This window comes from Aquarana catesbeiana, linkage group LG06, assembly GCF_042186555.1.
Source record: "Aquarana catesbeiana isolate 2022-GZ linkage group LG06, ASM4218655v1, whole genome shotgun sequence".
Classification (NCBI taxonomy): domain Eukaryota; kingdom Metazoa; phylum Chordata; class Amphibia; order Anura; family Ranidae; genus Aquarana; species Aquarana catesbeiana.
In genome coordinates, this window is record NC_133329.1 from 32432948 (window position 1) to 32572927 (window position 139980).

At 44.7% G+C, this 139980-nt stretch overlaps 4 protein-coding genes across 10 annotated transcripts in view; 2 read left to right on the forward strand and 2 right to left on the reverse strand.

Annotated features, from left to right (window-relative positions):
- Positions 1-21853: 21853 nt before the first annotated feature.
- Positions 21854-40290, forward strand: LOC141148272 (microfibril-associated glycoprotein 4-like). Of its 4 annotated transcripts, none has more exons than XM_073635542.1 (7): positions 21856-22124; positions 25539-25852; positions 25932-26038; positions 26417-26571; positions 35371-35467; positions 37284-37478; positions 39953-40290. In XM_073635542.1, exons 3-7 carry the CDS (start codon positions 25939-25941, stop codon positions 40210-40212), a joined length of 807 nt encoding a protein of 268 aa, XP_073491643.1. In that variant the 5' UTR covers positions 21856-22124; positions 25539-25852; positions 25932-25938; the 3' UTR covers positions 40213-40290. The 4 variants fall into 4 exon arrangements, with proteins under 4 accessions (XP_073491645.1, XP_073491643.1, XP_073491642.1 ...); XM_073635541.1 differs by having other exon boundaries at positions 25683-25852; XM_073635543.1 differs by lacking the exon at positions 25539-25852.
- A 19450-nt stretch (positions 40291-59740) lies between these two features.
- On the forward strand, positions 59741-92605 carry LOC141148273 (microfibril-associated glycoprotein 4-like). Of its 4 annotated transcripts, none has more exons than XM_073635545.1 (7): positions 59741-60017; positions 60188-60428; positions 61699-61796; positions 83893-84050; positions 87295-87391; positions 87557-87751; positions 92231-92605. In XM_073635545.1, exons 3-7 carry the CDS (start codon positions 61706-61708, stop codon positions 92491-92493), a joined length of 804 nt encoding a protein of 267 aa, XP_073491646.1. In that variant the 5' UTR covers positions 59741-60017; positions 60188-60428; positions 61699-61705; the 3' UTR covers positions 92494-92605. The 4 variants fall into 4 exon arrangements, with proteins under 4 accessions (XP_073491646.1, XP_073491649.1, XP_073491647.1 ...); XM_073635548.1 differs by having other exon boundaries at positions 60192-60428; XM_073635546.1 differs by having other exon boundaries at positions 60347-60428.
- A 1112-nt stretch (positions 92606-93717) lies between these two features.
- LOC141148274 (microfibril-associated glycoprotein 4-like) lies at positions 93718-119362 on the reverse strand. The gene is made up of 6 exons (XM_073635550.1): positions 118553-119362; positions 109853-109931; positions 105810-105973; positions 101759-101855; positions 98572-98766; positions 93718-95386 (listed from the first exon to the last, which is right to left on the reverse strand). The coding sequence occupies exons 1-6, from the start codon at positions 118556-118558 to the stop codon at positions 95136-95138; spliced, it is 792 nt and encodes a 263-aa protein (XP_073491651.1). The 5' UTR covers positions 118559-119362; the 3' UTR covers positions 93718-95135.
- Positions 119363-133547: 14185 nt separating this feature from the next.
- Positions 133548-139980, reverse strand: part of LOC141147540 (microfibril-associated glycoprotein 4-like) — a 15995-nt gene continuing 9562 nt past the window's right edge. Inside the window, exons 4-6 of the mRNA XM_073634771.1 lie at positions 137108-137204; positions 135271-135450; positions 133548-134403 (exon numbers count right to left, since the gene is read on the reverse strand). Coding sequence (XP_073490872.1) covers positions 134156-134403; positions 135271-135450; positions 137108-137204 — 525 coding nt within the window. The 3' untranslated portion in view covers positions 133548-134155. The remainder of the gene's footprint in view (positions 134404-135270; positions 135451-137107; positions 137205-139980) is intronic.

Sequence of the window (139980 nt, forward strand, 5' to 3'; positions counted from 1 at the left end):
CGGCAGAAACATGTCCCTCTCACTGCCCTTAAACAGAGCCCTGGGTTCACACTTCCGGGACTGTCAATCTCTTGGCCGGGAAAATAAAAATGCCCGCTATATGTTTGGCATGTCACTGGGCATGTGCCACTCCACACTCCAAGATGGTGCTGCTCATGCCCAGATGCCATGCCACCAACGAAAATGGCGCTGCGCATGTGCTACCCATCAGCGCCACTGCCAGCAACAGTGATGGCCTTCAGAGGAACCGATGCAATGGGGGGAGATCATTAATACTGTTGCTCACCCCGGGCATTCCCAATGTGGCAGGACCCAAAAGGTGCCTGGCCCAAGAGCCCCAATACCAGAGGGGAAGATTAAGGACTGGGGAAACACCCCCGTCCACATTCACAAAACATGGAATAAAAGGAACCATAGGCTGACCCCACATACCCCACTACCACCACATGGACAAAATCCTGGGATGGGACGCAGTGCCCCGGGTCCCACCGTGACCCCCAGAACATTGGGGCCAAGCATGCCAGGCAGCCATTCAAATTAACAAAACAGTCAATTCCTCTAGAATCCTCCAATAAATAACAACAAAACAAAGTAAAACCAAAAACCAAAAGTGAAAATACTAAACAACACAAGCCCATAAAAAAGACCAAAAAATGATAAAAATTGTACAAAATGTTTTTTTTTTTTTTTTTTTTTTTTTTTAATATTTAAATATATAACTAAATTATATACCAGAATTAATTAACTAAAAATAGAAATTCCACAGATATCACCATCAAAAGGCCATGCTTCAAGTATACATGCAGACCTCCTACAATCGGAAATGATGAGCCCACATTATCTCAGCAAGTAGTTCATGTAGACATTCAAAGATCCTAATTTACTTGTAGAAAAACTAACAACACTTCTTAGATGCATTCAGAAAATAGCTCTAATACCAAGGGTTCTGGAAGCTAGGTCTACAAAAAAGATTTAAAACGAAGGCCCTCCCGGGACGGTTTGCCAGGCCCCTTACCACTTTTGAAAAAATGTGCGCAGAGACGGGAGCAATATCTCATACCTTATCGGTCAATTATGAACTACTAATTACACTTAGAGGAAGTAATCTTTTAAAGTGTGTCCAGGAATGGGAACAGGAGCTGGGAAAACCTTTTAGCTTAACACAGCTACAACGTATTCTTAAATTTACGCATGAATCATCGATTTGTGCGAAAGTTCAAGAGACTAATTTCAAAATTTTTGCTCGGTGGTACAGAACGCCAGTGAAATTGAAGAGAATCTTCCCTGACTCTTCTGACTTGTGTTGGAGATGTCAGAGAGACAGGGGTACGATGTTACATATTTTCTGGAAGTGTCCTAAACTAGAGAAGTTTTGGACAGAAATTAGACGTATCGTTCAAATGTTTATGGATAGTGAAACACCAGTAGACCCTGCTTTCTTTCTTCTCCATGTGTCTCATATACCAGAGAAGACTTACAAGAAATCGATTATTCGTCATCTTTTAGACGCTGCTAAAGCATGCATACCCCTGACCTGGAAAACATCGGCGCCCCCGACAATAGGAATGTGGTTGCGTAAAGTAAAAGAGATTAACAAACTAGAAGACCTGGTCCTTTCTGCGCGACACCAGCAGGAGCGTTACTTTAAGACTTGGTCACTTTGGAATGTGTTTATGGTTTCAGGGGAGGGAAGCACCCTCCTTGACATTAATCTGGGTAGTTAGAGGGAGCACTCATTTTAAGGTTCTTAACTCAATCCTCCTTTTGATACATGAGCACAATTGAGGTACATTTCCATGGAGGAGCTTGACTTTTCCCCATCCCCTTCCCCCCCTTTTTTTTTTTTGGCCGTTTTGTTGTTTTGGTATAAAATATTTTCTTTTGTATAAAATAGATTAAGAAAAGATCGAGACTACAGGATGGTTGGACAGGGGATTCTTGGTTAAGAATATTTTGCTGATGAGTAGTGTCCGGGTAGCAAATTAATTTACTATATGATTTTAATGTGATAATGGATGTAATATTTGCCTGATCTACTGTATATGTATATGTATTTGAACTTGTCTTATGACGGAATAAATAAAATAATTGAAAAAAAAAAAAAAAAAACGAAGGCCCTCATTTAAGCCAGGTGTGCGCTTAGCTTTCAAAGTTTGCATCCACTGTGTTTCCAGAATCCATACTAAGTAATAAATTATTGATGTCCCATCCTCTGATATTGCCTGGTAGATGTTCAAGTCCATAAAACCGATTAGCCTGTGGATCATATTTATGGTAAAGTTCTACATGGCATCTGATTGGTGAGTCTATCTTTCTATTCATGATCGAATATATATGATAGTATATGCTTTTCCAGAGAGGGCACTCAATATGAGATCAGGGAGAGCAATTTGATCCCTTCAAAAGGATAATCGATCTGCCTGTCCTTTTATATGAGCAATATGGGGAGGTACCACATGAGATTGTTCCCCTAAATGCCAGTAGTCCTTAAGAATTGTCTTGCTCCTGGGAAGTTGCATATGCTCCTGGGAATATGTAAAAATGACTCTAGTGTTGTTTGTTCGAGTCTGTAACTTATTACCATAAATTAGGTACTCCCTTGATTGCCTGCATGCCCAATGGTATGATCTTTTCAAGGACTTTTATTATCATTTCTGTTGCAATAGAGAAGCCTGCAGTCAGGAAAGGGTCCGTCCGCTGGTAAGATCTACCATTTGGCGTGCAGTACTGAGGTCCACCAGCAGGTGTCTCCTGGCAGTTTGGAACTGTCAGGGGAGCCTTTCCCGGCTGGTGTTATGTCATCGTTGGGCCACAGTACTGGCCTCCTCCAGCGGATGGATCCTGGCAGTGTGGAGCAGACAACACTTCCTGCACTCAGGTGTTACGTGAGGACAATTACTGGCAGTCTCATAAATACCCGGCAGATAAGTACTCTCATCGTCTTGGTATCTCTCTCCTTTGCCCCTGACCTTGCTTGCCTGTTACCCGATCCTGAGCCTGTTCCTGTACCCTGAACCTGAACTTGAACCTGTTACCGGTGTACCTGATCCTGTCTCCCTGTCCTGATCCCCATCCATCCTCTCCCTGTCTTGTTTTGTTCCCTGTCCTCATCTACTGATCTCCCTGTGTATGACCTTGGCCTGGCTAACGTTTATGTTTCTGGAACATCCCTTGTCCACCTGCTTATCTGCTGTGTATGACCCTGGTCTGGCTTACGTTTGAGATTCTGGTATTGCCCCTTTGCTTGTATATATTATTTGTTGTTTGTGGGGTTTTGTTTGGTTGGTTGTGCACTGCCTGTATTTACTTATTTATCACCTATCTTAATAAACATCATTATTATTCATCTTACATGCGTTTTGGGTTATCTCTGTGCGGTCCACACAGTCTGGTCTACTAATTCACTGACAGTATACCAAGGCCATCCCTGACCAGACGTGGCACTGAGGAATCATCCTGGTTGCTGGGCTCGCTAAAGATGGATTTTAATGAAATTGTCTATTATTCTCTGCTGCCGGCAGAGGATGGTGAATATTGTCGCCAGAGTTAAAAAAATCGGACCAGTGACCAGCTGCTGGAAACGATCCGATCAGCTCGTTTCCTAGTGGATCAGGGTCATATGTTATTTTAAGATGTTCAGCCTTTGATCCAGTTATGTGCAAAGCCAGCCCTGTCATGCATTCCCGAAGGAAGTGATGACTTCTCTCCTCCCTTCAATGGTGGCCAAGTTGAATCCCTGGTACGGTTGTTAGAGGATGATCCGGCTTTTTTCGATGAACAATATTCTTCTTGTTCCCAGCAGGTGTTATCTGATTGCATTTCTTCAGTACAATCTCTGATTAAACAGGCTGTATGTGAGCCAACTTTTGTTCAACCTGTGCTACAGGCATGGTCAGATCTCCTGTATTTAGCCAAGCCACAACAATCCAGCCCTGCCATTAGTTACCTGCCTTCCCAAGAATCTATCTCCCCGTTGCCCATGGCAACCTCAGCTATAGCCCAGTATATGCAGCTTCCCACCAAGTACTATTACCCAGTCTCTACTCACTGCACCTATCCTGCTTTCAATCCACCTGCCTCTTCTCTTCCACCTGTAACAATCACACCAAACCCTCATCCAGCCACTGTTCCCTGGTCTTCCTTTTGCCCAGTTACATCCTTTTCTTACAGCCCTGCAGTTACCTACAAAGCTGCAGTGGCTAAACCAAAAAAGAAACAAAAGTTCTTTCCTACCCACACAATCCTGCCAGTGACCCAGTCTGCCTCCACACCGACCAACCTGCCCCAGTCTGCCTTTACGCCAGTTGAACCTGATGACCCACCTAATTCTGCCAACCCAGTGCCTGCTACCCAGCCTGACATCCCAGTGCCTGCTACCCAGCATGACATCCCATTGCTTACTACCCAGTCTGACATCCCAGTGCATGCTACCCAGTCTGATGTCCCAGTGCCTGCCTTCCAGTCGGAATGTCTCAGTGCCTGCCTTCCAGTCTGATGTCTCGTGTCTGCCTTCCAGTCTGATGTCTCAGTGCCTGCCTTCCAGTCTGATGTCTCGGTGCCTGCCTTCCAGTCTGATGTCCCGGTGCCTGCCTTCCAGTCTGATGTCTCGTGCCTGCCTTCCAGTCTGATGTCTCGGTGCCTACCTTCCAGTCTGATGTCTTGGTGCCTGCCTTCCAATCTGATGTCTCAGTGCCTGCCTTCCAGTCTGATGTCTCGGTGCCTGCCTTCCAGTCTGAAGTTCCAGTGCCTGCCTTCCAGTCTGAATTTCCGGTGCCTGTGTCCCAGCCTGAAGAGCCAGTGTCTCAGCCTAAAGTTTTGGTGCCGGTGTCTCAGTCTGAAGTTTTGGTGCCCCTGCCTCAGTCTGAAGTTTCGGTGCCCCTGCCTCAGTCTGAAGTTTCGGTGCTGTGTCTCAGTCTGCTAAACCAATCTGCTATAATTTGCTGTTTGTGGGGTTTGTTTGGTTGGTTGTGCACTGTCTGTATTTACTTATTTATCACCTATCTTAATAAACATCATTATTATTCATCTTACATGCATGTTTGGTTCTCTCTGTGCACTCCACACAGTCTGGTCTACTAATTCACTGACACCTACTTCCTAAAATCCTCCTCCTGAGTCCTGAGTACAATTACATTTCAAATGCAGGTACTGCCCTGATGGAATACGCTAAATAAAAGGGACAGGATGTGCATTATTAGCATGTAATATGGTTTTCAATGAGGTGGGTTTCCTAAACAGGTGTGTTGCAAGTGAACCATCCTCCTGGACCATAATGAAGATGTGTTGGGAAAGTCACAGACTGTTTACTGTAATTCCCTGTGAATTTCAGATTGAAATCACTGTTTTGAAGACAGGTCAAAAACAGGTCTAATTCAACTTCTGTGCCTGTCCAAATCAGAAACATGTCGTCAATAAATCTGTGCCATGTGAGAACATGGTGCAGTAAAAAGGGTGGCTCCAAGGTATAGGTTGGCACATGATAGGGCACTTCTATCTCAACAGGTGTATCTCCCAAAACCTATTTCTACTCCATACAGCAGGGCTCTGCCCTTATCTCACCCCCACATTGTGAACTTACCAAATGATGCAGAATCACTTATTTATATTATTCTGTGTCAAGATGGCTGCCCAAATTTCACAGGATTTTGGTGTCCAATAGGATATGCAATCCTCCCCAAGATGGCTGCCTGGAGTCCATAACAGGGGACAATTAGTCCTCCATAGTCTCCTGCCAACCTGATGAAACAACACAGTGCCACCTTTAGGTTGGTTAATATAATGCAGCCCACACATGCCTACAAACTATATAAAAGATGCATTTAATTCAATTCAAGCCTCAGATTATTTTCTTTTTGTTCAGTTCAGCCAGCAATTTTACCCAAAAGTGTCATCAGTGCCAAAAGCCAGCTGAGAGTTGCAATCAGTCTTGCATTGGGAGTGGCTGTAGGGTAGAAAGTTGTCTTAAAGCGGTAGCAAACCGCACCTTTTTAAAAAAAGAAAAGAAAAAAAAATCCTGCAAGACAATGGCATAATGTGCTAGTATGCAAAGCATACTAACACATTATGAAACACTTACCTTAGAACTAAGCCCTTCATCAGCACGCTGTCACCGCTGACAGGGCTTCCATCTTCAATCGGTCTTTCTTCCAGATTCCAGATTCGAGTTCCCTGATTGGCCAAGCCACGAAGACATCACTCCCGCACGCATGGAGCTCTGAAGAGACAGCACGGGTATGCATCGGGGGAAGTTCATTAATACCATTGCTCCCCCCATGCATTCCCAATGTGGCAGGACTCTTATGGTTACAGTAGACATTAAGTCCCTGTATACCAATATCCAAAATAAAGATGCAGTAGAGGCAGTAAAATGGGCTCTGTCAAAAAAATCCAAAATAAAGAAACCTCAGGTAAGGTTCTTGGTGGAAGGTTTAGAGTTGGCTATGGGGAACAATTATTTTTTGGCACAGGATCACTGCTATAACCAAACTGGGGGGCGTAGCCATGGGGGCTCGCTATGCCCCAAGTGTGAACAAATGGGAAAAGGAAACCATTTTTAACAATAGAAATCAATCGCTTTCCTTTTACAAGAGGTATATCGATGATGTTATTTTGTTTTGGGAGGGTTCTCGAAGAAGTTTTGAATTATTTTTGGCACAAATGAACAACAACCAATATGGTCTAAAGTTTGCAGCAGAATTCAGTAATGATACTGTTAACTATTTGGACCTCATACTCACCAAATATCAGAATAGCATTGGCACAAAGACATTTTTTAAAGAAACCGATAGAAATGGTTTTGTGCCAACCCATAGCTGTCATCACCCTCAGTGGATAGGGGCTATCCCCAAGGGACAATACATGAGATTAAGGCGCAATTGCGCCAACACTGAAGACTTTTTCCTCCAAGCAGAAATATCTATCAGTAGGTTCCTTGAAAAAGGCTACCTATTGTAGACATTGCTCAAAGTGTTGGACCAGGTTTCCTCAATAGATAGACAATACCTTTTAGCCACTAAGCCAAAAACTGAATATAAAGGTGAAGTAACGTATATATCAGGATTCCACAGACAATACAAACAAGTTGAATACCCTCAAAGCCCAAATTCATATATAGGAAGGTCCCAGGATTAAGGAATCTAATTTCTTGAAATGTTCCAGACCCCCCAAAAAACCTTCCACGTTCTTGGATGGTTCAGGCTTCCATTATTGTACCAGATGTAAAGCCTGCAGGACAACCAAAAGACCAGGCACAAGTAAAAAAAAAATCCAATTTTCAGTCACTAGTGACCAAAGAAACATTTTGGATCAAACCTCTGATCACGTGCCATTCAGACCATGTCACCTACGTGTTGGAGTGCCCATGTAGAAGTCCTCAGCCTCAGTTGGTAGCAGTGTCCTCAGCCCTCTTCACCCCCTCTTCATAGCAGTGTCCTCACAACCCCCCCCTCCATAGCAGTGTCCTCAGCCCCAATTCAAAGCAATGTCCTCAGCCCCCTTACTCTTCACCTCCGCCCCTCCATGCCAGTGTCCTTAGCCCTAATTCATAGCAGTGTCCTCACCCCCACCCCCCATAGCAGTGTCCTCAGCTTAAGTCCTCACCATCCTATTTGACACAAGACATGTCTGGACATCAATAGCATAGCAGTGTCCTCTGCAGACTCATTACAAAAAAACAAAATTTTTTTACCAGCAAAAAAAATGTGCATATATATATATATATATATATATATATATATATATATATATATATACGCAGTATATTTTTTTTATTTTTTACTTTTTAAATTTTTTTTGCAAAAGTTGTCTTATGCTTCAAAAGCATTGCTCCATACAGCTGTCCCTCCTTCCTCCTTTTCCCATCCCCTGTCCAGGCCTTAAGGGGAAATGTAGAAGTTTCATCACCTTTGTCTTGCTGTCTGTATCCAAATTGAAGAGTCTCCCTCACTTCAGATGGTAATAAAAACCTGAAGCAAACTTGCCAATTCTGTAGAAAAGAGACAAAACATAGACACCAGACAAAACTACGTCCAGTGTACAAACCTGGTAGGCACGAGACATTGACTGAAAATCCGCCAGTAAGATCCAATGAGATAATTAAAGTGGTTGTAAACCCTCTCCTATACTCAGTGAAGTGACTGGCCTCAGGTGATACACAGAGATCAAACAAATCCTTCTACATAAATTGTACCTGATTACCTGTTTATCTGCCCCCCCCCCCGATAGTGTTACTAAACGCAGGACTCTGCAGTCACTATATCTGGTCCCCCACAATACACAGAACATGGAAATGCAATTATTTTTAGTAAATATAAACTGCTAAATACCTTTTCTCATCAGCAGTATATAGCAGTCTTGTGACTTCTATCAGTGTCTAGTTAAAGCGTGTAGGAGGAGTTTTCATTCTCCCCTGATTGTCCTATGAGGCTGCATGACCCCTGACCCTCCATCTGGACAGTGCTGATTGGCCCTGTGCTGATCACATGGACTCTCCCAAGAAAAAAAAAAGGAAAAAAAACTCTCTAGCAATACACACCAAATTGAAAATGTGCAGAGTGCCCCCAAGGCTCTGTTCTATCAGGAGTTGGTTTGGGGACAGTGGAAGAAGGGGAGGATCATAGAAAACAGGATCAAACAGCCCTTTTACACAATGCAGAGGATTAACCCCTTAGGTTCCACAGTGAGTATAACAAGCATGCTTTACTGCATATACAGACTGATATACTGTTGTGGGTTTAGTAACACTTTAAGCTGTTAACACACAAACTAATAATAACACACTTATTTCTCACATCTTTATTTAACACATCCATTAAACATTCAAAGTGATGGAGGAACCCTTGGAGTTAATAGCTGGTCGAATTTCCTTTGGCAGCAATGACTTCAAGCAAGCACTATAGGTAGCTCCGGATCAGACTTGCACAAAGTTCAGGAGGAATTCTTGACCATTCCTCTTCACAAAACTGCTTCAGCTCAAACACATTTGTAGGATGTCTGGTATGAACGGCTCTCTTGAGGTCATTCCACAATATCTCTATGGAGATAAGGTCTGGGCTCTGACTGGGCCACATCAAAAGGTGCATTTTCTTTTTTTTTACGTCAGTTTGGGTTACTTCGAAGCTTAGTGTCATTGTCCTGCTGCATCACCCAACTTCTACTAAGCTTCAGCTGGTGGTCAGCCACCGTGACATTATCCTGTAGGACATTTTGATAAACTTGGGAATTCATTTTCCCCTCGACGATGGCAAGTGGTCCAGGAACTGAGGCAGCAAAGCAAGCCCAAACCACCATACTTCACCTTTGGGATGATGTTGGTAAGATGTGCCCTTTTTTACATTTACATTGTGCTGAGTATTCTTTCCGTCAGATTTTTCGACAGAAAAGGTCCGATGAAGCCCACACACGATCGAATTGTCCGACGGATTAGTTCCGTCGGACCTTTGCTGTCGACAAGTCCGGTCGTGTGTACACGGCATTAGTGTCATTGTCCTGCTGCATCATCCAACTTCTACTAAGCTTCAGCTGGTGGTCAACCACCGTGACATTATCCTGTAGGACATTTTGGTAAACTTGGGAATGCATGTTCCCCTCAACGATGGCAAGTGGTCCAGGCACTGAGGCAGCAAAGCAAGCCCAAACCATCATACTTCACCTTTGGGATGAGGTTTTGATGTTGGTAAGATGTGCCCTTTCCTACATTGTGCTGAGTATTCTTTCTGAACAATTCAACTTTTTTTTTTCATCAGTCCACAAAACATTTCCCAGTAGCATTGCAGTTTGCCAAGGTGCTCTATGCCAAACGTCAGGCGCACAGCAATGTTTGTTTTGGAGAGCAGCCACTTCCTTCATGATGTTCTGCCATTGACACCTGTTTGTTCAAAGATTTACATATGGTAGACGCATTGCAAAGGAAATCTGAGAACTGACCCCTAACATATGGTAGACGCATGAACAGGGATGTTTACCGGTTCCAGTGATGTCTTCAAGTTTTTAACTGTTACTGGTGGGTTCTTCTTTACCTCACTGAGAATTCTGCATTGTCCCTTTGGGAGTCATCTTGGTTTGGTGGCGCAGTACTAAACTGTCTCCATTTATAGTCATTTTGTCTAACTATTGACTGATGGATGCCTAAAAACTTTGAGATTGCTTTGTTTCCCTTTCAACCTTATGTATATGAACCACTCTTGACCATATGTGTTGATAGTAGAGCTCCTTTTTGTGAGGCATGGTTCACGTCATCTGATGCTTCTTATGAACAGCAATCTTAAAATATCAGTGTGTCTTTTACCAATCAAAGTATCTCTAAAACATGCCTCCAAACTCGTTTCATTCCCCGTCTACAGGTGTGCAAACTACTGACACCAATTAACTTTCGTTAGTATTTAGTCTATGGCAGGGATATGCAATTAGCGGACCTCCAGCTGTTGCAGAACTACAAGTCCCATGAGGCTTAGCAAGACTCTGACAGCCACAAGCATGACACCCAGAGGCAGAGGCATGATGGGACTTGTAGTTTTGCAACAGCTGGAGGTCCGCTAATTGCATATCCCTGGTCTATGGGTTCACTTATTTTTTCCTCTAGCACTGTGAATGTTTAATGGGTGTGTTCAATTAGGACACAAGAAATTAGAATTGTTTTTGTGTTATCAGTTTAACCACTTCAGCCCCAGAAGATTTTACCCCCTTCCTGACCAGAGCACTTTTTGCTATTTGGCACTGCGTCGCTTTAACTGACAATTGCGCAGTCGTGTGACGTTGTACCCAAACAAAATGTCCTTTTTTTCCCCCACAAATAAAGTTTTCTTTTGGTGGTATTTTATTATATCTGCGCTTTTTATTTTTTGCGCTATAAACAAAAAAAGAGCGGCAATTTTGAAAAAAACACAATGTTTTGTACTTTTTGCTATAATAAATATCCCCATTTGAAAAAAAAAAAAAAATAATTTTTCCTCAGTTTAGGCCGATACGTATTCTTCTACATATTTTTGGTAAAAAAAATCGCAATAAGAATATATCGATTGGTTTGCGCAAAAGTTATAGCATCTACAAAATGGGGGATAGATTTATATCATTTGTATTATTATTTTTTTTTTACTAGTAATGGCGGTGATCTGCGATTTTTATCATGACTGCGACATTATGACGGACACATCGGACACTTTTGACACATTTTTGGGACCATTGGCATTAATGCAGCGATCAATGCAATAAAAATGCATTGATTACTGTAAAATGTCACTGGCAGGGAAGGGGTTAACACTAGAGGGTGATCAAGGGGTTAATTGTGTTCCCTAATGTGTGTTCTAACTGAAGGTGGGAGGGGACTGACTAGGGGAGATGACAGATCGCTGTTCATACTTTGTATGAACAGACGATCTGTCATTTCTCTCCTCAGAGAACCGGGAGCTCTGTATTTACACACAAAGCTCCCAGTTCTCGTGGTGTTACGAGCGATCGCGGGAGCCCGGCGGTCATCGAGACCACCGGGCACTCGCATCGGCTCCGGGGGCGAGCAGCGTGCACGCGCCCCTAGTGGTCGCCTTTGGAGCCAATGTAACATGACGGCGATATGCCTGCCCGTGCCATTCTTTCCCTCAGTATAACTGCGGCGGCTGGTCGGCAAGCGGTTAAGCACATTGTGTTTGTCTATTGTTGCGACTTAAGGTAAGCCATTGGCTCCTGCTGCTGTCAATCACAGCCAGTGAGGAGGCAGCGGGGGCGGGGACAAGCCCAGTTCTGTTTGTCTTATGGATACACAGAGCAGGGCTTGGGAGCAAGCATGCACAAGTGCCCTCATAGCTTGCTATGGGGGCACCCAGGTAAAGAGGAGGAGCCAGAAGCAAGGGCGGGGGGGACCCGAGAAGAGGAGGATTGGGGCTGCTCTTTGCAAAACCATTACACAGAGCAGGTAAGTATGACATGTTTGTTATTTTAAAAAAAATACAGTGGGGCAAAAAAGTATTTAGTCAGCCACCAATTGTGCAAGTTCTCCCACTTAAAAAGATGAGAGAGGCCTGTAATTGTCATCATAGGTATACCTCAACTATGAGAGACAAAATGTGGAAACAAATCCAGACAATCACATTGTCTGATTTTTGAAAGAATTTATTTGCAAATTATGGTGGAAAAGAAGTATTTGGTCAATATCAAAAGTTCATCTCAATACTTTGTTATATATCCTTTGTTGGCAATGACAGAGATCAAACGTTTTCTGTAAGTCTTCACAAGGTTGTCACACACTGTTGCTGGTATGTTGGCCCATTCCTCCATGCAGATCTCCTCTAGAGCAGTGATGTTTTGGGGCTGTCGATGGGCAACACGGACTTTCAACTCCCTCCAAAGGTTTTCTATGGGGTTGAGATCTGCAGACTGGCTAGGCCACTCGAGGGCCTTGAAATGCTTCTTACCAAGCCACTCCTTCGTTGCCTGGGCAGTGTGTTTGGGATCATTGTCATGCTAAAAGACCCAGCCACGTTTCATCTTCAATGCCCTTGCTGATGGGAGGAGTTTTGCATTCAAAATCTCTCGATGCATGGCCCCATTCATCCTTTCACGGATCAGTCGTCCTGTTCCCTTTGCAGAGAAACAGCCCCAAAGCATGATGTTGCCACCCCCATGCTTCACAGTAGGTACGGTGTTCTTTGGTTGCAACTCAGCATTCTCTCTCCTCCAAACACGACGAGTTGTGTTTCTACCAAACAGTTCTACTTTGGTTTCATCTGACCATATGACATTCTCCCAATCCTCTTCTGGATCATACAAATGCTCTCTAGCAAACCTCAGACGGGTCCGGACATGTACTGGCTTAAGCAGGGGGACATGTCTGTCACTGCAGGATCTGAGTCCCTGGTGGCGTAGTATGTTACTGATGGTAGCCTTTGTTATGTTGGTCCCAGCTCTCTGCAGGTCATTCACTAGGTCCCCCCGTGTGGTTCTGGGATTTTTGCTCACCGTTCTTATGATCATTTTGACCCCACGGGGTGAGATCTTGCGTGGAGCCCCAGATCAAGGGAGATTATCAGTGGTCTTGTATGTCTTCCATTTTCTAATTATTGCTCCCACAGTTGATTTCTTCACACCAAGCTGCTTGCCTATTGAAGATTCAGTCTTCCCAGCCTGGTGCAGGTCTACAATTTTGTTTCTGGTGTCCTTCAACAGCTCTTTGGTCTTCACCATAGTGGAGTTTGGAGTGTGACTGTTTGAGGTTGTGGACAGGTGTCTTTTATACTGATAACAAGTTCAAACAGGTGCCATTAATTCAGGTAATGAGTGGAGGACAGAGGAGCCTCTTAAAGAAGAAGATACAGGTCTGTGAGAGCCAGAAATCTTGCTTGTTTGTAGGTGACCAAATACTTATTTTCCACCATAATTTGCAAATAAATTCTTTCAAAAATCAGACAATGTGATTGTCTGGATTTGTTTCCACATTTTGTCTCTCATAGTTGAGGTAGCAAAAAAGAGAGAGGGGGCTGTGTAATAACACAGGTGGGACTTTAAATGAAATAAACATAAAGTGCGCCTCCATCCCTGATACAAAGTGGTGTGAAAGGAAGGTTGGGACTTTGAATTAGGTTCAAGACATGGTGGAGATACGTATATAAAATCACATGTTTATTGACATGGAGAATGTGTAGGTGTACATGCATGGGTCATGGGATAGCACACAATATACATATACAACATGGACATAGGCAGCACATAATATTATCAACTTGGAAACTCATGACAATATGGCAGTGCATATATATAACATGGTACATCAAGGATGCGGAGTAGTGTAGTAGTGTCTGCATTTTAAAAACAGATAGTATAATTCAGGTTTTATATTAGCTTCCAATAACCAACCACCTCAGGGCCCAGTGTGTAAGAGGGTGGGCCAGGCAGAGTGCTGCCAGCAATTGAAGCTTGCTGATAGGAGGAGAAAGCATGAGTGATGACATCATCATTGCGGTGATGCTCCTTCTTTGGCCAATCACAGGCAGGGTGCAGGTTAGTGACCAAGCTAACTGCTTAAAGTCTAAATCTAGGCTGCACACTCTCCACACTTTTATCATTAAAATTGACTGAGGGACTATGCCACTAAAACGAAAACGTATCTAGAAGTTGGGCTTTAACCTAAGTCCAAAGGCCACTCCTCCAATCTGGCAAAGGAGCCCGGATCACACAAGTGGCTGCACAGAAGCCCCCCCTCCTGAACCATACCAGACTGCATGCCCTCAACATCGGGGGGTGGATGCTTTGGGGGCAGGGGGGCTCTGCGCCCCCCACCCTAAAGCACCTTGCCCTCATACTGATAAGGTCAAAGGCCTCTTTTCCGACAACCCTGGTGGTTGTCGGGGTCTGTGGGCTTATCAGAATCTGAAAGCACCCCTTTAAGAAGGGGGCCCCCAGATCCCGCCCCACCCCATATGTGAATGGGTAGCGGGTACATTGTACCCCTACCCATTCACCTAAACAAGCAGTGAAATGTAAGCCCCCCGATAAGCCTCCCGCCCGCAGACCCCAACAACCACCGGCCAGGGTTGTCGAGAAGAGGCCCTTGTCCTCATCAAGCACTTACCCAGCGGCCTGGTGTGGTTCAGGAGAGAGGGGGGGGCGTTCGCTCGTCCCCTCCCTTTCCTGACCTGCTGGGCGGCATGCTCGGATAAGGGTCTGGTATGGATTTTGGGGGGGACAACACGCCATTGTTTCAAAAAATTTTGGCGGGGGGGTCTCCTTCCGATTCCATACTAGACCCGAAGGGGGGTGCCATGTTTTTTTATCCCAATTTTTTTTGCCGGCAATTTTTTTTCACATTCAGCTTTCAGCAGGGAAGCCCACTGACAGCTGATGACTCATCAGTTGTTAAGGATGTTGTGGCCGGCTTCCTGGCCCCCTCCTTAGCAACCAGCTATGTACAGTGTGTTTACAGTGCATTTAAAGAGAAAAAAACCCCGTAAAACTCAAAATGCATGAAAACTGCATACAAGAACGCATAAAAAAATAAGTCCTCACATTTAAAGAGCACCTGTCATTTCAGATCCATCATGGCTGCACCTGTTAGGGATGAGCCGAACACCCCCCAGTTCGGTTGGCATCCAGAACATGCGAACAGGCAAAAAATTTGTTTGAACACGCGAACACTGTTAAAATCTATGGGACACGAACATGAATAATCAAAAGTGCTCATTTTAAAGGCTTATATGCAAGTTATTGTCATAAAAGGTGTTTGGGGACCCAGGTCCTGCCCCAGGGGACATGTATCAATGCAAAAAAAAGTTTTAAAAACGGCCGTTTTTTCGGGAGCAGTGAATTTAATAATGCTTTAAGTGAAACAATAAAAGTGTAATATTCCTTTAAATTTCGTACCTGGGGGGTGTCTATAGTATGCCTGTAAAGGGGCGCATGTTTCCTGTGTTTAGAACAGTCTGACAGCAAAATGAGAGGGAAAAAAAATCATTTAAAAGTGCTAGAGCTAGTGCCGGCTATAATGAATTGTCGGTCCGGCAATACACATAAAAGTTCATTGTTAAAAACGGCATGGAATTTCCGCACAGGGAAATGCATGGGGGTCACCCTAAATTCTATACCAGGCCCTTCAGGTCTGGTATGGATTTTAAGGGGAACCCCACGCCAAAATTTTTTTAAAAATGACGTGGGGTCCCCTCAAAAATCCATACCAGACCCTTATTCGAGCACGCAACCTGGCAGGCTGCAGGAAAAGAGGGGGGGATGAGAGAGCGCCCCCCCTCCTGAACCGTACCAGGCCACATGCCCTCAACATTGGGAGGGTGCTTTGGGGTAGCCCCCCCAAAGCACCTTGTCCCCATGTTGATGGGGAGAAGGGCCTCATCCCCACAACCCTTGCCCAGTGGTTGTGGGGGTCTGGGGGCGGGGGGCTTATCGGAATCTGAAAGCCCCCTTTAACAAGGAGACCCCCAGATCTCACCCCCCCGTGTGAATTGGTAATGGGGTACAAATGTACCCCTACCATTTCACAAAAAAAGTGTCAAAAAGGTTAAAAAACACAAGAGACGGTTTTTGACAAGTCCTTTATTAATTTCTTCTTCTTTCCACTTCTTCTTCCATCTTCTTTCTTCTCTTCCTTCAGTGTTCTTCTTCTTCCTCCATCTTCTTCTTCTCCATCTTCTTCTTCCTCTGCTCTTCTCGTCTCTCATCTTATTCCGGCTTCTTCTCCGCTCCGTCCACACGATCCGCCTCAGTGGGAGTGTTCCGCTATGTGACGCTTCGGTTCTTCTGACACTTCTTATATAACGGAGGGCAGGGCCACCCGGTGACCCCGTCCTCCTCTGATGCACGGGGACTTCACGGGGATTTCCTGTGGCTTTCACCGTGTTGTCAGAGGGGGCGGGGTCACCCGGTTACATAAACAGTGGGGGCAGGATCTGGGGGTCCCCTTGTTAAAGAGGGCTTCCAGATTCCGATAAGCCCCCTGCCCGCAGACCCCCACAACCATTGGGCAAGAGTTGTGGGCATGAGGCAGGCATACTATAGACAACCCCCAGGTACGAAATTTAAAGGAATATTACACTTTTATTGTTTCACTTTAAGCATTATTAAAATCACTGCTCCCAAAAAAGCGGCCATTTTTAAAACTTTTTTTGCATTGATACATGCCCCTGGGGCAGGACCCAGGTCCCCAAACACTTTTTATGACAATACCATGCATATAAGCCTTTAAAATTAGCACTTTTGATTCCTCCCATAGACTTTCGAATTTGCCGCGAACATCCCAAATTGTTCGCTGTTCGGCGAACAGCCAATGTTCAAGTCAAACTCATGTTCGAGTCGAACTCGTGTTCGACCCGAACATAAAGCCCATCCCTAGCGGGCGTCCACTCACCTGCTGCTGCCACGTCCCTCACCTTGTTGTGTCACTGCCGCGTCACCAGCCGTCCCATTAAAAGGAATGGGACTGTCAATGAGTCAACAGCATGTCAGAGGAGGAGATAACAGTTGCTCTTTAAAAATCAATATTTAAATTGAGTTGATTTAAATCAAATCCACCCTGATCAGACATGAAATATGAACTAAGCATATCCCGCTATAGTGTGTACTTGTCTCAGTCCAGAGCACTAAGTGTAATTTCTGTCTGCTGCCTCCTTCCTCTGCTTTCTGCATGAATCACTCCTGACAAGTTTTCCTGACACCAAGAGAAAAAAGGTGACAGATAGGGGAGGGACCTCCAGATAACTGACTGCCTCAGCTCTATTCCTGTGTGCTGTGTGGAGGAGAGGGGGAGGGTGGTGTCCCTTCCCTAAAATCAGCTCTCAGAGTTTTCCTCACTGAGCTCTGCAGAGTGTAGTCTCAGGTCTCCACCCCCTTTTTTCTGAACTCTCAGACAAGCTTTATAAATTCTGGACTTGAGGTCCTCCCCACATCCATACCAGACCCTTCTCCAACTATGCAGCCTGGAAAGCCAGGAAAAGCCAGAGGATGAGCATATGCCTCCATCCTGAATCATGCCAAACAACATTCCTTCAACATGGAGAAGTACCCTGCCTGAGGTGGGACCCCACTGGCAAAGCACTGTTTCCCCATGTTGATAAGGAGAAGGGCCTCTTCCCCACAACCCTGGCCCTGTGGTTGTAGGGGTCTGGGGGCTTAACAATGAAGGGGTCCTACAGACAATAGTGCCCCCTGAACACAAAAATACAGTAAAGAAATAGACTTACACAATTTTTAACACTTACATTAGTAAAAAATGACCCCCACCCCAAAAAAAGAAAAGATCCATGATGTACATCCATCGTCAATCATGTCATCCAGCTTAAAAGCCATTGAGTGAAAGGAAGCTTTATATATATATATATATATATATATATATATATACATATATACATATACAGTGGGGACGGAAAGTATTCAGACCCCCTTAAATGTTTCACTCTTTGTTATATTGCAGCCATTTGCTAAAATCATTTAAGTTCATTTTTTTCCTCATTAATGTACACACAGCACCCCATATTGACAGAAAAACACAGAATTGTTGACATTTTTGCAGATTTATTAAAAAAGAAAAACTGAAATATCACATGGTCCTAAGTATTCAGACCCTTTTCTCAGTATTTATTAGAAGCCCCTTTTGATCTAATACAGCCATGAGTCTTTTTGGGAAAGATGCAACAAGTTTTTCACACCTGGATTTGGGGATCCTCCGCCATTCCTCCTTGCAGACCCTCTCCAGTTCTGTCAGGTTGGATGGTAAACATTGGTGGACAGCCATTTTTAGGTCTCTCCAGAGATGCTCAATTGGGTTTAAGTCAGGGCTCTGGCTGGGCCATTCAAGAACAGTCACGGAATTGCTGTGAAGCCACTCCTTCGTTATTTTAGCTGTGTGCTTAGGGTCATTGTCTTGTTGGAAGGTAAACCTTCGGTCCAGTCTGAGGTCCTGAGCACTCTGGAGAAGGTTTTCGTCCAGGATATCATTGTACTTGGCCGCATTCATCTTTCCCTTGATTGCAACCAGTGGTCCTGTCCCTGCAGCTGCAAAACACCCCCACAGCATGATGCTGCCACCACCATGCTTCACTGTTGGGAATGTATTGGACAGGTGATGAGCAGTGCCTGGTTTTCTCCACACATACTGCTTAGAATTAAGGCCAAAAAGTTCTATCTTGATCTCATCAGACCAGAGAATCTTATTTCTCACCATCTTGGAGTCCTTCGGGTGTTTTTTTTAGCAAACTCCATGCAGGCTTTCATGTGTCTTGCACTGAGGAGAGGCTTCCGTCGGGCCACTCTGCCATAAAGCCCCAACTGGTGGAGGGCTGCAGTGATGGTTGACTTTCTACAACTTTCTTCCAGCTCCCGACTGCATCTCTGGAGCTCAGCCACAGTGATCTTCGGGTTCTTCTTTACCTCTCTCACCAAGTCTCTTCTCCCCGATAGCTCAGTTTGGCCGGATGGCTAGCTCTAGGAAGGGTTCTGTTCATCCCAAATGTCTTCCATTTAAGGATTATTGAGGCCACTGTGCTCTTAGGAACCTTAAGTCCAGCAGAAATTTTTTTGTAACGTTGGCCAGATCTGTGCCTTGCCACAATTCTGTCTCTGAGCTCTTCAGGCAGTTCCTTTGACCTCATGATTCTCATTTGCTCTGACATGCACTGTGAGCTGTAAGGTCTTGTATAGACAGGTGTGTGGCTTTCCTAATCAAGTCCAATCAGTATAATCAAACACAGCTGGACTCAAATGAAGGTGTAGAACCATCTCAAGGATGATCAGAAGAAATGGACAACACCTGAGTTAAATATATGAGTGTCACAGCAAAGGGTCTGAATACTTAGGACCATGTGATATTTCAGTTTTTCTTTTTTAATAAATCTGCAAAAATGTCAACAATTCTGTGTTTTTCTGTCAATATGGGGTGCTGTGTGTACATTAATGAGGAAAAAAAATGAACTTAAATGATTTTAGCAAATGGCTGCAATATAACAAAGAGTGAAAAATTTAAGGGGGTCTGAATACTTTCCGTCCCCACTGTATATATATATATATATATATATATATATATATATATATATATACATATATACAGTATCTCACAAAAGTTTCATGTGACAAGACAACACTGAAGAAATGACACTTTGCTACAATGTAAAGTAGTGAGTGTACAGCTTGTATATCAGTGTAAATTTGCTGTCCCCTCCAAATAACTCAACACACAGCCATTAATGTCTAAACCGCTGGCAACAAAAGTGAGTACACCCCTAAGTGAAAATGTCCAAATAGGTCCCAATTAGCCATTTTCCCTCCCCGGTGACATGTGACTTGTTAGTGTTACAAGGTCTCAGGTGGGAATGGGGAGCAGATGTGTTAAATTTGGTGTTATCGCTCTCACTTTCTCATACTGGTCACTGGAAGTTCAACATGGCACCTCATGGCAAAGAACTCTGAGGATCTGAAAAAAAGAATGGTTGCTCTACATAAAGATTGCCTAGGCTAGAAGAAGATTGCCAAGACCCTGAAACTGAGCTGCAGCACGGTGGCCAAGACCATACAGCGGTTTAACAGGACAGGTTCCACTCAGAACAGACCTCGCCATGGTCAACCAAAGAAGTTGAGTGCACGTGCTCAGCGTCAATTCCAGAGGTTGTCTTTGGGAAATAGATATATGAGTGCTGTCAGCATTGCTGCAGAGGTTGAAGGGGTGGGGGGTCAGCCTGTCAGTGCTCAGACCATACGCTGCATACTGCATGAAATTGGTCTGCATGGCTGTCATCACAGAAGGAAGCCTCTTCTAAAAATGATGCACAAAAAAACCCGCAAACAGTTTGCTGAAGACAAGCAGACTAAATACATGGTTTACTGGAATCATGTCCTGTGGTCTGATGAGACCAAGATAAACTTATTTGGTTCAGATGGTGTCAAGCGTGTGTGGCGGCAACCAGGTGAGGAGTACAAAGGGAAGTGTGTCTTGTCTACAGTCAAGCATGGTGGTGGGAGTGTCATGGTCTGGGGATGCATGAGTGCTGCCCGCACTGGGGAGCTACAGTTCATTGAGGGAACCGTAAATGCCAACATGTACTGTGACATACTGAAGCAGAACATGATCCCCTCCCTTCACAGACTGGACCGCAGGGTAGTATTCCAACATGATAACGACCCCAAACACACCTCCAAGATGACCACTGCCTTGCTAAAGAAGCTGAGGGTAAAGGTGATGGACTGGCCAAGCATGTCTCCAGACCTAAACCCTATTGATCATCTGTGGGGCATCCTCAAATGGAAGGTGGAGGAGCACAAGGTCTCTAACATCCACCAGCTCCATGATGTCGTCATGGAGGAGCGGAAGAGGACTCCAGTGACAACCTGTGAAGCTCTGGTGAACTCCATGACCAAGAGGGTTAAGGCAGTGCTGGAAAATAATGGTGGCCACACAAAATATTGACACTTTGGGCCCAATTGGGACATTTTCACTTAGGGGTGTACTCACTTTTGTTGCCAGCGGTTTAGACATTAAGGGCTGTTTTGAGTTATTTTGAGGGGACAGCAAATTTACACTGTTATACAAGCTGTACACTCACTACTTTACATTGTAGCAAAGTGTCATTTCTTTAGTGTTGTCACATGAAAAGATAGAAGAAAATATTTACAAAAATGTGAGGGGTGTACTTACTTTTGTGAGATACTGTATGTATATATAGTAGAGGAAATAGAAGTAAATAGAAAATAGTAAATAGAAGCCCGATGTTTGGATGAATGCCAGAAAAAACAAACTTTGGTCCAAACTTGTGTCCATCCCTAATAATGTTGATGAAGAGAGCAGGACATGTTTGAGGTCTAGCCTAGGTTGCCAGCCATGGCCCCCTCCATAGATACAGTAGAGTGAGAGTAGCCACCCAGACAGGAGGAGTATTACTGGCAGGACCACAAGGTGAATATAAGGGGAAAAAAAAATAGAAAAAGAAAACTAATGCAACCACCACATCTAGGAACTGGTAATCTGCAATATATATCACATTTTTGTTTTTAGATTTATTTATCTCATAAAATGAAGACTCTCAACAAATTATTGGGCTATTTTTAGGCTGATTAGGCTAGCATTATAGACAGGGAGAAAAAAGATGAAAATGATCTAATACTACACTCAAATCCGACCTTCGGCCTCCCCTTCAGTCTTGCACAGGTGTACCCGGCTCCTCTCCTGGACTGAAATGGCTTCCTCTGCTGGCCCCTCCCATCTGCCTGCATTACATCATAGAGAAGCACTGAGACCGAAGATTGATGACATCACTGAGTTTTAAATAAGAATGTAATGAAAATGGAAAGCTTTTAATAAAACATTTCATTATCATATTGATGAGGGGGGGGGGACGAACCCGGGAAGGCAATCGATATAAACAGATTAAGCACCAGCTTTAATTACTTTATTTCCCCATAAAATGAAAAGGAAGTTAAACTTGATGACGTGCGGAGATGTCCACACATAACCAGAACATAGAAATGGTGTAAAATGCTGATTCTGCACCAGGATAAAAGATTACATCCGTGACATTATGTTGTGTAAGACATCCTCAGCAAATTGAGCAACACCTTATCTTAGTATATATAGAAGATAAGAATTCCTGAGTGGTCTCATCCCAGGAGATAGCCGATCAAGAAAGTCCTCCGGTACATTGTATTAGGTATGGGAACTTCTATTATTATTAGTATGATTATTTTTTTTTTATGATGAAGAATATTATTTCTATTATTGTTGTTATTACTATTATTGTTAATATTATTATTATTTTTATTATAAAATTTGGTATGTTGTTTTTATCATTATTATTATTTATAATAATAAAAATAACATTATTAATAATAATAATAGTTATTATTATTATTATTATTATTATTATTATTATTATTAATGATAATTATTATTATTATTATTACTATTAATATCATATTATTATTATTAATAATAATAATGATAATTATTATTATCATTATTATTATGATTATGATTATTATTATGATCATTATCACTATTGTTATTGTCATTATAATTATTATTACTCATTTTATTATTATTCTTATCAACATACTCAAATGTAATGTACATCAAGTTATGTATATCTTATATACTATGTTATTGTCATAGAGTAATACTAAAGCTTTGTATAAGAATTCCTGTGTGGTCTCATTCCAGGAGATAACCAGGAGTATTTTAGTATGCTCAGGAGGACCATAACAGTAGGACCCATGCATCCGGGAACAGGAGACAAGTCTCACTTGATCAACTGTGCAAACAAATGTAAAAGAAAAAGAGAGGGGCAAGTGGGACTTTAAACGAAGCATGTCAATTGAAAGTATAATAATAATGAATACATGTGAGTAGGTAAAATGATTGGATTTAATTTATAGTCAAGTCCATGATTTTGATGCATACAGTACCAATAAAGTAGTATAGATACAGACATAGTCGCATGAATTGATAAATAAGCATATTTAGCAGTAACAATCATTGAAGACTCAGTAGTGTAAAACAAATCAATGGACATACATATATGCAATTCATAACAGAAATACATGAATTAAAATCGCCAATCAAAATCACAAAATCGCATGAAATGAGAAAACTCGATAAAAAATTGATAAATGTCAGGGATATGATTTAGGCTTGATAGGGTATCCTTAGTTTGCGAACCCGACGCGTTTCTTGGCTTCTTGCCAGTCATCAGGGGTGGGATGCATAATTTAACTGAGAAAAACAAAGGAATATCATAAATATTGATACATGTGGAACCTCCAGCCAATAGAGAAAATCGTATCAGAAATGTCCATTGTCTACTTTGAATAGTGAAGCTACTTACAAAATAGCCCAAAAGTCAAGGAGAGTCGCCAGCAATGGGATCTGTTAGGGTGTGAGATATAACCGTCTCAACCGAGGTTGAGGCAGGGCACCGACCAACCTCCCAAAATGATTGGAGGGTGGGCCAGGAGAAACCACAGCCAACTGATTCCTGAGCCCTCAATATACTGGTCAATGAGTTGTAAATGGGAAAATCTTCAGAAAATTGAAAAAAATGGAATGTGTCAAAGAAAGTAAATCTAGAGTAGAACGTGTTGGATGAATAGAATGACTAAAAGAAATATGTACTAAGTACATCTGAAAGAGTAAATGTGTGAAAAATGAGATGATAAAGGGGAATAGAAATAAAATAGATGCATAAAAATGCACGTGAAAAGAGATAGAAAAAGAAATCCCTAGGAAATGTGTGAAAATAGAGAGTGTCGTGCGCCAGGTAAATGGGTGAGAGGATGGGAATGTGTGTACTGTAAGCAGAAAAAAAGATATATAAAAAAATAAATAAAAATATATATTAATTACCCATGTGTTGAATAGTGGCTGCTTAACAGAGCGGTCCCTTCCTAGCGAAGCACAGTGAGGGAGTGAACCGTCAGTCAGTCGGTCCCAGCTGATATACTCTGGCCCTGGGCGGGTCCCTGCCAGCGTCATGCATGAGTATATCAGCTGGGACCGACTGACTGACGGTTCACTCCCTCACTGTGCTTCGCTAGGAAGGGACCGCTCTGTTAAGCAGCCACTATTCAACACATGGGTAATTAATATATATTTTTATTTATTTTTTTATATATCTTTTTTTCTGCTTACAGTACACACATTCCCATCCTCTCACCCATTTACCTGGCGCACGACACTCTCTATTTTCACACATTTCCTAGGGATTTCTTTTTCTATCTCTTTTCACGTGCATTTTTATGCATCTATTTTATTTCTATTCCCCTTTATCATCTCATTTTTCACACATTTACTCTTTCAGATGTACTTAGTACATATTTCTTTTAGTCATTCTATTCATCCAACACGTTCTACTCTAGATTTACTTTCTTTGACACATTCCATTTTTTTCAATTTTCTGCAGATTTTCCCATTTACAACTCATTGACCAGTATATTGAGGGCTCAGGAATCAGTTGGCTGTGGTTTCTCCTGGCCCACCCTCCAATCATTTTGGGAGGTTGGTCGGTGCCCTGCCTCAACCTCGGTTGAGACGGTTCTATCTCACACCCTAACAGATCCCATTGCTGGCGACTCTCCTTGACTTTTGGGCTATTTTGTAAGTAGCTTCACTATTCAAAGTAGACAATGGACATTTCTGATACGATTTTCTCTATTGGCTGGAGGTTCCACATGTATCAATATTTATGATATTCCTTTGTTTTTCTCAGTTAAATTATGCATCCCACCCCTGATGACTGGCAAGAAGCCAAGAAACGCGTCGGGTTCGCAAACTAAGGATGCCCTATCAAGTCTAAATCATATCCCTGACATTTATCAATTTTTTATCGAGTTTTCTCATTTCATGCGATTTTGTGATTTTGATTGGCGATTTTAATTCATGTATTTCTGTTATGAATTGCATATATGTATGTCCATTGATTTGTTTTACACTACTGAGTCTTCAATGATTGTTACTGCTAAATATGCTTATTTATCAATTCATGCGACTATGTCTGTATCTATACTACTTTATTGGTACTGTATGCATCAAAATCATGGACTTGACTATAAATTAAATCCAATCATTTTACCTACTCACATGTATTCATTATTATTATACTTTCAATTGACATGCTTCGTTTAAAGTCCCACTTGCCCCTCTCTTTTTCTTTTATATATGAACCCGGGATGGAAGCATGCCATTGATATTTAGTTATGCGACTGGTCACTTTCTTTTGTCTGTGCAAACAAATGGTCAAGCTCAAGATCTCTGTTCAAGAGGTTTTGAGATGGTATATCCATCCTGAGGTCTGTCTTCAGTTCTTGTCCAATTCAGCTATGCCTCCTGCTGGTCCATTGGCTACTTCAGCCTTATCTCCATCCACTATTGAGCCTGCAATACCCTTACTGGATCTATTTCCCATAAGAAATTAGTACAATGTATCCTGCATTTTGGTGCTCATGGAGCATCTGTGGACTAATTGGTACGTTGCATTCCATCACTGATCAGTAGAATGAATTATTACCTTTTTTTAATTAATTGAAAATCAAATTCTCCAATTTTTTATGATCTTGTAAATGCACACCAGAGTAAACAGGACATGGATGTAACAGGGAAGTCATGTACCCAGAGGAAGGATGCGTTTTCGCAAGGTGTGGTGTCGCAACCATTGTCCTATTGTGACTAACAGGCTCACACTGTGAATATAAATATGATGTGTGTTCGCTGCTAGAGTTCAGACCCAGGACACAACCCAACATATCGACTGACCCAGAACTAGGACACAACCCAAGGTACCAACTGACCCCAACCCAGAACCGGGACACGACCCAACATACTGACTTATAGAGTCTCACGCAAGTTGCAGGACGTACATTTTAAGGAAACTACACCTTCTTTTCTGTGAGTATTTACAGCTATTGCTGCTGTTATTGGCTGCCATTATGACAGGCACAGTACTAAACATGTCATTTCTCACCAGGTCAAAAATGGGTCTAAGGGGGTCATTTCTCACCCCCTTTACTGTGCTCCTGGTCATACACATAGCCTACCAGGCTGCTGAAAAGGTGCCAAGGAACCTAGACAACAGTATGTACAATCAGATATTTATGATATGGTCTTTATTACATTTGCCAGCATCTCCTTTAAACATTTTCTTCCTTCGAATAGTAAATAGGTCATCTATAACATGGCTGATGTTCTAAAACTCAACAAACACAATCATTTGTTGTCTATGTGTGTTAAAATTTAAAAACCCAAATATAGCCAAAAGTTTTTAACCAAAGATGAAGCCCCATAGTATCTCAATGGGAATATTATTTAAACTGTACATAAAGCCAACATTTACATGTTTCTCAGGGTACAGCTCACGCACAATAAATGTTTCAAATTTCCCAAATAACTTGGCAAATCTTTACTTTTTGAGTTCAGGTCTACTTTAATGCATTCTGTATCCTCTGTTTTCAGTTAATATTTGTACCGAAAGTTGTTACCCCCATGACTGCTCTGATGTGTGGGCTCAAGGTCTGAAGACAGATGGAGTATATCTCATCTACCCCGGGGGGCTCAAAACCCCAATACCTGTGTACTGTGATATGACCGGAAAAGATGGACCCTGGACGGTGAGTACTCACAAACCCAACTCTGATCCCAATCATTATCATCCTCCTCTCAACTATTTTAAAAAATGTTGGCTTTGCTGAATGTCTGGGAAGGTAGTCACTCCTCCAGGTCACACTATAGGTAGCAGTGGTTATTCACATTCAACTAGACTTTTTCTGTAATGTTGACGACGATTCTGTGCTCATCCAAATGTCTTTCTTGGTGTTAATGACTGTCCAGAACAAACCTCAATATTAAAGCCAACACACTGCCAAACCTCAAATGTTTTATGAGGTCATAGTGCCAAAATTGAGGCAAAACAGTAAAGAAAAACCTAATTATGTTTTTTCCTTACTCTTTTGCCATGATTATTGCAATATGACTGCATTAAACATTTGAGGTTTATTAGTGGTGCAATGGCTATTTCTTAACTGACCTCTTGTAGCGCCATTGTGAAACAGGCAGACACATTTTAAAGGAATAGGACTCTTCAGCTACCCATATACTACATTACAAATGTCTCAGACTCACTTACTTGGTAATAAATGTAACAGGCACATTGCTCTCAGGGTAAAGTTCATGTAGTCAAGCTAGTTAGAATGATGGCACCAGTCACTTTTCTTTAGATTTTGAAAGTTTATTGCACATGTGCATGAAGAAATGGAAAGGAGCTTTCACGGTCCCATTTTTATTGGGCGACGTTGGCTAGACACAGATTCTTTAGGTTGGCTCCTTAACATGTGAAGTTCTAGGGGTATCTCGGAATTGTATTACAAGGTAGGACAGTAATGGAGAGGTTCCTGTGTTACTCTTCTACTCAGAGGTCTCACACCACCTCTATATGGAGGACCTCTCCAGTCTGCTTCCAACAGGCCTCTAGCACACCATAGCAGCACATATCTTCAGTAGGGATGAGCTTCGTGTTCGAGTCGAACCCATGTTCGACTCGAACATCGGCTGTTCGATCGTTCGCCGAATTGCGAACGTTATGGGCCGTTCGCGCTAAATTCGTGTGGCGCGTCACGGCCCATAATTCACTGCGGCATCGCAGTGCATTGCTGGCTGATGATTGGCCAAGCATGCACTATGACCCGCATGCTTGGCCAATCACAGCGCCGTCAGTAGAGAGAGCTGTAATTGGCCAAAGCCAGGGTGGCTTTGGCCAATTATGGCTCAGGGGATTTAGTACACACCCCACACTATATAAGGCCGCCTGCACGGCGGCCCTGTGTAGTGTGTGTTCCGGTGTGCTGAGAGATAGAGAGAGAGAGAGACAGTGTCATTTGATTTGAGTTAGATAGATTAGGCAGAACAGTCAGTCAGTTAGCTGCACTTACAGTGTATTGTGTATATATATGCATCCCAGGTGTTGCATATATATATATACACTGTATTCAGTTTAGCTAGATCCGTTCCTGTTATCTTCTATCTAGACTATTTACATTTAATGCAGTGCGTCCTGCTCACAGTGTTCAGCTAGATCCGTTCCTGCTATTTACATTTAGTGCAGTGCATCCTGCTCACAGTGTTCAGCTAGATCCGTTCCTGTTATCTTCTAGACTATTTACATTTAGTGCAGTGCATCCTGCTCACAGTGTTCAGCTAGATCCGTTCCTGCAATTTACATTTAGTGCAGTGCGTCCTGCTCACAGTGTTCAGCTAGATCCGTTCCTGCTATTTACATTTAGTGCAGTGCGTCCTGCTCACAGTGTTCAGCTAGATCCGTTCCTGCTATTTACATTTAGTGCAGTGCGTCCTGCTCACAGTGTTCAGCTAGATCCGTTCCTGCTATTTACATTTAGTGCAGTGCGTCCTGCTCACAGTGTTCAGCTAGATCCGTTCCTGCTATTTACATTTAGTGCAGTGCGTCCTGCTCACAGTGTTCAGCTAGATCCGTTCCTGCTATTTACATTTAGTGCAGTGCGTCCTGCTCACAGTGTTCAGCTAGATCCGTTCCTGCTATTTACATTTAGTGCAGTGCGTCCTGCTCACAGTGTTCAGCTAGATCCGTTCCTGCTATTTACATTTAGTGCAGTGCATCCTGCGCACAGTGTTCAGCTAGAGCCGTTCCTGCTATTTACATTTAGTGCAGTGTGTCCTGCTCACAGTGTTCAGCTAGATCCGTTCCTGTTATCTTCTAGACTATTTACATTTAGTGCAGTGCGTCCTGCTCACAGTGTTCAGCTAGATCCGTTCCTGCTATTTACATTTAGTGCAGTGCGTCCTGCTCACAGTGTTCAGCTAGATCCGTTCCTGTTAAATTCCTACTGACAGGCAGGCTTGTCTGGTTACAGTATATAAAGCTACCTGAAGAAAATTACAGGTGTTCTATTTGATCCTATTAGTACCACGGTCAGGCAGCTAGACTATTTACATTTAGTACAGTGCGTCCTGCTCACAGTGTACAGCTAGATCCGTTCCTGTTATCTTCCTACTGACAGGCAGGCTTGTCTGGTTACAGTATATAAAGCTACCTGAAGAAAATTACAGGTGTTCTATTTGATCCTATTAGTACCACGGTCAGGCAGCTAGACTATTTACATTTAGTACAGTGCGTCCTGCTCACAGTGTTCAGCTAGATCCGTTCCTGTTATCTTCCTACTGACAGGCAGGCTTGTCTGGTTACAGTATATAAAGCTACTTGAAGAAAATTACAGGTGTTCTATCCCAGCTTAGTGCAGCTACAGGCCATTAGTATGTCTGGAAGGCCAAGAAGGAGAGGCAGACAGTCACAAGCCAATAAGAGAGGGCAAGCAGGCTCTGTGTCTAGTGCTGGTCGTGGAGACGGTGCATCCTCATCAGCACGTGGCCATGGGACACGCTTGGCCTTTTTTTCGGCAGCTGGCCGTGTTGAGCCGCAACATGCGGAAGACTTGGTCGAGTGGATGACCAAGCCGTCCTCATCCTCCTCATCCTCTCTCACCCATGCCCAGGGTGCTTTGTCTGGCAAAGCAGCGGCCTCTTCCCTCAGCTCAATGTCATCAGTGACTCCTTCCCTAGCTCCACCATGTCCTCATGAGGATTCCCTCGAACTGTTTGACCACAGTGTTGGGTACATGCTCCAGGAGGATGCCCAGCGTTTGGAAGGCTCTGATGACGATACTGAGCTCGATGAAGGCAGTAACATGAGCGCGGACAGAGGGGGTGCCCAAGAAGGACAGCAATCTGGCAGTCATGCTCCCCCTGCTGCAGCATACTGCCAGGTTTGCTCCAGTGATGAGGAGGGAGGGGATGATGAGGTCACTGACTCAACGTGGGTGCCTGATAGGAGAGAGGAGGAGGAGGAGGAGGAGGAGGAGGAGGAGGCGGCAGCACATCACCAACGAGGCAGGATGCCCTCCAGGGGCCAGCCTAAGGGCAGCACATTGACTGCATCACACCCCAAAGCTCCACATGTGCAGGGCGCTGCAGTCTCTGCGCGTTATTCAAAAAGTTCTTTGGTGTGGGCCTTTTTTGAGACGAGTGCATCAGATCGCACCGCTGCTATTTGCAACATATGTCTCAAGCGTATCTCGCGTGGCCAAAACATCTCCCGCTTGGGTACCACATGCTTGACCAGACATATGTTGACCTGCCATGCAGTTCGTTGGCAAGCGTATCTAAAAGACCCACACCAAAGAACAAAGAGGATCTCTCCTTGCTCCTCATCAGCTGAGATTTCCAACCCCACTAGACCTTCAGTCCTCTCTGAGACCTGCAGTGAGAGGAATGAAGGTGTAGAATTAGGTGTGTCACAGCCAAGTACTTGTGGGCAATCTGCTTTTGGTACACCGACGTCAGATTGTACCAGGCAAATTTCCCTGCCCCAGCTGCTGCACCGCCGAAAGAAGTTTGCTCCCAGCCATCCACATGCCCAGCGGTTGAATGCTAGCTTGGCAAAATTGCTAGCACTTCAACTGCTGCCTTTTCAGTTGGTAGACTCTGCCCCCTTCCGTGAGTTTGTGGAATGTGCGGTTCCTCAGTGGCAGGTACCCAAACGCCACTTTCTCTCACGGAAGGCGATTCCGGCTCTCTACCGGCATGTGGAAGGCAATGTCCATGCCTCGCTGGACAGGGCGGTCAGCGGTAAGGTGCATATTACCGCTGACTCATGGTCCAGCAGGCATGGACAGGGACGTTACCTAAGTTTCACGGCGCATTGGGTGACTCTGCTGGCAGCTGGGAAGGATGCAGGACAAGGTGCAGTAGTGTTGGAGGTTGTTCCGCCACCACGCCTCCAAAATGCTGATTGTGACACACCTCTCCTCCACCCCCTCCTCTTCTTCTTCCTCCATGGCCTCTTCCTCGGAACCAGCGGTGCTCCGTAGGCGTTCAAGGGGCTTCGCAAGTACGCAGGCCAAAAGATGCCATGCGGTGCTTGAGCTGGTGTGCTTGGGGGACAGGAGCCACACTGGGGCAGAGGTTCTGTCAGCTCTGCAGGGGCAGGTTCAGAGGTGGTTGACGCCACGCCAACTTAAGGCAGGAATGGTGGTTTGCGACAATGGCACCAACCTCCTCTCTGCCCTCCGACAGGGACAAATGACCCATGTGCCCTGTTTGGCTCACGTCCTTAACTTGGTGGTGCAGCGGTTCTTGGGCAGGTACCCGGGCTTACAGGATGTCCTGAGGCAGGCCAGGAAAGTCTGTGTGCATTTCCGCCGGTCATATAATGCCAGTGCTCGGCTGACGGACCTCCAAAAGGAGTTTAACCTGCCCAAGAACCGCCTAATCTGTGACATGCCCACCAGGTGGAACTCAACGTTGGCCATGCTGCAGCGGCTGCACACGCAGCAGAGGGCCATCAATGAGTACCTGTGCGACTATGGCACCAGGACAGGGTCAGGGGAGCTTGGTTTTTTTTCCCCACGCCAGTGGGCCATGATCAGGGATGCATGCACTGTCCTGTCACCATTCGAGGAGGCCACGAGGATGGTGAGCAGTGACAGTGCATGCATCAGTGACACTGTCCCCCTTGTCCACCTGTTGGAGCACACGCTGCGTGGAATAATGGACAGGGCACTTGAGGCAGAACAGAGGCAGGAAGAGGAGGACTTCCTTAGCTCTCAAGGCCCCCTTTATCCAGACAGTGTTCCTGCGTGCCCGCCGATCACACAGGAAGAGGACGAGGAGGAAGAGGAGGAGGAGGAAGATTGTGTCAGTATGGAGGTGGAGCCTGGCACTCAGCATCAGCAGCAGTCTTTAAGGGATCAGCCCCAAGAAACACATGGACTTGTACGTGGCTGGGAGGAGGTGGCTGCGGACCATGTCGTTCTTAGTGACCCAGAGGACTCCGGACCGAATGCCTCAGCAAACCTACGCTGCATGGCCTCCCTGATCCTGCAAAGCCTGCGTAAGGATCCTCGTATTCGTGGTATCAAGGAGAAGGACCAATACTGGCTGGCAACCCTCCTTGATCCACGTTACAAGGGTAAGGTTGCGGACCTTAGATTGCCATCGCAGAGGGAGCAGAGGATGAAACATCTTCGGGAGGCCTTGCAGAAAGGTCTGTGCAACGCGTTCCCAGAGACTGGGAGGTTACAAACTCCTGTTTCTGGACAACGTGTTGCTGAGGCTTCGGTCAGTCAAAGAAGGAGCGGTGGAGAAGGTGGCCGTCTGACCGATGCGTTCAGACAATTTTTTGGTCCGCAGCCCCAAGGTATGATCGGTTCCAGCAACCATCGCCAGCGTCTGTTTTACATGGTACAGGAATACCTAGGGGCAAGATCAGACTTGGACACCTTTCCCACCGAAAATCCTCTGGGTTACTGGGTCTTGAGGATGGATCACTGGCCAGAGCTTGCACAGTATGCAATTGAGCTACTGGCCTGTCCTGCATCCAGCGTTCTTTCGGAACGCACATTCAGTGCTGCTGGAGGCGTGGTAACCGATCACAGGGTGCGTCTGTCCACCGACTCGGTCGATCGGCTGACCTTCATAAAAATGAATGAGTCTTGGATCACCACCAGCTACCAAGCACCTGATGCTGATGTAACCGAATAATTTTTTTTGAAATCTCAGATCCCTTCAAAGACTGCCTATGCTGATGCTGAGTGACTATCCCTGAGTAATTATCCTCTTCCTCCTCAATCATCACGCTGATAGCTTGTAAGAACATTTTTGGTTCTGGGCGCCACCACCAGTGCCTAAGGCACAATTTTTCAGCCCCTGTTTAACAGGGGCGTGTAATTACAATTTTTGATGTAATACTTTGCAGCAGGGCTCGTTCCTGCATTCCAACTAGAGTGTCTGTGAGGGGTTGCAGTGTTGTGGCACCAGCACCAGTGCCTAGGGCCCAATTTTTCTGCCCCTGTCTAACAGGGGCGTGTAATTACAATTTTTGATGCAATACTTTGCAGCAGGGCTCGTTCCTGCGTTCCAACTAGAGTGTCTGTGAGGGGTTGCAGTGTTGTGGCACCAGCACCAGTGCCTAAGGCCCAATTTTTCTGCCCCTGTCTAACAGGGGCGTGTAATTACAATTTTTGATGCAATACTTTTCAGCAGGGCTCGTTCCTGCGTTCCAACTAGAGTGTCTGTGAGGGGTTGCAGTGTTGTGGCACCAGCACCAGTGCCTAAGGCCCAATTTTTCTGCCCCTGTCTAACAGGGGCGTGTAATTACAATTTTTGATGCAATACTTTGCAGCAGGGCTCGTTCCTGCGTTCCAACTAGAGTGTCTGTGAGGGGTTGCAGTGTTGTGGCACCAGCACCAGTGCCTAAGGCCCAATTTTTCTGCCCCTGTCTAACAGGGGCGTGTAATTACAATTTTTGAAGCAATAATTTGCAGCAGGGCTCGTTCCTGCGTTCCAACTAGAGTGTCTGTGAGGGGTTGCAGTGTTGTGGCACCAGCACCAGTGCCTAAGGCCTAATTTTTCAGCTCCTGTTCAACAGGGGCATGTAATTACAATTCTTGATCTAATATTTCACAGCAGGGCCCTGTGAGGGCTTACAGTGTTGTGGCCACAGCAACACCTAAGGCCCAAATTTCTGCTGAGTATATAGGGCAGGACCCTACTTTCAAACATCTAACTTACAAACGACTCCTACTTGCAAACGGAAGGAGACAACAGGAAGTGAGATGAAATCTACCCCTAGGAAGGGAAATTCTCTCCTGTAAGAGTTAATATGGGAAAACAATTTCTCCTTTCCACTGATGCTTTCCAATCCTTGTTCCACAAAAAAACCCAAATTTTCAAAAAACATTTTTCATTGGGACAAAAAAGTGAGGTGAAATCTTCTGAAGAGGAGGAAAGACAGCAAAACAAATGTCACAGGGGTGATAACCCTTCCCTATGTTTTCCAAAAAGCTTAGAAAAGATTTTTTGGCTGGAGCTAAACACGTTAAAAATGTTCAAAATTACAAACAGATTCTACTTAACAACAAACCTACAGTCCCTGTCTTGTTTGCACCGCCTGTATACTGCTGTTCAGAGTATATAGGGCCTGGTGGCCCCACACCTTTCCTTATTTTAATTTGGGTGCGGGGTTCCCCTTAATATCCATACAAGACCCAAAGGGCCTGGTAATGGACTGGGGGGTACCCATGCCCTTTGTCTCACTGATTTTCATCCATATTGCCAGGACCCGACATGACATTAAACCCGCAAGCAGTTTTAAATGAGATTTTTTCCTTTAAAAATGACATTTGGTGCAGGGACTGTTCTAAACATGGGAAACACGCGTCACTTTACAGGCATACTATAGACACCCCCCAGGTACGATATTTAAAGGAATATTTCACTTTTTTTTTTTTACTTTAAGCATCATTAAAATCACTGCTCCCGAAAAAACGGCCGTTTTTAAAAGTTTTTTTTGCATTGATACATGTCCCCTGGGGTAGGACCCGGGTCCCCAAACCCTTTTTAGGACAATACCATGCAAATTAGCCTTTAAAATGAGCACTTTTGATTTCGAACGTTCGAGTCCCATAGACGTCAATGGGGTTCTAACGTTCGTGCGAACTTTCGGTCCGTTCGCGGGTTCTGGTGCGAACCGAACCGGGGGGTGTTCGGCTCATCCCTAATCTTCAGGAAGGACTCCCAGAAGGGAAGACCCCAGTAGCTCTCTGCACCCTTGACCCCAGGGCCTAAAGAAAGACTAGTGTCACAGCAGCAGCCTCTCGGGGTGAAACCCTGGAGGGGAAGAATATATGCCAGGAAGTGCCTCAGGTATTTAATATCTCTCCCATCATGCACAGCAGGCCCTCCCAAGCCTGCTGATGGGCCAGGTGTTAAATATCCTTAGCACAGAACGTTAACTTATTTTTTAGAGTTATAACTCCTTACCCTGCTTCTAATATTTATCTGTAAAGTAACAGTTTTCTCTGAGTCCATCCTAATCCCATCATGTGTTAAGCCCTCTTGGAACATCTAGACTGTTTTATATGACTTATTTCCCAACAATTAAAATGATCTTGGACTCTTTCAACTGGTTTTGGCCTGGTGCTCCTTTCTACAGTACTATGTTTTAAGGTACAGTCTGGTGCCTATTGAGGAAAGCCTTGCTGTATGGAAGCCACCTCACCAGAGCTATTGAGCTTGTTTAGTTTTCCTTCATCTGACTACACATGCAAATCAAAAAATTCCCAGAACCTCTTTGAGTATAATGTTCTGGAGTTTTTTTATTGCTGCCTGTGTCCCCTTTGCAGTTTTTCCCTCGCTTCCTGTCTAGTAAAACCATGGTCAATGGCACAGAAAGTGAGAGGAAATCTCTTTAAAGGAGCCCCAGATAGAAGTAAAAACCCAGCAGGAATTCTAATCTTTCTATGTCTATCTGCAACTAAAAAAAAGTTTTTACTTTGAAGTCTACTTTCATGTCCATTAGCATGTAAACTGTGTTGTTGCAGGTCTTTCAGAGGAGGTTTGATGGAAAGGTGAACTTTTATCGAGGTTGGACAGAGTATAAAGCTGGATTTGGAAAAGCAGATGGAGAGTATTGGCTCGGTAAAGATTATATAAAGCAGCTCACACAGATACATTCAATTTAAAGCAGAGTTCCATCCAAAAATGGAACTTCCACTTTTCCGGTCCCCCCCCCCTCCGGTGTCACATTTGGCACATTTCAGGGGGGAAGGGGGAGCAGACACCTGTCTCAGGTATTTTGCTCCCACTTCCAGGCATAGATACCCGAGCCACCCGCGGGTATCTACGCCACTTCTGGCACCTTCTCCACCCACCCCCCCCCCCCCCCCACTGTCTTCTAGGAGACACACAGGTCCCAGGAGACAGCAGGGACCAGTGGGATAGCGCAACGCGAGTCGCGCATGCGCAGTAGGTTACCAGGAAGTGAAGCCGCAAGGCTTCACTTCCTGATACCCTTACCGAAGATGGCGACGGCAGCACCCGACAGCCGAGGGAGAGATCGGCTTCGGGGGGCCGACATCACGGGCGCCCTGGACAGGTAAGTGCCTTATTTTAAAAGTCAGTAGCTGCAGTATTTGTAGCTGCTGACTTTAAAAAAAAAAAAAAAACTCAGCTTTAAACACTATACAAAAACATTCAACTTCAAAATAGTGAATTTCTATTGATTAATGCTGCCCTTTCCTTCCCCAACAACCAGCCACTTTTGACAACATGGTTCCTCAGTAATCAGCAAGGGTTTACGAAAGGTCGTTCTTGCCAGACCAATCTGTCAGCATTCTACCAGGAAGTGAGCTGCCATCTAGACAGGGGAAGGCCTGTGAATTTAGTTTACCTGGATTTTGCAAAAGCATTTGATACAGTACCCCATAAACTATTCATTTACAAGCTGATGTCTGCAGGCATGGACCATAAGGTTTGTTCTTGGGTAAAAACTGGTTACAGGGACGTGTCCAAAGAGTGGTGATAAATAACATGTACTCAGACTGGTCTGGAGTGGTAATTGGGGTACCCCAAGGTTCTGTCTTGGGACCAATTCTATTCAATTTATTCATACATGATATAGAGATTGGGATAAATAGCTCAATCTCAGTTTTTGCAGACAACACAAAATTAAGCAGGGCAATAACTTCTCATCAGGATATAGAAATTTTACAGAAAGACATGAAAAAAATGGAGTGGGCAAATACATGGCAAATGAGGTTTAAAGTAATGCACTTGGGGGCAAAAAACAGTGATGCAAACTACTCACTGAGGGGAGAACCGCTGGGGGAATCAAGGATGGAGAAAGATCTGGGAGTCCTAGTAGATGACAGACTATGGACACTTGACCATAACACCTATATGAGCTTGTGGGATATCCTATTCCAAAACAATAGACATTAATATGGAGATGCCCCTTTCCACTATAATAGCCTCCACTCTTCTCTAAAGGCTTTCTCAGAAGTGTGTCTATAGGAATTTGTACCCATTTGTGAGGTCAGGTACTGATGTGATCAAGAAGACTTGGTTTATCATCAGTGCACCAATTCTTGCCAAAGATGTTGAGTAGGGTTGAGGTCAAGGCTCTGTAGAGAGAAAAAAGTTCCTCCACACCAATCTGATTAAACCACGTCGTTATGGAGCTGGTTTTGTGCAGAGGACACAGTCATGATGGAACAGAAAGGGCCTTCACCAAACTGCTGTTACAATTAATTACAATGTCTTTGTATGCTGTAGGAATAACAGTACTCTTCACTGAAAACACCTGAACTTCATCATTGGATGTCTTTGTGCTTTGGCCATATAGTTATGCAACTCCAGGACAATAAATAAAATCCCTGGACTTGTAGCCTAAGTCAACCCATGTATTTACTGACCATAATTATTAGGGTGATCGCTTGTGGTTTTTCCACTTCAGGTCTGCAGAACACTTATCTCCTAACCCTGAAGAGGTCCTATCGTCTTAGAATTGATCTGAAGGATTGGGACAATGTTACTCGTCATGTAACCTATGAAAACTTCTCTCTCTCCCGCCTGGCCATCAACCCTGAGGAAGATGGCTACAAACTGCACATCGAGGGGTTTACAGAGGGAGATCCGACCAAACCCGCTGGTATGAAAAATACTTTTTTATGATCACATTGTACATTGTTACTGATTCCTCAGCTCACACGGGGCTCAACCAATCCTAGGATACATTTCCACCAGAACACCAGCTGCGTGGAGAGTGATACACAATACAAATGACCTCTAATGGGGCAGGGAGTCCTAATTTTATTGCACAGATTTGAGCCTAAAAGCACTTTTTTCAGTTTTGGATGGAATGGCACACACACAGAAGTGTCCGTGATGGGCGGGTCGTTCGGGCCTGGTGCATCACGGAGCGGTGTAAAGGGCGATGACCCTTTACCATGTGATCATTCCGTCCAATGACGGAGTGATCATATGCAAACAAGCCAGCATCATGTCCGGTTCAGCTCCTCCCTCTCCTCACGCTGGTCGGTATGGTGTGTAAGGAGAGGAGGAAGCCGGGTGCAGCAGCGCTGTGGGCTGGATGTGAAGTGCCCACAGCGCTGATCAGTGCCCAATCAGCCTCATCCATGCTCATCCGTGCTTATCCATGCCTAGCCATGCTCATCCGTGCCCAGTCATGCTCATCCATAACCAGCCATGCCTCATCCATGCCTAGCCATGCCTCATTCATGCTCATCCATGCCACATTATTACTTATCTGTGCCACATCCAGCCACATCAGTACTCATCCATGCCACATCCATGCCACATCAGTGCTCATCCGTGCCACATCCATGCCACATCAGTGCTCATCTGTGCCATGCTCATGCCACATCAGTGCTCATCTGTGCCATGTCTATGCCACATCAGTACTCATCCATGCCACGTCCATGCCACATCAGTGCTCATTTGTGCCACGTCCATGCCACATCAGTGCTCATCTGTGCCACATCAGTGGTCATCCATGCCTCATCAATGCCACATCAGTGCTCATCCGTGCCACATTGATGCCACATCAGTGCTCATTTATGCCACATCAATGTTTATCCATGCCACATCAGTGCTCATCTGTGCCACATCTGTGCCACATCAGTGCTCATCCATTCCACATCCGTGCCACATCAGTGCTCATCCGTTCCACATCCATGCCACATCAGTGCTCATCCATGCCACATCAGTGCTCAACTGTGCCACATCCATGCCACTATAGTGCCCATCAGTGCCTCACAAAAGTGTAATAGGTAGGAAATTAGATTTGAAATGTATGTCCCTAGAACACCTAATGGTGCTCCCTGCATGTTGGGCCTCTGTATGTGGCCAGGCTGTGTAAAAGTCTCCCACATGTAGTATCGCCATACTCAGGAGGAGTAGCAGAATGTATTTTGAGGTGTAATTTTTTCTATGTACATGCTATGTGTTAGAAATATCTTATAAATGGACAACTTTGTGTAAAAAAAAAATATGTTTTCATTTTCTTTCCAAGTTTTCCAAAGACTTGTGGAAAAAAAATGACATGTCCAAAAGACTCATTATGTCTCATAGATTTTTTGTTTGGGTGTTTACTTTCTAAAATGGGGTCATTTTTGGGGCATTTCCATTGTTCTGGTGCTCCAGGGCCTTCAAAAGTGTAAGAGGTAGTCAAGAAATTAAATGTAATTTATGTCCCTAGAATGCTTGACGGTGCTCTGCACGGTGCCTCTATATCTGGCCAGGCTGTGTAAAAGTCTCCCACATGTGGTATCGCCATACTCAGGAGGAGTAGCAGAATGTATTTTGGGGTGTAATTCGTGGTTTGCACATGCCATGTGAGAGAAATAACCTGTTAATATGACAATTTTGTAGAAAAAAAAAGAAAACAAAAATCTTCATTTTGCAAACAATTGTGGGAAAAAAAACTACAACTTCAAAAAACTCGCCATGCCTCTTACTAAATACCTTGGAATGTCTGCTTTCCAAAAAAGGGTCATTTGGGGGGTATTTGTACTTTCCTGGCTTGTTGGTGTCTCAAAAAATGAGATAGGCCGTCAGTACATCAGGTGTGATCAATTTTTATTGATTGGCACCACAGCTTGTAGACTATAACTTTCAAAAAGACCAAATAATTTACACTGATTTTGGTTATTTTTACCAAAGATATGTAGCAGTATAAATTTTGGCCAGAATTTATAAAGAAAAATTACTAATTTGCAAAATTTTATGACAGAAACGAAGAAAAATGCAATTTGTTACAAAATTTTCGGTCTTTTAAAATTTATAGCGTAAAAAAATAAAAAACGCAGAGATGATCAAATACCACCAAAAGAAAGCTCTATTTGTGTGAAAAAGGACAACAATTTAATTTGGGTACAGTGTTGCATGACTGAGTAATTGTCATTCAAAATGTGAGAGCACTGAAAGCTGAAAATCGGTCTGGTTAGGAGGAAGGGGGTTTAAGTGCCCAAGTGGTTAAATTATTAGAGTTGCACACATATTTGAACAGACTACAGAAAAAGTTTTGATTGGCCTGCTGGTATCGCATTGTCCATTTAAATACATGTTTTTTTTTTTTTTTAATGTTGCATTTTTTTCCTGCAGGCAATTCAATGGGAGGTCACGTTGGCATGAATTTTTCCACATATGACAATGACAGAGATATACACACCATTAATTGTGCACAGCGTTATCATGGAGGATTCTGGTACAGCAAATGTCACGGCGCCAATCTAAATGGGAAATATCAGAATGGTACCACCGAGGAGTACGCTACAGGTGTGGTCTGGAATACCGCTAAAGGATACCACTATTCCTTCAAAGAGACGATGATGAAGATAGCGCCATCTGTGCCAGAAGCCTGAAATGTTTGGGTCTATTCAAAGGTTTTAAGTTGGCGATGCTTGTGTTATTATAAATAAATGGAATTTGAGTCAACACAATTTGGTTAGTGGTATAAATAAATTAATAAAATAAGCTCTCACATGACTTCTTATCATGTCTAGCAACAAACAACTCTACCTCTTGGGGCTTACACATGTCCGATGACTCTCTCCCTACCATCCATATTCCAAGGGCCAATCACCAAGTCCCAGATCTGTCTTGCTAGAGCAGTGGGGGTCAATTTACTTTATTCTTACTGAGGGTTGCCTCAATTGCCTTGACATCACCAATGGGCACAACATTTTTAGTGAATGTTATACTAAACAGGGTCATCAGAGACTCCAGACATGCTATAGGAATATTTGAAACTGGGGATATCCTTCAAGAGATTCAGACTGGAGACTGCCATGGCTATTACCAACCCTTTACAAATCAATGTTTCAACATTTTCTTGCGCCCATAACCCCTTAGAATTAGATGCCAAAGGACTGCATGTAGCCTATAGGATGCCAAGTCAGATACTAGGGTCTTAGAGGAAGCAGATGGCCTCATCTGCTATCCATACCTAGAAGTACCCAATATTTCTGTCTGCCAGGAGCCCATAGCAGAGGAAAATTAGTTTTCAATAGTCTCCTGTCAGCTTGAAGTAATGACATATTGCCACCTTCAGACTAGTAGATATACTGCAGCACACCCCCACCTACACACTAGCAAAAGCCTCTTTAATTCAATTCAACCCACCATTTGATGGGTGAACCTGCAAAAATCGGATTCACACATTTTTAAGATGGGTGGTCTCCCAGAATGGTACTAAAGCAACTTAAAAACAAACAGCATTATTTTATGAATGAATATAAAGACATTTTAGGGATATAACAAAATCCCCTCAATCAAGTTAAAACATATGACATTTTTGTTTAGAAAGCGATACAGAACAACCAACCCACTAGGCTGAAGCTGTGATAAATGACCAATGTTTGATTTATACAGTAAATGGATAATAAAATACCAAATGTATGGCTATTCAAGTTTGCAGTTAAAGGGTGTTAATGGAACCATAAATAATCCAATACGTTTTTGCCCCGATGGGCATCTTTAGGAGAACAGTAGGGTTTATGTTCTGTCAAAAACAAAACAACAAAGTATAAGAACAGTAATGAAATACATGACATTGTCTTGAGATATGCATGTAAACCGTGCATGGCGAATGGGGAGGAAGAATTTTTTTTTTTATTCATTTTTTAAAAGATTTTTTTTTAAAATCAAATAATATTGTTATTATACACACCTGTAACTTCCAAATGTCCAAAGATAAATCCACCATTTTCCAGATTAGATCTTACACATCAATGGGACAGCCACAGCAAAAGTTGTCCAAGCATCGTGAAGAACAGCCTAAATATTACAGCAACGCACCTCAGTCTCCCAATAGCCATAAACATAGCCAGCCCACCACACGTGAAATGCACAAATAGATAGAGCCATAGGAAACCTAGCAGAGTCTGTGTTGTACACACCTACCCCTTCTATTTTTATCCATGCATCAAGTATAAAGCCCTCTTTTGTAAATCGATAAATCTCCAGAGCATTGTGTTAAACAAAATATACAAACCATCAAGGCGCACAACAGAAGAAGGAAGACAATCGCTTTCCCAGCATGATCATACCAACACACAAAATAAAAAACATAAAACACTTAATAAATCCCTGTTTGCCTCAAAAGCCTGGGGGTGGGGAGAAAGAGAGAGGAAAGAGAAGGAGGAGAAGGGGGATCCCGAAGCCTGATACCCAAGCGGCTCCCCCATCTCCTCCCAAGCTCAAAAGTATGGTACAAACATAACCTGAAATGGCTCCAAGGTACCCGTGGCTTCTTTGGCAGTCACATAACACAGCACAGGCCTTGCTTCAGTGTGGCCCAAAACATATCCCACTCACTGCACTTAAATAAAGCTCCGGCTTCACACTTCTGGGACTGTCAATCTCCAGATGGAGAAAATAAAGATGGCCCTCATACATTTGGTGTGGCACTGGGCATGTGCCACATCACTCTCCAAGATGGCCCTGCGCGGGCCCAGATACCACGCCACCAACAAAGATGCCATAGCACATGTGCTGCCCATCAGCGTCACCCCCAGCAACAGTGATGGCCGTCAGAGGAACTGATGCCCAATTGTGCCTGCATCGGGGGGAGATCAATAATGCCGTTGCTCCCCCTGTGCATTCCCAATGTGGCAGGACCCATAAGGTGCTTGGCCCAAGAGCCCCGATCCCAGAAGTGAAGATTAAGGATAAGGGCTGGGGAAACAATGCCCCCTCCATTCACAACACAGGGGATAAAAGGCATAATAGGCTTGCCTTGCATACTCCACTACCACCCCATGGACAAAATCCCCAGTGTTTCACATACTTTGTGATATGCCTTTAAATGTTATATGTATTATTATTATGCCCAATGGTATGATCTTTTCAAGAAGTTTTATTATACTCTCTCTTGCAAGAGAGTTGCCTGCTTCATGAAATCATCCTCATGAGTGCAATTACATTTCAAATGCAGGTACTGCCCATATGGAATACTCTAAATCAAAGGGGCAGGATATGCATTATTAGCATGTAATATGGTATTCGCTGAGGTGGGTTTCCTAAACAGATGTGATGCAAGTGAACCATCCTCCTGGATCATAATGAAGATGTGGTGGCAAAGTTACAGACTGTTTACTTTAATTCCCTGTGAATTTCAGATTGAAATCACTGTTTTGAAGACGGGTCTGAATTCACCTTCTGTGCCTGTCCAAATCAGAAATATGTCGTCAATATATCTATGCCATGTGAGAACATGGTGCAGTAAAAAGGGTGGCTCCAAGGTATAGGTTGGCACATGACAGGGCACTTCTACCTCAACAAATGCCTCTCCCTAAAACTATTACTACTCTCTCCCTATACAGCAGGGCTGTTTCTTTATCTCACTCCCACACTGCAAGCACACAAAATGATGCAGAATCACTTATTTATATTTTTCTGTGTCAACATGGCTGCCTGGAGCACATAGCAGGTGACATGGGATGTTGGTATCCAATAGGATATGCAATCCCCCCAAGATGGCTGCCTGGAGCACATAACAGGGGACATCTAGTCCTCCATGGTCTCCTGCCGACCTGACGAAACACAGTGCCACCTTTAGGTTGGTTAATATACTGCAGCCCACACCTGTCTACAAACTATATAAAAGACTCATTTAATTTAAAGGATAGGTTCACCTTTTTGGGCAGAATTTCACTTTTCAAATTAAATAGAAGCGTTTTCCAATGCCATTCCTGGCCCAGCCATCCCAATGTGCTTTTCTCTCACTTACCCCATTCACATGATATTTAGAATATTGTCAGTCTTGTTGTATCTTTGAATGGATTTTCAGATTACATCACTTCCTGTAGCTTGTATCAGCATTTACTTCCTGTAGGCCATCTCCCAGAAACCATCACTTCCTTGTTGTATCACAGAAGAGGGTGTTATAGGGCGTGTTCACCATTCTGGACCACACCTTCTTCATTACAAGACCGCCTTCCACCCACTTCCTATACAATCTGATTGTACAATCTCCTTTAGATCTCCCATCAGACATGTAGTACGAGGGCCTGTCTAATTTGATACAAATTGAATGGATTGGTCAGGTTTGACCTCCTATTCTATAGGTCTGGTAAATCTAAAGGAAATTGTACAGAGATTATACAATCAGATTGCATAGTGTATGGCATCTTTATACAAGCACATAGGAGGGAGTGGACAGAGACACTCAGCCATGAGGCCTCATTCACATCTCCACCTAACACAAACTCACATTCCCGCATTGTTTTGTGTGTTTTGGAGTGTTTTCACTTGTCACGCATAGGGCAGCCTATTCACTTGAATAGACTGCCTTACACGCAACAATCGCCCCAAAGAATCTCCAGAGCTATTTTTGGAGCGGTGCATGGTGCGTTACTCCAGTTTTTTGGTGCGTTTGCCACACTTGAGGTGCATTTAACATGTGATGACAACACAAACACAAGGCACATTTGCAGCATTTCTGAAACACAAGGCAGAGGCAGCATGCGCAGTAGGAAACGGGCAGTGAAGCCACAAGGCTCCACTGCCTGTTTCCCTTAGTTAGGATGGCGGTGCCGGGACCCGAGAGCCAAGGGACGGGTCGGCCTCGGGCGGCTGTCATCGTGGGCACCCAGGACAGGCAAGTACTTATTTAAAGTCAGCAGCTAAAGTGTTTGTAGCTGCTGACTTTTACATTTTTTTTTTACGGCAGGAATCCCACTTTAAAGAATTTCTTGGGATTTTTTTGCTCTCCTCTGCTATGTGTCTTTCGTGTTCTATCTCAGCTGCTCTAATTGCACCCTTACATTTCTTGTTGCATTCTTTGTAAAGTCTGAATGTTGAGGATGATCCCTCAGCCTTGTATTTCTTGAAGGCCTTCTCCTTTGCTTTTATATGCATTTTTACATTGGAGTTAAGACATCCAGGACTTTTGTTCTCTCTTTTAAATTTATTTCCCAATGGGATGCATTGGCTAATGCCCTTTTTTAATATGCTCCTAAAGCAAACCCATCTCTCCTCCATGTTCCTAAGATTTTATCCCAATTTATATCTTTTAGCAAGGTTCGTAGTTTAGGGAAGTTGGCTCTTTTGAAATTCAGTGTCTTTGTATTCCCTTTATGTTTCCTATTTGTGTGATTTATACTGAAGCCAATTGACCTGTGATTGCTGTTACCTAAATTGCCCCGTATTTCTACATCCGTGATCAGGTCTGTACTGTTGGTAGTCAGTAGATCCCGTAACCCTTTATTTCTAGTTGGTGCGTCTACCATCTGACCCATAAATGTCTTGCAGGACAATTTTAGGAACTGGCGAGACTTAGACGAATGCACGGTTCCCTCCACCCAGTCTATGTCTGGATAATTAAAATCCCCCATTATGATAACACTTCCCATCCAGTATGAACAGTGATCTATCATCTCCTCTGCACAGTCCCCTCCAGTGCAGTTAGAACACACACTAGGGAACACATTAACCCTTTGATTGCCCCCTAGTGGTTAACCCCGTCACTGCCAGTGAAATTTTTAAAGTAATCAATGTATTTTCTATATCATTGATCGCTGTATTAATGACAATGGTCCCAAAAATGTGTCACAATTGTCTGACGTGTCGCATAATGTCACAGTCCCAATAAAAATCTCAAATTGCCGCCATTACTAGTAAAAAAAAAAATTAACAATAAAAATGCCAAAAAACTATCCCCTATTTTGTAGACTACAACTTTTGCGCAAACCAATCAATATATGCTGATTGCGTTTTTTTTTTTTTTACCAAAAATACGTAGAAGAATACATATCGGCCCAAACTGAGGAAAAAAATAGTTTTTTTATATATTTTTGGGGATATTTATTATAGCAAATAGTGAAAAATATTGCGTTTTTTTCAAAATTGTCGCTCTATTTTTGTTTATAGGGGAAAAAAATAAAACCCACAGAGGTGATCAAATACCACCAAAAGAAAGCTCTATTTGTGGAAAAAAAGGATGTTAATTTTGTTTGGGTGCCACGTCGCACAACCGCGCAATTGTCAGCTAAAGCGACGCAGTGCCGAATCGCAAAAAGGTCAGGAAGGGGGTAAAATCTTCCGGGGCTGAAGCAAATAAAGTGGCTGTAAACCCACTCCTATACCCAGTGAAGTGACTGGCCTACAGTAATCAAACAAATCCTCCTACATAAGTTGTACCTGTTTTTGCAACCCTTGCTTTTCTCTACATCCGTTCAAAGTGATGAATTTATATAGCTTGTCTGAGAGTTCAGAAAAAAAGGGGGCGGAGAGCTAAAATTACACACTGCAGATCTCAACTATGAGAGGTCTGAGAGCTGATTGGAGGGAAGAGACGCACCCTCTCCACTCAGCACACGGGAACAGAGCTGAGGTTGTCAATCTGCTCCCCCCTGCTGTCACCATTTTTCTTTTGGTGTCAAGAAATATTATCAGAAGTGACTCATGCAGATAGCAGAGGAAGGAGGCGGCAGACAGAAATTACACTTAGTGCTCTGGACTGAGACAAGTACACACTATAGAGGGATAGGCTTTGTTCATTTTTCATGTCTGAGGTTTACAACCACTTTAAAGCATATCTATGGTCAAAATGTAAGATCATATATTCACCTCTATCTTTTATTTCAATTATTTATAGCCTATCCCTATTAATCTGAACAATCTTGAAGTTTGTAAACTTACTTTGTGAAGATGTAGTCACTATGCCCTATGAGTAGGTACTACTGTGTCACACATTTCATAGAGCCTGCCTTTTGAACTACAGAGGTGCTGAGAGGAGGAGTTTCAGGAGGTGGAGTCACTAGAGAAATCACTGCTCAGCAAGGTACCATGGGATATGTAGTTCTTAGAAATCGAGGAGAAACTGCAACGCATGCAGGGAATCTAGGAGGTTTTGGAAAGAGACAGCCAGCAGACAGGCAGAACTCACCACATGAAATTAGATTTTTCATGAAAATATACTGGATCGCCAAAGCAGCTATTGTTGGATTGCTATTACAATGCTGATGTTATAAAAGTGTCAAGAAAAACCCTTTGGGAAAAAAAAGGTTTTCTGCAGTAATTTACCATAAAATGTTATCTGATCTTCATCTAAGCCACAACATTAGATAAACACAATGTGCTTAAAGTGGTACTAAACCCAGGACCCGGCATTCACTATATCTGGCCTCTCACAGTACACAGAACATGGACATGCAATTATTTTATTAAATATAAACTGCTAAATAACTTTTCTCATCAGCAGTCTTGTGACTTCTTTTAGAGTCTGGTAAAGCTTGTAGGAGGAGTTTTCATTCTCCCCTGACTGTCCTATGAGGCTGCAGGACCCCTGACCCTCTGTCTGGACAGTGCTGATTGGCCCTGTGCTGATCACATGGACTCTCCCAAGAAAAAAAAAAAATCTCTAGCAATACACACCAAACTGAAAGTGTGCAGAGTGCCCCCAAGGCTGTGTTCTATCAGGAGTTGGTTTGGGGACAGTAGAAGAAGGGGAGGACCAAGGAAGACAGAATCAAGCAGCTTATTTACACAATGCCGAGGATTACCCCCTTAGGTTCCACAGTGAGTATAACAAGCATATACATATATACATATGCATATACAGACTGATTTTACTGTTGTGGGTTTAGTAACACTTTAAGCTCATAACACACAAACAATTCAAATTTCTTGTGTCTTTATCGAACACATCCATTAAACACTCACAGTGATGGAGGAAAAAGTATGTGAACCTTTGGAGTTAATAGCTGGTTGAATTTCCTTAGGCAGCAATGACTTCAAGCAAGCACTATAGGTAGCTCTGGATCAGACTTGCACAAAGTTCAAGAGGAATTGTTGACCATTCCTCTTCACAAAACTGCTCCAGCTCAAACACATTTGTAGGATGTCTGGTAAGAACGGCTCTCTTGAGGTCATTCCACAATATCTCTATGGAGATAAGGTCTGGGCTCTGACTGGGCCACTTCAAAAGGTGCATTTTCTTTTTTTGAAGTCAGTTTGGGTTACGTCGAAACTTTTGCTGTGTACACAAGAGCGGACTTTTCGACGGACTGAACCCCGAAGGACTTTTCAACGGAGTTCCGACGGAGTTCCAACGAAACGGACTTGCCTACACACAATCACACCAAAGCCTGACGGATAAGTACGTGATGACGTACGACCGGACTAGAATAAGGAAGTTCATAACCAGTAACCAATAGCTGCCCTTGCGTCATTTTTGGTCCGTCGGACCAGCATACAGACAAACTGATTTTTCTATAGGACTCGAGTCCGTCTGAAAGATTTGAAACATGTTCTATTTCTAAAGTCCGTCAGATTTTTCGACAGAAAAGGTCCGATGAAGCCCACACACAATCGAATTGTCTGACGGATTAGTTCCGTCGGACCTTTGCTGTCCAAAAGTCTGGTCGTGTGTAAACGGCATTAGTGTCATTGTCCTGCTGCATCATCCAACTTCTACTAAGCTTCAGCTGGTGGTCAGCCACCATGACATTATCCTGTAGGACATTTTGGTAAACTTGGGAATTCATGTTCCCCTCAACGATGGCAAGTGGTCCAGGCACTGAGGCAGCAAAGCAAGCCCAAACCATCATACTTCACCTTTGGGATGAGGTTTTGATGTTGGTAAGATGTGCCCTTTCCTACATGTGCTGAGTATTCTTTCTGAACAATTCAACTTTTTTTTTCATCAGTCCACAAAACATTTTCCCAGTAGCATTGCAGTTTGCCAAGGTGCTCTATGCCAAACGTCAGGCGCACAGCAATGTTTGTCTTGGAGAGCAGCCACTTCCTTCATGATGTTCTGCCATTGACACCCTGTTTGTTCAAAGATTTACATATGGTAGACGCATGAACAGGGATGTTTACCAGTTCCAGTGATATCTTCAAGTTTTTAACTGTTACTGGTGGGTTCTTCTTTACCTCATTGAGGATTCTGCATTGTCCCTTTGGGAGTCATCTTGGTTTGGTGGCGCAGTACTAAACTGTCTCCATTTATAGTCATTTTGTCTAACTGTTGACTGGTGGATACCTAAAAACTTTGAGATTGCTTTGTTTCCCTTTCCAACCTTATGTATATGAACCACTCTTGACCATATGTGTTGATCGTAGAGCTCCTTTTTGTGAGGCATGGTTCACGTCGTCTGATGCTTCTTATGAACAGCAATCTTAAAATGTCAGGGTATCTTTTATCAATCAAAGTATCTCTATAACATACCTCCAAACTCATTTCATTAACTGGACTACAGGTGTGCAAACTACTGACACCAATTACCTTTCCTTGATGAATTTAGTCTATGGGTTCTTATTTTTTTTTATTTTTTCCTCTAGCACTGTGAATATCTAATGGGTGGGTTCGATTAACCACTTCAGCCCCGGAAGGATTTACCCCCTTCCTGACCAGAGCACTTTTTACAATTCGGCACTGCGTTGCTTTAACTGCTAATTGCGCGGTCATGCAATGCTCTACCCAAACGAAATTTGCGTCCTTCTCTTCCCACAAATAGAGCTTTCTTTTGATGGTATTTGATCACCTCTGCCGTTTTTATTTTTTGCGCTATAAACGGAAAAAGACTGAAAATTTTGAAAAAAAATGATATTTTCTACTTTTTGTTATAAAAAAAATCCAATAAACTAAATTTTAGTCATACATTTAGGCCAAAATGTATTCGGCCACATGTCTTTGGTAAAAAAAATGTCAATAAGCGTATATTTATTGGTTTGCGCAAAAGTTATAGCGTCTACAAACTAGGGTACATTTTCTGGAATTTACACAGCTTTTAGTTTATGACTGCCTATGTCATTTCTTGAGGTGCTAAAATGGCAGGGCAGTACAAACCCCCCCCAAATGACCCCATTTTGGAAAGTAGACACCCCAAGGAAATTGCTGAGAGGCATGTTGAGCCCATTGAATATTTATTTTTTTTGTCCCAAGTGATTGAATAATGACAAAAAAAAAAAAAAAAAATTTACAAAAAGTTGTCACTAAATGATATATTGCTCACATAGGCCATGGGCTATGTGGAATTGCACCCCAAAATACATTCAGCTGCTTCTCCTGAGTACGGGGATACCACATGTGTGGCACTTTTTGGGAGCCTAGCCGCGTACGGGGCCCCGAAAACCCAGCACCACCTTCAGGATTTCTAAGGGCATACATTTTTGATTTCACTCTTCACTACCTATCACAGTTTTGAAGGCCATAAAATGCCAAGATGGCACAACCCCCCCCCAAATGACCCCATTTTGGAAAGTAGACACCCCAAGCTATTTGCTGAGAGGCATGGTGAGTATTTTGCAGCTCTCATTTGTTTTTGAAAATGAAGAAAGACCAGAAAAAAATTTTTTTTTTTTCTTTTTTCAATTTTCAAAACCTTGTGACAAAAAGTGAGGTCTGCAAAATACTCACTATACCTCTCAGCAAATAGCTTGGGGTGTCTACTTTCCAAAATTGGGTCATTTGGGGGGGTTTTGTGCCACCTGGGCATTCCATGGCCTCCAAAACTGTGATAGGCAGTGAAGAGTGAAATCAAAAATTTACGGCCTTAGAAAGCCTGAAGGCGGTGCTTGGTTTTCGGGGTCCCGTGCGCGGCTAGGCTCAAAAAGTCCCACACATGTGGTATCCCCGTACTCAGGAGAAGCAACAGAATTTATTTTGGGGTGTAATTTCACAAATCCCCATGGCATGTTTGAGCAATATAACATTTAGTGACAACTTTGTGCAAAAAAAAAAAAAAAAAATTTGTCTCTTTCCCGCAACTTGTGTCACAATATAAAATATTCCATGGACTCGACATGCCTCTCAGCAAATAGCTTGGGGTGTCTACTTTCCAAAATGGGGTCATTTGGGGGGGTTTGAACTGTCCTGGCATTTTATGCACAACATTTAGAAGCTTATGTCACACATCACCCACTCTTCTAACCACTTGAATACAAAGCCCTTTCTGACACTTTTTGATTACATGAAAAAATTATTTTTTTTTGCAAGAAAATTACTTTGAACCCCCAAACATTATATATTATTTTAAAGCAAATGCCCTACAGATTAAAATGGTGGGTGTTTCATTTTTTTTTTTCACACAGTAATTGCGCAGCGATTTTTCAAACGCATTTTTTGTGGAAAAAACACACTTTTTAAAATTTTAATGCACTAAAACACACTATATTGCCCAAATGTTTGATGGAATAAAAAAGATGATCTTAGGTCGAGTACATGGATACCAAACATGACAAGCTTTAAAATTGCGCACAAACGTGCAGTGGCAACAAAATTAATACATTTTTAAAAGCCTTTAAAGAGCCTTTACAGGTTACCACTTTAGATTTACAGAGGAGGTCTACTGCTAAAATTACTGCCCTCGATCTGACCTTCGCGGTGATACCTCACATGCATGGTGCAATTGCTGTTTACATTTGACGCCAGACCGACGCTTCCGTTTGCCTTAGCGCGAGAGCAGGGGGGACAGGGGTGCTTTTTTTTTTTTTTTTTTTTTTTTTTTTTCTTTATTATTTTTTTGCTTTTTTATCTTATTTTTAAACTGTTCCTTTCATATTTATTTTAAAATCATTTTTATTGTTATCTCAGGGAATGTAAATATCCCCTATGATAGCAATAGGTAGTGACAGGTACTCTTTTTTGAAAAAATTGGGGTCTATTAGACCCTAGATTTCTCCTCTGCCCTCAAAGCATCTGACCACACCAAGATCCGTGTGATAAAATGCTTTCCCAATTTCCCAATGGCGCTGTTTACATCCGGCGAAATCTAAGTCATAAAATGCTCGTAGCTTCCGGTTTCTTAGGCCATAGAGATGTTTGGAGCCACTCTGGTCTCTGATCAGCTCTATGGTCAGCTGGCTGAATCACCGGCTGCATTCTCAGGTTCCCTGTTGAGACAGGAGAGCCAGAGAAAAACACGTAAGACGGTGGGGGGGGGGGCATTCCCTCCCACTGCTTGTAAAAGCAGTCTAGAGGCTAATTAGCCGCTAGGATTGCTTTTACATGAAAGCCGACCGCTGGCTGAAAAGAATGATACCAAGATGATACCTAAACCTGCAGGCATCTTTCTGGTATAACCACTCAAAGTCGTGAATGGCGTACCTGAAGACAAAAAAATGGTTAACAATAAAGCACAGTAAACGGTAAAGTATAAAAAATTGCATACCTGAAAAGCAAACATGATAAAACATAATAACAATAAAACATTGCAGAATAGAATACAGTAAAAAAAGAGCAGAACAATAGAGAGAGAATAGAGAGAGTGAGAACAATAAAACGACAACTATTTTTTTTTATTTTTGTTTGTGTTTTTTTTTTTTTTTTACACTTTTTTTTTGTAACTGTAACTTTTATAACTGTAACCGGTTCCAGGTTCGGGTCTCTCAAAATGCGATGGCATCTTGGGAGACCCTGTGAAAGTGTGCCTAGTCTGTGCAATGCTGTACCCTACGCTAATACTCAACTAGTGAATGGTAGCGTTCAAAACATTCACCAATGCAAAGACCAGGATTATCAGGACAGGAGGGACAATAATAGCGGGTGTCACGTTTATATCCGCGCTTGCTGCAGACACATCTTTTTTGGGGGGGTTCGTTGGGTAGGGGTACTCGGGAGGACATATAAATGCCTCTCATGCAGCCGACTGCATTTGGTTGGGGATGTGAATGGGGGAAATACGGGCGCTGCAGAAGTGGTGGGTTCCCAATTAGGATTGGCGAATACAGCAGGAAGGGCATTATGGGCACGACGGGCCTGTGTTTGTCTTTTTGGTGGCAGCGGGACACTACTTGTGCTTGCCACCTCACCAGCTTGAACTGCACTTATGGGACTCGCCACGTCACCAAGTGTTACTGCAGTGCTGGTTTAACTACGACCGGGGTGTACTAGGCCTCTGGCGCTTGCCAGTTCACCAAAACGCTACAAAAAAAAGTGACAGTGATCGATCGATACTGCACTTGGGTGGGCTGGGCTGGGCCGGGCGGAGGGGCAAAACGCAGGTGCTAGCAGGTATCTGGGCTGATCCCGCTAACACTGCGTTTTTGGGAACCCTAAACTGCTGGGGATGCTAGTATAGATCTGATCGGATCAGATATTGATGCGTTCAGATACTATACCACTAAGGGAGGTGTACGGTGCGTGCGTGGGTGTTAGCGGTACTGGCGCTAACCTGACGCTGCCTGGGGCTGGTGCTTGCCAGTTCACCAAAACGCTACCAAAAAAACTGTTAGCGATCGCAGGGATCAGGCCTGACTCTGCGAACGCTGCAGTTATGCGTTTAGTGTTTTGTAAGTGACAGTGATCGATCGATACTGCACTTGGGTGGGCTGGGCGGAGAGACAAAACGCAGGTGCTAGCAGGTATCTGGGCTGATCCCGCTAACACTGCGTTTTTGGGAACCCTAAACTGCTGGGGACGCTAGTATAGATCTGATTGGATCAGATATTGATGCGTTCAGATACTATACCACTAAGGGAGGTGTACGGTGCGTGTACGGTGCGTGCGTGGGTGTTTGCGGTACTGGCGCTAATCTGACGCTGCCTGGGGCGACGCATATCACCGCTGGGCGATCAGGGGGCTAAACCTTTATTCGGTAATAAACAGCGGGTGCCCTGACACTATAAAAAATAAACGAACTAACCAGCGTCACCCGTAACAGTTATACGGTGATCAGTGGTGAAAGGGTTAACTAGGGGGCAATCAAGGGGTTAAAACATTTATTAGATAGTATATGGGGGTCCCTGTCTCTATAAAACGCTGACAGCGAACCTAAATATTTACGTTCCTAACTAGCGTCACCAGCGACACTAATACAGCGATCAGAAAAATGATCGCTTAGTGACACTGGCGACAGGGGGTGATCAAGGGGTTAAAACTTTATTAGGGGGGGTTAGGGGGGTATCCTAGACCTACAGGGGGCTAACACTCACTGTCCTACCACTGCTAACTGTCACAAACTGACACTATGCAGTAATCAGGAAAAAAACAAAACAAAACAAAAAAACCTGCTTGGTGTCAGTTTGTGACAGGGGGGGGGGGTGATTGGGGGGGGATCGGGGGGCGATCGGGGGTGTTTAGTGTGCCTGGCATGTTCTACTGTGTTGTGTAGTGTTGTGCACTTACTTACATGTCATCTCCCCTCGGCGCTGGAACGGAAACTCCCGAGCCGAGGAGAGATGACATCACATCCTCTGCCTCTGTGTACTATACAGAGGCAGGGGATGTTTCTTATTGGCTGGGAGCGATCGCGAGGGGGGGGCCACGATCGGATGGCCTCCCCCTCGTCTCTCAACTCTCCCAGCCAAATGCCGACCGCAGCTGGCACCGGGGGGGGGGTTCGATCGGACCCCCCGCCCGCGGGAAGGCAATCACGTACCAGGTACGTGATTTTGCCTGCCCGTGCCGCTCTGCTCACGTATATATGCGTGAGGTGGTCGGCAAGTGGTTAAGACATGAGAAATTAGAATTGATTTTGTGCTATCAGTTTAAGCACATTGTGTTTGTCTATTGTTGTGACTTAAGGTGAGTCAATGGCTCCCGCTGCTGTCAATCACAGCCAGTGAGGAGGGAGTGGGGGCGGGGACAAGCCCAGTTCTGTTTGTCTTATGGACACACAGAGCGGGGCTTGGGAGCAAGCATGCACAAGTGCCCTCATAGCAAGCGGCTTGCTATAGGGGCACTCAGGTAAAAGAGGAGGAGCCAGAAGCAAGGGCGGGGGGACCCGAAAAGAGGAGGATCAGGGCTGCTCTTTGCAAAATCATTACACAGAGCAGGTAAGTATAATATGTTTGTTATTTTTAAAAAAAATAATAATATAACTTTAAAGCTGGAGGATTATTAATTTTGGAAAAAGTCTTAGCTGCATTTAAAAACAGCTAGCATAATTCCCTAAGTCCTACTTTATAATAGCTTCCAATAACCAACCGCACAGCAGGGTCCAATGTGTAAGAGGGTGGGCCAGGCAGAGTGCTGGCAGCAATGGAAGGTTGCCGATAGGAGGAGATTAAACAGAGTGATGACATCATCATTGAGGTGGTGCTCCTTCTTTGGCCAATCACAGGCAGGGTGCAGGTCAGTGACCAAGCTAACTGCTTAAAGTTTAAATCTAGGCTGCACACACTCCACACTTTTATCATTATCAATTTATTGCCTAAGGGACCATGCCACTAAAATTAAAACGTATCTAGAAGTTGGGCTTTAACCTAAGTCCAAGGGCCACTCCTCCAATCTGGCAAAGGAGCCCGGATCACACAAGTGGCTGCACAGAATCACAGAACAGTTCCCATATATACCTGTGCATTAAAGTGGTTTTAAACATCAGACACAGGGTGGATAAAAATTGATTTAAAAAAAAAAATTGGATTTTCTTTCATTTAAATTGGATTTTTTCGATTTTTTATCAAATTTTTTTTAATAAGATGCTTTTGGAGTAAAAATCGATCTAAAGATAGTTTTTTATTTAAGATAAATTAATAATTTAGTTTATTCAGCATGAAATGGAGCTTAGTTAGGTAGCATGAGGCTGTGTATTCTGCAATATTCTGTGTATTCTGCAATATTACATTTTTACATTCTTGATAAACTCATTCAATGAATCCAAGCTCTGCAGATAGCATGCACAGCATTGATGCATTCACAAAATTTCACAGTAACCATGAGATAAAACAAGTTCAGGAATGTTCCTTTATCCCATTGTTTAGCAAATCTATGTGCACTACAAACTGTATGATTGAATCGGTTCTGATATCGCTGTTTTACCCTAGGTTCACACCTATGCATTTTGAGTGCGTTTTGCAGAAACGCACTGCAGTCCATTTAACATGGTTTCCTATGATACAAGTTCACATCTATGCATTTTGCGGCCGGTGCATTTTTGAAAAGGGTCGGGGCCTTTTTTCCCACGATTTGCGGGTAATAGACTTCAATGGAACCACGCCAGAAACTAAATTGTTGTGTTTGTGATGTGATTTTTGATGTAATTTGCATTTTACGTTTTTCATTTTAACACTGTATATAGCTGGTTGCTCTAAGCAGGGGGCCAGGAAGCCGGCTGCCGCATCCTTATTAACCGATGAGTCATTAGCTCTCAGTGGGGTTCCCCGCTGACAGCTAAATGTAGATTTTTTTTTTTTTTACAAAATGACGTGGGTTCCCCCCCAAAATCCATACCAGACCCTTATCCGAGCATGCCGCCCGGCAGGTCAGGAAAGGTAGGGGACGAGCGAGTGCCCCCCCCCGAACCATACCAGGCCGCATGCCCTCAACATGGGGGCGCCCCCCACCCCAAAGCACCTTGCCCCCATGTTAATGAGGTCAAGGGTCTCTTTTCGGTCTGCGGGCTTATCGGAATCTGTGATCTACTATCTCATGTGTCTAACATCATGTTTATTTTATGTGGTACGCCATATACACTGTTACTTGTTATTCCTTCCCTGTTTTTTCCCCACCCATCCCAGTTTTTGCCAGGACATGCGCTTTTAGGCTTGAGGGCTAAAAACGTACTTTTTCTGCAAACTCTGAGACGTAGTTTTTGGGCAGGGGGAGGATGTAGCACCTGTAGTTTAGGCAGGGAGCTCCTTACACTTGCCAGGAGTAGTTATCCTGGTTTATTGATAGAGATCTATTAATTTCTCCCTAAGTTTGGCCTTGTTGCACTTTTCTATTCTACCTCTAGGTGGCCGGGTACTTGGTGGTACTAGATATGAGAAGGGCAACCCAAGATCAGGTTATGGGTATGTGGGGAATCTCAGCCAATGGGCAGGGGTTTTCTTGAATCCCTTGGCCTGCTGGGAGAACCTATATATTCAGGTGGAGTCAGGTGATCTATGTTCTGTGCCACCTGGATGGCTGTCTGGGGCGACGTGTGTCGTATTGCCCGGGCTGCTAGGCCAGAGATTGGGCCTATCCTGGGCACATCTGGCTGCTAGGCTGTCTGAGGACCTATCCAGAAACAATGCAGGGTTGGGATTGCGGCTTGCAGGGTAGCAGCCTCTTATCTGGTGATAACCTTTGGGCTCTGGACATCACTCCCAGCTGGGTTAGCAACATTCTTATCCCAATCAACTTGTAAGATCCGCGGGGGTAGAGTTGGAGGGACAACCTCAAACAGATGCTCTCCACAGTGTCCACAGACGATCCAAGGCCTCAACTGCGTGGTCAGGCCAGAACACTTTTCACAAATAAGTCCCAGAGACTCGTAGCCTCCAACCGTATACAAGGCAAGCTTGCCCTTCGGTGTATACCGCACTCCGGTGTCAGTCAGGAAAGGTTTTGTATCGCTCTGACCCAAATAAACACCTGGAGCATACTTTCTCCAATCCGCCATCTCACTCACGAACTGTGCCATCTTTCTCTTCAACCCACAATCAGACACGTGTGGCAGCACTTCCTTATCCTCCTCTGCAGAGCGGGAACTCCTCCTTGCGGCACACCAAAACTGTACTGGAGTCCATTTTGTAGTCTGTATTAACCCTCACAGCACTGGCGGGAAGTGTCAAAAGACCAGGCTGATCCTCTCCTCTGAGCAGTGAGAATTGATGGTTCTTCCCCACATTGATAATACACATGACAACACAGTCCATTAGAAGTGTAAAGGTTACTTGCCATCAACCCACGGAGCCAGACGAAATCCAGATGAAGCTGAGGCCGGTTGCTAAGGGCGATGGCTGCAGATATAACGCCTTAGCACCACATTGGGTACCAAATATAGAAAGGTCCCAGGCCTCCTATGGTCTAATGAAAACCTCTAGGGCCAGGGATTCTTCTGTATATAGTGGGTTGTGAGGCATAGTGGGTGCAAAAATAGTGAAAATCATAGGGCGCCAGACACTTCTTGGATGTAAAAGAGGTTTTATTTCTCTTAACAGTCCTTTTTGTAATTTTGGGGGGGAGAAAGGGTTAGGGCCAGGACACCCTTAGATAGTTGCAACCTCAATTAGCAGACTCCGAGACTTCAATAGGAGGACAGCCGTGCAGGGAAAGGCCTCCAGCAAGAAGCCACATCTACATGTGCAGGAATTCTATCTCCTATACCAACAGTCTTTAACAGTTCCTAACACAAAGTGTAACAGTTCTTTCAGCTTCACTACAACTTCTTGTAGTTCTTCCATACACTGAGCTCCCTGTCTCTCACTAGACCCTCTGATTCACTGCCATTAAATTCCTTGAGCTCCTCCAATCTTCAGGGTGGTATCTTCCTCAAGCGTCACCCCCGCTTCTCTGCTGGGTCCCTAGTTGGCACTTAAGATACCTCTCAAGCTTCACCCACACTGGCCCGCGCGGTCCCTAGCTTGACACACATGGCTTCTCTGCAAGCGTCACCTCCACTGGCTGGGTCCCTGGCTTGATACCCACTGAAGTTTCCCAATTCTTCACCATCCCGGTCTGGTGAGAATGCTGCTCTGGTACTTGCTTCAGTTACTCATTGTGGTCTTTGGTAATAAGGCGGATAGTCCCTTACTGGGTACAGCTTCCCCTCTACCCCCGACCAGGACAGGTTCTCCAGCCGACAGAACCATCACTTTTGGTTGGACTGCAAGCCGCAATCCCAACCCTATGCTCTCTTGCTTCTGGATAGGCCCTCAGACAGCCTAGCATCCAGATGGGCCTGGAATAGGCCCAATCCCTGGCCTAGCAGCCCGGGCAATATGACACACGTCCACCCTGGCCATTGGCTGAGATACCCCACATATCCATAACCTGACCTTGGGTTGCCCTTCTCATATCAAGTACCCAGCCACCTAGTGGTAGAAGAGAAAAGTACAACAAGGCCAAACTAAGGGAGAAATCAATAGATCTCTATCAATCAACCAAGATAACTACTCCTGGCAAATAAATTTGTGAGGAGCTCCTTGCCTAAACGACAGGGTGCTACATAAAGAAAGAGACTTGCACAATTTTTAACATGTACATTAGTAAAAAATGACCACACCCCCCCAAATAAAAAAGGTCCATGATGTACATCCATCGTCAATCATGTCATCCAGCTATGCCAATCGTGTCAATTAAAATCAACACATCTGCTGAAAGAAAAAATCCTGCTGACCGCCAATATGATTGACTTCTGCCCTCCTCACTCAAGACAATGACAATAACAAATATGGTCAGGTGGCGCCATACATGCCCCTTTGTTTACATGGCTGGGGATTTTTGGCCAATAAAAGAATGCAACTGTTTGCTACAGATGCCTGCCACTTCCTTAAAAGCCATTGAGGGGAAGGAAGCTTTATATACCGTATATAGATATAGTCAAATAGCCAAACGAGCAAGAAGCCCGGTGTTTGGATGAATGCCAGAAAAACCAAACTTTGGTTCAAACTTGTGTCCATCCCTAATAATGTTGATGAAGAGAGCAGGACATGTTTGAGGTCTAGCCTAGGTGCCAGCTATGGCCCCCTCCATAGATACAGTAGAGTGAGAGTAGCCACCCAGACAGGAGGAGTATTACTGGCAGGACCACAAGGTGAAAATAAGGAAAAAAAAACTAGAAAAAGAAAACAAATGCAACCACCACATCTAGGAACTGGTAATCTGCAATATATATATCACATTTTTGTTTTTAGATTTATTTAACTCATAAAATGAAGACTCTCAACTAATAATGGGGCTATTTTTAGGCTGATTAGGCTAGCATCATAGACACAGGGAGGAAAAAGATGAAAGAAGAAAATGATCATTTAGATCCGACCTCCGGCCTCCCCTTTGCACAGGTATACCCGGCTCCTCTCCTGGACTGAAATGGCTTCCTCTGCTGGACCCTCCCATCTGCCTGCATTACATCATAGCGAAGCACTGAGACCCAGTGATGACATCACTGAGTTTTAAATAAAAAAAATAATGAAAATGGGAAGCTTTTAATAAAACATTTCATTATCATATTGATGACGGGGGGGAGTGGGGGGCGCGGCTGAACCCAGGAAGTCACTATATAAACAGATTAAGCACCAGCTTTAATTACTTTGTTTCCCCATAAAATGAAAGGGAAGTTAAACTTGAGGACGTGCGGAGATGTCCAAACATAACCAGAACATAGGAATGGTGTAAAATGCTGATTCTGCGCCAGGATAAAGGATTACATCCGTGACATTATGTTGTGTAAGACATCCTCAGCAAATTGAGCAACACCTTATCCCAAAGTATATATAGAGGATAAGAATTCCTGAGTGGTCTCATCCCAGGAGAAGCCGACCAAGAAAGTCCCCCGGTACATTGTATTAGGTATGGAAACTTCTATTATTATTATTATGATTATTATTTTTATAATGATGAATATTAATTTTATTATTGTTGTTATTACTATTATTGTTAATATTATTAGTATTTTTTATAAAATTAGGTAAGTTATTTTTATTTTTATTTTAAAATGTGTTTCCCCATAAATTGAAAAGGAAGTTAAAGTTGATGACGTGCAGACATGTCCAAACAGACATAACCAGAACATAGAAATGGTGTAAAATGCTGATTCTGCACCAGGATAAAGAATTACATCCGTGAGATTATGTTGTGTAAGACATCCCCAGCAAATTGAGCAACACCTTATCCCATAGTATATATAGAAGATAAGAATTCCTGAGCGGTCTCATCCCAGGAGATAGCCGATCAAGAAAGTCCCCCGGTACATTGTATTAGGTATGGGAACTTCTATTATTATTATTATTATGATTTTTATTTTTATAATAATGAATATTAATTTTATTATTGTTGTTATTACTATTATTGTTAATATTATTATTATTTTTTATAAAATTAGGTAAGTTACTATTATTATTATTATCATTATTATTATTATTATTGATAATAATAATAATAATAATAATAATAATAATAATAATAATAATAATAATAAAAAAAACAATAATAAATATTTTTATTATTATTAGTATTATTATTAGCATTATTATTTAGTATCATTCTTATTATTAGTATTATAATTCTTATTACTATTAGTAGTAGTAGTATTATTATTATTACTAATATAATAATAATAATGATAATTATCATTATTATTATTATCATTATTACTATTGTTATTGTTATCATTATTATTATTACGCATGTTATTGTTATTTTTATCAACATACTCAAATGTAATGTACATAAAATTATGTATACCTTATATACTATGTTATTGTCATAGAGTAATACTATATCTTTGAAAAGATTAGAGAGGAAACCCGCGCTATGGGAATAAGGTATATATATATATAGCAATACAAATAATATACAATTGGGCTGCTGCTGTAGTGTAAGGTGAAAACCCCAAGAGATGCAAAAAAATGAATATTAAACTCAGCGCTGCTCCTGTAACCTAAAAAAATGCAATATCTAGCATTCAAATACCTATATCATCATATACAATAACATAATAGATTACTTACCCTGTTTCCCCCAAAATAAGACCTAGCGTGATTGTCGGTGATGGCTGCAATATAAGCCCTACCCCCCCCCCCCCCCCCCAAGTAAGCCCTAGTTAAAGTCCTTGTAGGTCTTATTTTCAGGGAAGGGGTTATTTTCGGGGAAACAGGGTAGGGCTTATTTGGGAGGTAGGGCTTATATTGCAGCCATCACTGACAATCACACTAGGTCTTATTTTCGGGGAAACAGGGTAGCAATATAGTATAAAGTGTTCTGTGCAATTAAAGTGCAGACAAATAAAGTTCAATCATACAAAATCCATCCAATATGGTGTGGCTGGCATAAAGTGTGAAAGCTCAAAGCTATAAAAACGCATCAATATATCCTTCTAAAAACACATCAAAAGCTTCTAAATAGTTACAGTATACTGTGGCTTTGGAGGGTTTTTTTTTCCAAGCAAATCTTCTAAGCAGTTTGCGTTAATTTGACTGCAAAATCCCTCCATCAGTTTCAATTAAACACTAAACTGGTCTTTATTGATCAGGTGGACAATGTGGATCTCACTCACCATCCTCACCCTGTTCCTGGTCCTGGAGAGAGGTTGCCAGGGTGCCAGCGAGGTGCCAAAGAACCAGGAAGAGGGTAAGATACAAAACTATACAAAATGTGCACATACTCATAATTACTAAGGAAAACTTTAGCCGAACTAAAGGGTACCATAAAGGGTTTTGTAGACACCTTTTAGAATTTTATCAGGCTGCCACACCAAAATTGGTGGTGTTTGTGGACAATTCCTCTAACTGTCTCAGACAGGAACATAGATTTGCCATTGCCCAGCACTGAGGTCAGAATGTCCATACTGGACAGTCCTTCCACAGTAAGCTTCCTCCCTCACCACCCGCTAGGTCTATCAAACTGACAAGCACATGGCGGAGGAGTTTTGTACTAGGGGTGGGAAAAGCCTGATTGGGAACTGAGGGATTCGTTTTCCATTAGGTCCTCCATGCTGTTGATTCATAGTCCAATAGCAGGTTTTGAACTCAGTCACAAGTAAGGTGGACCTGACAGGAAGCTATTCTCTTAGTGCCCTATTAGGTTCCACCCACCCAATAGTGGTTTCCTAAACATGGATATTGCTATATTTGGGTAATGACATCACCAGTATCCCCAACCCCTCCGTTTACATTTAGCTTCCAGCCAGGGAATCTCCCAGCCAACCACTGAATAGGGCCAGGCTTACAACACTGTGCGTGAAACTGTCACATATAAGTGTCCCAGCGTAGACATGCTTTGCTCTCAGCACTGGTGGATCTCTGTACCCCAGATATGGAGGCTGTGGTTAAAACCACCCAAGTTTGGCATATGTGGGGCTAATGTTACCAAAACCTAGGCAAATGCTTGTCTGAATTGGGCACAGGTAGTCCTAAAGGGAACAGCAGCTGGAAAGTTGTCCTTAGACTTTTAATGAATTCCTCTGATTGTGCTGAAAATGAGAGAATGAAAACTGAGATGGGTGGATAGATACTGTGTAGATAGAGATAGATGCAATATACTAGTTACAGGGTGGATTCCTTAAAATAAATTTCCAGGCTCAGGGAACCCCAGATAACAAATATTATGTCTATAGCTCACAATAATTTTGTGTGATTTCCAGTGAGAAGAACTTACATTGGTGATCAGTGAGAAGAATGCTCCTTACATTGGTGATCAGTGGGAAGAATGTCCTTTACATTGGTGATCAGTGGGAAGAATGTTCCTTACATTGGTGATCAGTGAGAAGAATGTTCCTTACATTGGTGATCAGTGGGAAGAATTTTCCTTACATTGGTGATCAGTGGGAAGAATGCTCCTTACATTGGTGATCAGTGAGAAGAATGTTCCTTACATTGGTGATCAGTGGGAAGAATTTTCCTTACATTGGTGATCAGTGGGAAGAATTTTCCTTACATTGGTGATCAGTGAGAAGAATGTTCCTTACATTGGTGATCAGTGAGAAGAATGTTCCTTACATTGGTGATCAGTGAGAAGAATGTTCCTTACATTGGTGATCAGTGAGAAGAATGTTCCTTACATTGGTGATCAGTGGGAAGAATGTTCCTTACATTGGTGATCAGTGAGAAGAATGTTCCTTACATTGGTGATCAGTGGGAAGAATGTTCCTTACATTGGTGATCAGTGAGAAGAATGTTCCTTACATTGGTGGTCAGTGAGAAGAATGCTCCTTACATTGGTGATCAGTGGGAAGAATGCTCCTTACATTGGTGATCAGTGGGAAGCATAGGCGTGCGCACAGGGTGTGCCAGGTGTGCCTGGGCACACCCTAATCGCCTTGTGTGGTGCATATTCCCCCCTGTTTAGACCACTGATATTTCATCCAAAAAAAAAAAATGTTACAAAATAAAATAATTTAAAAAGAATAAAAATAAAACTACTGACACTGTCCACTGCCCTACTGACACCATCAGTACATATACACATGCATATGTATTTGAGCTTTGGGGTGCACACCCTAATGCAATAGGCTGCGCACACCTATGGTGGGAAGAATGTTCCTTACATTAGTGATCAGTGAGAAGAATGTTCCTTACATTGGTGATCAGTGAGAAGAATGCTCCTTACATTGGTGGTCAGTGGGAAGAATGTTCCTTACATTGGTGATCAGTGGGAAGAATGCTCCTTACATTGGTGATCAGTGGGAAGAATGTTCCTTACATTGGTGATCAGTGAGAAGAATGTTCCTTACATTGGTGATCAGTGAGAAGAATGTTCCTTACATTGGTGGTCAGTGAGAAGAATGCTCCTTACATTGGTGATCAGTGAGAAGAATGTTCCTTACATTGGTGGTCAGTGAGAAGAATGTTCCTTACATTGGTGATCAGTGAGAAGAATGTTCCTTACATTGGTGGTCAGTGAGAAGAATGTTCCTTACATTGGTGATCAGTGGGAAGAATGTCCCTTACATTGGTGATCAGTGGTAAGAATGTTCCTTAGATTGGTGGTCAGTGGGAAGAATGCTTATTACAGGAGAGGCTCCATAGACAGGCTGGGTTACGATAGCGTTTTTCTTAGAGATATGGTGAGACAAGCAGGCCTGGTAGATGTGCATATTAAGCACTGCCCTGGCAGCACGGGATTCACATATCAGAGAGGGAATAGTCAGAGTAGGATAGATAGGTTTTTTTTAAAGGAGAACTCTGCTTTCTCGGCTCCTGAGTTGAGGGCGGTGGAGTTCTCTGACCACTGTATGCTGTCTGTGACTCTGAATGCCTCGAACACTCCACCCAGGGGAAGGGGTACCTGGAAACTGAATTCGGCTCTCCTGGAAGATGTAGAGGTAAGATAATCCTTTGAGGATTTTTTTCAGGCACAGGTTTCTATTCCAGACTTTTGCAGCAGTAAGTCAGAGTGGTGGGAGCTTGTGAAACAAAGGACAATTGGACTTTTCAAGGCCATAAGTAAGAAGAAGCAGCTTGGTAAGTACATTGCCTACCAGCATTTGCGGAGGAAGCTTGATCGTCTTGTCTCGTATAGAGGAGATCCAGGGGAGATCTCTGAGGTGAAGTTTCTTCTTAGGAAGTGTCAATACGACCGGCATGCCTCCTTGGTTCTGGAGAGGGATTATGGAAAATATCCTAGGAAGGACTTCTGCGCTACTACCAAAAAGAACGTATAAAAATAAACGTGATGCTGCAAAATCAAAAAATAGTGAACACCCCTCACTAGTAATAAAGCTAAGAAAATGCACAATAAAGATAAATTGTGTATGTGATTTCGCGCACCAACTTCTCAATGAATAACGTTAATACATAAAACTGTACAACTGATAAGATTCCTCCAATAAATCAATAAATAAAAATATAAAAATAGAAGTGAGTGTCCTTCAATAATGTGAAAAACATAAAAAACATGAATCAAAGTGACTTCAGTGTTGCTCAATCACATAAAAAATATCATATATAAACTGTGACTTTTTAAGTGGGCATGCGTTGATTGGTGATCTGGTGACTGTTCGTGGCAGTGAAAGCCCACTAGGGGCTCCCAGAACTCTCACCTCAGTGACACAATAAAAGTGCCTGTGTAAATTCTGTGGATCTATGCTTGTTCTGGTCCGGTCTCATAGCTAAAAGATATGTTAAAATATAATAAAAAGTGGATATAAATGGAATCTAAGAATTGTAATTATCAAATTGCTGTGTATAAAATTGATATAAATATTGTGGTCCCCAAACTTGTGAAGTACAGCACACCGGAAATGAAGTACTGAGTTTACATAAATAGGAATATACAAAATCTAAAAATCACTAATAAAGCAATTAAGGTCAAATTCTATATTTAACCCTTCAGGTGCTAATGTTCTAATTCTATGTATCCACTTCGACTCCTTCTGACTGAGGGTTCTAATTTTGTGGTCACCTCTCCAAAATTTACTATATTTCTCTATACCCCAAAATGATAGTTCCGTGGGGTCTTTGTTACGTACTAGCGCGAAGTGTTTGGATACATTGTGTTTCGGACAGCCTTTTTTAATGTTTTCAATATGTTCTTTAATTCTAGTTTTCAGTGCCCTCTTAGTCCTCCCTACGTACTGTAAATTACAGGAACATTGTAAAATGTATACTACCCCCTCTGTATAACAACTGATAAAGTCCTTTATTGGGTAAGTATTTCCCGTGCTTGTTGCCTTAAACTCATGTTTCTTGCCTTGAAATTTTTTCGCATGTGTACATGCATAGCAGTATTTGCAGGGATAGAACCCTTTACCATTAAAAAAGGAGAATTTATTTTTCGGAGGTGGTTCAACCACATTCTTCACAATAATATCCCTCAAGGTGGGAGCTCGTTTATAAATGATAGATGGTCTCTCAGGTAAGATCCTCTGTAGATGTTTATCTTCCTTTAAAATATACCAGTATCTTCGGATAATCTTTTCTATGTCTTTAAACTGAACATTAAAATCTAAGATTAGGCTTGGTGTTTCTGAAAGTAGTTGTGCTTTCTTAGGTGCATGTATCAACAAATAGAAGAATTAAAATCTAAATTAGAACCACACAAAGAGGATCGCTAACACGCTGTTTTTCACTGTTATTTGGCGCATCTATGTTTACTTTCATGTAAGCAGCTATATTTTTAATAAATTCCTTGGCTTAACTATATTACCCGATTGGAGTCCTTTGCTTTTAATTATCCCTATGTGGAGCCCATCTACCGGAGGAAGTATCCCTACCCCGGAGACGGAATAGGACGCCAACGTGAGACCGGACCAGAACAAGCACAGATCCACAGAATTTACACAGGCACTTTTATTGTGTCACTGAGGTGAGAGTTCTGGGAGCCCCTAGTGGGCATTCACTGCCACGAACTGTCACCAGATCACCAATCAACGCATACCCACTTAAAATGTCACAGTTTACATATGATATTTTTTATGTGATTGAGCAACACTGAAGTCACTTTGATTCACGTTTTTTATGTTTTTCACATTATTGAAGGACACTCACTTCTATTTTTATATTTTTATTTATTGATTTATTGGAGGAATCTTATCAGTTGTACAGTTTTATGTATTAACGTTATTCATTGAGAAGTTGGTGCGCGAAATCACATACACAATTTATCTTTATTGTGCATTTTCTTAGCTATGGAAAATATCACTCGCCTGATCCTTACCAGAACTGTAAGCAAGGCATAGCAGTTAAGACGGTCATAGGCCTGAGGGATAGTACGGGTTCCCTGGTGAAGTCCAGATCAGGGATCCTTGAGATCTTCAGGTCATATTACGCAGACCTTCTGGGAAGAAAGGACCTTTGTCGGGAAAGGATGGAAAGCTTTCTGGATTCTACTCCAGGATTGGGAAATGGTACGTTGCCTTTGATAGATTTGACAGAACCAATTTCAGTGGATGAGGTAGTTCATGCTATAGAGAAGCTGGCTACCAAAAAATCGCCTGGGCCAGATGGGTTGACAGCTGAATTCTACAAGTGTTTTAAGTCCATTCTGGCTCCCTTTTTAGCAGAGGTTTATAACAGCTGTCTAGAAGAGGGTTCCCTCCCTCCCTCCATGAGGCAATCCGCTGTGATTCTTCTGTCAAAAGGTAAAGACCCCTCAATGATTGAGAACTGGCGCCGCATCAGTCTTCTCAATGTTGATAGAAAGATCCTGGCGAAGATTCTTTTTTGGCGCTTGTCGTCAGTAGCAGGCGATTTGTTGTCCAGTCATCAGCACTGCTCGGTCCAAGGTAGAAGTACCTTTTCAGCGGTTTTAGCTGTCCGGGAGGCTTTGGAACGATGCAGGGCTGCTGGATGGAGAAAGTACTTGCTGGCATTGGATCAGGCGAAGGCTTTTGATGGAGTCAATCATGAGTACCTGTATTTGCTACTTGGTAGATACGGCCTGCAGGGGAGGTTTATAGATTGGCTGAAGACATTATATAGAGGGGCTGAGAGCTTCCCACTGGTTAATGGTTGGGTTGGACGGCCTTTTGAGGTTGGCTCTGGTGTGCGCCAGGGATGTCCTCTGAGCCCCCTGTTATATGTATTCGCAATCGACCCCTTCATAAGAAGGCTAGAGAGTGGATCTTTGTACGGGGTGCCTTTGGGAATTGCTGGTGTGCCGCCTCTGAAGGTCGTGGCCTATGCCGATGATGTGTCTGTTATTGTCTCTGGGACAGAGGAGGCTCAGGAGGTGGTCTCTATGATAGAGCAGTACACGGAGGCTTCTGGTTCTAAAGTCAACCATGAAAAGAGTGAAGTTTTCTGGATGGGTGAGGAGGGTGAAAGCTTCGAACTTCCGGATGCCTTCCCAGAGCCCCAGCAGGAAATTAAAGTGTTGGGCATCAAATTTGGTCCTGGTGACTATGGTCATTGAAATTGGGAAAGCAGGTTGGTGTGTGCCAATGCCAAAGTAGTAAGCTGGAAGAAATGGAAGCTTTCCTTGAGGGAGAGGGTTGACTTGATCAAAACATACCTGGTCCCAATCTTTTTTATATGTCAGCTTCGTCTGTATCTTGCCAGCATCTCTCTATGCAAGGGTGTACAGCTGTTTTTTCCAACTGTTATGGGGAAGTAGGCTGAACCTGATCAAACGCAATGTAACTTACCTGTCTAGGCGGGAGGGTGGCCTAGGAATGGTCAACCCAATAGTTTTCTTTTCTCTGCTCTTTTTAAAGTACAATCTTGGTAACATGCTAGCAGAGAACCCGCCGGGATGGGTGGGCATTTTTCAATCTTGTTTTAGGCCTTTTCTGCGATGCTGGGAAGATGGCGGGCCAGTGAAAAGTCTGAGAGTCCGACATGGCAAGCTTCCGGCTTATGTTGCCCCGTGTCTGAAAATACTTCGGCAGTGGCAGGTGACAGTGGAGGATATCAAGTCCCTCCCCAGGAAGCTTCTGGAGAAGAGGATTTTGAGCTCTGCTTTCAGTGTGTCACTGGCCTTAAGGGATTGCCCAGGCTCTGTAATGGGGGGGGGGGTTGCGTTTAATCAATTTAGAAAGAATCCCCTTGAAGTTTAGGGATCAAGCCTGGCTCGCTTTCCATGGAAGGCTCTATGTCAGAGGGAACTTGAAGCATCGCCCTGTGGATGATCGGGATTGTCCTAGAGCGGAGTGTGTTGGTAAAGTGGAGTCTATGGACCACTTTTTGCTGCAGTGTCCCTTTAACATAGAGGTGTATAAAAGGGTGGGGAGGGCTCTAGGCATCCCCTTTTTCTATTGCATGAGTTATGCGGAGTGGGTGTACGGGGCATTCCCGACTTGCTGGGATTTTGATTTGGATACACTGTTTTTAGTTAGTATAGTTGTCCGTTACTTCACATGGAATGCACGGTGCCAGATTACCCTGAGGAAAAAAGTCCTCTCTGTTGAGGTGGTGGTGCACGATATTCTGGGTGAGGTTGGGAAAATTCGGGGTCTTGAGAGGGGCAGGGAGCCTCGGGCGGTCTGGAAAAGGGCGTGGAGGAATATTAGACCTGCCTTTGGTGAACTGCCCATCTCTGGGTGAGGTGCTCTTCTTCTTTTTTTTTTTTTTTTCTGTTTCTTTCACTCCCTTAGCTTTTGTTGTTTAGTAGCTTCCTTTTGAAGAAGGGCTGCATGCATAATGGGTGCGGGTTTGTTTCTTGACCTCACAGTTTAGATGTCTGGTGTATTGGTGTGAGTTGTAGTGAGATTATCCCCAATAATGACATGTTCATGATGAGTTTTGTTTTTGCTGTAAAGTCATTTTTTTGTTTGAGAGCAGATTTTCTATATTTATTTTCATTTATGTAAATATGTATATATTTATGTATATTATATATAGTGATTTTATGCTTATTGATTGCAAGACTTTTAATAAAGAAAAATTGGGAAGAATGTTCCTTACATTGGTGATCAGTGAGAAGAATGTTCCTTACATTGGTGATCAGTGAGAAGAATGTTCCTTACATTGGTGATCAGTGAGAAGAATGTTCCTTACATTGGTGATCAGTGAGAAGAATGCTCCTTACATTGGTGATCAGTGAGAAGAATGTCCCTTACATTGGTGATCAGTGAGAAGAATGTTCCTTACATTGGTGATCAGTGGGAAGAATGCTCCTTAGATTGGTGGTCAGTGGGAAGAATGCTCCTTAGATTGGTGGTCAGTGGGAAGAATGCTTATTACATTGGTGGTCAGTGGGAAGAATGCTTATTACATTGGTGGTCAGTGGGAAGAATGCTTATTACATTGGTGGTCAGTGGGAAGAATGCTTATTACATTGGTGGTCAGTGGGAAGGAGGAGGAGGACACACCCAAAGAGCTCTCTGAGAACCAGCCTTTTTTCAAGCCTGGGCCTTGCCTGCTAGTTTGGCCCAGGAACAATGCCTGATCCTGGGGGAGGCCCTGGGAGGGATCCCCCTGATGACACGGGGCCTAGTGAGGAGGAGGTGGAGGATCTGACTGTGGGTCCAGGCCCTGGTATGGATGCGAGTATCTTCAGTCAGAAGATTGTTGATCGATTTAGGGAAATTGGAAGGGCTGAAGAGAAACTTCAAGTTTTGAAGGCTGAACATAAAAACTTTAGAGCCAAATACTTCCAGGCATGGAGTAGAAATCGCACAGCCATGAAGCCTGAGTAACAGGAATTGGAGGAAAAGGTAAAGCAGCAAACTTTATTGTGGGAGTCTTTAAAAGCCAGAAGTGGAGCTTTTAAAGAAAAATTTGAAAATGAGAAGAGATTTGCCAGCCAGTTGTCAGTAAGTTGCATGGATCAGCAGCCTCAGGTTATGGATGACCCGGGTCCATCTGCCTCTGCACCTCTCCCCCCATGTAAGGCCTTGGAATCGCCAGCGGCAACCAGCCAGGGGGTTGAGAGTGAGCATGGCACCCTGACCTTCATCCAGCAGATGGAGTCACCCCTGAGAGCAGACAAGGTTGCCATTTCTGATGATCCATCAGAAATCCCCGAGGATGAGAAAAAAATAAACCAGGGAATGAAGATGGACCTGCACCAAATACCCTGAACATGGATGTTTCTACTCCTGCATTTGCTGAGACCAGTAGTTCCTCTACCAAGTTTTCTCCATGTGTTTCACACAGTATGGCTGACACCAGCAAAGAGATTGCCTCCCTGTGTTCCAGCAGAGCTGATTGATGCTGATGGGGGAGGGGATCAGCACATTGCACCATGTGCAGTGGAAGCCATGGATGTGTCAGACCAGCCTGCTGAAAGTCCTGTCCTGATGGAAGAGAACAGGCCAGCTGAAGATTCCACCAGCACAGCAGTGGGAACTGACACTGTTGGGAAGACTACAGGAACTTTGAATATACCAGCAAGTATTAAGAATGACAGTAATGATAAAACAATGACTGTGGTGGGTGGTGGTGAAGGGGTTAATACTGCTGGGAAAAATAAAAATGATATTGCTCTCCCTGCTCAGCAGAGGAAAGACTCATCGATTGTTCTGACCAAATCTGTACAATCGATATCTGCTAGAAATGTGTCAGACGGTTCAAAACACACAAATGTTTCTTCTGCTGGGAGAAATGTGGGCAGCTATGCGTCTGTTCTGGGGAGTCGCACCAAGGAGGGTGGAGGGAATTTTGTAAATATTAGTGGTCACAATTTGGGGAGGCTTGGTGGTGGGATGGTTGGTGGGTACAGGAGGAGGATTGTGGTTCAATTGAAGTGGGAGGGGGAGGGGACCCCACCAGTAAGGGGGAGGGTGGCTGAGTTGGTTCTGGAAATGGGGTTTAAAGCATTGGATATATTTGCTTTGATTTGCCCAGTGGGGAGTTATGAATTTGATTTGTCCTTTGTAAAGCCTGAGGGTCTAGATTTATTTTGGGAGAGGTATAGTAGGTGCAAGGGCCTTCTGCAGTGGAGTGGTTTGGTGCCAAAGGTGATTTCCAGGCAGCCCCTGATAAAGTTGGTGACGATCCAGAGGCTGATTTGATAGTATGGCTACGCCGATATGGTGAGGTCCTCGCTCCACTGCGGAAGGTCCTTGATGAGCATGGGATATGGACAGGGGCCTGGACAGTGTCACTAAAATTGGGGGTGCTGGGCAATGTAGTTCAACACCTTCCCTGTTCAGCCTTTCTGGGGAGAGATAGGCTGACTATTTTTTACCAGGGTCAGCCTAAAGTCTGTAATAAATGTGGAGACAAAGGCCATTTTGCATCTACTTGTACCCGTAAGAAATGCTCACTATGCCAGGATCTGGACCATTTGGCTAAGGATTGTACTGAAATTTGGTGCAATTTGTGCCAAAAGCTCGGTCATCCTTATAGCCAGTGCCCGGAGGCATTACATAACTTGCCAGGATTGGAGGCTAAGTTGCAGAGACTTGATAAGGAGGATGAGGTCGCTAAAACTGTTATTGCCCCTCCTGTTTCTGTTACATCTGTTCCAGATTCTGTTACCCCTAGTGATGTGGTCCCTGAGTCTGTCCCTCCTGTGTCTGTTACATCTGTTGTTTCGGATTCTGTTTCCCCCAGTAATGTGGTCCCTGAGTCTGTCCCCCATGTGGTGGTCCCTAATCCTACTGTACGTAGATCCTCCAGACTGGCAGAAGCTGCTGGGGGGGCAGGTTTGGCGGATCTTCCCACTCGGCCTCCAGTCCCTGTCCCTCAGCAGCACAAACGTGGTCAGGGGAATGTGGGGGTGCTGGATGGGGGTGGGGCTGATAGAAGGGTGTCCATATCCCATGTCTCACCCTCTGTTGAGGGGGATTCGGATGATGAGGGGTGGGAGAAGTTTAGGAGGAAGAAAAAGAAGAAGAGGAAGACAAGTAAAGTGGTCATTTCTTCCTCAGAGTCGGACCCAGGAGGGGTTCCTCTTGGTAATACCTTTTCAGTTTTGTCGGGTGATGAGATGTCTGATATATCTTTCTCTTTATCATCCATGGATGAGGGGGAGTCACGTAGTCTGAAGAGAGCTGTTTCTGGTGATGAGAGTGTGGCAAAGGTTAAGAAACGACTACCCCAATCATCCTGATGGCAGTTCCCACTCCGATAAAGGTGGCGACCATTAATGTCGCCAGCATTAAATCTGCAAGAGCTTGTGATATTGCCTTATTTTTGCTCAGCGAGTTTGATGCCGAGATTTTATTTTTGCAAGAGATCTGGCTCAATACTTTGGCCGATGTCCATCTAGCAAAAAGGGAGTGGAGATGCGGTCCCTCCTTTTGGTCTCTTGCGGCTGAGCCCTGCAGCGGAGTTGCGGTCCTTTTTAAAACCGATATGGTAACATGCCGGCGGGTAATTGAGGTAGAAATGGGGAGATGCATGGTCTTGGATGTTTCTGTTAGGGGGCAGGACCTGCGCCTAATCAATATCTATAGACCGCAGTCAAAATGGGGCAGGAAATGCCTCCTCACAGAGATCAAGCCCTTCCTTTTTACGTCCCAGCAGGTTGTCTTTGGAGGTGATTTTAACACCATAATTAGGCCTGAAGACAGGAGAGGCTCCATAGACAGGCTGGGTTACGATAGCGTTTTTCTTAGAGATATGGTGAGACAAGCAGGCCTGGTAGATGTGCATATTAAGCACTGCCCTGGCAGCACGGGATTCACATTTCAGAGAGGGAATAGTCAGAGTAGGATAGATAGGTTTCTCGGCTCCTGAGTTGAGGGCGGTGGAGTTCTCTGACCACTGTATGCTGTCTGTGACTCTGAATGCCTCGAACACTCCACCCAGGGGAAGGGGTACCTGGAAACTGAATTCGGCTCTCCTGGAAGATGTAGAGGTAAGACAATCCTTTGAGGATTTTTTTCAGGCACAGGTTTCTATTCTGGACTTTTGCAGCAGTAAGTCAGAGTGGTGGGAGCTTGTGAAACAAAGGGCAATTGGACTTTTCAAGGCCTCTTCAAGTAAGAAGAAGCAGCTTGGTATGTACATTGCCTACCAACATTTGCGGAGGAAGCTTGATCGTCTTGTTTCGTATAGAGGAGATCCAGGGGAGATCTCTGAGGTGAAGTTTCTTCTTAGGAAGTGTCAATACGACCGGCATGCCTCCTTGGTTCTGGAGAGGGATTATGGAAAATATCACTCGCCTGATCCTTACCAGAACTGTAAGCAAGGCATAGCAGTTAAGACGGTCATAGGCCTGAGGGATAGTACGAGTTCCCTGGTGAAGTCCAGATCAGGGATCCTGGAGATCTTCAGGTCATATTACGCAGACCTTCTGGGAAGAAAGGACCTTTGTCGGGACAGGATGGAAAGCTTTCTGGATTCTACTCCAGGATTGGGAAATGGTACATTGCCTTTGATGGATTTGACAGAACCAATTTCAGTGGATGAGGTAGTTCAAGCTATAGAGAAGCTGGCTACCAAAAAATCGCCTGGGCCAGATGTGTTGACAGCTGAATTCTACAAGTGTTTTAAGTCCATTCTGGCTCCCTTTTTAGCAGAGGTTTATAACAGCTGTCTAGAAGAGGGTTCACTCCCTCCCTCCATGAGGCAATCCGCTGTGATTCTTCTGTCAAAAGGTAATGACCCCTCAATGATTGAGAAATGGCGCCCCATCAGTCTTCTCAATGTTGATAGAAAGATCCTGGCAAAGATTCTTTTTTGGCGCTTGTCGTCAGTAGCAGGCGATTTGTTGTCCAGTCATCAGCACTGCTCCGTCCAAGGTAGAAGTACCTTTTCAGTGGTTTTAGCTGTCCGGGAGACTTTGGAACGATGCAGGGCTGCTGGATGGAGAAAGTACTTGCTGGCATTGGATCAGGCGAAGGCTTTTGATGGAGTCAATCACGAGTACCTGTATTTGCTACTTGGTAGATACGGCCTGCAGGGGAGGTTTATAGATTGGCTGAAGACATTATATAGAGGGGCTGAGAGCTTCCCACTGGTTAATGGTTGGGTTGGACGGCCTTTTGAGGTTGGCTCTGGTGTGCGCCAGGGATGTCCTCTGAGCCCCCTGTTATATGTATTCGCAATCGACCCCTTCATAAGAAGGCTAGAGAGTGGATCTTTGTGCGGGGTGCCTTTGGGCATTGCTGGTGTGCCGCCTCTGAAGGTCGTGGCCTATGCCGATGATGTGTCTGTTATTGTCTCTGGGACGGAGGAGGCACAGGAGGTGGTCTCTATGATAGAGCAGTACACGGAGGCTTCTGGTTCTAAAGTCAACCATGAAAAGAGTGAAGTTTTCTGGATGGGTGAGGAGGGTGAAAGCTTCGAACTTCCGGATGCCTTCCCAGAGCCCCAGCAGGAAATTAAAGTGTTGGGCATCAAATTTGGTCCTGGTGACTATGGTCATCGAAATTGGGAAAGCAGGTTGGTGTGTGCCAATGCCAAAGTAGCAAGCTGGAAGAAATGGAAGCTTTCCTTGAGGGAGAGGGTTGACTTGATCAAAACGTACCTGGTCCCAATCTTTTTATATGTCAGCTTCGTCTGTATCTTGCCAGCATCTCTCTACGCAAGGGTGTACAGCTGTTTTTTCCAACTGTTATGGGGAAGTAGGCTGAACCTGATCAAACGCAATGTAACTTACCTGTCTAGGCGGGAGGGTGGCCTAGGAATGGTCAACCCAATAGTTTTCTTTTCTCTGCTCTTTTTAAAGTACAATCTTGGTAACATGCTAGCAGAGAACCCGTCGGGATGGGTGGGCATTTTTCAATCTTGTTTTAGGCCTTTTCTGCGATGCTGGGAAGATGGCGGGCCAGTGAAAAGTCTGAGAGTCCGACATGGCAAGCTCCCGGCTTATGTTGCCCCGTGTCTGAAAATACTTCGGCAGTGGCAGGTGACAGTGGAGGATATCAAGTCCCTCCCCAGGAAGCTTCTGGAGAAGAGGATTTTGAGCTCTGCTTTCAGTGTGTCACTGGCCTTAAGGGATTGCCCAGGCTCTGTAATGAGGGAGGGGTTGCGTTTAATCAATTTAGAAAGAATCCTCTTGAAGTTTAGGGATCAAGCCTGGTGGGGAGGGCTCTAGGCATCCGCTTTTTCTATCGCATGAGTTATGCGGAGTGGGTGTACGGGGCATTCCCGACTCACTGGGATTTTGATTTGGATACACTGTTTTTAGTTAGTATAGTTGTCCGTTACTTCACATGGAATGCACGATGCCAGATTACCCTGCGGAAAAAAGTCCTCTCTGTTGAGGTGGTGGTGCATGATATTCTGGGTGAGGTTGGGAAAATTCGGGGTCTTGAGAAGGGCAGGGAGCCTCGGGCGGTCTGGAAAAAGGCGTGGAGGAATATCAGACCTGCCTTTGGTGAACTGCCCATCTCTGGGTGAGGAGCTCTTTTCTTTTTCTGTTTCTTTCACTCCCTTAGCTTTTGTTGGTTAGTATCTTCTTTTTGAAGAAGGGCTGCATGCATAATGGGTGCGGATTTGTTTCTTGACCTCACAGTTTAGATGTCTGGTGTATTGGTGTGAGTTGTAGTGAGATTATCCCCAATAATGACATGTTCATGATGAGTTTTGTTTTTGCTGTAAAGTAATTTTTTGTTTGAGGGCAGATTTGCTATATTTATTTTCATTTATGTAAATATGTATATATTTATGTATATTATATATATATAGTGATTTTATGCTTATTGATTGCAAGACTTTTAATAAAGAAAAATTGGTAAGGAGGAGGAGGACACACCTAAAGAGCTCTCTGTGAGAACCAGCCTTTTTTTCAAGCCTGGGCCTTGCCTGTTAGCTTGGCCCAGGAATAATGCCTGATCCTGGGGGAGTCCCAGGGAGGGATCCCCCCTGATGACACGGGGCCTAGTGAGGAGGAGGAGGTGGAGGATCTGACTGTGGGTCCAGGCCCTGGTGAAAATGTGGATATCTACCAACAGAAGATCATTGATCGCTTTCGAGCAATTGGAAGAGCTGAGGAGAAACTGAAATGTTTAAAAGCTGAACATAAAAACTTCAGGACCAAGTATTTCCAGGCCTGGAGTAAGAATTGTTTGGCCATGAAGCCAGAGTTACAGCAGATGGAGGAGAAGGTAAAGAAACAATCTTTATTATTGGAGAAATTGAAAGATAAAAGTGGAGCTTTTGCAGAAAAGTTTAAGAATGACAGAAGATTTGCCAGCCAGACATCGGTGAGTTCTGAGGATCAGCAGCCGCAGGTAACAGACATCCCGGCTTCATCTGCCTCTGCACCTCTCCCCCCATGTCAGGCTGGGGAATCGCCAGCGGCAACCAGCCAGGGGGTTGAGAATGAACATGGCACCCTAATGTTCATCCAGCAGATGGAGTCACCCCTAAGGGCAGACAGGTCTGTTGGTGAACCATCGGAAGTCCCAGAGGATGAGCAGAGGGGTTACAGACCGGCAGAGCCAGCACTGGTGGAAAAATCCCAGTGCACCATGCTAAATCCTTCCAACATGTCTGCCCCACTGGCTGTGGTGGATGGTGTCCCGGCTGTGGTGGATGGTGTCCCGGCTGAGGAACAGAAAGGGAAGGAGCCCTGCAAACCGCTGCCTGTTGGAGTTTCTGCTACAGAGAAACCCTCTGCAGACATGGAGGGAAAACCCCTGGCAGAGGTGTCATCAGCTCACCAGAGCAATGTGGATGGATCTGCATCAAACACCCCGGACATGGATTTTGCTGCTACTGCTGAGACCTGTAGTTCTACAAGTAAGATGGCTGCCAGCTCCAAAGAGACTGTTTCACCTTCACCTGGGCTGATTGATGCAGGTGGGGGAGGGGATCAGCACAGTGCAGCATGTGAAGTGGAGACCGCAATGGAAGTCTCCTGCAATGATTCACCTGTTGCTGTATTAGAAAAACCTTCACTCTGCTATGCTGATAGTCCTGTCCTGATGGAGGAGAAGAGTCTGTCTGGAGGTGATGTGTGTATGGGGACAGCAGTGAGTGAGGACACAGCAGGAACTATAAATGTGACAGAAAATAATGACAGCAATATTACTGATAAAGCAATGAATGTGGTGGGTGGTGGTGGAGGAGAGGTTAATATTGCTGGGCAAAATAAAAATGACATTCCTCCCCCTGCTCAGCAGAGGAAAGACTCATCGATTGTTCAGACCAAATCTGTACAATCGATATCTGCTAGAAATGTGTCAGACGGTTCAAAACACACAAATGTTTTTTTCTGCTGGGAGAAATATGGGCAGCTATGCGTCTGTTCTGGGGAGTCGCACCAAGGAGGGTGGAGGGAATTTTGTAAATATTAGTGGTCACAATTTGGGGAGGCTTGGTGGTAGGATGGTTGGTGGTTACAGGAGAAGGAATGTGGTTCAGTTGAAGTGGGAGGGGGAGGGGACCCCACCAGTAAGGGGGAGGGTGGCTGAGTTGGTTCTGGAAATGGGGTTTAAAGCCTTGGATATATTTGCTTTGATTTGCCCAGTGGGGAGATATGAATTTGATTTGTCCTTTGTAAAGCCTGAGGGTTTGGATTTATTTTGGGAGAGGTTTAGTAGGTGCAAGGGCCTTCCGCAGTGGAGTGGTTTGGTGCCAAAGGTGATTTCCAGGCAGCCTCTGATAAAGTTGGTGACGATCCTGGTGCGTAATGAATCCATACCAGAGGCTGATTTGATAGTATGGCTATGTCGATATGGTGAGGTCCTCGCTCCACTGCGGAAGGTCCTTGATGAGCATGGGATATGGACAGGGGCCTGGACAGTGTCACTAAAATTGGGCATGCTGGGCAATGTAGTTCAACACCTTCCCTGTTCAGCTTTTCTGGGGAGGGATAGGCTGACCATTTTCTACCAGGGTCAGCCTAAGGTCTGTAATAAATGTGGTGACAAAGGCCATTTTGCATCCACCTGTACCTGTAAGAAATGCTCACTATGCCAGGATTTGGGCCGTTTGGCCAAAGATTGTACCGAAATTCGGTGTAATTTGTGCCAAAAGCTCGGTAATCCTTATAGCCAGTGCCCGGAGGCATTACATAACTTGCCAGGATTGGCGGCTGAGCTACAGAGGCTTGATAAAGAGGATGAGGCCGCTAAAGTTAGGGAGGAAACTGTTATTGCCCCTCCTGTTTCTGTTACATCTGTTCCAGATTCTGTTTCCCCTAGTGATGTGGTCCCTGAGTCTGTCCCTCTTGTGTCTGTTACATCTGTTGTTTCGGATTCTGTTTCCCCTAGTGATGTGGTCCCTTGGTCTGTCCCCCATGTGGTGGTCCCTAATCCTACTGTACGTAGATCCTCCAGGCTAGCAGAAGCTGCTGGGAGGGCAGGTTTAGCGGATCTTCCCTCTCGGCCTCCAGTCCCTGTCCCTCAGCAGCGTAAACGTGGTCAGGGGAGTGTGAGGGTGTTGGATGGGGGAGGGGTTGAGGGAAAGGTGTCCATATCCCATGTCTCATCCTCTGTTGAGGGGGATTTGGATGATGAGGGGGGGGGGGGAAGTTTAGGAGGAAGAAAAAGAAGAAGAGGAAGACAAGTAAAGTGGTAATTTCTTCCTCAGAGTCTGACCCAGGAGGGGTTCCTCTTGGTAATACCTTTTCAGTTTTGTCAGGTGATGATATGTCTGATCTATCTTTCTCTTTATCATCCATGGATGAGGGGGAGTCACGTAGTCTGAAGAGAGCTGTTTCTGGTGATGAGAGTGTGGTAAAGGTTAAGAAACGACTACCCCGATCATCCTGATGGCAGTTCCCACTCCGATAAAGGTGGCGACCATTAATGTCGCCAGCATTAAATCTGCAAGAGCTCGTGATATTGCCTTATTTTTGAGACCTGGCTCAATACTTTGGCCGATGTCCATCTAGCAAAAAGGGAGTGGAGATGCGGTCCCTCCTTTTGGTCTCTTGCGGCTGAGCCCTGCAGCGGAGTTGCGGTCCTTTTTAAAACCGATATGGTAACGTGCCGGCGGGTAATTGAGGTAGAAATGGGGAGATGCATGGTCTTAGACGTCTCTGTTAGGGGGCAGGACCTGCGCCTGATCAATATCTATGGACCGCAGTCAAAATGGGGCAGGAAATGCCTCCTCACGGAGATCAAGCCCTTCCTTTTTACGTCCCAGCAGGTTGTCTTTGGAGGTGATTTTAACACCATAATTAGGCCTGAAGACAGGAGAGGCTCCATAGATAGGCTGGGTTACGATAGCGTTTTTCTTAGAGATATGGTGAGACAAGCAGGCCCGGTAGATGTGCATATTAAGCACTGCCCTGGCAGCACCGGATTCACATTTCAGAGAGGGAATAGTCAGAGTAGGATAGATAGGTTTTTTTAAAGGAGAACTCTGCTTTCTCGGCTCCTGAGTTGAGGGCGATGGAGTTCTCTGACCACTGTATGCTGTCTGTGACTCTGAATGCCTCGGACACTCCACCCAGGGCTAGGGGTACCTGGAAACTGAATTCGGCTCTCCTGGAAGATGTAGAGGTAAGACAATCCTTTAAGGATTTTTTTCAGGCACAGGTTTCTATTCTGGACTTTTGCAGCAGTAAGTCAGAGTGGTGGGAGCTTGTGAAACAAAGGACAATTGGACTTTTCAAGGCCATAAGTAAGAAGAAGCAGCTTGGTATGTACATTGCCTACCAGCATTTGCGGAGGAAGCTTGATCGTCTTGTTTCGTATAGAGAAGATCCAGGGGAGATCTCTGAGGTGAAGTTTCTTCTTAGGAAGTGTCAATACGACCGGCATGCCTCCTTGGTTCTGGAGAGGGATTATGGAAAATATCACTCGCCTGATCCTTACCAGAACTGTAAGCAAGGCATAGCAGTTAAGACGGTCATAGGCCTGAGGGATAGTACGGGTTCCCTGGTGAAGTCCAGATCAGGGATCCTGGAGATCTTCAGATCATATTACGCAAACCTTCTGGGAAGAAAGAATCTTTGTCGGGACAGGATGGAAAGCTTTCTGGATTCTACTCCAGGATTGGGAAATGGTACGTTGCCTTTGATAGATTTGACAGAACCAATTTCAGTGGATGAGGTAGTTCATGCTATAGAGAAGCTGGCTACCAAAAAATCGCCTGGGCCAGATGGGTTGACAGCTGAATTCTACAAGTGTTTTAAGTCCATTCTGGCTCCCTTTTTAGCAGAGGTTTATAACAGCTGTCTAGAAGAGGGTTCGCTCCCTCCCTCCATGAGGCAATCCGCTGTGATTCTTCTGTCAAAAGGTAAGGACCCCTCAATGATTGAGAACTGGCGCCCCATCAGTCTTCTCAATGTTGATAGAAAGATCCTGGCGAAGATTATTTTTTGGCGCTTGTCGTCAGTAGCAGGCGATTTGTTGTCCAGTCATCAGCATTGCTCGGTCCAAGGTAGAAGTACCTTTTCAGCGGTTTTAGCTGTCCGGGAGGCTTTGGAACGATGCAGGGCTGCTGGATGGAGAAAGTACTTGCTGGCATTGGATCAGGCAAAGGCTTTTGATGGAGTCAATCATGAGTACCTGTATTTGCTACTTGGTAGATACGGCCTGCAGGGGAGGTTTATAGATTGGCTAAAGACATTATATAGAGGGGCTGAGAGCTTCCCACTGGTTAATGGTTGGGTTGGACGGCCTTTTGAGGTTGGCTCTGGTGTGCGCCAGGGATGTCCTCTGAGCCCCCTGTTATATGTATTCGCAATCGACCCCTTCATAAGAAGGCTAGAGAGTGGATCTTTGTGCGGGGTGCCTTTGGACATTGCTGGTGTGCCGCCTCTGAAGGTCGTGGCCTATGCCGATGATGTGTCTGTTATTGTTTCTGGGACGGAGGAGGCGCAGGAGGTGGTCCCTATGATAGAGCAGTACACATAGGCTTCTGGTTCTAAAGTCAACCATGAAAACAGTGAAGTTTTCTGGATGGGTGAGGAGGGTGAAAGCTTCGAACTTCCGGATGCCCTCCCAGAGCCCCAGCAGGAAATTAAATTTGGTCCTGGTGACTATGGTCATCGAAATTGGGAAAGCAGGTTGGTGTGTGCCAATGCCAAAGTAGCAAGCTGGAAGAAATGGAAGCTTTCCTTGAGGGAGAGGGTTGACTTGATCAAAACGTACCTGGTCCCAATCTTTTTATATGTCAGCTTCGTCTGTATCTTGCCAACATCTCTCTATGCAAGGGTGTACAGCTGTTTTTTCCAACTGTTATGGGGAAGTAGGCTGAACCTGATCAAACGCAATGTAACTTACCTGTCTAGGCGGGAGGGTGGCCTAGGAATGGTTAACCCAATAGTTTTCTTTTCTCTGCTCTTTTTAAAGTACAATCTTGGTAACATGCTAGCAGAGAACCCGCCAGGATGGGTGGACATTTTTCAATCTTGTTTTAGGCCTTTTCTGCGATGCTGGGAAGATGGCGGGCCAGTGAAAAGTCTGAGAGTTCGACATGGCAAGCTCCCGGCTTATGTTGCCCCGTGTCTGAAAATACTACGCCAGTGGCAGGTGACAGTGGAGGATATCAAGTCCCTCCCCAGGAAGTTTCTGGAGAAGAGGATTTTGAGCTCTGCTTTCAGTGTGTCACTGGCCTTAAGGGATTGCCCAGGCTCTGTAATGAGGGAGGGGTTGCGTTTAATCAATTTAGAAAGAATCCCCTTGAAGTTTAGGGATCAAGCCTGGCTCGCTTTCCATGGAAGTCTCTATGTCAGAGGGAACTTGAAGCATCGCCCTGTGGATGATCGGAATTGTCCTAGAGCGGAGTGTGTTGGTAAAGTGGAGTCTATGGACCACTTTTTGCTGCAGTGTCCCTTTAACATAGAGGTGTATAAAAGGGTGGGGAGGGCTCTAGGCGTCCCCTTTTTCTATCGCATGAGTTATGCGGAGTGGGTGTACGGGGCATTCTCGACTCGCTGGGATTTTGATTTGGATACACTGTTTTTAGTTAGTATTGTTGTCCGTTACTTCACATGGAATGCACGGTGCCAGATTACCCTGCGGAAAAAAGTCCTCTCTGTTGAGGTGGTGGTGCATGATATTCTGGGTGAGGTTGGGAAAATTCGGGGTCTTGAGAAGGGCAGGGAGCCTCGGGCGGTCTGGAAAAGGGCGTGGAGGAATTTCAGACCTGCCTTTGGTGAACTGCCCATCTCTGGGTGAGGAGCTCTTTTCTTTTTCTGTTTCTTTCACTCCCTTAGCTTTTGTTGGTTAGTAGCTTCTTTTTGAAGAAGGGCTGCATGCATAATGGGTGCGGGTTTGTTTCTTGACCTCACAGTTTAGATGTCTGGTGTATTGGTGTGAGTTGTAGTGAGATTATCCCCAATAACGACATGTTCATGATGAGTTTTGTTTTTGCTGTAAAGTCATTTTTTGTTTGAGAGCAGATTTGCTATATTTATTTTCATTTATGTAAATATGTATATATTTATGTATATTATATATAGTGATTTTATGCTTATTGATTGCAAGACTTTTAATAAAGAAAAATTGGGAAGAATGTTCCTTACATTGGTGATCAGTGGGAAGAATGCTTATTACATTGGTGGTCAGTGGGAAGAATGCTCCTTACATTGGTGATCAGTGAGAAGAATGCTCCTTACATTGGTGATCAGTGAGAAGAATGTTCCTTACATTGGTGATCAGTGAGAAGAATGTTCCTTACATTGGTGATCAGTGAGAAGAATGTTCCTTACATTGGTGATCAGTGGGAAGAATGTTCCTTACATTGGTGATCAGTGAGAAGAATGTTCCTTACATTGGTGATCAGTGAGAAGAATGTTCCTTACATTGGTGATCAGTGAGAAGAATGCTCCTTACATTGGTGATCAGTGAGAAGAATGTTCCTTACATTGGTGATCAGTGGGAAGAATGTTCCTTACATTGGTGATCAGTGGGAAGAATGTTCCTTACATTGGTGATCAGTGGGAAGAATGTTCCTTACATTGGTGATCAGTGGGAAGAATGTTCCTTACATTGGTGATCAGTGAGAAGAATGCTCCTTACATTGGTGATCAGTGAGAAGAATGCTCCTTACATTGGTGATCAGTGAGAAGAATGTTCCTTACATTGGTGGTCAGTGAGAAGAATGTTCCTTACATTGGTGATCAGTGGGAAGAATGTTCCTTACATTGGTGATCAGTGAGAAGAATGCTCCTTACATTGGTGATCAGTGAGAAGAATGCTCCTTACATTGGTGATCAGTGAGAAGAATGCTCCTTACATTGGTGGAAAAAAATGGAATTGCGCTAAGGGGGGGGGACCAGTGACCATACAAATGACCATCAATCCTCCTTATTAGTGAATAAGTGAATAAACATATATATAAAAAATATATAATGAAATACAAATGTAAACTAAATATATAACAAGTAAATCGTCCATCAAGTATGCATTACTCGTATCATTTAGCAACCTCTGAAGGAACCCTAGGATTCCGCAGAGGCCTGGTTGAGAAATGCTGCTGTAGATAGAAAAAATGCCTACAGAACACGTGTACCAAGGTATCTGACTGACTGTTCCCTGTATATTCAGTTCTGACTTGTTTGGAGACCTGTTACCCTCATGACTGTGCAGATTTGGCTTCTCAGGGAAAAAAAGCAGATGGAGTGTATCTGATATATCCTGGAGGGAAATACTCAAATCCTGTCCCTGTATACTGTGACATGTCCACCAAAGATGGACCCTGGACGGTAAGTACTTGGTAACCTTAACACCAATCAATACTCTATTACCAATCACTATCCTAACCCTACCCTATGTATTAATCCTAACCACAATTATTACCACAATGAACGTGTTTGGGAAAGGGGCCTTGTGCCTTGAAAGCTTTTAGGGAATTCTGCTATTATATAGTATTGTACCCGTTATGGACCAAATCCATTTTTATATTTTTTATATATTGTTAAAACTGAAGGAATTTTTTTTTCAACTTATAAGTTTCTAACTACTGTGATCTGCAGTAATAGGGCTTTAACAGAGAAACATTGTAAAAGTCCAAGGTCAGGGCCGTCTGTAATATTGATTGGACCCTATTCAAACTTTTTCTTGGGCCACCCCCCCCCATCATACAAAGGACCCCTCCCCCATACTACCTTCATCATTACACAAGACCCCCACCCCATACTACCCCCATCATTACACAGTGCCTTCCCCTCCCTTCACAGACCCCTGCATTAACCCCCCCCCCCCATCAGTCTCGCCTTGATAGTGTCCAGAGAATGTCATGCAAACACTAGGCACACCCCCACCAAACCCTCTGGCAAAAGATGTTCTTCAGTGGGCTGATGGTCTATGGCTTGTCGGACATGGTGAGGGAGAGGGGTCGGTGTGAATACACCCGGGACTGACAAGAATTCTCCCTGGACAAGGTTTATGTTACCGAACTGGCCAATCACTGTACAGGCTATAACACCCAAGCAATCACCAGTGCCCTCAATATTCAATTTCGCCCTCCTCTCCTGAAGGATAGCTAAATCCACTTAACAACTATTTGCGGGCAGCAGGGGCCCAAGGGCCAGCTGCTTCGGGCTCCACAAAAATGATTGGGCCTCGCCTTTGGCCCCATGTTAAAGATGACCCTGGTTACGCTAAGTAATCAATGCCACCAACACTGCTCAGGGATCACTTGAGCAAAAGCCACTCTGATTTGACCCCTACATGTTAGAGTAAGACTTTAAGTGGATATATTCTTTGCCTATACTGTGTGAAGTATTATGTTCACCCCAGAGGCGTAGCTTGAAGTTTGTGGGCCCCGATGCAAAAGTTGACCTGGGCCCCCCACACTACCACCCACCACTTCCACCGTGTGTGCAGATACACCCACCGCACACCAAGATACTCAAAGTGGCTTAAGAGTTTAGAGCTCCCAGAGTTCCTCCTCACATTAAAAGACTGGGATCACCCCTGGAGAATCGGAGGACAGGGATCACCCCTGGAGAATCGGAGGACAGGGATCACCCCTGGAGAATCGGAGGACAGGGATCACCCCTGGAGAATCGGAGGACAGGGACCCCTGGCAGGTCACTTGGCAGAGATCCTTTCCCACCCCAGCACTGTATACATCTCCTCCCCACACACTACACAGGGCTGAAATCACATTCCTTTACACACAGTCTATCAGCCCTCACAGGGTTTATCTGTTTTTTATGTTGCCGTTCTGACCTGTGAAATTCTCTGGTCGGAACAGCAGTGTAGTTGCAGTAGGCAGATCGTGGCTGACTGGCTGTGTTGTAAAGGAATGTAATTTCAGCCCTGTGAAGGAGGAACAGTATAGAGTGCTGTACTGGGAAAGAAGCTCAGCAGCTGGGCATAGTATCCAGGGCAGAGGGGGTGGTCAGGGGGCTTTGGGGGGGTGAAACTTAGATCTGGGGGGCAAAGCCATGTGACTTGAAATCTGGAGCCTGTAGCCCCTCAAGGGCCCCTCAGGAGGTGTTAGGGGATTTGTTTTAGCAATTTCTGAAGGCTTCTCTGTCAGTGTTGGCAGGTGTTGGGGGAAGGTCACTTCCCAGAGGTGCGTGTCTTTTCCCCAGTTGTCTGGGAAGTGGGGTAAGTGGACATCCTTGGGTGGGGGGGGGTACAGAGAATCCCAGCTAGTGACTAGAAGACACTGAGCGGTGTCTTACCTCACCAATGACAATGGTCCCATTGTGGCTACAGGACGGAACTCTCCTCCTTTTAACTCGCTGAGATCAGGTTACCATTCCATGTTGCCAGCACACAGCACAGACACTTCCCCATCCTGGGCTGTTCTCACCCCATGCTCCTCTACATTCAGGAAATGGCTCACAGCTTCTCCCCGGCCAATGAGAACAGAGGGGTGTGGACTGTGGAAGGCAAAGTGGAAGCCCAGTACTGAAGCGTGGCTGTGGAGCCCTAGGGCAGATCGGAGCTGGACTTTGTGGAGGATATGATAATATGACCGGGAGGCTGCAGGGGCCCCTTGGAGCTAGGGACGGGGTTGCGATTGTGACCCCTGCAACCCCTTATGCTACGCCCATGGTTCACCCCAATATATGATGCATAAGATACATGGATTCCCTTCCACTTTCTTGCTCATTGATCCAATCTTCTACCATTAGCCCACTCAAGATTACAGTGAAAGTTTTGGCTATCTGGGCAACCCACCCTCCTCTCTACATGAAGGTGCTCAGGTCTGGCATTTGGCTATTCATGCATTACTGCAAAGATTGGGTTGTGGCCACATGTTTACCTATCCCTCCAAATACACAGGTGGGCCAGTGGTCAAATGTAGAAGCACAAGTGCAAGATGAAGCTAGGTACCTGTATCCTTGTGCTCAAGACAGTAATGTGAACATTTTACTCTGCCTTGTAAGTCTTTACATTGGTAGGCTGACAGCAGGTCCCAGTAAGAGATTCAAAGGAGCAAACATGGAAGGCTGATGAAAATCATACAAAAGTTATGGAAGCTAAGAGGAAGTCTTGTAAAACTTTTTGTCTTGTATAAAGTAGCAAAAAAACAAATCCTGACACTATTGCACTGATACATCACTTACATATGTAGCAAAAAACAATGAAAATAGTACCGCTTGAATGTCCGCCCAAACCTAGTGGCAGTCAGATCAGCTGGTGAAAAGACTGGTGCAAGCTCCAGTAGACTTCAACAAAATGGTGGCAGTCTCCACACAGACACCAACTCCCTGCTGCATAAATATGATTGAGATGAGTAAAAGATGGCTTCAGGGCCTGTTCTTCACCTGTAGAGAACTCTTCAGATCTGTTTGCCCCTTTCAGGGCTTAATTGGGTCCTAATTGTAGAGCCTCTACGAATAAGTCCCAAAAGGGCGAAACGCATCTGAGGAGTTCTCTACAGTTGGAGAAAAGGCCACCAGTTTGTTGAAATCTAGATCACTGTTATAGGTACAACAAAATATCACAAGGATTTAGTAAATCAATGACCTAATCTTCTAATTTCAGGTTTTTCAGAAGAGGTTTGATGGAAAAGTAAGCTTTTATCGAAGCTGGAAAGAGTACAAAGCCGGGTTCGGAAGAGTGGATGGAGAGTATTGGTTGGGTAAAGTCTTCTGCTACTTTACCATCCTTTCTTATCATGTTCCTCTTATATTATTCTACAGCAGATTGATGGTGGTGGTGGTGTTGGAATAAACGGGGGTGTATATCCATATTTAGGTAATTTTTAGATTTATTCTGTTAACTAATTTATATCTTACCACTTCAGGTTTGCAGAATATCTACCTCTTAACCCTGAAAAAGAGCTATCGTCTCCGAATCACCTTGGTGGATTGGGATGAGGTTGACCGTTTTGTAACATATGAAGACTTTGCCCTCTCCCGACTAGCGGTTGACCCCGAAGAAGATGGATACAAACTATACTTGGAGGGGTTTAAAGAGGGTGATCCCACCAAACCTGCTGGTAAGCAGTACATTTTTATTTGAACTTTCTTTTATTAGATCTTCAACTTCCACAGATTTTCTGTATTTATCACACCATTTGGGCAGTGCTGGGATGGCCACTGTATCTTTTAATTACTTTGGCTAGGGCAGAGAGCAGACCAACTAGACTGATATTTAACAGAATAGTGTGTGGTCTACTGGAAGAACCAGTTGATACAGTTCTTAATCTTAACTCAGAAGACCTTGTGAGTCCCAGCAAGAATTAGTTAGTTCATCAGTCATCCAAATGTCCTTCTTGGTTCAAACGAGTATCAGGAACATACCCCGGCATTTACAGCCACAAGGGTAACTCAGTCACCCCAACCATCATGGTGTCATGAAATGTGTCAAGGCAAATGCTTTATGCCCAAAATCAAGACAGGGACGTGAAAGCTTGTAAAACCACTCTTTAATTTGCATAATCAAATACCTTGAAGCCATCAAAACTAGGACATAAATTATGTGGCTAAAATTGTGAAATATTGAAATATCACCAAGGTAGGAAAATTAAACCACATCAAATGTGGGTGACATAAGGTGCCTTAGGCCCCCAAAATTTTGTTCGTTTTCGTTTCATTCGTTTTTTTGCTTTCTTCGAAAATTCGGAAATCCGGAAATAAGAAAATTTAGATTTTCGGATTTCCAAATTTTCGAATTTCTGAATTTTCGGAATTAGAAAATTTGGAAATTCAAAAATTTGAAAATACGAAAATTTTAAAATCTGAAAAAAAGGAAGAAAATCAGTAAAATTCAAAATGTTTGTGAACGTAACGCATACAAATTTAACTGAAAGTTACGAATTATCCAAAATAACGAATGCCGCATCTAAACAAATGGAATGGAACAAATTAATAATAAATAATAATAATAAAAAGGTTTTATTATTATTATTATTATTATTAGATCGTTACATTTCATTCTTTTAGATTCGGCATTCGTTATTTCAGATAATTCGTAACTTTGGTTAAATTTGTATTCGTTACGTTCACTAACAGCCAATTTTGAAAGGAAATTCTAATACCTATAATTTAATAGTTATTATTAGTTTGTTATTTCAGATTTTCGAATTTTCGGATTTTCTTTCTTTTGAATTTTCAGATTTTTATTCTTATTTTCGGATTTTCAAATTTCCAAATTTTCCGCACGACCGCGCAATTGTCAGTTAAAGTAACTCAGCGTCGTATTGCAAAAGGAGGGGGCGTAAGGGGAATAAACCATGAAGGGGAGTAAACCTTCCGGAGATAAAGTGGTTAAACAATTTTTGTTGGTCAATTTCCTTTAGATATAACTTCAACTATGTAGTGCAAGGGCCGGCCTGATTGCATACAAACTGAGAAAGTATTTAGGTTGGACCTTGTTTTACATGGTATTGGTAAATCTAAAGGAAGATTGTACAAGAGAATTGTATAATGTGTAGCCAGCTTAAGTGTCAGATTGCCTGCTGCAATATCACAGTCCCATTATAAGTCGCTGATCACCGCCATTACTTACATAAAAAAAAAAAAAAAAAAAAAAAATTGCAACAAAAAATACAGTATATATACCATAGTTTGTAGACACTATAACTTTTACACAAACCAATCAATATACACTACTTGGGATTTGTTTGTTTTTTTTTTCTAACAAGGACATGTAGCAGAATACACATTGGCCTAAATTTATGAAGAATTTTTTTTTATTAGTTTTTTTTTTTGTTTAGTTTTATAGCAGAAAGTAAAAAATATTGTTTTTTTTTGTTTTTGTTTTTTTTAATTTCCTGTCTTTTTTTCGTTCGTATAATAAAAAAAAAAAACAGTGTTGATCAAACCCCGCCAAAAAAAAACCAAAACTCTATTTGTGAGGGGGAAAAAAAGGCATACGTTTGATTTGGGTACAGCGTTGCATGACCGCACAATTACCAGTTAAATTAGCATGGTGCTGAAAAGCAAAAAAAAAATGGCCTGATCATGAAGGAGGTAAAACCTTCTGAAGGTCAAGTGGTTACAGCATTTGGAGGATCTTTTCTAGGACACTCTTTATCTTTTAGCTAGGGTTGGCCTTTCCTTGGACCAAAGGCACACATCTGCTTGCCAGCTTGCTTTTAAGCATGTGTTGATAAACGTCCTGGACACAGTCAATGAGCTGCAGAGTAGACATATGCAATTCATTTCGTTCCAAATTCGTTTTTAACCCCTTCCCGCCGACCGTACGCACATCTGTGTACTCGGCTTTCCGGGGTTATACCGGGATGATGCCCGTTGCTGCAGGCATCATCCCAGTACCGTTGTTTCGAGCGGCTATCCGTATATAACAACCGATGCGGCTAAAAGCCGCTCAGCTGTTATACCGGAGGAGCTGGAGGGGACGCCCCCCCTCCCGCCGCCTCCCGCCGCTCTTACCGGGCCTCCCGTGCGATTCGTTCCAGCCTTCTCAATGTAAACGCGGAAGCGTCGTCATGACGTCACTTCCCGTTTACTCGGCTGCCAATGGCGCCGAATTAAAAAAAAATACACAGTATTCAGAATCGCCGTTTTCGGCGATCTGAATACTTTGCAGTGCAAAGGAGGGATAGGGGGTCTTTTAGACCCCGATCCCTCCATAAAGAGTACCTGTCACCACCTATTACTGTCACAAGGGATGTTTACATTCCTTGTGACAGCAATAAAAGTAAAAAAAAAATTTTTTTTTAAACACAATTTATAAGTATAAAAATAAAAATATATATATATTTTTTTTTAAAGCATCCCCGTCCCCGCAAGCTCACGCAGCGATGAAAACGCATATGGAAGTCGCGCCCGCATATGTAAACAGTGTTCAAATCACACATGTGAGGTATCGCCGCGATCGTCAGAGTGAGAGCAATAATTCTAGCCCTAGACCTCCTCTGTAACTCTAACCTGGTAACCGTAAAAAAAATTTAAAGCGTCACCTATGGAAATTCATAGCTACCATAGTTTGTCACCATTCCACGAGTGCGTGCAATTATAAAGCGTGACATGTTTGGTATCTATTTACTCGGCGTAACATCATCTTTCACATTATACAAAAAAATTGGGGTAACTTTACTGTTTGGATTTTTTAAAATTCGTGGAAGTGTCCCTTTTCCAAAAATTTGCGTTTAAAACACCGCTGCACAAATACCGTGTGATATAAAATATTGCAACAATCTCCATTTTATTCTCTAGATTCTCTGCTAAAAATATATATATAATGTTTGGGGGTTCTAAGTCATTTTCTAGCAAAAAATATGGATTTTAACTGGTAAACACCAAATCTCAAAAATAGGCTTAGTCATGAAAGGGTTAAACGAATTTCAACAAATTCGTTAATTCGGAAATATCCGAATTAGCGAAAACCCGTTTACCAAATTTTTCCGAATATTCGTAAATTTGTACATTCGTACATTTGTAAATCCGTGCATTTGTAAATTAGTACATTCGTATATTCATAAAAATGTGTATATTCGTAAATTCGTACATTCGTAAATTCGTACATTCGTAAATTCGTACATTTGTAAATTAGTAAATTCGTAAATTAGTGAACTTGTAAATTAGTAAATTCGTAAATTAGTGAACTTGTAAATTTGTACATTAGGAAATTTGGAAATCTGAAATAATTAACTAATAATAACTTAACTATTACTAATTATTAAATGATAGGTATTGTAAATTCCTTTCAAATTTGGCTGTTAGTGAATGTAACACATACAAATTTATCCGAAGTTACGAATTATCCAAAATAATGAATGCCGTATCTAAACGAATGGAACGTAATGAATTAATAATAATAAATAACAATAATAATAATAATAAAAACGTTTTATTATTATTATTTATTATTAATTTGTTCCGTTCCATTTGTTTAGATGCAGCATTCCTTATTTCAGATAATTCGTAACTTCGGATAAATGCGTATTTGTTACATTCACTAACAGCCAAGTTTGAAGGGAAATTACGATACCTATACTTTAATAGTTAGTTACTATTTCAGATTTTCAAATTTTCGGGTTTTTGGATTTTAAAATTTCGAATTTACGAATGCATGAATTTACGAATGTACGAATTTACGATCATAACGAATGATCCGAAAAACAAAAAAAAATAAATAAACGAATACAAACAAATTTTTTGGCAGTGCACATGTCTACTGCAGAGGTTTTTTATGACTTATTTTTTTGCCCAGCTTTATTAGCTTCTCCGAGCACCACTTGGCTTATATAGATAAAAGGAAATTCTGGACAAACATTTATGAGTTTCCTCCACAGCAGCCAAGGGGAGATCGCACTGTAGGTCAATCACAGCTCGACTAAAAAGTTAGCCAAACAAACTGACCCCAGAGGATCAATATTAGTAAGCCCCAATAATGACCAGTCCCCTTTTATTGGAATGGAAAAGTGTCCTTCCACCTTTATCTACTGACAATCACATGACAGGTGATCTTGTTCCTTTCTAACCAACAATTATTTTGCTGTTCCCTGCAGGGAATTCCTTGGTCGGTCACATTGGGATGAATTTCTCCACGTATGACAATGATAGAGATACCTATACCGGCGGTAATTGTGCCACGCAGTATCATGGCGCATTTTGGTACAACAAGTGCCATGGTGCCAACCTGAATGGAAAATATCAAAATGGTACCACTACGGAGTATGCTACTGGTGTGGTTTGGGCCACTGCCAAAGGAGCCTACTATTCATTTAAGAAGACGACAATGATGATATCTCCATCTGTTCCGAAAGCTTGAAGATATCATCGTCCCCACCAAATTCCTGAAGACTGGGCCTTGTGTGCATTATGTCTACACATATTTACGTCGTCACATATGTATCAATAACAATAAAAAATACCTATGTTTATCTTGAAGTTTATGGTCCTTGAAAAAGAACTTTCCATGGAAAGTCATTAAATCCACTTCATATAATGCTGAAATTTGAAATCAGGCTTCCAGTGAGAATGGCTCTTCTATTAGCTCATGGGTAGGAGAGGGCTGAAACTTTTGTGGGCTTACAAGGCAGAGAGAGAGACCTGTAGTGGTCACTAGTCTGGTTATATTCAGTCCAAAGGGTCAGCAAAGAGCAGGGTAGATGAGCTTGAATTTGAGGTGTGTACAATTAGGCTTTGAAAAGAGTTGACACCTTCTCTACTATATGGCCTTGGTGGCCAATCTGAAGAGCTGGGACCATAAGCAGTTCTCTGGTGCTCGCTCTGCAACCCTTGAACCCTATCAGTCCATAGTTGTAATTGGAACATTAATAAAGGGATTATATTTTGTTTGGTAAAATGATTACGTTGATTTGTAAAATTGATTTAAGGCCTCATGTATTCAAGTCAGGGGTCTCCAAACTTTCTAAACAAAGGGCCAGTTTACTGTCCTTCAGACTTTAGAGGGACTGGACTTTGGCCATCGAGAGCTTCAAAATGTCCCAGCATCAGTAGGAGTAAACAACCCCCACATCATTGGTGTCAAGGGGAGGAATTGTGCCCTAGCATTGGTGTAAATGGAAGGAATTGTGCCACATCATTCGGTGCCATTGGGCCCTATTGTTGGTGTCATTGGGAGGAACTGTGCCCCATTCGTTGATGTCATTGGTAAGAATTGTGCCCCATCGTTGGTGTCATTGGGGAGGAATTGTACCTTTCATTGGTGTCAGTGAACAAAATAGTGCCCCAAGGACCAGATAAAAGCAATTAAAGGGCTTCATCAAGCCCCCCAGGCCACAGTTTGGAGACCACCGATTCAAGTCCTAAAGACCTGCAAGACTTGAAAGGCTAAAGACTTCATGTTTTAAAGACCAATTCAAGTTTAGGTAACATGTGGGTGTCTACCACAGTGGCAGAGTATTCAACTACATGTAGTGATACTCCCTTAGGAGCCGCAGGAATATGGTCCAGGTTTTACCCACATGCTTTTCCCCGCAGCCAGGAACACAGGCTCATTCACACGTTTCTTCAATGACCAGTCTAGGGGTGATGTTTTTGTTGTTTTATTTTAGGAGAGATTGGATAGGGTTGAGGGAATTAGGTGGGATACTCCAGAAACAATATACAACTTGAGGACTTAGGTATTCTTTCGGGACAAGCTATATTAAAGTCTGTGTTTGTAGCAAACAGTAGACTTCAGCTTTAAGGTAGTAGTAGTAGTAGTAGTAGTAGTAGTAGTAGTAGTAGTAGTAGTAGTAGTAATAGTGGTTACTATAAACTTCTTTCTTAGAGCCACAAGAGCAAAGTCCCTTTAAGTAGGAAAATCAGATGGACAAAGCTCTTTATCACACCAGCCGGTGTCCCCTTTAACTAGACCCACAGCTGACTCTCTCTAGCACCAGAGGGGTGGCAAAAGCACAAAGGTCCCCAAGATCTTGATTCCAAATCCCTTTAGCTTTTAAAGTTATGGTTGCTCCTTTTCTAAAAATGCATGTTGCCTGACCAGAAGAGGCGTGCAAATCATAAATTGAAATCACCAACTCCTGATCTCCACACTGGTTCCAGGGCAATTACTGAGAAAAGACTGAAGCCAAGGATCAGCATGACAACCAGGGAATTAGTATCTTCAGAAGGGATCTTCAGTGGCAGCCTCACTGCTCTTCCACACTGCAGGATTCCATTAAAGTGTACGGAAACCCTAACAAACCTGAATGTCTCTTATTTGCTCCCTTTTGGTCTATTAACCCTTTCCCATCTAGCCTCGTTGTCTCTTTAAATGGGTCTACAGTATACGCCCCCCAGGGTGGGACAAGCTTCCCAATCATGGGACCACTGTGATTGGTTGTCACAGTAGTCACATTATCGGGAGACTGTCCTGCTAGCTGGCTCCTGATAATAATGAAAGACTACACTGGGAGGGCACAGTGAGCATGCACTCTATTAAAGAGCAAAAAGCTTTCAATACATCACAAAAAAATACATATAAGTGCGACAGAACAAAAGTGTTTCTGTTCAATGAGTACAAAAAAATACTTTTTTATCCTGACAGAAATCTTGTCAGCTCTGCTGTTTGAATGTGCTGCACCGTTATCAGTTATGTGGTTCCCTGCTTTCTCTGCGGACTAATGAACACCTCCTTTCTATGCAGTGGAGATGAGGAATGGGGGAGGTATTCTACAGTCCTAACCCACTTCCTGTCCTAGTGTGACAACGCTGCTCCCCCACTGATACAGGGAGTGGGTGTTGTCACCCTCATACGGGAAGTGTGTTGCTGGCAGGATCACCAGGTAAAAATAAAGGGAGAAAATCCAATAGAAGAAGACTGATGCATCCACCACATCTAAGCACTGGACATCTATCATTTATTGCAGTTTTTTGAGTTGAGACATGCTTAAAAATATTTATATTGCAAAGTTCTCAGCAGAAACCCCTTCCAGTGCTATGAAGGTGCATACAATCTTCAGTTCACTGATTGGCGGCTATCTTCATCTGGGTGCTCTTCAGGGAGTATTTCTGCCCTCGCCATGAAGACCAGGTCATGCCAATGGCGTATTGCTCATTCAGGCCTCCCAGGTATAGACCGTTCAGGTTGGTGCTGTGGCAGGCGTTGTACCAGGATCCTGCCTTGAACATACTGGCACAGTTTCCGGAATGCCTATCCCTATCGTGATCATGGGTGGAGAAATTCATGTCTTTTTGGTTCCAGAGAGAATTGCCTGTTCAAAGGAAAACAACATTTAGTTCACTGGAGATTTCTGTCACCTAAGTATTAATCAGAAGTATGACCAAAGAGTAAAGGGGAGAGTAGAGAGAGATAGAACCAGGGGCAGACTGATAACTCATGGGGCCCCCGGGCAATAGAAGATCATGGGGCCCCCTGTGTCCTCACGTGGGGGGGAGGACACAGGGGGGCACCGTGGGGGGGCACAGGGGCATGCCATGGGGGAGCACAGGAGGTTGCTGTGGGGGGGACACAGGAGCACAGGAGGGCACAGTGGGAGGGGGACACTGGGGTACACCATGGGGGGAAGAAAAAGGGCCTCTGTGGCGGGCAGCATCTCTTTGATTTGGGGGAGTAAGAGGATTTGTACTGGGGGTGCTTTAAGAGGGGAGGACACAGGGGGATGCCGTGGGAGGGGGACAGAGGAGGATGCCTTGGGGGAGGGGACACAGGAGGATTCCGTGGGGGACAATGACACATGGGGATGCCGTGGGGCACAACGACACAGGGGGATGCCATGTGGGAGACACAGGAAGATGCTGTGGGGGAAGACACAGGGGGGTGCCATGGGGGGACAGGAGGACACCGCGGGGCGAGAACACAGGCGGATGCCTTAGGGGGGGACACAGGAGGATGCCGTGGGTGGACGGCACAGGGGGGTGCCATGGGGGAACACAGAAGGATGTTGTTGGGGGAGGACACAGGGGGATGCCATGGGGGGGGACACAGGAGGATGCCATGGGGGGGTCCTCTGTGGCAGGCAGCATCTCTTTGATTTGGGGGGTAAGAATATTTGTGCTGGAGGGTGCTTTGGGAGGAGAGAGGACCTAAAATCTCCTCACCCCCCAGCACAAATCCCCTCCCCCCTCTATCATCACTCCTCCATGTGACAGTCCTCACATCATCAGCCAGCTCTAGCAGTGCAATGTCCCCCGTCCCACCCTCCCCCTCCTGTCTATGAGAACACCGGAGCCGAGGAGAAGGAGGGGGGGTCAGTAGCTCGGCGTGGTGTGCAGGCTGTCCTGTTGGGGCCCGGGCCCCCTACATGTGTACTGGCTGCCCCCCACCGATGGCAGCCCTGGTGTCTCACCCGTTGCCTGTAAAAGGAACTGTCACCACGCGGCGTGCGCTGCACCTCCGCTCTTCTCGTCCATCCCAGGTGATGTCAAGTACAAGCACCTGGGGTGGACAGGAGGGAAGGAGAAGCCAGTGGGGAGAAGCGAGTGCCACGTGGTGACAGTTATTATTACAGGCGCTTCCTGTGCTAGAGTTCATCTGTTGAAGAGCCTCTCAATGGCCCCGGGCCCTCTGGCAGTGCCCAATGGGTCAGTCCGCTTCTGGAGAGAACACCTCTGTATTAGGGTTGCCACCTCATCCCTTTAAACCCAAACACATATTAATTACACAGGTTCTGTGGCTGATTAAGATGTTAATTAAACCCACTTGGTGCCTTATCTGCATTCAATTAGCCACAAAACCTGTGTAATTAATATGTGTTAGGGTTTAAAGGGATGAAGTGGCAACTCTACTCTGTATGGATATTTACCATACCAATGGAGATCCCAGCCTGAGACTGGGAGTGAGAACACCTGGGCGCAGTGCAGCACCTTCCACATTGCAGCACCTCAAGGAAGAGTGGAGTGTCCATTTACCCTCTGCTTCCCACCGCTGATCACCGGAGGCTTTCGTGGAGAAACTGAGGGGGCCCCCCTTCTACAGTGAAAGGGCTATTCACCTGTTGCTTATACCGCTAGCAATGACTGAGCCACTGAGAGCACGACACCAAGTGTACCCAATCCATACCGCACCCATACTTCACTCTATACTGCACTTCTTCCAAATCTAGACTGCACCTATACCAACCCTACACCGCATTACACTGAACCTTTACCACATCTGAACCACATCTACCTTGCACCTGTGCCGAGACTATACCGTGCCTATATTGCATGCAGGCTAACTGGGACTGTTGTTAAGTGCACCAACGCTCTTAAAGGGCCCCAACGATGGCTGGTAGAAAATCTCAAAGGACTGCCTCTCCTGCAATAATTATTCTGCAGACCACCTTTGTTCTCCTGCCCCCTCTACCACCTGTATGCTTTGCTTTTGAACAGTGCATATCCAGCCGGACTAGTATTGCTGCCATAAATGCACTCTGGCGGTATAGCTCCAGCATTCAGTAGATTAAACTTTACTATTGCTCACTGCTGCACTTGAGGTGACTTTGCTACTGTTTATGCTGATCCGGATGCCAAATTTCATTGTATGCCTAGTACTTACTGATAATAACTTTGTATGCTAAATTGTGTTATTATCATTTTTTGCTAGCCCATTTATCAACCATATTGGGTGACTATATATATATATATATATAGTTTGCCTTTACTTCCTGGTTTGGTGCCTGTTTTCTTTGATATAACACTGCTAATGGGTACCAAATATTAATTTCATTGATTTACTGTGATATTGTATGTTTATACACTGAACCTGGTGAGTCAGAGGGGCTGAGGTTCTTTAGAAGGTTGAGGCAAAGAACAGAGGACCCATCCTATCCAGCGGCTCTTAAGGGGGTAGTGCTACATTTCCTTCCATGCATCCACCCACCCTTCCATCCATTTTCTTTCCATCTATTCTTCTGTCCATTTGTCCATCTATGCCATACATCCATTTATCCTTTCTTTAATTTTCCATCCATGTATTCTTTCCTTCCATCCATCCCATCCATCTTCTTTCCATCCATCCATCCTTCTAGTCATCCATCTATCCATCCATCTTCTTTCCATACATTCTTCTCTCCATCCATCCATCCATCCATCCATCCGTTGTTTTATTTTCCATCCATCCATCCTTCCATGAATCCATCTATTTTCTTTCCATCAATCCTACTGTTCATCCATGTCATTGATCCATTCATCCTTTTGTTCATTTACCATCAATTTATTCTTTCCTTTCATCCATCATTCTGTCCATTTTCCATCAATATATTCATTCAGCCCCATCTTCTTCTGTCTATCTGTCAATTTTCCTTCTATTCATCCATTCACAATATTTTCTTTCGATCAATCCATCCCTACCTTCCCTCTCTCTTCCTTCCTTCCTTCCTTCCTCCATGCATCCTTCCATCTTGTACTCCAAAAACAGAAGTAGCCAACCATCTATAATCCTGGTTTGGTTACTCACCAGCCGGTCTGGATGGATCTCCTTCCTCAAACCCGTCAATGAACAGTTTGTAGTTGTCTTCCTCAGCAGAGATGGCGAGCGGTGAGAGGGCAAATTTATTGTAGATCACAAAACGGGAGTCATTGTCAAAATCTGTCATGTCGATGCGCAGACGGTAGGACCTCTGCAGGGTGAGGTGGTAGATGTTCTCCAAACCTGTGCCAGAAAAAAAAGGTTTCACATCTACACCAATACACTTATTGATTTACACCAGTAATTTGCCTTCACATATAAACCCTGATGAAGGGGAGGTATTAAAACCTGAAACATGTTGGCTGTGATACCAATAAAGTAAAGATTTTTTTGAAGGGGAACCATTATTGCATCACTTTCTGAATAAGGCTCTGGTTCTCCAGATTGGAGTAAAGCCTTTACTACTATAGTGCAGCTCCACTGCACACCGGCCATGGGGGGGGGGGGTCGCTCGCTTAGCATTCATAGAAAGACTTTTTTTTTTTTTCAATGAATGCATGGCGTTCTCTGATTGGACAGGGTGTAAATCATGACTGCCCCTCCTCTCCACCTCATCCAATCAGAGAAAGAAAACACCATTCTGGCACATTCCACCAGAAAAAAAGCCCTGGCTGTTACTATACAGTAAATTAACAATTCTTTGGTTTAGGGTCCTGGGCTCGTACCCACAACAAATTGTACTTACTACTAAATATCAGCAACAACTCGTTGGTTGGGGCCCGGGCCCCTCAGGGCACCTGGGCCCCCTACATGTGTATGGGCTGTCCCCCCCGATGGCGGACCTTGGTATGATATATACATTGGACCAAGCTGGACCAATGTTGGTATGCAATACAGATAATTCCTGGAGCTATAAATATACCATTTTGTTCTATATGTTCAATAAGGGCAACAAAAGTCTTGTTGATCCTGCTGGAAAGCTAGTCAGCTGATAACTTCCTGTGTTGCACTGATATTAGTTAAAATTTGTTACCAGCCATCTGTGAGGGCTACAGGACTCCAGGAAGTCCATAACAGGACTACAGTCCATGTTATGGACCTGAGGGGATAGGTAGCTGCTCTGTAGTCCTAACGCATTTCTTGTCCTATAGTGACAGCTCTGCTCCTCCATAGAGGTGAGTGAGCATTGTCACCCTAGAGCAGGAAGTGTGTTACTGGCAGAATCACCAGGAAATATCCTGAAAATTAAAAAGACCAATGCAGCCACCACTTCTAAGCTGCAATACATTACATTTGTGTTCTTGGGTTTACATAGTTACATAAAAAAATCAGAATTTATATTTTCTTAGTTTTTATTATCGTGTCTCCACACGTAGGTGTATATACACAACGATCACCGATTATGACCACTGACAGGTAAAGGGAATATCTCATGTAGAGCCCTGGGGTTTAGTCAGGGAGCTTCTCACCAAATTCCTTGTCGGGAGTAGCTACTGTAGTTAATTGCTAGGGGATCCATTGATTTCTCACTTAGTTTGGCCTTGTTGTACTTTTCTCTTCTACCACCAGGTGGCCGAGCACTTGGAGGTATTAGATATGAGAAGGACAACTCAGGGTCAGATTATGGATATATAGGGCTTCTCAGCCAATGGGCAGGGGTTTTCTTTGAATCCCATGGCCTGCTGAAAGTACCTATACATTTGGGTGAGGTCAGGTGATTGGGGTTCTGTGCCACCTGGACGGCTGTCTGGGTAGACGTGTGTCTAGACGTGTCGAGATTGGGCCTATCCCAGGGGCATCTGGCTGCCAGGCTGTGTGACGGCCTATCCAGAAGTAAGAGGGCAGCGCAGGGTTGGGACTGTGGCTTGCAGTCCAACCAGAAGCAACGGTTTTGCCGGGCGGAGAACCAGTCGTGGTTGGAAGTAGAAGGGAAGCTTTCGCCACTAAGGGACCAATCACCTTATTACCAGGGGCTACAGTGAATAACTGAAACAAAAGTACCGGAGCAAAATTCTCACTGAACGGGCGCGGTGGAGAATTGGGAAACTTCAGGCGGTGATCAAGTCATGGACCCAACCAGCGGAGGTGACGCTTGCAGAGCAGCCTTGTGTGTCAAGCCAGGGACCGAGCCGGTCAACGGGGGTGAAGCTTGAGAGGTATCTAGAGTGTCAAGCTAGGGACCCAGCAGAGAAGCGTGGGTGACGTTTGAGACAGATACCACCGGAAAAGCCTTGAGGAGCTCAGGGATTCAGTGAATCAGAGGGTCCAGTTGAGAGACCAGGAGCTCAAGGGGCTGAAGAACTACAAGTAGAAGTTGTAGTAAAGCTGAAAGAACTGTTACATTTGAACTAGGAACTGTTAAGTACTGTTGCCATAGGAGACCTGTACGTGCAGAAGTGGCACCTTGCTGGGGCCTTTCCCTGCACGGCTGTCCTCCTATTGAAGTCTCGGTGTCTGCCTATTGAAATTGTAACTACTTAAGGGTGTAATGGCCCTAACCCTCTTTCCCCTGCACAATATAAAAAGGACTGTTAAAAAGAAATAAACCTCTTTTGCATCCAAAAAGATGTCTGGCACCCAATGACTTTTATCACCTATGCACCCAGTATGCCTCACAACCCACTACATATTGAAGGATGTCAGCGGTCTGTGACCTCAAAGGTTTTCATTAGACTGGACAAGGTGGGAGACCTTGCTACACTTGTTACAATGGCATCTGAAAATGAGTGGGATATATTAGGCGGCAAGTGAACATGTTGTCCATGAAGTTGATGTGGTGACTGCAGAAAAAAATGTGCATTGCAGTTTCTTGTGTATGGGGCTGTGAAGCCCATGGTGGCCCATGTCCACAGCCAAAAGCTTCTACAATGGTCACATGAACATCAGAACTGGACTACGGAGCAATGGAAGAAGGTGGTCTGATGAATCACGTTTTCTTTTACATCATGTGGATGCCCGGTGTGTGCGCCACTTACCTGGGGAAGAGATGGCACCAGGATGCGATATAAGAAGGCAGGTTGGCAGAGGCAGTGTGATGCTTTGGGCAATGTTCTGCTGAGAAACCTTCCATCCTGCCATTCATGTGGATGTTACTTTGGTGTCCATGCCTCAATGGATCAGGGCTGTTTTAGCAAAAGGGGGCCATACTCAATTTTAGATGGGTAGTCATAATGTTATGGCTGATTGGTGTATAACGGAACTGTCCAATAATACTGGTGGAAAATGAAAGCCTTACCCAGCCAATACTCTTTGTCGGCATGCCCGAATCCGAACTTGTAGTCCTCCCAGCCTCGAAAAAAATTCTCACTTCCATCAAACCTTTTCTGAAATACCTGGAGAAGAAGAATCACATTACTGGATTATTTTACACTGCTGATCTGTAGGCACAAGCTTCGGGTTTTAGTTAAAGTGGTTCTAAAGGCAGAAGGTTTTTTTTTACCTTACTGCATTCTATGCATTAAGATAAAAAAAACTTTCTGTGTTGAGCTCCCCCGCTTAGCCTCCCCTTATACTTTCCTGAGACCAATGTTGATTCCCCGCTGTGCACCAGAGCAACATCACTGCTCTCTCTCTCTCCCCCTCCTCACTGGCTCAAGGGCAGCAGCAGAAACCACTGGCTCCTGCTGCTGTCAATCACAGCCAGTAAGGAGGGAGCAGGGGCAGGGCCAAGCTGCACTATGTGTGTCAATGCATGAGTGCCCCTTAGAAAGCTGCTTGCTATGGGGGGGCACTCAGCAAGGGGGGAGTAGCCAGGAGCGCTGGTGGGGGACCCCAGAAGAGGAGGATTGGGGCTGCTCTGTGCAAAACCTTTACACAGAGCAGGTAAAGATAACATGCGAGAGGCAAGGAGTTTGGGACTTTTAATGAAGCACGTAGGTATACAAGTTCAATTTTATTGGAAATCGGAATAGTAATATATAATGGTAATCATAAGTAAACAAATAATATCCAATACAATTCATATAAATCAATGTACATATAATGGGGGCAGTTGGCCACATGATTGCAGACATTTGGTATCACATAATACGTATACCAAAAAAATGTATCAAGTAAAACATGTAATACATGAGAACACGGCATGTAATAGCTCTATGCATTTCGTGGATTTATCCACTCTTCGGGAGCATGCCCATTAGACATGTGCACTGACAAAAAAAAATTTTGTTTTCGCTTCATTCGTTTTTTTGCTTTTTTCTGAAATTCGAAAATTCGGATTTTCAAAATTCCAAATTTCCAAATTTCCGAATTTCGAAATTCCAAATTTTGAATTTCGAATTTGCGAATTCCAAATTTCCAAATTTAGAATTCCGAATTTCCAAATTTTCTAATTCGAATTTCGAATTTTCGGAGTTCGAAAATTCGAAAATCTGAAAAAAGAAAGAAAATCAGTAAAATTCTAAATAATAACTAACTAATAATAACTAACTATTAAATTATAGGTATTGGAATTCCCTTTCAAATTTGGCTGTTTGTGACCGTAACGAATACAAATTTATCTGAAGTTACGAAATATCCGAAAAATAAGGAATGCCGCATCTAAACAAATGGAATGGAACAAATTAATAATAAATAATAATAATAAAAAGGTTTTATTATTATTATTGTTATTTATTATTATTAGATCGTTACGTTCCATTTGTTTAGATATGGCATTAGTTATTTCAGATAATTCGTAACTTCGGATAAATTCGTACTCGATCACTAACAGCCAAATTTGAAAGGAAATTCCAATACCTATAATTTAATATTTATTAATAGTTAGTTATTTCAGATTTTCGGGTTTTCGAACTTTCATATTTTTATTCTTTTGAATGTTCAGATTTTCATTCTTATTTTTGGGTTTTCAAATTTCCAAATTTTTTGGAATTTTCGAATTTACGAACTTCCGAAATTTTGAATTTCCGAACTTCCGAACTTCCGAACTTCCAAAATTTAGAATTTCCGAACTTTCGAATCTCGAATTTTCGAAATTTTCCAATTTACGAAATTTACAATTTCCGAATTTCAAATTTCCAAAATTTCGAATTTCCGAGTTTCCAAAATTTCGAATTTCGGAAATTCAGAACTTCGGAAATTTGAAAATTCGAAAATTCGAAATTCGGAAATTCGGAAATTCGAAATTCGGAAATTCGGAAATTCGAAATTCGGAAATTCGAAAATTTGGAAATTCGGAATTTCAGAAATTAACGAATTTGTCAAAATTCGTTTAAAAACGAATTCAGAACTAAACGAATTGCACATGTCTAATGCCCATGAATTGGATAAATAATGTAATATAATGGAGATAAATTCTAATGGTCTGGCCCTGCCAAGGAGAAAAAAGTAAGAAGTAAATAAACTTTGGATAAAACTTTATAGACTCCACTCTCTGAAGTATTTACAAAATGTACCTGCATGATAAGAGTATGACACTAAGAGCCAGAGATCCCCTAAGGGCATCAGCCCCGGGAGCTGAGGTGGCATGGACGGCCCATGGCCCAGCAAGGATGACATCCAGGGAGGGCAACCCCCAAAGTGGAAGTAATCAAAAGTGGCCGTGAGTGCTGGAAACATCAAAGGGTACTACTTGTTTTTTTTAGAAACCAATTGTCTGCAGTCATGTGGCCAACTGCCCTCATTGTATGTACATTTCTTTATATGAACTGGATATTATTTATTTATTTATGATCACCATTATACATTACTATACCGATTTCCAATAAAAATTAAACTTGTATACCTACGTGCTTCATTCAAAGTCCCAACTCCTTGCCTCTCGCGTCATTTAGATGGAGGGATGGAGGCAATCGACTTTACCAGGTCACCGTCTCATTTAAAGTCCCAAGCGTCCTTTCCTCTTTTCATGTTTGTTGTTTATTTATTTATTTATTTTTATTTTACCTTTACAATCACATTAACCCCTTCAGCCCCAGAAGGATTTTCCTCCTTCATAACCAGGCCATTTTTTTGCGAAATGGCATTGCGGTACTTTAACTGACAATTGCGCGGTCTTGCAACGCTGTGCACAAATAAAATTTCCTTTTTCCCCACAAATAGGGCTTCCTTTTGGTGGTATTTGATCACCTCTGCGTTTTTTATTTTTTGCACTATAAACAAAAAAAAAAAAAAAAGACAATTTTGAAAAAAAAAACCAAATATTTTCGACTTTCTGCTATAAAACATATCCAATAAAAAATGTAAAAATAAAAAAGGGAATTAATTAATCAATTTAGGCCAATATGTATTCTTCTACATATTTTTGGTAAAACAAATCCCAATAAGCGTATATTTATTGGTTTGCGCAAAAGTTATAGCGTCTACAAACTATGGAATATATTTATGGAATTTTTATTTATTTATTTGTTTTGTTTTACTAGTAATAGCAGAGATCAGCGACTTATTGTGAGACTGCGACATTGCGGTGGACAAATCAGACACTAACTGACACTTTTTTGGGGGCCAGCGACACTAATACAATAATTAGTGCTAAAAATATGCACTGTGACTGTACTAATGACACTGGCTGGGAAGGGATTAACATCAGGGGCGATCAAAGGGTTAAATATGTTCCTAGGGAATGCTTGCTAACTGTGGGGGAGGTGCTTTAACTGTGGGAAGGCACAGATCTGTGTTCCTGCTTAGCAGAAACACAGGATCTCTACCTTCCCTACTAACAGAACGGGGATCTGCCTTGTTTACATAGGCAGACCATCATTCTGCCTCTCTATACAAAGATCAGCGGGTCCAGGCGGACATGCCGATTGGCTCCCACTGTGTCCAATCACAGCGGGAGCAGGTCACCAGCGGCATTTTGCACAGGGAAGCCATTTGCCTCCGTATATCTACGGTATACTGTTGGGAAGCAGTTAAACATGAGTTAGGCCCCCACCCCAAGTCATTCATGGCTCAAGAAAAATGGCCAAACCAATGTGTCTGGTCATGTCTAAATCAGCCAATAGCCAACTGTCATCAGAACACAATAGCACAGTGGGAGTGATTCCTCCTGATCCACATGTGTGGATTGTGGAATCGGGGTAATTTTTTTTCCATTCAACTCGCAGGTTGAACCAGCAAAATAAAAAAGAATAATGTATGGCCACCCTTACTATGAAGTAGAAATTCTCTCTGAATCAAGCAGATCAATATGCTAAGTAGATATCTCTGCGTAAATCATTCTAATGTATGGGGGGGGTTCAAAAAATGGTTTGCCCCCAGATATACTAGGTACTCTACTGTTGGAGGGGGTCATAAGATAAGTGCACTATGGTTCTCTACACAAGTGTTTGTCTGCTCCCATTACTTACGGTCCATGGTCCCTTTGGAGTGGTCATGTCGCAGTACACTGGGACTGGAATTGAATAACATCCTTTGGGGAATATCAAATATACTCCATCCGAGGTCATACCACTCTCATATACATCCTTGCAGTCCAGAGGTTGGCTGGTCTGGTATAGTTCACAAGTTTTAACTGGAAGTACAAAATATAGAGTTGAGTGTTTTGTTTCCTTAAAGCTGAACTCCAGATGTTGCATTTTTTGGGATTGGTAAATTGGTTCAGCTTGGACCAATGTAAGTATGTGCCCTACCTGTGGGATCCCCACGGAAGCGGGAAATCACTGAATTTGTTGCATTTTTATCAATAAATGCAAAGCATTCTCTGATTCAACAAGGTGGAGGCTGTGATGTCACTGCTCCGCCTCTCAACCTTGTCCAATTAGAAAACACCTTGCCATAAATAAGAATAAGGCTAAGCAAGCAACCCCTGGTTTTCATTATGCAGCAGGGGAGTCTGCTCAGCATGGGACCCAGAAGACAGCAGTAATCACTGTAGTAGTGGAGGCCACTATGGGGATTCTCCTCTTCCACAGCAGTCCCACAGGTACGGTATTTGCATACTCACTTTGGTCCAAGCTGGACCAATGTTACCATGCAAAAAAAAAAATCAATATCTGGAACTCAGCTTTACCAGGGATCTGTTATTGCCGGGACTAATTGATCTTGGCCAAACCTTATGAAAATGGTGGGGGGGGGGACAAATATCAGCCAAGATAGCACAGTACAGCATTTTACCTCATGGCTGACTCCATCTTGGACCTGGACCTCTTTTCACAAAGGGGTTCCAACCTCAAGCCATGGGAGTATGGTATAGCACTTTACCCCTTGGATGACCGCTTCTTTGGCCCAGATCTCACTTAAAGTGGAAGTTCAGTCAAAAGCTAACTAAGGCTAAAACTATTCCCCTTTCAAAGCTTATTTTATCTAACCCTGTAAAGAAAAGATATGTATACTACCCACTTTGAAGCCACTTTGGTCCACTCACATGATCTTACCAATGGTGTTTTTTGTGTAGAAGAAAAATTGACATTAATGGCTGTAAATGCCTGGAAGATGAGGTCACCTATAGAGAATCCATTGTCAGCCTCCCATTCTCTACACTGAAGTCAATGTTGACAGCTGATCATGGAACCAGACCGCGGCGTCAGCATAGGTAAGTATGCACATCTTTTCTTTACATGGGTTAGATAGAATAGGTTTGGAATTGGGAGTGGGAAAAGGTTTAGCCTTAGATTTTGACTGAACTTCCACTTGGATTCAACCTCAGCTAAGGGAGCACAGTACAGCACTTTTCCCCTTGGCTAATCCCTTTTTTTGAGCTAGGCCTCACTTCAAAAGGGGGGCCCAACCTCAGCCAAGCATGGTACAGCACTTTGATTCTTGGTTGACCCATTCTTTGACCAAGATCTCATTTAACGGGGGAGGCAACATCAGCCAAGGGAACATGGTACAGCACTTTAACCCTTGACTGACTACATCTTGGACCTAAATGTCCATTAATGGGTAGGCCAACCTCAGCCAATTGAGAATGGTAAATAAATTTACCCCTTGGCTGACCCCCTTCTTTGACCGAGCTGTAGGTGGGTCGAGAACACTCACAGTTCTGACAGAGTATAGAGAGCAAGATTCAGCTGAACCGACAGCACCTGTAGAGAGGAGTAGAATGCGGCCTAGCTGTCTTTTGTCCAAGCAGGCAGATATACAGTGAAGTTGTGAACCCTACACTTTCTTTCCTCATCAGAAACCTTACCCTGCCACTAGTTCTGTCCCTACTGAGTGGGGTTACCTATCCCTACTCTACTAACTTGCAAAATTCTCTCCAAACCAGAGAGCGAGTGCCTTAAAAAGGCTCTGCCTGATCCAAGATGGCTGCCAGTGAAACATGGGGTTGCAGAATCCAATGGGATAGCTTTCCCAGTGACCCAGGAAACCATGAAGAAACCCTGTACCTTTTGACTTCCTCTCCAACTGCAGTCCCACTGTAGAAGAGCACCTCCTGCAGTGGAGAAAGTAGCCTGCACCTGCTTACATGGCCCCTCATTAAGTAGGGGGGCAACTTTAGCCAAGGGGGCACAGTTCATGACTTTACCATATTGCTGACTCCTTCTTAGACCCAAACCTAACTTCACAATGAAGGGGGCTCAACTTTAGCCAAGGGAGATTGGTACAACACTTTACACCTTGGTTGACCCCTACTTTGACCTGGTCCTCACTTCACAGAAGGGGTCCAACCCTTAGGCAAGGGAGAATGGTACAGCACTTTATTGCTTACCTAACTTCTTTTTGGAAATGGGCCTTACCTCACAGGGGCAGTACACCTTAACCATGGCTGTATGGTACTGGTTTGGACTTTAATCAGAAAATTAAGTCCTACTAGATCACTTCAGGCTGGCTCCTTTTGCAGGTACAGCTATGGAAAACATTATAAATAATTGCTGTTTAAAGTCCAGTAATACACTGTCTCACCCTGCTCTGCACTTGCCCAGCTGCTCTCCATTTCTGACATTGTGTCAAAAATTAGAGCTACTAGAGGCCGATCTGCTGACAGCCTAAAGATTTACTGCTGCTCAGGGCTCTGGGCGTCAGCAAAATGGCAGCCTTTAGCAAGAAGAAACTGGAGCAAGGCTGGAGGAAATTTACAGGACACACTAATTTTGGTAGCATAATTATTAAAGAAGGTCCCGGAGCAGAGGACTGAAGGGGATCAGCGCAGGGACAGCATGACATGTGCGGACTGCACAGTCACGCTGTCATACGCTGTTTCCCCTTTAAGAAAAAGGGGGAGTGGCTGTAGCAGAGAAGGAAGTGCTGGAGAGGATTAGGAGGAAGAAGGGGGAAGTGACGTCAGTGGAGAGCGACGGGGAAAAGATTCCCACCCACTCTCCCTTGTGTGCTTATTTTAAACATGAGACTATGGAGTCAGCTTGGGCAGTGGTTTGGGTCTGTGAGGAGGAGGAGATTCATGTTATGGTGTTTTTACATGGTCGGTACCCATATGTAATATGGGCTTTGTTATGTACCTTCCGGTTACGAGGTGTTAACCCGGAAGGGGTAAAGTTAGGTCACTGGGGAAGGTTGTTTACTGTCTCACAGTCTGGGGTTTGCGACTGGAGACCAAAAAGTTTTTACAAAGTTTTTACAGTGACCTGTGGGTGGGTTCCCCTCCAAGACCCTAATAAGTACTGAGAAAGTTTATTATTAAAAAGTTATTTAAAATGTTATTTATTTATTTTTATATTTTGTTAATAAAAGGCCGTCAAGGCCATTTACTCCAGCACCTTGTCACGTCTTTTGTGGGGAGAAGTGGAGGGGTTTTGAGTATGTCTAAGGGGGTGGTTAAGGGGACTGGGGGTTTAAGTCCTTCACAGGTCATGTGGAATGTATGTTTAATGCTAAAAAACATTATTTTTTTATCAAGTTGTTATGTGTAAAGTTCCACTTTAAGTCCCTTTTTCACTAATTCTTCCAACTATCAGACATTCAAAATACCAAAGCCATTAAAGCGGAGGTCCGGCCCTCCGACGAAAAATGAAAAGTCAGCAGTTACAAATACTGTAGCTGCTGACTTTTAATATATGGACACTTACCTGCCATGTCGGCACCCCAGCCGCCGCAATTCCTGGTAATGGAACCCGGCATTGAAGCCTTTCGGCTTCACAGCCCGTTCCCCACTGTGCATGCGTGAAGCGCGCTTTCTAATTGGTCTGGCGGCGGAGGAAGAAGGAGGGGGCCAAACTTCTGGGAGATCAGGCCACGGCCCAGCCTCCCAGAAGTGGGGGGCAGTACCTGTCAAAAACAGGTCCCCGTTCCCCCCTGAAAGGTGCCAAATGTGGCACCGGAGGGGGGGGGGGGGGGCGGAGATGGATAAGCGGAAGTTTCACTTTTGAGTGGAACTCCACTTTGATAACATTGACACACACTCATGGAAGTATTGTACACCAGTGCAGAAAGTAATATTTTACATTTTTATAATTAATCGGGAGAAGAGACAAGAGAGGAAATTTTTACTCACGCCGATTCTGGTTGAGAGGTGCTGCAATAACAGGAGCCGAGCAGAACAACAGGAGCCAGGCCAGGTCCAAAGACAGGGGCTGCGTGATGAAGGAAGAATGGTTAGTGACTTTTTATAGTAGTTGTTACTCTGGATATAATTGTAGCGTTTACTCCCGTAGGAGCCAGTGGAGTTTTTCCCAGGTTCTTCCCCGGGGGATTGCCCTGCAAACGGCCAGGCAAACGGTCGCAGCCACACTTTTCCTCAGTAACCAATCTAGTGCTGTTTTTGTTGTTTTTATTTTTAGAGAACGTGGATGAGGTTAGGGGAGTTGAGTGGGATACTTTAAAAACAGAAATTATGTACAGGTTGAGGCAGTGCCGGGACAAGGTCACCCAGTGCCCAGGGCGAACATACCAAATTGCCCCCCCCCCCCCGGGTTGGGCATGACCAATCATCTTCTGTCTGGTCTGATAACCACACCTGATCATTATACCTACCTATAGAATGCAAAGTCAGGACTGGATAAATTATAAAGTGCAAGGGTCAAGAGCAGAAATAATGTACAGAGTATAGGAATTAGCAACAGGGGTATTTTATAAAAGCAGTGGGTTGGTGTGCAGGATCATAAGTTGGGCCCAGCTTCTAGAGGATAAAGTGCGTTGAGCGGCAAAAATTGGGTGTGGCTTTCACTTATTGAGTATGGCGTAAAAAGATTTACAGTGCAAGGGTTCAGTAGCAAGTGATGCAGAGCTCGGGACGGGAATGGATATAAAAAAGAGTTATTAAGGATTGTGGAAATGGGGTTCAGAAGGGATAAAGTTTTTTAGGGTAGGAAGGGTCCACTTCTTTTAGTGCTTGTTCAGAATATCTACAATATTTTAGTGTGCATGAACTGAGGACTGGTATAAAACCCAAGATGTTATATATTACTATACTATATAATAATATATATACCAATAACATAATAGTAATAGTAATATATATACTATATATTACTATTACTATATTGCAGCTTAACAATCATTAGATGTGGTGGCTGCTTTAGTTTTATTTTAGGCTTTTCCCCTCAGTTTTCACCTGGTGATCTGGCCAGTGGCACGCGTCCTGTATTAGAGTGCCCCCAATCTGGATAAAGGAGCACAGAAGGCACAGCCGGTAGCAGCATGGTCAGTCTGGGAAGGAGGGTAGTGTTAGATGTACTAGCAGATTTAGCAACACTAACAAGTTGAAGCCAAACTCACTAGCCAAGGGAAAACAGGATCACTCATTCTTCACACTTCAGCACACTGGACTCCTCTACTTTCTGCTCTGCTGTCTAAAGTCAACATGGGAAAGAGAATGAGGAGGACACGCTCTGACACACAGGGGGGCTCTGACACGCAGGGGGGCTCTGACATGCAGGGGGGCTCTGACACGCAGGGGGGCTCTGACATGCAGGGGGGCTCTGACACTCAGGAGAGCTCTGACACGCAGGGGGGCTCTGACACGCAGGGGGGCTCTGACACTCAGGAGAGCTCTGACACGCAGGGGGGCTCTGACACTCAGGAGAGCTCTGACACGCAGGGGGGCTCTGACACGCAGGGGGGCTCTGACACGAAGGGGGGCTCTGACATGCAGGGGGGCTCTGACACACAGGGGGGCTCTGACATGCAGGGGGGCTCTGACACACTGGGGGGCTCTGACACGCAGGGGGGCTCTGACATGCAGGGGGGCTCTGACACACAGGGGGGCTCTGATACGCAGGGGGGCTCTGACACGCAGGGGAGCTCTGACACACAGGGGGCTCTGACACGCAGGGGGGCTCTGACACGAAGGGGGGCTCTGACACGCAGGGGGGCTCTGACACGAAGGGGGGCACTGACACGCAGGGGAGCTCTGACACACAGGGGGGCTCTGACACGAAGGGGGGCTCTGACACGCAGGGGGGCTCTGACACGAAGGGGGGCTCTGACACGCAGGGGGGCTCTGACACGAAGGGGGGCTCTGACACGCAGGGGGGGCTCTGACACGCAGGGGGGCTCTGACACGAAGGGGGGCTCTGACACGAAGGGGGGCTCTGACACACAGGGGGGCTCTGACACGCAGGGGGGCTCTGACACGCAGGGGGGCTCTGACACGAAGGGGGGCTCTGACACGCAGGGGGGCTCTGACACACAGGGGGGCTCTGATTCCCAACAAAGTCTATGGAAATTGCAGCTTGCTAAAATAATGTTTCCCCATCCTTTGTCCCCAGTCTGCACATGTACAGAGCTCTAAGCTAACACCCCAGCTCTTTGCTGGGTAAGTGAGGCTGACAGAGCAGGGGAGGGCTCAATAGACTGACGGGAGGCTGGGCTAATAGGGACAGGTTTTTTTTTCTCATTGCACCCAGCTTATTTCAGGCAAATAATATAGTAAGTACACTGCTGTTAGTGAGGCATATCCTGTGTTCAGAATAGGAGACAGCTGGGGTGGGTTAGTTAAGCACTGGATCCCCTTCCCGTACACAAGTACTAGATGGATCAGCAGAGAACATTAGCAAATGAAAAGTCCCAGTATATATTCCCAACATATATAAGAATTGTTCTTCTCTTTTAGTAAACCTGCTCTGCAAAGTACAGGGCGGGTTTACAGCACAGCCAGGCACAGTTTGGAAGGCAGAGCAGTGGGGACTCACATGGAAGAAAACTGACATCCATCCTGTGAGATCTTCATGTTGGGAGTCTGGGAGAGCTGTGTGATGAATGCAGGGGGCGGGAAGCAATGATAGGGACAGCACTGTCGTGTTATCATCGTTGCTCTGCCCACCTGTAGAGGATCTCTCAGTGTCACAGCCCGATCCAGCCAGCCAGACTAATGAGAAATCAAGCCCGGGAGAGTGAATTCTTCTCCCTGTGTGCCAGGATGTGGTTGCCGCTGTAGAGAGGAGGCAAGCAATATGTATGGGCGCATCCTCAACCCACTTTTTGGGCAGGCTGTAGCATTAAGTGAAGCCATAACCTAAATATTCTCTGCCCAGATCCCTATGCATGCTGCTGCCGGCAACCCAGCGCCCCCTCCCACACTCCTCTCACACCCTGCCCAGGGCAGCCGCCCCTCCCGCCCACCCCTTGTACTGGCCCTGGGTTGAGGACAGTGAACTCTTTTCTGAAAAGCTGAAGCAGAAGACCTTGCATATAGCAGACTATGGACTTGGCTTGTAGTAGAAGCAGTTAACACCACACAAGCTTTTTCCTTTAGAGCAGCAAGTCCCTTCACAGAGAACTAGATAGACTAAGCTCTTCAGGACACCAGCCATTTTAGCAAACACACAGCTGACTCTCTAGCACAAGAGGAGTGACAGCAGCCCAAAAGTCTCTAAGATCTCTTAGCAGTCTGTACTCACAAAATGTCCAGGAACAGTTGGTTGCCTCCTTCCAACTTCCAACTGACACTTTTCTCCAGTGATACCAGACTAGATCATCAGCAGACAGCCTCTTAGTCAGCTCTCTGTCGCTTCAGCATCCAGGCCCTCAGATCATCCATCTGAGTCCTCATGAACAGCAAGCAAATGCTAGCAGGGCAGCATTCCCTCCAGGCTGGACTGACTCTCTCCAGGAAAAGACACCGAGCTCAGTGTGCTCAGAGAATATATATACAGTCTTCCAGCAGCCTTCAGGGCCCAGTTCTCTAAGATTGGCCAGAGCTGCATAAATATTTATACTTCCATGCCAGCTCCACACCTATGATCCAGAAAATTCCCACAGCTCACTGGACAGCAGAGGGAGCCTTCAAACTGGCAGAAGTGGAGGACACTGAGAAGACCTAACTAGTCAAAGGCAGCTGCGCTGAATACAGTGAGCAACTAAATTTATCTAAAACAAAAAATTAAAACCACACCGATTACAGTGTGACAAGCTAAATTTACCTATAAGAACACAGCTCCAACACTAAATCTAACTATCTAATCCTAGCACCAATATATGAGATAGATAGAATAGATAGATAGATAGATAGATAGATAGATAGATAGATAGATAGATAGATAGATAGATAGATAGATAGATAGATAGATAGATAGATAGATAGATAGATAGATAGATAGATAGATAGATCATTCTATGCATTAAGGTAAAAAGCATTCTGTGTCTAGCATGCCTCCCCAGCACCTCCTAATACTTACCTGAGCCCCATCACTGTCCAGCGATGTCCACAAATGCCTCAGCCGTCTGGGACTCTCCCTCCTAATTGGCTGAGACACAGCAGTGGCGCCATTGGCTCCCGTGACTTTCAATCAAAGTCAGTTAGCTAATCAGCGAAGAGAAGTGGTGGGGCCGAACAGCAGCACTGTGTCTGAATGGACACAGGGAGCTGCAGCTCAGCTCGGGTGCACCCATATTAAGCTGCTTGCTGTAGGGGCACTTGACAGGAGGGAGGGGCCAGGAGCAGCAAAGAAGAGGAGGATCTGGGCTGCTCTGTGCAAAACCACTCTATAGAGCAGGTTTGTTATTTTTTTTAAATGAGACTTTACAATCACTTTAAGGTTAAAGTAGAACTAAAGGCATTATATTTGGTATATAGTCAGAATGTGTTATAAACTCTGTATGTTTTTTTTTTATTTTTGCCATCTGATTTCCTTTGGGGAGATTTCCCTTCACTTCCTGTCCCATAAACAAAACAGGAAGTGAGAGGACGTCTATTGAGACGAAACATACGTCGGGTTGGAGGACATAGCGGTGATGTCAGCACACCCGCCGTGGCGCAGGACAGTAATTTCTGAATGCCTGATGGATTAATTTTTACACTTGTAAATAGAATACCGTTCTTTTAATACATTTTTTAAAATGGGAAGTTACGCAATGAGCGATTGTGTTGTTTTTTTATATGTATGCTTAATGAATGAGGACAACCAACCGGCTGCATTATCGGGTGATCTTTTTGATGACACATCTAACATACAGATCCTGTCAGGTGAGTGTTACCTGCATACCCACAGTGGGTATATATAAGGGTATATGTATATATACCCATATATATTGACGCCTGCGAAAGACAGCTACAGCATGGGCTACAAATGCCGGGAGGGACTCCTTGGGACTCGGCTGATCACACAGCAGGGTGAAGGGCCAATCACAGTCGGCTCTTTACCATGTGATCAGCTGTCAGCCAAGTAAACAGAAGCCGGTTACCAGCTTTTTTTTTTCTCTTCACGCTGTCAGCATAAAGAAAAGAAGAAAGCCATTAACAGAAAGCCTCCTGTTAGAGGGACATCGGTCCCCTTACTGCCCATCAGTTCTGCTAATCACTGCCCACCAGTGCCATCTATCAGTGTTCATCAGTGCTGCCAATCAGTGCCCACCAGTGCCACCTATCAGTGCTCATCAGTGCTGCCAATCAGTACCCAGTGCCACCTATCAGTGTTCATCAGTGCTACCAATCAGTGCCCACCAGTGCCATCTATCAGTGCTTATCAGTGCTGCCAATCAGTGCCCACCAGTGCCATCCATCAGTGTTCATCAGTGCTGCCAATCAGTGCCCACCAGTGCCACCTATCAGTGTTCATCAGTGCTGCCAATCAGTGCTCACCAGTGCCACCTATCAGTGTTCATCAGTGCTGCCAATCAGTGCCCACCAGTGCCATCTATCAGTGCTTATCAGTGCTGCCAATCAGTGCCCCCCCAGTGCCATCTATCAGTGCTCATCAGTGCTGCCAATCAGTGCCCACAAATGCCACCTATCAGTGTTCAACAGTGCTGACAATCAGTGCCCAGCAGTGCCACCTATCAGTGTTCATTAGTGCTGCCAATCAGTGCCCACCAGTGCCACCTATCAGTGTTCATTGGTGCTGCCAATCAGTGCCCACCAGTGCCATCTATCAGTGCTGCCAATCAGTGCCCACAAGTGCCACCTATGAATGTTCATCAGTGCTGCCAATCAGTGCCCACCAGTGCCATCTATCAATGCTCATCAGTGCTGCCAATCAGTGCCCACAAGTGCCACCTATCAGTGTTCAACAGTGCTGACAATCAGTGGCCAGCAGTGCCACCTATCAGTGTTCATTAGTGCTGCCAATCAGTGCCCACTAGTGCCACCTATCAGTGTTCATTGGTGCTGCCAATCAGTGCCCACCAGTGCCATCTATCAGTGCTGCCAATCAGTGCCCACGAGTGCCACCTATCAGTGTTCATCAGTGCTGCCAATCAGTGCCCACCAGTGCCACCTATCAGTGCTCATCAGTGCTGCTAATCAGTGCCCACCAGTGCCATCTATCAGTGCTGCCAATCAGTGCCCACAAGTGCCACCTATCAGTGCTGCCAATCAGTTCCCACCAGTGCCACCTATCAGTGCTCATCAGTGCTGCTAATCAGTGCCCACCAGTGCTGCCTATCTGTGCTGCCTATCAGGGCCCATCAGTGCCACCCATCATCGCAGCCTCATCAGTGCCCATCTGTGCAACCTATCTGTGCCTATCAGTGCCACCTCATCAGTGCCCATCAGTGAGGGAGAAAAATTGCCTGTTTGCAAAATTTTATAACAAAATATGAAAAACCTTTTGTTTGTTTTTTTCAAAATTTTCAGTCTTTTTTTGTTTGTTTAGCAAAAAATAAAAAAAACCCAGTAGTGATTCATGTAAATACCACCAAAAGAAAGCTCTATTTGTGGGGAAAAAAATGATAGAAATATAATTTGTGTACAGTGTTGGATGACCGCACAATTGTCATTCAAAGTGTGACAGCGCTGAAAGCTGAAAATTGGCTTGGGCAGGAAGGGGGTAAAAGTGCCCGGTAGGCAAGTGGTTAAGCACATGTGGAGCACCTGTGTCACCACCAGTATTTGGAATTGGGATTCCTCTGTCTATGTCATTCACCAATTTTTTTGCCACATTTGAAGATTTGTCATTTTGAATGAACTTTTTTTGCATTTTTTTATGCTTTGCACAGAATATTTGGCGCTTTAATTGAATTTAATATCCAATCTGTATACCTCACTTGGTACTTTACTGAATAATATTATTTATAAATGCACATGTTTACAGTTTTACATGTATGTCAGCGGGCGTGCTGACAGCACCGCTATGTCCTCCAATCCGACATACGTTTCGTCTCAATAGACTTCCTCTCACTTCCTGTTTTGTTTATGGGACAGGAAGTGAAGGGAAATCTCCCCAAAGGAACACAGATGGCAAAAAAAAAAAACTTATAGGGTTTATATATACATGTATATATGGATGAATTATCTTTTTTGCACTTATGGCACTTTATTCTCATCAGTGTATGAGCACTACATGATTTGATTATTTTAATACATTTTTGTTTGAGTATATTCACAGCACAACACATTTTTTTTTTGATTGTTATGTCTTAGTCTGACCCAGTGCCAGGACACCCCACCCCCCCCAAGTTGTATGAGCATTATGTGTCAGTAAAAATCGCCCCCCCCCCCCCAAAAAAAATTGAACACTAATCTGCATGTTTAACCCCTAAGCATGAATCCCAGTACAAATCTCCCCTGCCAGCACTAATCTTTGCCCTCCCCCATCCCCCCTTCAAGCTGAAATACTCTCTCTCTCCAAATAACCCCAGCACAAATCCTCCCCTCAAAGAAAATCACCCCTCCAAGCACAAATCCCCTCCCCTCCCCCACTCCAAACCCCCCCCCCCTTAGCACAAATTCATGCCCAATACCCTCCTAGCACAAATTCCCCCAATCATCCCTACTAGCACAAATCAACCCCCCCCCCTCCCAAAAAAAAAAGATTCCCTCCTAGCACAAATATCCTCCCCCTTTACCATATAACCTCTTCTAGCACAACCACCCCCCCCCCCCCCCAGCACAAATCCTCTTCCCCAACCCCCCTCCTAACACAAATCCCCCCAAATTACCATTCCTAGCACAAACCCCTAATTTTTCCCACTGAAACTATTCTTATCCCGTGCCACCCTACCCTACCAACTTCAACACAAATCCCCTCCCCTCCCCTCACTCCAAATCCCCCCTCCCAGCAAAAACTCATCCCCAATCCCTCCTCCTAGCATAAATCATCCCCCCAAATTTACCCTCTTAGCATAAATACCCCCCAATGATCCCTACTAGCACAAATCATCCCCCAAATTTACCCTCCTAGCATAAATATCACCCAATCATCCCTACTAGCACAAATCATCCTCCAAATTTACCCTCCTAGCAAAATTACCCCCCCCCCCCAATCATCCCTACTAGCACAAATTCTCCCCCCCCCCCCAAAGAAAAATATCCCATCCAAGCACAAATTCCCTCCCCCCTCTGCCATATCAGCTCTTCGAACGCAACCCCCCCCCCCCCCCAGCAGAAATCCTCTTCCCCATCCCCTCTCCCAACACACCTCCCCCCAAATCACCATTCCTAGCACAAACCCCTAATTTCCCCTCCTAGGACAATTCTTATCCCCTGCCACCCTCCAAAATCCCCCTCCCAACACAAATCCCCTGAATCTTCTGGAGGTGCCCCCCTCCACCACCTCACATGATACCACAGTGCCCAGGGCAGCTGTGCCTTCTGTCCACCCCTTGTCCTGGTCCTGGTCTGACCTTACAACCTACATACAGCAATACAAGCTTGCTTTAAATGTATTTTCTGTAGATGGAGTTGAACTCCATTCAAACAGCTAAATAGACGGCTGAAACTCATAATAAGTTAATTATTAACACAAGGATTTCTAATTGTTTTCAGCCCGTCCTGCGACTCAAACATTGTCACCATCTAGCACGCTCTCGTACTCACCTGCATTGTTCGTCCTCCCAGTATAGTGGTTCTCCTCCCAGTATAGTGGTTCTCCTCCCAGTATAGTGGTTCTCCTCCCAGTATAGTGGTTCTCCTCCCAGTATAGTGGTTCTCCTCCCAGTATATAGTGGTTCTCCTCCCAGTATAGTGGTTCTCCTCTCAGTATAGTGGTTCTCCTCTCAGTATAGTGGTTCTCCTCCCAGTATATAGTGGTTCTCCTCCTAGTATATTGTGGTTCTCCTCCCAGTATAGTGGTTCTTCTCCCAGTATATAGTGGTTCTCCTCTCAGTATAGTGGTTCTCCTCTCAGTAGAGTGGTTCTCCTCCCAGTATATAGTGGTTCTCCTCTCAGTATAGTGGTTCTCCTCTCAGTATAGTGGTTCTTCTCCCAGTATATAGTGGTTCTTCTCCCAGTATATAGTGGTTCTCCTCCTAATATATTGTGGTTCTCCTCCCAGTATAGTGGTTCTTCTCCCAGTATATAGTGGTTCTTCTCCCAGTATATAGTGGTTCTCCTCCCAGTATAGTGGTTCTCCTCCCAGTATAGTGGTTCTCCTCCCAGTATAGCGGTTCTCCTCCCAGTATATAGTGGTTCTCCTCTCAGTATAGTGGTTCTCCTCTCAGTATAGTGGTTCTCCTCCCAGTATATAGCGGTTCTCCTACTAGTATATAGTGGTTCTCCTCCCAGTATAATTCTTCTCTTCCCAGTATATAGTGGTTCTCCTCCTAGTATGTAGTGGTTCTCCTCCCAGTATAGTGGTTCTCCCAGTATAGTGGTTCTGAATGTGGGGGGTGATGTTTATATAATCCGTCTACACAACGGAATTGCTCAATCACCCCATTGTTAGAAGGATTTCATCAGCTAAGCCAAAAACAAACATTGGAGAGAACACCACCAGTTATCTATATTGCTGCAATACTGGAAGCTTAGCTGAACCTTCACCTGGGCATGGATTTCCCAGCATTCTGTACACTGTGCAGCGTGTTTCATAATCTGGACTTCTCCAGACTTTAGAAATACTGACAACTACACAGTATGAGGGTCTTCCTACATGGATATATACCCATTGAAGGTATTTGGGTAGGCTACTAGGCTCTTAGACTACATTGTTGTTGTAAAATGTAAAGGAGATTATGCAGAAATTGGACATGACCAGTGTAGTCCAAATGTCCCCATATTTTTATCACTGTTATCCACCTATACTCCAAAACCCCCATTACTTACCCACCTAAAATAATGAGACCACACCTTTACTTTTTGGAGTAAAATGGCCATAACCGCCTTTTATTAAAACAATCCAAATAAATAACTCCAATAAGATATATATATATAACAAATATATATAACATTAATAACACAACTTATTCAACCCCAGTCTGATGGTCTCTGACGGCGACCCACATTCCACCACATATATCACAAATGCACTGCGGGACCTTTTCCAACCTGATAGGCCTCCAGCTGTAACCGCTCAGAGGCAACCCCCTTCCCGCAGTGCAACCATTACAGTATTCCATCAACCTTTTTGCTGGAATACACCGGAGGGGCACATACTACCGATGAGCCCCCCACCCCTTTTTCATCACCTCCGTTTACTCCCACTGTCAAAGACCAACAGAAAACACAGCCACAGCCCGAAAGGGTGACAACCTTACACTTGAGGGAACCTCCACACCCGCAGGGCCCGTTGGATCCCCTCCTGTAACCCCATAGACCAGAGGTCAATTCCCACATTAGAGAGGTGAACTCCATCCTTCCTCAAATAGGGACCAACATTCGTCTCTAACTCTCTGTGCCTGATCACCATACCCCCATTCTGAGCAACAAACCTCCCCACTACTTTATTAATGCGGATGCGGGTCTTATTAATTCGCGCCACAGACCTAGCCCTGCGCCATGTCGTCCGAGCGACGATGTCAGACCACAGCAGCAGAGTGCTAGGGAAATCCGTGCGCAACTGTACAAAATCTGACTTGATGTCTGCGATCAGGTCCCTGACTGGTCGGACCCCCAAATCATTCCCCCCCCCGCATGTACCACTAAAACATCAGGTGGTCCATCCAACATCGCGTACCTCTCCACCTCCACTACTACTCTGCCCCACAACATCCCGGGCATTCCTAACCAGCGCACATAAGCCTCCCTCCTTGAAATACCCAATTGCCTGCCATTCGGTCTTACATTCTTCTCCTGGCCCCCCAACAAACATAGGAGAGACCGAGGATCCAGACGAGGTGTACGGAACCTCCATCTGAAACGAAAAGATGACAACATAAAGGTAGCATCACCCCGAACAACATACTTTTAAAACCACGACATCACAGCATGCGAATACATCCTACCGCATGCACCCTTTTTTTTTTTCTTTATTCTACCGCCAGTTGAGGCCTTATGTAGGTACGGAATCTCCTCGATTCCCACCTCCCAATCCTTCGCACAGCCGCCTCATCCAATCCACATCTGGCAGCTTCACTAGCTGCCCCGAATCAGAAGGAATGTGAAGCGTATTCCGCCCCATCCAACCCAGCCCTTGTCAGACATTTTCTGAATACTGATATGAACTGGAACTTCGACAAATAGGACCCATCCTCATGCATCAGGAGTGGCCCTTCCCCAGCTGTTCTAACCTTCATAAATTCACTCACAGCTTCCACCGGGCATACCTTGGACGCCGGCAATGTGAACAGCGACACATCCAACCCTTTACCCCGCTGATCCATTTTAGACATACGCAGCCGTAAACACACCCTGTCCACGTCAACCCGCACGTCTTGCTCCAACAGTTCCCCCGCCAAACGCCTTGATAGGCTCACTAATTCCTCTATACGAAATGCCCCGTAAAATTCCAGCGAGAACGCTGCAGTAAAAAGCAAAATTCTCATAACTCGATGTGCACACTGAACTCAACATCCCTGGACCTTAGATTCTCAAAAGTGACAGGCCGCCTCGCATCTTTTTTCTTGTGCCCTTTACAATAACCTTTTATTGCCTGCCTCACCCAAAAATCTTTTGTCCAATCTTCCCCCCCCCCCCCCAGTAATTTAAAAAAGAATGACAGGCCCGCCATCTTCCGCTCGAAGGAAGAGACAGATCCCCCTCCTTCCATGTTCCTAGACATGAATACAGCACCAACAACCTTACCTCCGACCCCTCTGTTCCAACCCCTGCTTCCTGCACCAGAGACAACCATTCTTTCCATACCTTTGCGTAAGCTGCCCATGTGGCCTCATTTACTGACTGCCGGATCCATCCCGTGGCGACTCCAAGATCCAACCCGGGCAAGGAACTCCTTCCTTCTCTGCACCCAGAGCCAGCTCTCTGAACTTGTCCCACTGAAATTGAGACAAGGAGTCAGCCAGCGAGTTGTCAACGCCCGGGATATGCACCGCATAGATAAAAATGTTCAATCGCAAGCACCTTAACACCAACTGGTGCAAAAGCCTTATGACCGGTTGTGATGATGCTGACATGCGATTGACCACTTGACCAACGCCCATATTGTCACAATTCAGTCTCAATTTCAGGTTCTGGCATGCCTCCCCCCACAGCTCCATAGCCAGCACCACTGGAAAAAGTTCCAATAGCACCAGGTTCCGAAGGAACCCTGCTTCCACCCAAGACTGTGGCCAAGGTTCCGCGCTCCAGCACCCCTGGAAAAACGCACCGGAGCCCGCCGCATCCGTGACCAATTCCACATCAAACTTACTCACCGGGCCAGCCATCCACACCGATCTGCCATTGTATTCGGCCAAAAACTCATACCATACCTTCAAATCCTCCCTGTGTTCCCCGGTCAGGCAAATAAAATGAGTCGGGGCTTTAACCCCCGCTGTAGCTAAACCCTCCTGCCGCGTACACACGAGCGGACTTTACGGCAGACTTTGCCCGGCAGATGGGATTTCGTCGGACAATTCGATCGTGTGTGGGCTCCAGCGGACTTTGTTTGCTCAAAAGTTGGACGGACTTAGATTTGAAACATGTTTTAAATCTATCCGTCGAACTTGAGTCCGGTCGAAAAGTCCGCTCGTCTGTATGCTAGTTCGACGGACAAAAAGCTACGCTAGGGCAGCTATTGGCTACTGGCTATGAACTTCCTTATTTTAGTCCGGTCGTACGTCATCACGTACAAATTCGACAGACTTTGGTGGATTGTGTGTAGGCAAGTCCGTTCATTCAGAAAGTCCGTCGTAAAGTACGTTGAAAAGTCCGCCGGGCAAAGTCTGCCGTAAAGTCAGACCGTGTGTACGCGGCATTCCTATCGGGATGATCCTACAGGCAAAATTCAACTTACCCAGCAGTGACTGCAAAGTCATCAACTGTACTTTCCGCAGTCCGTGGATCTCCCAAATTTCTTTCTGTAGGTCCTCTAACTTACCTCTTGGCAGGCGGCACTCCATTGCCGCTGAATCTATCACAATACCCAAAAAACTAAGTTCCGTCATCGGACCTTCAGCTTTCTCGGCTGCCAATGGCACTCCGAACCTGCCTGCAATGTGTTCCCACCTAGAAAGTAAAATTGCACACACAACGGAGGCAGGAGGGCCTATGCACAGGAAGTCACCCAAATAATGTATGACTGAATCCAGGCCCGACACATCCCTAATCACCCACTCCAGAAAAGAACTTAATGCTTCAAACATGGCACAGGAAATGGAGCAACCCATGGGCAAGCATCTATCCACATAAAACTGCTCCTGCCAGCAGCATCCCAGCAGCCAGAAACTATGCGGATGCACCGGAAGCAAGCGGAACGCAGATTCTATGTCTGACTTAGCCATAAGCGCCCCCTGTCCATAGTGCCTAACCCACCTGACTGCCGCATCAAATGAAATGTAGGACACTACTGTGCACGCTTCAGGGTCAATGAAATCATTGACCGAACCCCCTTTTGGAAAGGATAAGTGATGAATAAGGCGGAACTTGTTTGGTTCCTTCTTGGGCACCAACCCCAATGGTGAAACCACTAGATCCTGCAAACGGCCCCCCCATGCGACCCATGGCCACCTCTTTTGCCAATTTTTCCCCCACCACCCCCAGATTATGTAATGCATATTTTAGATTCCTTGCCATCAGCGGCACTAGAGCCAATGCACATGGGATCTTAAAACCGTCCTGAAACCCCGAAGCCAGTAACATAGCTGCTACCCTGTCCGGATACCTATTTATGAAAGGCTGCATCCTTTCCCCCCTCACCGGCGTCGTCCCTTTTGTGAGCAAGCTCGCCGGTACGCTTCCCTCTCTTGAAGCACCGTGACAATGTATGGGCTCCCCCACACCCTGAACACTAATGCTTAAACTTGCAGGACCCCCGAACTTACAAGAGCCCTCATTGTACTGCCAACACACCCCCCACTTTTTCCCGGCCGGCAGTCCTGAGGAATGTGTACCCCCGACCCCCTCTTGAAGAAACTGAGGCGGGCCCTCGCCAATGACATAAGCCACATCCAGAGGCTAATATCTTTGTGGTCCCAGCGCAGAGACGGGCGAACCGCTCTGTGCTGTCGGAACTGCTTGTCATATCTAAGCCAAGCAGAACCGCTGTATACCCTGTGTGCCTCTCCGACAGCGTCCATATAGCAGAACAACGCCGAGTAATGCTCGGGGTTCTTCTCGCCAATAACACTTGCTATAATGGCGAACGCTTGTAACCAATTAACAAATGTATGTGGGATCAGCCTGTACCTCCTCTTCTCCTCATCCTCTTTTTTGGAGTCATCAGGTTTTACCCTGTCCAAGTTAAATTTTTCCAATGGCAGTAGCGAGAAAATCTCCACATACTCGCCATTGCAAATCTTATCCCATACCTCCTGCTTTAAATGTGCTCCCAGCGGACCCTGTAAACATACGTACACCTCACACTTTGCCGCGTCCGCAATCCTTACCACATCTGTCCTCCCCGCCATCTCCATGACCCCTTTTTCTCCTGCCTTCTCGGTGACAGCTCCTGCCCCTGTCAGCCCGGGGGACAGTGTCGCCGGGGACGCCGTGGCACCGGATAACCCCACTCCCCCATCCGCTGTCCCGCTTGCCGATACTGCATATGGGGCCACTTGTGGGGGCTGTCCCTGCCCCCCTTCAAATCTGCCTGCCAAGGCCCGCAGGCCCTCCAACAAATCCTTCAACTGTGCCCCGGACCCCGAACTGGCGGGCCTAATTTCCGCCAGTTGCTTGTCCAGCGCCTCCCCTGTTGACCGTGCCATAGGGGCGGCTACCCCTGCTTTTCCCATTTTTACAACCCCTAACAAATCATTCAATGCATCAGACAATGACAAATTATTAGTGGACTTACCGGGCTGACCGGGAGCTCTCCCAACAGCCACCGCACTGGTCTCCCTCGCTGGTTCTTGTGGCTCCTTATCGTCAACACCTCCCCCTCTGACCTTTCATCCTGTTCTGTGACAGGTGGTGTCGTTAGCCCCCCCGGTTGAAGTGGCCCTGGAGGCCGTGGCACTCTGGCGTTGTGGGGCACGTCTCTCCCCCGAAGCTCCGCCCCCTGCTGCATGGCCTCGCCTTACTGTACTGTCTGTTGCCTTGCGACCTGCCTGAGTCCTCCACCATTTTGCCCTGCTGCACGCCGCTCGGAAAGGCAATGCCCACTCGCAGCTTGCCGGCCTTGCTTGTCACCACTCCTGTGGCTTTGCCCTGTGCTCTCTCCCTCCTAGTCTCCCCCATCCGATCGATGGTATCTGTGGGGGATGCCGCCCTTCTTAGTGTCCGGCGGGGAAGCGGCGCCATGACGGCCCGTGGCCCCGCCCATCGAGTTAGCCAGCGGCATGCGGACCGCCGGGCCCTGCTGCTGCCTGTTGTTGCAACCTTTTTGCCGGAGGAGCCGATCGGTCCTCCAGCGGGTTCCTGGGAAGGCGAACGGGCCGCTATGGGGGCCCTGGGGAGAAGCGTGCCTCCTTCTTCCACTTATAGTCACTCCCCCCCCTAACTAAACTTCTCTTCCATTCCGGGCCTCACTATCAGATTGCAACAAATGTGTATAGGCTGCATCTACCTCACTGATAGCAACAAACTATTTCCAACTTACACGTTCCTGTAGAGATGGCTGTGTATGTAAGTGGGTGCTGCTGCGACCACCGATTGAAACCATAGGTAATCCGAGTGAAAAAAATGTCACCAGCACACCATGGATTTCCAGAATGGGACCAAAACTTTATTCAGTAATCACATGACCAGTGTAGATAAGATGTCCACCTTCATAAGACTGCCACCATTATCATACTCCAAAAACCTGTCCCACTTATCATTACCTATTTATTAATGAGACCACACTTGAACTGGAGTATAAATGCCATAGCAGCCTTTTTATTCACAAATATTCAAAATATTTAAACATTTTAACCATAACAGAAACTTCCATATTCTCAGTTGTTCCCCCCCGGTGGTCTCTGACGGCACTTCCCAACATAACTCCATTCCACTTCCACACTGCGGGCTTTTTCGTATTAGGCCTCCAGCCACGTCACACCAGCCCAGAGACAAACCCATTCCCGCAGTGCCACCATTACCATCATCCAGTTAACCCGTGTTAACTGAATACACCGTGGGCCCATACCACCGATGGGTCCCCCACACTTACATCTCATAGGTTACTTGCCACCATCAAACACCACCACTGCTAACAAGGGTGACTCCTTACCCTTGGGAGCTCCTCCACACTCTCAAAGCCCGCTGTATCCCATCCTGCAGTCCCAGGGACCAAAAATCAATGCCCACCGCTGACAGGTGAACCCCATCCCTTTTGAGATACAGCCCAACATCCCTCTCCAATTCCCTATGGTGGATCACCAAGCCCCCATTCCGAACCACGAAATGGCCCACCATCTTATTAACCTTAATGCGGGCTTTATTTAGTTTATCCACCGACCTTGCGAAACCGCCAAGTCGTGCTGGCTACAATGTCCGACCAAATGATCAACATGTCAGGGAAGGTTGTCTGCATCTGAAGGAAATCAAATTTAATGTCCTTAATAAGCACCCTAATGGCACGACCCCCCAAATTATTTCCCCCAATGTGGAGAACCAAAACGTCTGGAGGCCTGTCCAGCCATGCAAAGCGATGCACCTCTGGCAGAACCCTACTCCACAACATGCCCGGGTGGCCTAACCAACATATACACGCCTCCCCCCTGGGAATCCCCAGCTGCCTGCCATTAGGCCTAATGTCTGCTTGCCTGGCCCCCCAAAACACATAGGAGTGGCCCAATATCCAGACGAGGCACATCTGTCTTCCACCTGCAAGAAAGGAAGAAAACCACAGGATAACCATGATACCACTACACCCAATACTCACCCAACTCGAAAACTTGAATACATGCCGAACGGCTAACAAACCACCCCCTTTCATGTCCTACCCCATGCGGATTGGATGTAAGTCCCGAATCTCTCTGATTTCCCGCGACCAATCCGTTTTACAGCTTCCTCGTCCAACCCACATCGCGCGACCTCTGTCACCGCGCCATTGCAGAAGGAGTGCGAAGGATACTGTGAGCTATCCAAACCCGCTGCTGTCAGGCATTTTTTTAAAACGACCACAAAAGGGAATTTAGACAATGGGGCTCCATCCCTGTGCACCAGCAAAATCCCATCCAAGCTCCCAAAAATTCCCTCACCGTCACCACTGCATACCACTGGTAATGAATACAGCTGTACTTTTACCCCTTTGCCACCCTGGTCTGTCTTGGACCGGCGTAACAATACCTCAATGCACGCCCCTTTAAAATCCACATCCTGAACCTGTAAACCCCCCAGAAACCTTTTTGGAAGGGCTAACCAGCTCACTAATCCTGAAGGCTCCAAAAAAAGCTAGCGAAAAAGCCGCTCTCAACAAATACCCTTCATATGCCAAAGAGCACACCCCACCCAACTGAACAAACAGTGACCGCAGGTTGTCAAAGGACACTGGCCTCCTGGAATCCCTCCGTTTATGTTGAGGACGATAAACCTTCATGGCCTGTCGTACGCAGAAATTCTTTGTGAAATCTGCCTCGCCCCACTAGCTTGCGGTCCATGACCGACACTGATACCCCTCGTTCCAAATTCCTGGAGACAAAATAATAAACCAGCAACCTTACCTCCATGGCGTCCTGCTCCACTCCGGCCTGCCTGACCAGCGCCCACCATTCCTGCCATACCTTCTCGTAACCAGCCCACATGGACATACTCACTGACCTCTTTATCCAACCTGTGAGGACACCAAGACGATCTCCCACAGCCATTGGGGACACGGCACCCCTTGTCGGTCCACCCCCGGAGCCAACTCTCGGAACTTGTCCCACTGAAAGGGAGATAAGGCATCAGCCAAAGTGTTATCCACCCCCTGGAAATGCACCGCATACAGAAAAATGTTCAACTGTAGGAAGCACAGCACCAGGTGGCGTAACAGCCGTATTACTGGCTGTGACAATGCTGAGACCCGGTTAATGACTTGAACCACTCCCAGGTCGTCACAGTTTAACCTCACCTTCAAATTCCTGAAAGACTCGCCCCATACTTCCACATCCAGAACCACTGGAAACAGCTCCAGAAGCACCAGATTTTTTTGTCACCCGGTGTCCACCCACAACACAGGCCAAGGACCGGCACTCCTGATAGAAAGCCCCGTAACCTGTTGCCCCTGCAGCATCAGAAAAGAGCCCAGTTACTCACCGGGCCGGACATCCATACTGATCTGCCATTGTAGTCCATCAAGAAGGTATCCCACACCCTCAAATCTTTGCGATGCTCTCTAGTAATCCGAATTAAATGAGCGGGGTATCATACCCCCGCGGTTGCTGACGACCGCCGTTGGCAAAACACCCTGCCCATGGGAATAATGCAGCATGCAAAGTTCAACTTTCCTAATAAAGATTGCAGCTGCCTCAGCTGAACCTTCCGTAGCCCTAAAATCCTTTGAATCTCCAACCTCAGTGCACCCAACGTCCCCTACGTTAATCGACACTCCATAGCTTCCGAATCAATGACAATGCCCAAAAAGCTAAGAGCGGTGGTCGTGCCCTTTGTCTTGTCCTCTGCCAATGGGATCCCGAATGTGACCGCCATGTGTTGCAGTGTGGATAACAACACTGCACACACGGTAGATGACTGCGGACCCACACAAAGAAAGTCATCCAGGTAATGAATTATGGAATTCAGCCCAGAAACATCCCTAACAACCCATTCTACAAAGGAGCTGAATGTTCCGAACAATGCGCATGAACTGGAGCAACCCATGGGCAAGCACCGATTAACGTAAAATTCCCCTTGCCAACAGCACCCCAACAGCCAAAAGCTGTCCGGATGAACCAGGAGCAAGCGGAAAGCCGATTCGATATCAGCGTTTGCCATCAGTGCCCCCTTTTCACAGCGGCAAACCCAGCCCACTGCCGCATCAAAGGATGTGTACTAAACTGTGCATGAGTCAGGGTCGATCACATCATTGACCGATCCCCCTTTTGGAAAAGATAGGTGGTGTATAAGCCTAAACTTGTTGGGCTCCTTTTTGGGCACCACTCCCAAAGGGGAAATCACCCACTCTTCCATAGGGCAATCGCTGAAAGGTCCTGCCATGCGACCTAGCGCCACTTCCTTACCCAATTTTTCCCCCACTGCCCCAGGATGGAGCAAAGCCGAACGCAAATTCCTAGCTACCGGCGGGACGGCCGATAAAGAGCAAGGGATATGTAAACCCTCTGAAAATCCCTCCTTCAACAGCCTAGTGGCCTCCCGATCCGGATACCTATTTAGAAAAATTTGAATCCTTTCTACCCTCACCGGCGTCATCACTTTTGTTGCTTAAATCCCTGGCTCGACCCCGGTTGTTCCTCCTGTGTGTCATGTGCACTGGCCCCTGCTGGCGTGTCCCAGCGGATGGCGCAAACTTGCCCTCGCAGCCCAGTGGTGTGAAGCGCCAGTCTGAGGCTGCCCGTCGAGGCCGGAGAGGGCCGGTGGCCGTGGTAGTTTGTCTTCCTAGCTGGGACCTCCCCCTGGCTGTGACATCCAGCAAGGGGGTGTCCGTTTGTCTCTACTGACCCCGCCGCGCGGGCGGGGGTGAAGCGCGTGCCGAAGCCCCGCCCACAGAGCTCCACCGGTGACAAGGATTCTGCCCTGGCACCAGGCCCAGCTAAAACTGGCTGGCGTTTTGCTGGGGGGCCGGTCGGGGGGGCTCCTATTATGGAGCTGAGCTCTGGTGGGGGGCTGGGGGGCTCCTGAAGAAAAACGCTCCGGAGGCCGTGACCTCCGATCGCGTGGGAGGTCTTCCCCCCTGCTGCCAACCGTGATGCCTGCTCAGAAAGGAGGGGGGCCAACTGGCTCTACAGCCATTCAGGGCCCTTGGAGGCAGCAGCCGCCCGCAGCTGGGTCAAAAGCCTATCAATATCCGCCATTGCTGAGCAGGGAGAGGAGCTGCAAATTATTCCTCTGACAAGATCCCCTGCAGTGTTGCCTGTGTCACCCCCCCCCCCCCCACCTTGCTCCTTAAATGATCTAAACCCCACCTATTCCACTTTCTCCTCCAATCATTACCCCCACCTTTTCTCTATTGTTAACCCATGCTGTTCCCTTATCACCTTGTCATGCCGGCCCTCTGCTAGTCCTTTTCATTCCCTCGCTCCAGGCCTCGCTATGAGCAACTTTACCCTCTAAGATAAGTTCCCACTGATACCAATGATCTTTTTAGGCATACTGTAAATGGGAGGATTCTTACCAATGACCCCCAATGTAAGGAACATTCTTCCCAGGAGTCAGGAGTACAAAGACAAGTGTATCTTGCATACAGTCAAGCATGGTGGTGGGAGTGTCATGGTCTGGGGCTGCAATTCGGTGCCGGCACTGGTGAGCTACAGTTCATTGAGGGAATCATGAATGCCAACATGTTCTATGACATACTGAAGCAGGGCATGATCCCCTCTCTTCGGGGACTGGGCCGCAGGGTAGTATTCCAACATGATAACGACCCCAAACACACCTCCAAGACGACTAAAGAAGCTGAGTGTAAAGGTAATGGACTGGCCAAGCATGTCTCCAGACCTAAACCCTATTGAGCATCTGTGGGACATCCTCAAACAGAAGGTGGAGTAGCGTAAAGTCTCTAACATTCACCAGCTCTGTGATGTCGTCATGGAGGAGTGGAAGAGGTCTCCAGTGGCAACCTGTGAAGCTCTGGTGAACTCCATGCCCAAGAGGGTTAAGGCAGTGCTGGAAGATAATGGTGGCCACACAAAATATTGACACTTTGGGCCCAAATTGAACATTTTCACTTAGGGGTGTACTCACTTTTGTTGCCATCAGTTTAGACATTAATGGCTGTGTGTTGAGTTATTTTGAGGGGATGGCAAATTTACACTGTTATACAAGCTGTACACTCACTACTTTACATTGTAGCAAAGTGTCATTTCTTCAGTGTTGTCACATGAAAAGATAGATACTGTGAGATACTGTATGCAAGTCCCTGACCATCTCTTGTAAATTGCCTCTAGTCTTTGACCATCTCCTGTTGTATGTCATAGTCCTTGACCATATATTGTGGCACTCCTGTAGTCTCTGAACATCTCCTGTAGTCTGTTTGCAGTCTCTAAGTACTTTCTCTAGGACGGGGCTCGGAAACACATTAATCACGATTCTATCTGTCGATCCCTACCAGGCGACCTCAGCTTGCTGACCATTACTCATATGGAAGCCGTGGGCAGAGAGGGCAGGCAGCGCATCAGCCACTGTTTCTTCTATAGTTCTGTCTGCAGTATCAGATGGAGTGATATTAACTGAACTCCACCCCTCTGTAACCCTGCCTTAGTAGAGAGGCGGAGTGCAGTGCTGCAACAACTTGTGTGTGGCTGAACTGGCTGGGGAGTGGGCGTGGAGCTGTGGGCGGACCTACCATCCCCTGGGGATGCCAGTTTGATGAGTTTCAAGACGGATTGAGCTACTTCAGAGGGCAGAGGGCAGTTCTCTGTTCTGAGAACTGTCTGCAGGTTATTGTATAGAGGGGGGAAAACACACTACATGGGATATGTGAGAGGGGCTCCTTTCTGTCCTTGTCCCGGGGGGTCCCTTTTTTCCTCTTTCCGGGGCTTCCTCTCTGCCCTCATCCTGGGGGCCCCTCTCTGTTCTCGCCCCAGGGGTCCCTCTTTGTTCTCACCCCAGGGGTCCCTCTCTGTCCTCGTCCCCGGGGGCCCCTCTCTGTCCTCGTCCCGGGGGTCCTTCTCTGTTCTCATCCCCGGAGGTCCCTCTCTGTCCTTATCTGGGGGATCCCTCTCTGTCCTTATCCCAGGGATTCCTCTCTGCCCTGATCTAAGGGTTCCTCTAAAATGCAACTATGATAGGTGACTCAGGACAGTAAGCGTTTGTTGCGGTTTAGGGGGTAAAACCCCATAGTTGAGCCCTGTTTTTCATAACCCAACCGCACAACCTTTGACTACAGTGGCTAGGGATGTACACATGTCAGGGCCGCAGCAGGAATTCTACACCCCGTCACACTTGGCAGGAGTGTAGCACCTATTGAACGTGATCCATTCAAGGAAATGGGGTCCCTCTGAAAGCACCCTGCAACCTTGTGAAGTACAGAGTTAAAGCAGGCAGTATGGAGGAGTTGTATTGCCTCCCCACCACCTGCTTTAACCCCTTGGCCTCCACATCAGCAAGCTGCAACTGCTTGCATTGCACACAGTTGTAGGGCATTTGCAGAGGCCCCATTCACTTGAACCGCCCACCGAAAGCGACAGGGGGTATAATCCCTAAGGGTGCCGTCACCAAATGCAACTAAGGGCTCATTCAGAAGTGCAGAAGGCAATGCTGCTCCTCTGAAAAGTGATCCGAGTTGCCTCCTCACTGCCTGGTTTAAACCAATAATTGCAGTGAAATGCATGTGATTGAGGCAAGGTAATACAGCAATTATAGGTTTAAATCAGATGGTTAGGAGGCGACACTGTGCCCTGATGATCTTTGACTTCTTTCATGTTGTTCAGCAGTGGTTGGTGTTTTTTTTTTGGGGGGGGACGGCAAACATCCAACCCTCCCTGGGTGGCTGGCAGCCCCCCCATCTCTGCTGTCTGTCGGTTGGTCCGGCACTTACCCCATCTAGGTGGTGGGTGGCGGCTCCGGTGTTCTCTCCTACAGCGGCTTCCTCCACGGCTTTCGCCGTGCGTCTCCTCTCTCCTCCTCCTAGGCACCAGGGGTCCAATAGGATCGCCTGACATTTTGGCCAATCGGGAAGCGGTCTTACGACCTGCCTACCTGTGCTCTAGGATAAAATTTATTGCATATTATGTGTGACCTATTGGAGAATTTAGGGGTCACACTGGAGTTCCCCTATATCAAGTAAGTTGACCACTGCTGGTGTAGACCCCCTGCTTAAAGGGGTTGTAAACCTTTGTGTCTTTTCACCTTGCATCCTATGCATTAAGGTGAAAAAACTTCTTCTAGTGACTGCCCCCCCCCCCCGTTTTATTCACCTGAGCCCTGGAATTCCCCATGGCGGAGACACGCTCTTCCTCTGCCCGGGTTTCTCGGCTCTTGATTGGATAGATTGATAGCAGCGCAGCCATTGGCTCCCGCTGCTGTCAATCAAATCCAATGACGCGAGTGCCAGGGGCTCCGAGTCCTACATTTGGCGTCTATGGACACCGAATGCTGGACTCGAGAGCGTGCCCACAATGTAACCTCCTGGGGGAGTGCTTCTCCTAAGGGGTTATACAATGCGGAGAGCCTCCGAGGGGCCCCAGAAGTCGAGGATCGGGGTCACTCTGTGCAAAACAAACTGCACAGTGAAGGTAAGTATGATATATTTGTTATTTTAAAAAAATTAAAAACTGTAGCTTTACAATCACTTTAACCAAAATGCCCCCCCCCCCCCACCTTCTCCTCTCCATAAATTGATCCCACACAGAACCCCTCACATCGGGTTCAATAAACTCTTCCAAAAATCTCCTTCTGATTATCACTCCATCTTGGTATTCTGATGACAATATATAGAAATGACTTTACCCCAGAGATCCCAGTACATGTCACTGGATTTGTTTATTAGTCATTGCTTCCTAAAGACAATCATTGTGTTCGTTGTACTTCTATCATTATCATTTCATAAAAGACCCAGAGACAGAACAAGGCACACTAAAATCTCATACAAAGTTTATCATTTCAAATATAATTTACAAGTTTTTGAATCTGCAGCTTTCATTAAAATAATCCCTGGTGATCCTGCCATGAAGGTCATTGTTCAAGCACTTCCTGTTATATGGTGACCACACTGCCCCCCATTTAACGTTCCTTCACTGAATTAGACCTATAGCTCCCCAGTCAGCAAAGCTCATGTTTTATAGAGAACTCTAGCTCTGACCCAAAAGGGGGTCTAAATAAAGCCATCTATAAAACTTTGCACACTTTTTGTTTTGTTGCATCTGGCATATACTGTACTGTATATTGCAGATTTAAGCTGAAAGTTCAGTTTTATTTATAGTACCCTGTTTCCCCGAAAATAAGACCTAGCATGATTGTCGGTGATGGCTGCAATATAAGCCCTACCCCCCAAATAAGCCCTAGTTAAAGTCCTTGTAGGGCTTATTTTCAGGGTAGGTCTTATTTTCGGGGAAACAGGGTATGAATGTGGATAATAGCAGAAGTTCACTATTTCACTGCCATCTTCAACTCGGTGATCTTCATGGAGTAATACTCTCCTCGCCATGCGTACCAGATCATGCCAGTGGCATACTGGTCGGTGGGGCCTCCCAGATATAAACCGTTTGGGTTGGCACCATGGCAGTCTCTGTACCAGGATCCTCCTTTGAATTTAATGGCGCAGTTTCCAGAGATCAGATCTCTGTCGTGATCGTAGGTGGTGAAGCCCATGCCATGTTGGGTCCTTAACGAATTTCCTGTTAGAATACATATTACAGTTACATCGAACAATTGTATAAATGTGACGGTTTGAAGAAAAACACATACAAATAAATCATTTGTAAGATCCAGTAACAAAAATGAGAGTTTTTCTAGGCAGATGGCATTTGGATACAGACCACTGTAGGTAACACCCACATGTGATTCTGAGCTTCCATGATTGCAAGAATGAACTCATGAATGAAAGGGGCAGGCCAGGGACATTCAGGCTGGGGAGGAAAGAGATAGATGATACAGAGCATCCTCCAGCCAGGAAATGAGGCGGGGCTCTATCTAACTTGCTGCAGCTTCTAATGCACATTGTTAGAAGCTCACAGTGTGCAGCGAAATTAGAGGAGGCTATTTCAATCCAAGAGAGGAGCCTGTACAACTGTGCAAGACTGAAGGGAAGGCTGGAGGTCAGATTTAAATTTCACCCTTTGTTATAATTTGTTGTACTGTAATCTTATAATCAGGGTATGCTATATATCAACCCAGTCCATCTACCCACCTAATTATCCACACATCCATCTTTATATTAATGTGCCTAACCATCCTTCTACCCATGAACCCACGTAACTATGCATAGATCCATTCATCCACCAGCCAGAATAACCATCTATGTTCCTGCCAACCCACCTAACCATCCATTCACCCACCAACCAACCCAAACCAACCATACATTCATCCACTGACCTACCTAACCTTCTATTCACACCCTTCCACAGTTAGGGGGTGTCAGTGGAGAGTGTAGATGAGTTCAAAAAACTTAAATAGGGATATGTATCCATCTATCCCTTTATCCTTCCAACAAATGTAATCCTTTGCCTTTGCCCGCTATCTGGCTGTAGTTCCTTAATCCTTACCCATAGGTTTGCATAGATTCCCTTCTTGAAATCCAACAATATACAGTCTGTAGTCGTCTCTCTCACTAGAGAGGGAGAAATTATTGTAGTACACAAAACGAGAGTCATTGTCAAAATCTGTAAGGTCGATGCGCAGGCGGTAATTCCTCTGAGAGGTGATGCGGTGGATGTTCTCCAGACCTGCTCCAGAAAAAAGATGGAGGTTATTTAAAAAAAAAAAAAAAAAAAATATATATATATATATATATATATATATATACAGTATTACATATGTATGCATTTTTGCAGACAAGGTCTGTGCTCCTGGTGTGTTTCTGTACCTTTAAGGATAAAGGGGTTGTCTCCAGGTGAGCCTGCATTTAGTTTGTACACTGCTCATACATGCCTCATGGCTGGGGACTGGTTTTGAGTTATTGTTTGCACTCTGCCTTGGTGAGGAATTGTGGCTTCAATGTGTATTTGTAAATGTTTGCAACAAAAGCCTCTGTTTTAATCTGAGTAGTTGAAACTGGTTGGGGTTGTTTGCTGGCTAGCTTAAAAATGTGCTGGGGACCCCCTTCATATTGATATATAATATATTGTCAAAAGTATTGGGACACCTGCCTTCACACACACGTGAACTTTAATGGCATCCCGGTTTTCGTCCGTAGGGTTCAATATTGAGTTGGCCCACCCTTTGCAGCTTTAACAGCTTCAGCTCTTCCCCGAAGGCTGTCAACAAGGTTTAGGAGTGTGTCTATGGGAATCTTTAACCATTCTTCCAGAAGCGCATTTGTGAGGTCAGGCACTGATGTGGATTAAAAGGCCTGGCTCGCAGTCTGTGCTCCAATTCATCCCAAAGGTGTTCTATCGGGTTGATGTCAGAACTCTGTGCAGGCCAGCCAAGTTCCTCCACCCCAAACTCACTCATCCATGTCTTTATGGACCTTGCCTTGTGGTCGGAGGTCGGAGACAAAACTTGGAATAGTGGTGAACCTTATCAGGAGTGGCCGGCCTGCCAAAATTACTCTAAGAGCACATTGAAGATTCATCAAGGATGTCCTAAAAGAACCCAGAAGAACATCTAAAGAACTGCAGGCCTCACTTGCCTCAGTTAAGGTCAGTGTTTATGATTCATGATTCAACAATAAGAAAGAGACTGGGCGAAAATGGCATCCATGGGAGAGTTCCAAGGCGAAAGCCACTGCTGACCAAAAAGAACATAAAGGCTCATCTCACATTTGCCAAAAAGCATCTTGATTATCCAAAAGACTTCTAGGCAAATATTCTGTGGACTGATGAATCAAAAAGGGAACTTTCTGGAAGGTGTGCGTCCCGTTACATCTACAACTAACACAGCATTTCATAACAAGAACATCATACCAACAGTCAGACATGGTGGTGGTAGTGTGATGGTCTGGGGCTGCTTTGCCTTAATCAATAGACCCATGAATTCTGCGCTCTACCAGAAAATCCTGAAGGAGAACGTCCAGCCATCAGTTCCTGATCTCAAGCCTGAGGTTATGCAGCAGGACAATGATCCGAAACACAACAGCAAGTCCAAACCAAAATTAAGGTTGTGGTGGAGTGTGGACAGCTCCTTTTCCCTTGAAAACATCATTTAAAAACTGCCTTTTGGATTTACTTGGGTTTTCTTTGTGTAATATTTAAATGTGTTTGATGATCTGAATCATTTAAGTGTGACAAATAAGCAAAAAAAATAAAAAAAATCAGGGGGCAAATACTTATTTACAGCACTGTAATACACCTATAGCCAGAACACAATAGCTGCAGACATTAAAATAAAGTCAGCAGAGTGAAGATCGATCTTCAGGAAGATGTCAAATAAAAGCATTACCCAACCAATACTCTGAATCAGCTCGTCCAAATCCGGCCTTGTAGTCTTGCCAACCTCGATAAAAATTCTCCCTCCCATCAAACCTTTTCTGAAATACCTGGAGAAGAGGCATTGAATTACTGGATCATGGTGATGGGGCAATGTGCTCAGATCCAAAACCCTTCCCTATGTTCCCTGTGTTTCATAATCCAAATATTAAAGCCCATATTCAAGCAAACATTAACCGCCCTCCCACCCCTCTCCAACCCATTCTGTATGTTTGTTTTTTTTTACCTTGTAAAGCGGGATATACTCACATATCTCTGCCATCTGGGTCCCACACTGGTTCTGTTTCCTGGCATGGGGAATTGCTAATCCAGCACTGTAGATGTGCTCTGCTCTGGCTGGTCCCCATTATTTCCTCTCAATGATGGTACTGCTGCAGACTCCTCCACAGGATCCTGAGAGGACCCCACCACTGGACAGCCAATAGGAAGGGGAAAAATAGCTCTGGACCTGTAGGGTTATCTCAGTGGTATTGAGGTTGATGTAAATAATCTGGTTCCCGGGAAGGCAGCCCTACACCCTAAAGGATCTCCATGGTCTCCTTGGCTTGTAGTGTAATGGTATCAAGATGGAAATTGCAGTGCAACACCACTGTTTAAAGGGCCAGATATTACTTTATTCCAAAAAAGTCAGAGGAATATTCCAAAGAGTAGCCAACATGTTTCAGGGGTCCAAATACCTACCCTTCATCAGACATAGAGGAAACATAAGGACATCTCCATACACAATCCCCTCCCCAGGGTCATAATTGGAACCAAACACCCAATAGCCAGTAGAATTCAATATATAAAAATAAATGTCAAGTAACATTGGTATGGTAAAATGGTATGTTTTATTATTCAGGTTCCCACATTTGTCTGAGGTTCTTGTACAGTATATTGATTGTCAATTTAATGTTATCAGCAGTGGCGGTGCGTCTATTAAGGGCGCACGGGCGCCGCCCCCTCTGTCCAGCCATCCCTCTATATCAGTGATGGTGAACCTTGGCACCCCAGATATTTTGGAACTACATTTCCCATGATGCTCAACTACGCTGCAGAGTGCATGAGCATCATGGGAAATGTAGTTCCAAAACATCTGGGGTGCCAAGGTTTGCCATCACTGCTCTAAATGAATAATGGATAGATTCATGCATTGCATGAATCTATCCATGGCCGCCACCCCCTATTCAGGCGTCCGGCCCCTTTTCGGATGCCGGGCGCAGCGTTGCCACCTCATCCCTTTAAAACCGAACACGGGTTCTGAGGCTAATTTAATGCAGATAAGGCACCAAGTGAGTTTAATTACCTCCTTAATCAGCCACAGAACCTGTGTAATTAATATGTGTTCAGGTTTAAAGGAATGAGATGGCAACCCTAGCCAGGCGCCTGAATTACAGCGGCGGGGGTGTGTTTTTGAAGCACCTGGTTAGAGCCATACGCTGTAATACTTGTAGACTTGTGCACAACGGAAAATGTTGTTTAGTTTCGTTTTGTTTTCATTCGTAAAATACATAATTTCGTTCTGTTATATTCGTTATGCATCGTTAATTCGTTTTCTGATAATTTGTTATTCCTGTAGAGTGTCGATATTCGTTATGCTGAATCTCGAATCATGTCAAATTTATTTGTTATATCTGCTATAATTTCTTTCGTATTCGTTGAAATTTGATATTTATGTATGTATATATATTCGTGATAATGATTCTGAGTTTGGAAAGTCGTTTGGAAATTTCGATTCGTTACGAAATGATTTGCACATGTCTATCTAATAGACGGCGAGCGGGCAGGGGGGGTCACAGTGTTAACTTTTGATGGGCACAGAGGCAGCATTTGATGGGCACAGTGGCTGTGTTTGATGGGCACAGTGGCAGCATTTGATGGGCAAAGTGGCTGTGTTTGATGGGCACAGTGGCTTTAGATAAGTAAAGAGGACTTATTTGAGGGAGAGAAGCCCAGATATCAGCTTTAATCAATGGAGGTATTAGGACTAACAACAAACATACAATGAAACAGGTGGACCGTACTAATTAAACTGTATAAATGGTTGCATTTAGAACTAGGGTGAGGATAAAATCTGTAGTTAGGTTTATGGATATAGCCAGTTGAGATCTTCTTCAAATATCTTTAGGTTACCATTCATCTGTATATAGAGTAGGGAAGGGTTAAACCTCTCAGATTAATTTCTGCTGTCTGTGTCCTGCTGAGAAGGTTTCTCTTCATCGCCTGTATTGGGGACCCAATGGGAACTAAAAGTAAATTCCAACCTTGACAGCTATTATCAGAGTATTTGCCCCCACTGGAAGATTTCCCCTCTCCTCCTGATCTCTCGATAACCCTACATTTTAGGATTTCCATGTTTGTCTTGGTATTGGTGGCCACCGGGACAAACAGAGAGGAGGAATCCCTATAGAGGAGACACAGACAGTTATAAAAACCTGACAGGCCTGACCTTTCCTTATCTAAAATCTAAAAACCAAAAAAGTTTTGATTATAGAAAAACTTTAATCCTATACTAATCAGACACTTGGCCCAAATATCCAAATCTTGATACATAACTATACTAAAGGTTTTTTTTATTATTATTAAATTTTACCCTCTATACTCTAAACTTGGTGTTATAACATAGTTGAAGGCTAAAAACAAGTTTGAGGTTTCAATACAATTTCTGAATTGTTGTTAGATAACGAATATTTTGCTGCAGCTTGGGTTTGGTTAGCAGTAGTTTTAGGATTATAGATAGGATATGGGTGACTAGGAGTTTAGAGATTTCAGCTGCAGGTTTGATACATAGTGATGAAGAAAAGTATAACCTATCATGAAAATCGTATGGAGGATTAGTAAAGGTGC

Bases quoted from the DNA above. Each gene is read 5' to 3' on its own strand.
- LOC141148272 (XM_073635542.1), top strand. From the start codon at position 25,939: ATGGGTCTAAGGGGGTCATTTCTCACCCCCTTTACTGTGCTCCTGGTC. The intron at 26,039-26,416 runs GTATGTACAATC...CTCTGTTTTCAG, and splicing joins GCCAAGGAACCTAGACAACA to TTAATATTTGTACCGAAAGT. The intron at 37,479-39,952 runs GTATGAAAAATA...TTTTTCCTGCAG, and splicing joins AGATCCGACCAAACCCGCTG to GCAATTCAATGGGAGGTCAC.
- LOC141148273 (XM_073635545.1), top strand. From the start codon at position 61,706: ATGTGGATCTCACTCACCATCCTCACCCTGTTCCTGGTCCTGGAGAGA. The intron at 61,797-83,892 runs GTAAGATACAAA...CTGTATATTCAG, and splicing joins GCCAAAGAACCAGGAAGAGG to TTCTGACTTGTTTGGAGACC. The intron at 87,752-92,230 runs GTAAGCAGTACA...TGTTCCCTGCAG, and splicing joins TGATCCCACCAAACCTGCTG to GGAATTCCTTGGTCGGTCAC.
- LOC141148274 (XM_073635550.1), bottom strand. The intron at 105,974-109,852 runs GTGAGTAAAAAT...TTGTACTTCCAG, and splicing joins ACCTCTCAACCAGAATCGGC to TTAAAACTTGTGAACTATAC. The intron at 98,767-101,758 runs GTAAGGCTTTCA...TTTCTGGCACAG, and splicing joins CGACAAAGAGTATTGGCTGG to GTTTGGAGAACATCTACCAC.